The sequence below is a fragment of the Lactuca virosa genome, chromosome 5 (genome assembly GCF_052849685.1).
Source record: "Lactuca virosa cultivar CGN04683 chromosome 5, Lactuca_virosa_CGN04683_v6, whole genome shotgun sequence".
NCBI lineage: Eukaryota > Viridiplantae > Streptophyta > Magnoliopsida > Asterales > Asteraceae > Lactuca > Lactuca virosa.
In genome coordinates, this window is record NC_136430.1 from 339,664,256 (window position 1) to 339,808,434 (window position 144,179).

The 144,179-nt window shown below is 39.0% G+C and overlaps 1 protein-coding gene across 1 annotated transcript in view; it reads right to left on the minus strand.

Moving 5' to 3' along the window:
- LOC145115860 (Di-glucose binding protein with Kinesin motor domain-containing protein) overlaps positions 1-1,599 on the minus strand; it is a 5,499-nt gene extending 3,900 nt beyond the window's left edge. The window contains exons 1-8 of the mRNA XM_079052218.1: positions 1,312-1,599; positions 1,107-1,175; positions 959-1,024; positions 782-856; positions 592-663; positions 436-510; positions 259-333; positions 1-172 (exon numbers count right to left, since the gene is read on the minus strand). The exon at positions 1-172 is cut by the window's left edge and continues 79 nt beyond it. Of these exons, the coding sequence (XP_078908344.1) occupies positions 1-172; positions 259-333; positions 436-510; positions 592-663; positions 782-856; positions 959-1,024; positions 1,107-1,175; positions 1,312-1,411 (704 nt within the window). The 5' untranslated portion in view covers positions 1,412-1,599. The remainder of the gene's footprint in view (positions 173-258; positions 334-435; positions 511-591; positions 664-781; positions 857-958; positions 1,025-1,106; positions 1,176-1,311) is intronic.
- Positions 1,600-144,179: the final 142,580 nt, after the last annotated feature.

The following is a 144,179-nucleotide window of genomic DNA, read 5'->3' on the forward strand; positions in this document are numbered from 1 at the left end:
TTGAAATCATTGATCTTTGATCCATCAGTAATACCATTTTCAAAAGAGAGCTCAATGGAGGATCGTTTTAATAATATGGGAGAAGAATCATAATTTCCATTAGGGGTATCAGGCGATTTGGGGCTTATAACTAAATCGGGTGAAGTTAAAGAAAACCCTAGCTTGGAATGACCTAGCAATCAAGAAAAAGAGGGAAAAATCTAGCGATTAAAATTCATGAATTTTGGAAATTTATATAAAATTAGGATTAATATGAACCTGTATTGGCATTCTCATGATCAAGAACATCTTCGATCCCAATTGCTTCTGGGCTTGAGTTCCTCCAGGAATTTTCTATTTCAAGAATACAAAAACCGTAATTAGGACACAACTATCGATTTGTTTTCAAAATCCAATAAAAAGATATGATAATCGATCCTTTCTACACATTCTTACCATCAAGAACATCATTTCCAATTGGATCAGTACAATCGTTATCCTTGGTTGCTTCTGGAGTTCGCAAAGAAATTTCTATTGAAGAACCAATTAGACCAGTTTAATCAAAATCAAGAAACCCAAAACTAAAAACCGAAGCTTTATACACGTTCTCACCTTCAAGCTTGTCAAAACACAAATCATCATCATAATCAGCCATTACAGAAGTGTGAAAGCTCACAACAGGTGCTGATGATCACAAAAATACGATTATCAGTATAAGAACATACAAACCCTAATCGCAATACACAAGTTCAACAAACAACATGAATTTTGGAAATTTATATAAAATTAGGAAATATTGAACCTGTTTTCACATTCTCATGATCAAGAACATCTTCAGTCCCAACTGCTTCTGGGCTTGAATTCCTCCAGGAAATTTCTATTTCAAGAATACAAAAACCCTAATTAGTACACAACTATTGATTTGTATTCAAAATACAAGAGAAAGATATGATAATCGGTCCTTTATACACATTCTTACCATCATGAATATCATTTCCAATTAGATCAATACGCTTGGTTGTTTCTGGAGTTCGCAAAGAAATTTCTATTTGAAGAACCAATTAGACCAGTTCAATAAAAATCAAGAAACCCAAAACTAAAAATCGAAGCTTTATACACGTTCTCACCTTCAAGCTTGTCAAAACACAGATCATCATAATCAGCCATTACAGAAGTGCGAAAGCTCACAATAGGTGCTGATGATCACAAAAATACGATAGTAAGTACAAGAACATACAAACCCTAATCGTAATCCACAAGTTCAACAAACAACAAGTCGATCATCAATCAATAGTCGTAGGTGTTAGCCCACTGAAGCAAAAAAACACATACAGTGAGAACGGATTTCGTGTTGTTGTTGTTGTTGTTGTTGCTGTTGCTGTTGCTGGGGGACATCAGTAATTAGAAGTGGGTCAAATCGATGATCTTCCATTGATGAAAAGAGGGAAGATTTATTTGAATCAAAAAGGGTCAACTGCAATTTTCTTGAATAAAGAGAAAGTAGTGGGAGGAGTGAACACTTTTTCCCCAATCTTTTTGGTGTGTTTGTGTGTGAGTGTTTGAGATGCGATGATTTCGTTTGGAGGTGATTTCACCTTCTTGCCGTTATGTGTGAGATGCAGAAGACCGTTGGGTATTTGAATTTTTAAAATTTTCAACCCGGATCGCGTACATGCCCTTTTGGGTCAAATTGTATCAATGCAAAATAGTCTTCAAATTTATGAAAGAATTTTTATTTGACCAAATAGCTGAAAAATAGAACATGGTGAATGTTTTACAAAATAGGTTATATGCCTACTTGATAATTCTATTGACCTTATCCTTTTAAATCAATAAATTTTATTAAATTGTATAATTCTTAATTTTACCTTTTGTACTATATATTCTTTAGACTTATTAAAACCTACTACAAAACTATTGAGTAAATAGAGAAAGTAATTTAAAGCCCCAAATTGTGTGCTTTATTAATATGAACTCAATGGCTTTATATAGCCGATACATCAAAACGAAGAAAAGATACTCCTAAAATAAATGAAGACTTATTCTAAACGTAAGATAAGGAAAGCTCGAAACTTATTCAAAATAATAAACTAAAGACTCAGACTAGATGATGACATCTTCATACCGTTCCTTATGTTGAACACCGTAACACTTGATCAGCTTACATTGTTGAGTTCGCACATTCCCATCATCTTTCTGGATTTTATAAATGTCTCTGCTTTGATTGGTTTAGTCATTATATCTACAATTTGTTCATCACTTCGACAGTGAAGCGATATGTCTACTTTGTCCATGGAAAACTAGGTTTCATGACAATTTTATAGCTGATGTATTGTCACACATAATAATTGTACTTTTGCTATCAAGAAAACCAAGGTGCTCTAAAATTCCTTTCAACCAAACTGCTAGACTGATACAGCTGCCACATATTCCGCTTCGGTGGAAGACAAGGTTATAACTGGTTGCTTCTTTGAGCTCCAGAACTGAACATGAAAACATACCCACATGTGCTTTGTAGTCATCCTCATCTCCTGCATGATCATTGTCGATGTAGCCCATAAAATTGCTAAACTTACTTGGAGTCGGATGTTTATAAAAGACACCATAATTCACAAATCCTTTAAGGTATCTAAGAGCTATTTTTGCTATTTGGAGGATGCATTTTTGTTGACCTGCTCATATATCTACTCAACAAACTTGTAACATACGTCATGCCTGGTCTTGTGGAAGTTAAGTAGAACAAGCTTCCTACAAGTTGTTTATACCATGTTTCATCAACTGTTTTTCCATGTGCATCTTTGTTGAGCCTCGAACCTGGGACAATAGGTTTACATACTTCTTTGTTGTCATATATGTCAAACCTTTTCAATACTTCAATTGCATACTTCCTTTGACAAATGAAGAAGCCTTCTTCATTTTGCATAACCTTAATCCCCAAGAAGTAGCTCATCTTTCCCAAATCCGTCATTTCAAACTCTTTCATCATTGATTTCTTGAAGCTTAGCAACAGGTGATGATTATCACCTGTAAATAGCAATTCATCTACATAAACACTTATAATAATTAAGTGCCCATCGCTTATTTATTTTTGATAAATAATGTTTATTCTATCACACATTTTTCAAACCCTCCCCTCAAGAAATATGCTTCAATACGACTAAACCTAACTCGTGGAGCTTGTTTCAGCCCATACAGTGTTTTGTGAAGTTTGTACACCATTTTCTCTTTACCTTCCTGTTCGTAACCATTTGGTTGCTCAATGTATACATCTTCATTTAGAGTGTCATGTAAGAAGGTTGATTTAGACATTCCACCTTTTATTTGTTGTTAATGCAACGATGTTGCACACCATATCGAGTCTTGCTATAGGTGCATAAACTTTTGTATACTCAACTCCTTCTCTTTGTGAGTACTGTTTTGCCACAAAGCAAGCTTTATGTTTGATTACATTTCCATGTTCATCATGTTTGGTCTTGTATATCCATTTGATTTTGCTCCCTTCGGCAAATGAGTTAAACTCCAAGTGTTGTTTTTTGCAGTTGAGTTTATCTCTTTGTTCATGGCTTCACTCCACTCTTCTTATTTTACAACATCCTTAAAATGCATTAGATCATATATACTTCTTGTCGCCATACATGCTACATCCTGAAAATACATGGGATCATTTATATCTTCTATTTTTATGTGGGCTACATAAGAAGCTTCTTATTGACCACTTAGGCCTTCTCCACTTTCATAATCTCTTAACCATGTTGGAGGTCTTCTTGATCTTCTATTGCTGCATTTCTTGTCCCTCCTTGTGTTGAGTTGCTTGTTTCTTCACCTGTTTGAACATTAATTTCAACTTGTCGCGAGTTGTCATCTTCTTCATCACTTTCATCATCAGACGAGTCATCACCCCATGTTAGCTCTGCATCGATTTGATCTCTAAAGTTGTTGTCCCAATCCCAACTTTTGTCTTATTTAAAAACTACGTCTTTGCTTTTCACAATCTTCTTTGTGACTGGATCAAACAACCTGTACCCCTTGGATTCTTCGCTAACACCTAAGAAAACACAAGGAAACCTCTTGTTATCAAGCTTACTTCTTTTGTTTTATGGTATGTGAACATGACCTATGAAGCCCTAAACTTTGAAATGGGAAACTGAGGGTTTTATAACATCCTTCACTATCATGGTTGGACTTTGAAGTTGAAGAGATTTTGAAGACTTTGGAAGTTAACAATTCAACAAAGAAGGATGTCTCTCAAGTTGCCTTATCTTTTTCTCCAAACAAGATGCCCCCTTCCATAATCCACTCACCCACACTTGAATTGAAAGTCTTACCTAGCCACTTGATGTATGCTTATCTAGGTAAGGACGAAACTCTTTCGATGATCATCTCCTCTCAATTGAAAGATTTTGAAGAAGACCAATCGGTTAAAGTTTGAAAATATCACAAAGAGGCCACGGGGTGGACGATAACGGATATCAAGGGGATAAGTCCTAATGTATGCACTCACAAGATCCTCACGGAGGATGATTGTAAGCCTAAGAGGAAAACTCAAAGAGAATTAATCCTCCAATTATGGAAGTTGTCAAGAAAGAGATAATCAAGCTCCTTGATGCGGATATGATTTACCTCATTTCCAACTCCAAATGGGTTAGTCCGGTTCAAGTGGTTCCCAAGAAAACGGGAATCACAGTTGTTGAAAATAACAAGGGAGTAATGGTACCTACTCGAGTTAAAAATAGATGAAGGGTGTGTATTGATTATAGAAAGTTGATTTCAAGCACATGGAAATATCATTTTTCCCTTCCTTTCATTCACCAAATACTCGAGAGATTGGCAAGCAAATCGCATTATTGTTGCCTTGATGGACACTCAGGTTTAAACAAAATACTCATTGCCCCCGAAGATCATGACAATATGACTTTTACATGCCCTTTTGGAATGTTTGCGTATAAGCGGATGCCATTTGGATTATGCAATGCCCCCGCCACATTCCAAAGATGCATGGTGAGCATCTTCTCCGAGTATGTTGATAATACAATTAAAGTGTTCATGAATGACTTCACCGTATATGGCAATTCATTTGATGAATGCTTGGATAACCTCAAGAAGATTTTTAAAAGGTGTATTGAGAAAAAGTCAGTGTTAAACTTTGAGAAGTGTCACTTCATGGTCAATCAAGGCATCATCTTGGGACACATCGTCTCCAAGAAGGGAATTGAAGTTGATAAACCCAAAATTGATGTCATACAAACCTTCCTTACCTAACATGTGTTAGAGAAGTGAGATCTTTCTTGGTCCATGCGGGGTTCTATAAGAGATTTATTAAAGATTTTTCAAAGATCACAAGACCAATGTGCCTCCTTCTCCAAAAAGATGTTGACTTTGACTTCAATGTCGCATGTCAAGAAGCCTTTGACAAACTTAAAGACTTGCTCACCTCCACTCCCATAATCCAACCTCCAAATTGGGAGCTTCCTTTTGAAATCATGTGTGATGCAAGCAATTTTACCATTGGATCGGTTTTAGGTCAAAATGAGGGAAATACATCACATGTTATCTACTATGCCTCCAAAACCTTGGATAATGCTCAAGCCAATTATTCTACCACCGAGAAGGAACTTCTAGCCATTGTCTTTGCCTTGGAGAAATTTCGACAATACCTCCTAGGGACAAAAGTGATTGTATACTCCAACCATGCGGCCTTGAAGTATCTAATGACCAAGCGAGATGCCAAGCCACAGTTGATTCGGTGGATTATTCTTTTCTAAGAGTTCGATCCTGAAATAAAGGAAAAAACTGGTGTCGAAAACCTAGTTGCAGATCACTTAAGTAGTTTAAATGTTGGTGGGTCCTCTTCTCCCATTCTTGATGAATTTTCGGATGAACACTTCTTCTACATTTCAAACACCATTCCATGGTATGCCGATATTGTTAATTACTTGGTTACTATAGAAATCCCTCACATATTCACCAAGTACCAAAAGGACAAGTTGAAAAGTGACTCCAAATACTACGTGTGGAACGACCCTTATCTTTGGAAACATTATCTGGATCAACTCATACGGAGGTGTGTTCACCAATATGAAGTCGAATCAATCTTGATGTTTTGCCATGAGTATGCATGTAGAGGTCATTTTGGTCAAAACAAAACCATGCGGAAGATGCTTGAATGTGGACTCTATTGGCCAGCAATGTCAAGAGATACGTATCTATTTTGCAAGAGTTGTGATAGATGTCAAAGAATGGAAACCGTATCCATGAAGAATGAAATGATTCAAAGCCCTATCCTTATTTGTGAGATCTTTGATGTATGGGGAATCGATTTCATGGGCCCATTCCCCGTCTCTTTCATTTATACTTACATACTCTTGGCGGTTGATTACGTCTCAAAGTGGGTGAAAGAAAAGGCTACAAGACATGATGATGCTAAAACCGTTATTGACTTCTTGAAATCAAACATTTTTGCAAGATATGGTGTACCAAGAGCCTTGGTGAGTGATAGGGGCACTCATTTTTGCAACAAAATGATGGAAGCCATGATGAAGAAATATGGTGTCACACATCAGATATCAACGACCTACCATCCACAGACAAATGGCCAAGTCGAAGTGTCAAATAGAGAATTCAAACAAATTCTTAAGAATACGGTCACCACCATACGAAAACATTGGAGCTTGAAGTTAGAAGATGCATGGTGGGCATACCGAACCGCCTACAAAACCCAAATTGGCATGTCTCTATTCCACCTCATCTATGGAAAGTCTTTTTATTTACCGATGGAATTGGAACACAAAGCATTGGGAGGTTAAAAAGTGTACTTTCAATCTTAAAGAAACCGGGAAGCACCGAAAGATGCAACTTCAAGAAATCGAAGAGTTGAGAAAAGAGTCTTATGAAAATGCAAGCATCTACAAAGAAAAGGCGAAAGCGTTTCATGACAAGCACATCACTCGAAACCATTTTATTCTAGGTCAAAAAGTTCTTCTTTATCATTCACGTTTAAAGCTATTCCCGGGAAAATTGCGATCTCGATTGCACGGACCTTTCATTGTTATAAAAGTGTTTGATCATGGTGCGGTTGAAAGCAAGAGTTTGGAAACGAATCAAATCTTCAAAATGAATGGGCACCATATGAAACCATTTTATGAAGGCTTTGACACGGGAGAATTCGACAATGTAACATCGAAAACTCTGATTTATTAAAGTTGAAGGAACCGGGACTATGTCTTGGCAAAGACGTTAAATGAATGCATTGTGGATAAATAATCTCCGATTGAAGTTTGGATGATTCGAGGCTTGAATTCGGTCAAAATAAATCATCTTGAGGTTTAGCAATGATTTTGGTGAAGTTTGGAAGAAAACCGGAGCTTGTGGAGCGAAAAAATTGCAAAAAAATGTCAAAACTCTGCAATTTACGCGACCAGGGTCCTCACCCATGCAAAAGTTGCACGACCCAGCAATTATCCGCGCAAATTCAAGCTCAAACAGTTCCAAAACCGGGATGTTAACTGTTGTTTGCGCACGACTGCGCCCTTACCCGTGCAGATGTTTGCGCGACTGACTGTCACCCTCGCAACCGATTACGTGGCTGTCTTCCACCCTCGCAAAATTGTTGTGCGACCAAGACCAAATCCTTCCCCTTCTTTGCGAGACCAATGTTGCTGATTCTTTATTTGCACGACCCAGCCATCACCCGCACAAAGTTTGTGAGACTGCCCCTCACCCGCGCAAATCTGCCACTTTATAAGAAAATTTTGAGCCATTGCATCTGCTTCCTTTGTGCGACCAAGTTTTCACCCGTGTGTATTTAGGCAGCCAAGAACTCCACCCACACATCATTGTGCAACCCATGTGTTGCTTCCATACCATCCTCGCGGTCCTCCACCACCTTGATCTCAGTATGATCCTTCCTTACTCTCATCCTAAGCATTGAGGACAATGCTTAATTTTAAGCTTGGGGTAAGGTATTTTTATCTTTTATTTTGTTTGCATTTAGGTTGTATATAGTTGCATTTAGAATAATTCATTTAGGACATTCATAAAAACTACATAAAAAGTTTCAAAAAAATATTGCATATTTTGTTTCTTTCTTTTCAAATTTTCAAAATTTCTCTTGTCTTCTCATCCCTACAGGTACCATAACGTCGAGTCATAAGTATTGAATTATAGATTGGTCCTGAGTATTGATATGGAATTCCTTGTATTTGAAAAATGGGACACACTATGAACCTCACATACCACTTTGAGACCGCTTGTGTGGGGGTCAGATCTGTTGGATCTAAGCCCATAACTATAATTGGTATGTACTTGACCCGATAGTAGCACGGTCCATTTCGGGTTGCCTTCACCAGAACAATTTGATAGATGGATATTTGAGAAAGAGGTTATTTGTGATTTATTGATATATTATAAGTATAATATATTAATTGAGATATCATATTATTTAATTAGTATTGATCAAGAATTCATCTTGAATTAATTTAGTGATCAGAAGAGACTAATTAAATTGGTACATATGGATTGGGCTAATGATCCATGATTGATTTGTGATGGGATAAGCTTATGGGTTAGTCCATGAAGTATTAGTCCAAATCAAATGCATGGATCATAAGCTTAAGTGTAAGAATTAGGGTTACACATGACTCTTTGAATTCTACACTATATATATGTAACCCTAAGCACTAAAATCGACTACTACTTGCATTCCAAGAAGAAGAATCTGATTTTGAGTCTCCTAAACCTCCCTCATATTCATCTAGTTGTTTATTGGTGTTTGTGAGTTGTTTGAGGCACAAAACTTGGGGTGCTAGGTTATCTTAAGGCCAAAGTTCTACTAGCTACATCAAAAGGTAATCCTCTAATTAGTTTATGATTCATATATCAAATTTTGTATGCTAGTTTAGGCTTCATGCTTTGGAAACCAATATTGCATGTATAATTAGAGAAAACTTAGATCCAAAGCATTAGGGTTGTATGTTCACCATAGGAATGTTAGAGTACATAAAACCCAACAGTGGTATCAGGACCATGGGTGTTTTCTATTATATTGGTGCAATTGTGTAATTTTCAAAGTTGAAAAAACTGCATTTTTGGATGGGAAATTGTCAGAAAAATCCTAATATTTTCAGGAAAGTTACACTTTAGTCCCAATATTTTTTTTAACATAAAAATCCTGATTATTTGTAAAAACACGATAATATGTCATTTCATGTTAAAAGAAAAAAATGACTTTTTTGTAAACTTGAGCCAAAATGAAATAATCGGGACTTTTATGTTTAAAAAAAAATCTTGGGACTAAAGTGTAACTTTCCTGAAAATATTGAGACTTTTCTGACAATTTCCCTTTTTGGATTCTGCCAGGGCCTACTCGACGAGTCCATCATGGAACTCGACGAGTTGGTTCTGATGATGAACTCGACGAGTTGGATCATCAGATGTCAGAATTTTCGAGTTTTTGGCCTGTTTTGGATTAGGGCCATTACCACAAACTGTTTTAGTTCATAAAATTTGATTTTACTGATATGGTAATGTTTATCCCCATCCAATAACATAATCATTGTCAAATTTTAAGATAATTACATGATTTTGTGAAAAACTAATTATTTGTAAAATTTGAAATTATATGAATAATATTAGGTCAATTGGTAAATGATAAATTATATGATAATGTTATTAGTTAAATTGATCTAAATGTTTCTTGAAGAGTTTCATAACTTGTCCTCAAGTTATAAATTGTGAAAAGTCATCATTCATGAAACATTAATTTTAAAGTTATAGAATTCCAAAGGTCTTGAATAGTTACATAACTTGTCCTCAAGTTATGGAACTTGGAAAGTCTCCTTTATGGAACATAAATTCTAAAACTCAAAAGGTTTTGAAGAGTTTCAAAACTTTCCTTCAAGTTTTGGAATTTGAAAAGTCTCATTTATGAAACTTTAATTCCAAACCCTAGAATTTTAAAAGTTTAATATTCGACCTTATACTATTATAATATTAAAGTTTAATACTTATATATATATATATATATATATATATATATATATATATATATATATATATATATATATATATATATATATAAGGCAAGTCAGTCTTACCGTTAGTAGGCCTCATTCATGAAGCCGATCTATAATGGGTTATAAGGTTACTGCCTATAAAATGGTGATTTAATGGGTGTCCACTCTCACCCACTGCTTCCTTGATTGGTGGAGGGTCGTTAGCCGAACGGGTAGGATAGGACATTAATCCTCATTAATAAGTATAATGATATTATAAAGTAACTAAACTTTTATAAATTCTCAATCTTAGTTACTTTAGGAAAAATGTGAAAATGGTGCTATTCCATGGAAACTGCACTTTGCACCTTGCTAAGTCGTTAGTGGAGCGTGTGTGGTTAACCGGCACACTAATTTGGGACTAGCAAGGGTGGCAAAGGGTAGCTTGATGTTAATCATGGATCAATGGAGCGTGTGTGGTTAACCGGCACATTGATCAAGTGATTTGTAACATTAAGAGTACCAAGCACATTTGCATGGTTATTCACACCTTGTTTGTGATCCTCGGTATCCCAGTCACAAACTTGAAGGGCATAATCGAGATTTAAACATGTCATTGAAAAGTTCAATGAATCTCAAAAGAATCTAGGAATTTCAATTCATTTAAAACTTAATAATCAATTTCGTTTTTCATGGTGGAAATTGGTAAATCGTCATTTACCTACCTTCAAATATTTTACAATTGGATTACGACATCTCTCTTCCGAATTGTAGAATATTATGTTGGGTCCTAGCCTTAATATTTCATTTTGGGTGTTATATTAAGGATCCTTATCTAATCTAAACTTTGTCTTTCTTTTCAGATGTCTACTTCAAACAATGCTTCAAACTCAATCCCTTCCGGCTCTTTATCCCTCATGAACCTATGTGGGAGAGCCATATTTGATGGATTGAACTTCAATGATTGGATTCGAAACATCCTCATGGCTATTCGCTACGAGGACAAAGAATATGTCCTTGATAAAGAGCTAAAGGAGATTGATGAAAAAACTGCTACTCCCGAACAGATTGCTGAGTTTAAGACCCATGAGAGGGACGCGACAAAGGTGTTGTGTATTATGATTGCTACCATGACTGCTGAGCTTCAAAAGTCCTATGAGGACTTTTGGCCTTATGAAATGCACCAAGATTTGATGGAAAGGTACCATCAAAGTGCTCGGTAGGAGAGGTATGAAATCATTGCCTCCATGATTACTACCAAAATGAAGGATGGAGAGTCTATCACGGCCCACTTGCAAAAGATGCAAAGGTTTGTGGACCGCTTGCTAAAGTTGAATGTCAATTTCGATGAAGAATTGGCAATTGACATTATCCTACACTCTTTACCTCCTTGTTATGATCAGTTTCGTATGACTTATCATATGAACAAGGAGGAGGTGACTCTGAGCAAGCTTCAAGGTCTCTTGAGAACTGCTAAAAGCAGTTTGAAAGGAAAATATGTTGTACCTACTTCTACTACTACTGCCCCAGTCTTGGCAATTGGACAAGGGAAGGGAAAGAAGAGGAAAGCCTCATCAAAGAGCCACAAGGGAAAGTCCCATGTTGGATCCTCTTCTAGTGGGTCCAAAGGTGGTCGTGCTACCACCTCCTCAAATCCAAAGGAAACAGAGTGCTTCCATTGTCATGATAAAGAGCACTGGAAACGAAGGTGCCCCAAATACTTGCAGGACATAAAGGATGGAAAGATCAAGCCCTCCTTTGCAAGTATTTATACTATTCTGTCTAATAACTCATCACATGCTAATTCTTGGGTCCTTGATACAGGATGTGGTTTTCACATTTGTTCTGATTTGCAGGGTCTAAAAGGAAGTAGGGATGTGGACCACGGGAAGATGAACTTGATCATGGGGAATAGGAAAAAGTCGCATGTCACCAAGGTTGGAGTTTATTCTTTATTTCTTAGTAGTGGGTTATATTTAGATTTGAATAATTGTTGCTACTCGTCAGATATGGCGAGAAATATTGTTTCTTTTCATGGTTTGTATAAACAAGGTTTTACTTTTTCATTTAATAATGAGATTGGTTCAATAAATGCTCATACACATAGATGTGTGTGGACCTTTCAAATCCACCACAAGGGATGCTAACTGCTTCTATGCGACTTTGCTGATGATTATAGCAGATATGGGGTATATCTACTTAATCAAGCATAAGTCAGAAACCTTTAAAAAGTTCAAAGAGTTTAAACAAGAAGTGGAGAATCAATTGGGCAGGAAGATAAAGATGCTCCGATTTGATCGAGATGGTGAGTATCTTAGTATCGAGTTCCACGACTATCTTAAGGAATGTGAAATTGTTTCACAATTGACGCCGCCAAGGACACCACAACTCAATGGTGTGGCTGAGAGGCGCAATCGAACCTTGCTGGACATGGTTCTTTCTATGATGAGTCGAGCTTCGTTACCCATCTCATTCTGGGGGTATGCCTTAGAGACTGTCGCCCATATCCTTAATCTAGTCCCAACTAAAAAGGTTGCCAAGAAACCTCACGAAATGTGGACAAGGAAGGTTCCCTCGTTAGCACATATCAAGGTTTGGGGTTGTGAGGCTTTCGTAAGACGAGAGACTCACGACAAGCTCGAACCTCGTAGTGAGCGATGTATTTTTATAGGCTACCCACACAAATCCTTTGGATATATCTTCTATAGACCGAGTGACAATGTTGTCTTCGTTGCGAGGAGAGGGGTTTTCCGCGAAAGAGAACTCATATGCCAAGAGGATAGTGGGAGGCAAATTGACCTTGAATAACTTCAAGAGTTAAGTGATGAAGGAACCTCGAACATTAGCGCTCAACCCGAGGAGGAAACTCATGTTGAACCGATTGACGAGTCTTTACCTCTGAGACGTTCTAGTAGAGTTAGAATGACACCTGAGTTTTATGGTTTCCATATTACTACTGAAGGTGATACATTTATCAGTGATAGTACACTGGTAAATTTGGATGAACCTAACAACTACAAGGAAGCCATGGAAGGCCCCGAGTCTGCAAAATGGAAAGAGACAATGGACAGCGAGATTCAGTCCATGTATGAAAATCAAGTTTGGAACTTGGTTGACAATGTACCGGGTCGTAAGACGGTCGGGTGAAAATGGATCTTCAAGAAGAATACCGACATGGATGGGAAAGTACACACTTATAAGGCGCGATTGGTTGCGAAGGGCTTTACTCAAACTCCTGGACTTGACTATGATGATACCTTCTCACCGGTATCGAAGATTAAATCTATAAGGGTTATGCTAGCCATAGCTTCATTTCATGATTATGAAATATGGAAAATGGATCTCAAAACCGTTTTCCTTAATGGGAAGTTGGCTGAAGATGTTTACATGAATCAACCAGAGGGTTTTGTCAAAGCAAAGTATCCTAATAGAGTATGTAAGCTTGAGAAATCCATTTATGGATTAAAGAAAGCATCTCGCAGATAGAATCTTTGTTTCGATGAGAAAGTCAAAGAGTTTGGTTTTTCGAGAAGTGAGGATGAGTCATGTGTATATGTCAAAGCTAGTGGGAGTATAGTTAGATTTTTGGTATTGTATGTGGTTGACATACTGGTCATAGGAAATGACATCCCAACCTTGCAGGAGGTTAAGTCCTGGCTTGGGAAGTGTTTTGCTATGAAGGACCTTGGGGAAGCTGCTTATATTCTAGGGATAAGGATATTGAGAAATAAGAGTAAAAGACTAATAGGACTTAGTCAAAGTACCTACTTGGACAAAGTGTCGAAACGTTTCAGCATGGAGGAGTCCAAGAAAGGAGAATTACCTATCCAGAGCAATACCAAACCGAGTAAGACTCAAAGTCCGAGTACAGATGCTGAGATAGTAGAAATGAGTCGAATACCTTATGCTTCTGCAGTTGGCTCGATCATGTATGCTATGACTTGTACTCGCCCTGATGTGGCTTTCGCTTTGAGCATGGTTAGTCGATATCAAGGGAATCCTGGTAAAGAACATTCTTAAGTACCTGCGGAGGACTAAGGACTGGTTCCTTACCCTCGGTGGGAGTGATGACTTGAGAGTTACATGGTATAGTGACGCCAGCTTTCAGACCGACAGAGATAATTTCCGCTCTCAGTCGAGCTGGATATTTACCTTAAATGGAGGATCAGTAACTTGGAAAAGTTCCAAATAGGAGACTGTAGCTGATTCAACGTGCGAATCAGAGTACATAGCAGCAAGCGAAGCGTCGAAGGAGGCGATATGACTAAAGAACTTCATCAGATACCTTGGAGTTGTACCAGCTATAAAGGAGCCTATGGAGAATTTATGTGACAACGAGGGTGCGGTCGCCTTAGCCAAGGAACCAATGGATCATGGCAGATCCAGGCACATCGACAGAAAATATCACTTCATAAAACATCGAGTAGAAGAAGGACTCCTCGTAATGAAGGGGGTATCATCAGAGGAGAACCCAACAGATCCCTTTACGAGGGGACTAAGTAGGGTTAAGCACTTGCAGCATGCTAGGAGTATTGGGCTGAAGGACGATATTAGTTTTAATAATTAGATAGATATTTAGAAACTTGTAATAGTTTAAATTGTAATTGATATTTGATAATTGAATAAAATGAGTTTTATTTATAAGTAAAGTTACTATCTTGTGTCAATTGTTTACTATTGTTTCATTTTGCATGTTTTGACTTCCAGAATAATAAGATTATTCAAACTATCCACAGTCGATCATACTTTGGAAGTAGGTTATGAAAGTAGATTGTCATGAATGGGTTTTTGTAAGATTGTCTAAGGTGTTAGACATAGCAAAGTTCGCTACAAACATTCCTGAGTGCTCTTGAAATAAGATTTGATTATTGGACTAAACCCACACTCACATGAATCACTTCATGGAATTTATCATGAGTGATTGTGAGATGATAATATTGTATAGTATTCAAACCAAGATATATGAGTTGTTGATTATATGTTGGTTGTACATTGATAGTGCGAAACTGCATCAGTAACTTGATGTTATAAAACGTGTTGTTGTGTATGATTTAACGAGTAGTTAGTAGAAGCATATCAGTCGAAGTTTATCTGTTCCTTTTGTCCAAAGAGGATTAAAAGCGATATCTTGGGCCCCTCGATGATTTTGTTTTGACTTATGTGTCGGGCCCGGTTAGGACTCAATTGATGTGTTCAATTAAGTTTTATGTCAAACAAATCAGAAATCGGGAAACAAACTATTGGTCAATGAGTATGATTTTATTCCATGTCTTTGTGCACACGATATCTTGAAGAACAGAGGATTATATGATCCCTTATCTAATGGACGCGTCAGAGTACGACAGCGGCTTTTTGAGAGCTACGATTTCTAATCGGATTTTAAGTTGCATTGGCAATTATAGTTATTAGACTTATCCAAGTGGGAGACTGTTGGATTAGGTGTCTAATCCCATAACTATAATTAGTATGTATTTGACCCGATAGTAGCATAGTCCATTTCGGGTTGCCTTCACCAGAACAATTTGATAGATGGATATTTGAGAAAGAGGTTATTTGTGATTTATTGATATATTATAAGTATAATATATTAATTGAGAAATCATATTATTTAATTAGTATTGATCAAGAATTAATCTTGAATTAGTTTAGTGATCAAAAGAGACTAATTAAATTGGTACATATGGATTGGGCTAATGATCCATGATTGATTTGTGATGGGATAAGCTTGTGGGTTAGTCCATGAAGTATTAGTCCAAATCAAATGCATGGATCATAAGCTTAAGTGTAAGAATTAGGATTACACATGACTCTTGGAAGTCTACACTATATATATATATATATATATATATATATATATATATATATATATATATATATATATATATATATATATATATATATATATGTAACCCTAAGCACTAAAATTGACTACATTCCAAGAAGAAGAATCCGATTTTGAGTTTCCTAAACCTCCCTCATATTCATCTAGTTGTTTATTGGTGTTTGTGAGTTGTTTGAGGCACAACACTTGGGGTGCTAAGTTCTCTTAAGGCCAAAGTTCTACTAGCTACATCAAAAGGTAATCCTCTAACTAGTTTATGATTCATATATCAAATTTTGTATGCTAGCTTAGGCTTCATGCTTTGGAAACCAATATTGCATGTATAATTAGAGTTCAACGGGTCATGCATTCTAATGTCATATCTCCTAGATCCATAAATGTTGTTTTCAAAAGAATTGATTTTGCCATCCAGAAAGGGCTAGCGGCGCAGCTTGTTGCCCGTTTGCCTTCAATCGATATGTATTGATCTATATTTTTCTAATATATATAATAAATTCTAAAAAAATTTAGAGAAAACTTAGATCCAAAGCATTAAGGTTGTATGTGCACCATAGGAATGTTAGAGTACATAAAACCCAACAAGATTGCAAGTAGCTTGATTGGGTCTAGTTGCAAAGGGATGTGATTGGTCAGGACGACGTGTGCAAGCAAAGATTAGCCCGGTAAGGTATTTTGACGACATTGAAGACTCGCATCTTGGTTTTGGGGGGAATAACCCTTAGTACTCCCGAGTCTCGTTCGAGCCTTACTTAGTTAGATTCTCACTACCTTTTTAAGATAGGACATCATTTTTCTAGGGGTCTAGAGTAGATAGTTAGATATGTTATGTTTATCACACCTTAAATTAATGTGCTTCATGAACTTTGAGGCGGGTCCCCCAATTCACATTTTTGGGACCAATTTTTTTCGGTAACACCCATTTTTGAGTCATACCCCCCTCCTTTTTAAAAGATCTTGACACATCGTCAATGATCATTGTAAAGACTGAAATCCAAGGATCCAAACCAGTGATCAAACAAGTAATCAATCAAACAAACGAGAATGGAGTAGAAGAAGAAAGTAATCAAGCAATGCACACGTTTATAGCATAAAACGTCAGGTACACCTTGAGCACACACACAAAGACCGTGAACACACTGACTAACGTCACCCTGACACATTCTGACAGACTCCTATATATAGTGACAGACCAACCGTAAACAGGGTTCACAGCCGTGAACATGTTCATGGTCGTGAACACCAAACAACCATGAACAACTTGACCGCAAACACCAAATGCAACCAAAACCCTACCATGACCTATACATATAGTTGCCTAGACCAAACCACATAATTATGACCTAACAATATCCCCCTTTGTTTGGGACTAGCATGAACTCAGGTCTTCTTGAACAGCATCACATCCGATTTATCAGTAGCCCCCAGCCATAATCTCTTTTCAATGATTGTCGCAACCATACTTGTGAATTCTTTGGCCGCCAGCTCTAGAAGCTCCGATTTGCAGTATATTTGATGACTCGCCAAGGTGTGTATATCTCGCTCCCTGAACCGCAGAAGATCTTTCGCATCAACCAGACGAAGAACACTATCTGGAAGTTTAATCGCTACTGTGAATGTGGCCTCATCGAAAGCCCAAAATTCCATAGAGTCTAGGTATCCTTCATGAAAGTGTTGGGGAATAGGAATTTATTTTAATTGTTTAGTGGGAGGCCACATCACAATCTTCATTGGTTCGTTAGTTTGAGGATCGAGCACATCCGTGTCTCTTCTAATAAGCGATTCTGCAGTTTTCATTTCAGCAAACTTTGCCTTGACATTCCTTAACAGAAACCGTTTGAAATCAAAGGCCTTAGTGTCATGAGAAGGATTGTGGAACGGAGCTTCGGAGAGTTTCGTGAGATCGACTCTCGTCCAAGAACAAAAATCATGAGTATCCTTGTAATATTGTGGGTTGCCAATCTTCCTTTTCACCACCCACAATTTTAATTCATCATGATATCCCCACATTTTGATTCTCGATCAATTGCCAAATTTGTCACTGAATTTCCGTTTCTCAAGATCGGTTCTCGTAAGTTGGGGCTGGTTCCAGGACGGTTCTCATCAGAATTCTTCATGAAGAGCAACCCCTCTTTCTTCTGAGCTGTAACCTTTCTTTTTTGCTTGCCTAATGGTGATTCGTGGATTTGCTTGGGCATGTTCCTTTTCAAATCGATCGACAATCCTTGTGGTTCTGACGGGTGGTGGATCCACAATGTTAGGCTGGACATGGACGTTGGGAGAATCCTCAGTGGAGTTAGGTTCTTCAACTGTGGACTTGAACTTATCACCGAATTCTGCAATAAGCTTGTTTTTAAGTTAAAGAAGCATGCAGATAGGGCACCAAGATTAAGCTGGAGGTCGGAATAGCAACTTGAAGGGGATGAATCCTTGATGTTGCATCCATATCAATTGTAGCACCAGCCATTTGTTCTGAAGAAGGAGGCGTCGCCTTTTGAACGTCTTCAACTCCCTCTATCTTCGTTGCATGTTGTGCAACATCATCGATATTGTCGAATAAGGAGTCGAGGTCTTCATTTGTTGGGCAGTAATCGCTATGCTCGATCTCAAGATTGAAGTCTTTATTGAAACCCGACAAGTCACCACCAAACATCTCATCATCATTATCAAATCCCTCATCATCATCATCATCATCATCATCATTGTAGTCACTTTTCACCTCTACATTCGTCATCTGATCATGTTCCTCTACCACGATGGCAACAGGAGGAACTCTTTCTTCTTCGTGCTCTGAAGTAGTGAAAACATCATCTTCTGTATCCATATGACCTGAGGAGCTTTCAGTCACTGATGCATCACCAAATTCAACAAAATTTCCGAACTTCACCAACGGGTATTTTCCCTCAAACATGAATTTTCCCTTTCGGTTCTGTTTCATGAGGCCGAAGGTGTTGGATCCAAGAGATTTGACATCAAGTGTTTCTCCTCTTCTTTTGATCTCCGGGTGCTTGCTGTTGAAGATCAATTGCAGAAATCTTGGGTACATGAGAAACTTGTCTCTTTTCTTCCCTTCAACGTTCCCCACCATTTCATTCAGTATGTACTTGCAGAAGTTAAAATCTAGACCCATGGCGAGAGCTGCGATTACACCCGTATTGAGTAAGGAAATTTCATCAGCTCCTGATCTTCGACCAGAAATGCAGCTCACGAACACATGAGCTAAGAACCTCCAGTAAAGGGGCAGAAGCTTCTTGATAGATGGAGGAAACACCCCTTCATAGCCCATCTGTTCGATGATCGCTTCAGTCTGATCCAGGTCAATGACTGATGGAAACGCCCTTTTGTCATCAATTTGCAGTACTTCACGGATGATCTGCTTTGTCACAATAATCTTCTTTCCTTTAACAATTGTTTCTAGGGAGACAACATCATCTTCACCTCTTTGCACTACAGCTTTGCTCCAAAATTCCTTGATCGGGCTTTGGTAGATGACAGGATTGGTTGTAAAAGCAGAAGCTAGGCAACATCTACTCAATCCGTCAACCATGGACTTGAAATCAATATGGGCTGCTGGTGGATCAACCAAGAAAATAGCCAAGTTGTGGACATCAGCGAATTTCAAGTCAGCCATTTTTGATCTGCACCAACCAAGCCAAGTGAGAAAACCAAATGATTAAACAATTAAAATTAAGGTTTTACTCATTAAACAATTTAACTAGGCTTTAATTGATGATTAAGTGTTGATAAAAATAAAGTTCATGTCCAAAAATTGGGGTTCACAGTTAGAAGGTGGTCCACGGCCGTAAACGGGTTCACGGTCGTGAACCCTTCAATGGTCGTAAACCCTTCAAAGGGTCGTGAACACCGAATAGAGGTTTTTCTTCGATTTAATCCACGATTCACGATCGTTTTTCGTTTAGATTAACATGTTAGAGGTCGCCATGATTATACCTGTGCGAGGAAACAAGCAATTTCACGAAAAAAGATGAATCAAAATCAGCGAAGAGAGAGAAAATAGGAGTTCACGGCCACAATTTCAGAATGAGGGAAGAAGTGTTTACTGCCGTGATCATCCTCCTTTTATACTTGGACCATACCCGGTCCATCACCCATGGGCTGCAACCCAAGATACCTCAAATCCAAGCCCAATACCACAATTTATTTTAAAAATAATACATTTTGAAGACTCAAAAATAAAATAAAATTAAATTAAATTAAAATAAAATCTAAAAATTTAAACTAAACTATAAATTTTTTTAATTTTTTTGATTTTTAGCAAAATAAAAAATAAAAATAAAAATAAAAAAGAAATAAAATTTAAATTTAAATGAATTAACACTAATTTCTCTTTTGCCAATGCTAAAATTATTTTTGTAATATTGGGATCAAAGTTATTAGATAGCCTTAATCCGTTTATCGGCACCTCCCCCTTCATGAATAGATCTGGACAATCGTCGGTATTGTGGTCCACTTAAACACGAAAGATTGTGACAGAATTAGGAAATACTACAAGTGACAAGACAATGTAACCTTACGTTCCTAGATAAAATTCCTAAGGACCATTCATCTGACGACGACCACGGATATTGCTGTCCACCTAAATTGAGTAGCGAGATCTACAAACAACCTACTAATTGTTCAAATTTAAATGTACTAGAACATGTTTCTCGCTTCCTGATATACCCCAATAATCAGGGACTTTCAAAATACTCCTTACTTTGGATGAGCAGACAATTATTATGGGAGAATACAGATTTAGAATGCATATGATGTACACCCAGGTCGGATCTTTCAATCACACAGAGGGTGAAACATATGACTAACCAGATTTAGAGGGATTGAGAAATAGAATGGTGCATATGTTGTGTACCAGGTCGGATGTATTTCAATCACGCAGAGGAGACAACATATGGCTAACAGACAGGAAGAATTGCATAGATAGGAGATGTAGAGAAATAGAATTGCATATGTTGCACTCCAGGTCGGATGTATTTCAATCACACCGAGGAGGCAACATATGACTAACAGAAAAAAAAAGCAAGAAAATAACCTTCTACAGACCTAATTTATCAGAATTCCCCAGTAGCCCCGTCAATACCGGAATTAAGGATAGAGTCCGCACATCGAGGAAAAGTTAAACCACGGTTCTAGATATAGATTATTTAGTGTAATCCGCAGATTTCCATGTATATCTCCCTGCTCAACCTATCCAAACGTCGTATTGTCAGGCTAAATGGATCTATCTAGGTCAAGATTTGTCAAGTCTCTAGATTCCTTAAGTTCATCTATGCCTAGTCAAGTCCAATTAAACCTTTCGTGCCTACCAGCGCATTGAACACGGAGCCTAGACAATTCAACTTTGGTACCTTACACAGATTCAAATTGCCTGTTATCACATATGATATCACTTCCCAGCACATCACCTACAGACCAGCTATTTTTTTTAAATTTTTTGATTTTTATATTTTTATATTTTTGAATTTTCTGATTTTTGTTTTGTTTTTATTTCTCCCCCTAAATTTGTGCATAAGAGAGAATGAAAATTGAATGTGCAAATTTAAACTATCCTAAAAAAATCACTTTTCAAAACGGATCATTTTCAAAAATCCAACAAGCACATCGAATCGAGCTTTGTTAAACGGTTTTGTGAACAGATCCGCCACATTATTAGCAGTGGGAACCTGTTCCAACCGAATGAGCGAACGCTCATAACAATCTCTGATAAAATGCACTTTGATGTCGATGTTCTTGGTTTTTGAGTGCTGGACTGGATTTTTGGCAATTTGAATTGCAGCTTCGTTGTCACAGAAAATAGGGGTTTCTAGAAAGTTCAAACTGTAATCCAGCAGCTGATGTTGGATCCATATGACTTGAGAACAACAGGCAGAAGCAGTGACATATTCTGCCTCCGCCTTTGAGGTTGAGACTGTATGCTGTTTCTTGCACTGCCATGACACCAGCTGATCTACAAGAAACTGACATCCCCCAGAAGTTGATTTCCTGTCAAGCTCATAACCTCCGTAATTACTGTCAGCAAAAGCATATAAATCAAATTCAGAATTTTTCGGGTACCAAAGACCCAATTTTGGGCTGCCTTTGAGATACCGAAAAATTCTTTTGACAGCAATTAAATGGGAGAATTTAGGATTAGCCTGGTAACGTGCGCACTGACAGACCGCGAACATGATGTTTGGCCTGCTCGCGGTCAGATACATCAGCGATCCGATCATCGATCTATATTCAGTCTGATCTATGGATGCGTCTTCAGGATCTGGAGTCAACAGAGGCCGCTCTGCCATCGGCATCAAGGCAGGTTTTGCGTCTCTAAACCCGAACTTCTCTAGCATATCGTCAAAATACTTGGCTTGATGGAGCAGAATTCCGGTTGAATCTTGTTTGACCTGAAGCCCTAAAAACATGGTCATTTCCCCAAGAGAACTCATCTCGAACCTCTTCTTCATCACGACTTCGAACTCCTTGCAAAGCTTTGGACACGTCGACCCGAATATGATGTCGTCGTCATAGATTTGCACCAAAATGAGATCGGCAGCAACATGCTTTATGAACAGGGTTTGATCAATCGTTCCCCGCGTATAGCCGTGCGCGAGCAAGTGCTCTGTAAGGGTTGCATACCAGGCTCTAGGAGCTTGATGTAACCCATAAAGAGCCTTGTCCAGCTTGTAGACGTGATTAGGAAACTTGGAGTCGACAAAACCAGGAGGTTGATCAACTTAGATTTCTTCCTTCACCGCGCCATACAAGAAGGCAGTCTTGAAGTCCATCTGGTAAACCGTGAAGTTCATGTAAGAGGCATACATGAGGAAAATACGAATAGCCTCCAAGCGGGCAACCGGTGCATAAACTTCGGTGTAGTCTAGACCCTCTATTTTCCGGAATCCACGGACGACTAATCTTGCCTTATTGCGCACAATAACCCCTGAATCATCCTGCTTCTTCTGAAAGACCCAACGTGTGTCAAGAGACTTCTTGCCCTTTGGCAGCTCAACCAACTGCCAAACCCCGAGTTTCTCGAACTGATGTAACTCCTCATGCATCGCATCAACCCAGTTTGGTTCATTCAATGCCATTTGGACATTCTTTGGCTCGATCTGGGATATAAAGCAGGAGTAGAGACATGTGTTGACGTCTCCGCTCTGACTTCTCATTTTGACACTGTCTTCCAGTGGCCCAATGACATTCTCGATCGGATGATCGCATTGAATTCTTGTGGGGATCTCATGGCTGATATCATTTGTTGAAGGTTCCAACTCAGACGATCTGGGACCATCAGAGTGGCTTGATACGTACTCGTTCGCAATCGGCTCGGGAAAGAGAAGTTCCATGAAAGTTTGAGTTACAGCGGAAGTATCTCTGGTTATGAACTCTCTTTCTGCAGGAGTGAGCGGGGTAGCATCAGCATCTGGATTTTGTTGTTGACTCGGAGATTCTGAGGGAGAACTTGGAACAGCTGCATCCACCGTAGGAGTCGTATGAGGCACCACCGGTGGTCTGTACACAACATCCTCCTCTTCATCTTCAATCACAGCCTTCGTACCTGAGGAAGTACCTGACACAGAATCCGAAAACACATCAAATGATTTAAATAGAGAAGCGTAATCGAATAACCAGTCAGGACCGACTAGGGCGTCAGTCTCGTTCTCCTCCAGCCAGCGCACGTCATAGGATTCCACAATTTGCTTTGTTCTTTTGTTGTAGACCTTGTATGTTGTGTGTGCGGCGTATCCCACGAAGTAGCAGTCATCGGCCTTCGAGCTGAACTTCGGGTTGGAATCTAAATGAAGGAGGGTGCAAGGACATCCGAAGATACGGAAGTGAGCAACCGATGGCTTGTGACCGTATAGAATTTCATACGGGGTCTTCATCTGAGCTTTGTTGATCAGGACCCGGTTCTGAACATAACAGGCCGTGTTGATCGCCTCGGCCCAAAAGAAGACCGGAAGTTTGGAGTCACACAACATCGTCCTTGCGGCGTCTTTTAACGTTCGGATCTGCCGTTCAGCAACACCATTTTGTTGCGGTGTGTGAGCAGCACTATATTGACGCACAATCCCTTTTTCAGCACATAAATGATCTAGAACGACATTCTTGAATTCCGTCCCATTATCAGTTCTGAGCGCCTTCACCTTCTCGTTGGTTTGGTTCTCAATCATCACCAAAAACTTCTTGATTAGGTCAACGACTCCAGACTTGTTGGACAAGAAGAAAACCCACGTGAATCGTGAGAAATCGTCTATCACAACCAAACAGTATGAGCTATTGTTTATGCTGAGGATGTTGACCGGACCAAATAAGTCCATGTGCAACAATTGGAGAACTTTGCTGATCGAGTTGATTTGCTTTGGCAGGTGTGGCTTCCGGTGATGTTTTCCTTGAGCGCAAGCCACGCATTTTTCAAATGTGATGAAGTCTTTGACTGGGAGTCCACATACGATCTCGTTCTTTGCAAGTCAATTCAGGTTCTTTGCGTTAGCATGTCCGAGCCGACGATGCCATAGCATTGCATTGTGCTCGGAGACTTTTGAGAAGAGACAGGTGACTTGTTCAGGGAGATTGTTGTTCATATCAATGATATATGCATTTCCGTCCCGTTTCGATTTCACAAGGATCTATTCTTCGGGGATGCCAATGTCTGGCTTCAAAATTAGACATTCTTTATCGGTGAAATGCATCGAGTAACCCTTGTCACAAATTTGAGAGACGCTCAACAAACTATGCTTCAACTTGGGCGCGTAGTTGACGTTCTCAAAGCTTAGCACTCCATTGGAAACGGTTCCTTTTTGAGTGATTTTTCCTCCATCCCCTCCTGCAAGGGAAACATATCCCCCGTTAAAAGTTTGAATGTTGTGCAATTGGGAGATGTCTCCTGTCATGTGCCGGGAACAACCGCTGTCGACATACCATGGTCTGGCGACATTCCTCCGTAGCTGTTCCTGCACAATGAGCGGGATCATTTAGATTTGAGGACCCAGGTCATTACAACCCTGGGTTTACCCTTGACATTCATAGATTTATCCTTTTCACTTTTTGTTTTTGAATTACTACTAGATGCACCGTCAGAAGATGAAGATGATTGAACAATTGAAGATTTGGGCACCCACTGGTAATTAGGTTTTGAAATATTCAATGGTGATTTAGAAATATTTTTCTTTTGCTTTGAGCGTTTAGACTTTCGGCTAGGACTATTCGAAGATCCAGACGCAGTCTTTGACGTTATCGACCTTGGCTTAGCCGCATTCTATTTCGACAAAGCACCTGTGGTTGGTTTAGTGAAAACATGTTTGTTCGTTTTAATATCAACCCTTTTCTTATCATTATGAACTTTCCAAGCATCATCACGAAGACGAGATCTCGAGGATTTTCTCGTTAAAGACCTTCCTCGAGACTCATTTCTCTTCTCGGTGCAGAAAAATGTACAAATGCCCTATTAGGACAATTGCGAGCAATGTGACCGGCAGTTCCACAGTTAAAATAAATTTGCTTTTTATCATGAAAACCGGTACCGCCTTTTTCAGTTTTTGTGTTCTTATTGACTCTTCTAACTTTCCCACACGTGCAAGTGCATGAGTCAGGTTGTGTGACAGGTGAGGATGGAGTAGATGTGCTCGTAACAAGAACATCAGAATTATTAAACAGATCATCAAACATATAAAAAAAATTTGAGTCATCAGATTTTGTCACAGAATCATTACAAGACAAAACATTAGTTTTCGAGTCAGAAACAAAAACATCATATTTCGAAACACAATTATTATCACTATTCTCTCCAGACTCCTGCTTTCCTTGACTTAGAGATAAATCTGCATTGGAAGTAAAAATGTTAGTATCTATTTCCCTAGCACTACTTCTGTGACATGTGCCGCTGGTTTACCATACACCATAAATGGTTATCGGTCTATCTCCTCCTGAGTCAAAGGGACAATAGTGTAATTGTGATTGAATGGAGGCGGAACTCTATCATATACTACTGGTTATTTTTTTAATCGCAAACTATTTTCCATCATTGACGCAACTACTTCACTTGACACATCAAATTTTCTGAAATTAAAATCTGTATTTTCAAACTTAATTTTCAATGTGTCAAGCTCAGCAGTCACAATGGCAAGTTGTTTTTCGATAAAATTGTAGCTCTCACACTTATTGCTATAATCTTCCTGTAGTTTTCTAAAATCCTGAGTCTTGATTTCTAATTTTTCTTTTAGAGGTCTTTGACCTTTTCTAAGGGTATAACCTTCATACTTAAGGTCCTCGTTCTCCCTTTTTATCAATTTAATTTGCTCACATAAAAATTTGACAGTATTTATACAAGATTGAGAACACGAGTTTTCACTGACCTCTGGCTTTGCAGGCTCTGGGTTAGTCTGCACCATAAACGCGAATTGCAGTTCCATCATCTCCACCTCTAGATCCACCTCAGTTTCTCCTTCTGGGATGTCGTTGATCTGGGCAAAGTGCGCATTTTCACGTCTTGCAATGTTCAGGGCCATGATCTGATCTTCCCAATCAAACGACTGAGCCACCACTGCCACATTTGCCGTTTGGTTGTTGGTGGTAGCTCCCCTGCTGCTTCCGACTGACACCATTGTTCATTCAATGTTTTCCCTCCTGTCTGGCTTTGGGCAGTCTTTGGAAAAGTGACCAGGTTCATGGCAGTTAAAACATCTTAATTTGCCCTTGTTGAAGCCGACCTTCTCCGCGTTTATTCCCCAATTGTTTTTGCCGATTTTCTTGGAGAATTGCTTGGCCCTGAACACATCCATAGCAATCTGCCATGTGATGTCCATCTCCTCAACATCCTCTAAATGTATTTGATCAAGGTCAGCAAAAGAAAGCTGAGGAGGTAGCTCGCTAGCCACAAAGGCATTGTAGCAGTTCACAAGTCCGGTGGCTAAAGCCATGTTCTCATCAGTTTCTTTGGGAGCAGGAGTGGGAATAGGTGCTTTCGAGGAGGAGGTTGCTTGTTGATAAGGCACGGATGGTTGAAAGTTATGCATCGGTGGAACAGCATGAGATTGTGGTTGTGGAGCGACAAACGTTTGAGGTTGTGAAGTGGTGAATGATGAGAAGGAACTGTTGGATGAGATCCCAAGGTTAGCCGTGGAATATGAATTTACATGATTAATCTCCCTCTGCTTGTCATCAAGGTCGCAAGATTTGATAATCGCCATGGTTTCCGCAAGACTCAGACGGTTGAGGTCTTTTGTCTTCTTGACGACTGAGACATTCATGTCCCATGACTTTGGGAGAGAGTTAAGAAACTTCTTGTTGATTTCTGATCTTGGCACTGAGATACCGGCTGAACTCATCTCAGTGGTGAGTGTGATAAAACGTTGTAGTTGAGCTTCCAAAGTTTCTCCAAGAATGTGATTGAACATATTAAACTTTTGTCGCAGCATGTCCTGACGGATTTTCTTCATATCCTCGTTTCCTTCATACACTTCGATTAAAGCTTCCCACAAAGCTTTTGTTGAGTCAAATTCACGGAAACCTTGAGCAATCTCCGGAGATAATGCCATCGTAAGTGTCGCAAGAGCCCTTTCTTGCTCTTCAATTTTCTCGAAATCCGCGCCTGTGTAATTTGCAAAATCTTTGTCAATAACGGTTCCACTTGGAAGAGTGGTAGTGATTCTAACTGGACCCTTTAGAATACTGCGCCAAACTTTGAAATCCTTCATCTTGATGTACTTTTCCATTCGGTATTTCCATTCTGGGAATCCATCTGCCGACAAAAGACGTGGGGTCCTAGTGGTAGTTCCCATAATCGAGTCCAATTCCTGATGAGCTGTTAAACTTTGTGATTCCATTTTTGTTTTGATTTTTCTTAATTGATTAAACAAACAAACTAACAAGGAAAGCACTAAAACTAAAAATGTTCAAATGACCAATAAGGGGGTTCACGGCCGTATAGAGATCACGGTCGTACACTCTTCACGGCCGTACACAAGGCAGTTCACGGTCGTACACTAGAAGATGAATGTTTTACGGTCAAAGGATGAAGGTTTCACGGTCAAAGGATGGATCACGGTCAAAATGCAGTTCACGGTTAATAACTTTGAATGGTTCACAGCCGTATACTAGATCACGGCCGTACACACTTCAACATGTTGAAGCCGTGAACACTTAGAACAGCAGTTTTCAAGCAGATTTTGATTCCTTTAGCCTTGAAATCTCGATCAAATGCACAAATCCAGTAAATAAACTCGAATCAACCACGAAAATGAAGAAAAACTTCTAGCTGTAAAAACTCATTGACAAGCTTGACACCGGATTGGTTCTGATACCAATTGTAAAGACTCAAATCCAAGGATCCAAACTAGTGATCAAACAAGTAATCAATCAAACAAACGAGAATGAAGTAGAAGAAGAAAGTAATCAAGCAATGCACACGTTTATATCATAAAACGTTAGGTACACCTTGAGCACACACATAAAGACCGTGAACACACTGACTAACGTCACCCTGACACATTCTGACAGACTCCTATATATAGTGACAGACCAACCGCAAACAGGGTTCACGGTCGTGAACATGTTCACGGCAGTGAACACCAAACAACCATGAACAACTTGACCTCAAACACCAAATACAACCAAAACCCTACCATGACCTATACATATAGTTGCCTAGCCCAAACCACATAATTATGACCTAACAATCATTACGTGTTCATGTTAGCCTCTTTCTATTACTCCATTTTCACACTATTGGAGTCCTATGTTATATGCTGAAATTCCTTAGACCTTCCAAGAAGAAAACGCAAAAAATTGAAGAAATTGGAAAAGCAAAGACAAAAAGAGACAATGAAGAAGATTAAAGAAAAAAGCAACAAAAACAAAGAAGAAAAAGAGCAACACAAAAAGAAGAGCAAGAATCCAAGTTCAAGACTTCTCACCATCAAGAGAGAGAGATAGAGAGAGAGAGGGAGAGAGAGAGAGAGAGAGAGAAAAAGAGAGAGAGAAAGAGAGAGAGAGAGAGAGAGAGAGAGAGAGAGAGAGGAGAGAGAAATAAGAAGACATAAGATCGAGCAGCAAGGAGACTAAAGACTAAATAACAGAAGTTCAAGATTGAAGATTTAGTTTGTTAGGTTTAGATTTAGATTTAGTAGATTTTTCTTATTTTATTTTATTTTTGATTTTGGTGAGATAAGACAATAAAGATGAGAGGTAGAAGGTAAAGGACAGTACAAGGGAAAAACCCCTGAAGCCGGATGTTTGCTCGAAGGCCGTGCTGCAAATCCTATTTCGTTAGTATACACTTTAGCCTGGTAAATATAGGAATCATCGTGTGTGAAGAGGCGCCTTTCCTTCATTCATTATGGTCGGCATTGGTGATTTAAAGTTCCCCCACTGGGCGCATCCTCTGTTTTGTCTTTCACACCACAGCTACATCCAAACGTGATCTATTCGCCCTTTAAGTGGTTCGAGAATGTGGTTTATGGATCTAAAGTGGGGAGCATTTTGAAGATGCATAGGGTCCATGCAAGACTAATTCTGACCATGTTGACTGATGTTGAGCAAGTTCTATGGTATATTTCTTTTTCCTTTTTAGTTTAGCTCATCCCGAGCTCATTTTAGTCTTTTTCTAATTTGATGACAAGTTAGGTTTAAGCTTGGGGCGATACATCACGAAGCAGGACCACCTCAACCTGACCCACCACGATATGTCGACATATATAATCAAATAGGAAATCAAGTAAATACATTATCACAAGCAACTATCTACACGAGTCTACCTGTCTAACAGCTCAATACTGCATATTAGGCCTCTCCCAGCACACTACGCCACTACCGATAAATCTCCAAGGAATGCATACTTATATGTAACTAGAGGTGAGATAGACATCTGAACTGGTGATCCCACTCTAGAGTCACAACCAAATAAGGAGCATGCAAGAAAAGCCTATATCAAGAGTTCTCAGGCTATCCTGCATGACTACATGCAGCCCGTAGGGGCCTCCACTAGACGATAAATAACCTACATGTACTCTAACTAGCATACCACTACTCTTATATCCTAACATACAATTATATATACCGCAAAATGTAGTATAATGAGGAAACTCACCTGAATCGAGGACCGAAGGAGACACAACAACACACTCACTCACTACATTGATTGCTCTCGCGAATCTACTAGCACCAAACTAAGGTGGAGCTTTAACATCCCACTCTGGCACATATCACAATATTGTTTTCTTTGAGATCCCATCATGAAAACTTCCCATGGGGTCACCCATCCCTGAATTGCTCTCGCCCGGGCAAGTTTAACTGCAGAGTTCTTATGGGATCTGATGCCCTCACTGCTTTAAAACACATTGTAACAAGGAAGGTATCTACACCCTTTATAAGGAAATGCTTCGTTCTCCTTCCTAGCCTATGTGGGATCAGGTGCAACCCACCTTCACCCCTATTATAGGGTTCGGCGTCCCCATCGAACACATCAACCCAACTCTGATACCAGCTTGTAACGTCCCATTTTCATTAAAAAATCATTTTTAATGAAGGTAAACATTCACATTTATAGAATCCAAGTTAATAAAACCATTTTTTCTAAAGTATATTTTTTTAAAAATCAAAGTAATGTTATAAACGCGAAATCTCCATTGTTGTTGATGAATATGTACAGTCACGCCTTCGCCTTACCACGATCATCACTGGTACCTGAAAAACATTTAATCCATAATTGTAAGCCAAAGCTTAGTGAGTTCCCCCAAAAAACCATACACCATAATATGCATACAATTCATGCACACCGGGCCCACATCACGAAGACTGGATTTACCCCGGGTCAACAACACGGAGACTGGATTCCCCCCTTGGGCCCATAGCACGAAGACTAGATTGCCCCCAAGCCCGCAAAATAAGACTGGAATGCCCTCTCGGCCTTTAGCCTATGATTGTATTACTCCCGAGTTTGTTGGCCTATAGTATAAAGTAGGACCGCCTCAACCCAACCCACCATAATATGTTGACATATGAAATAAGTAAGTAATCAAGCAATCACATAAGCACAGGCAAGTATCTACCTTAGACTACATGTCTAACAACTCATTACCGCCTACTCGGCCTCATACATTAATACACCACTACTTACAGATCTCTAAGGAATGTATAGCTATATGTAACCAGAAGTGAAATATACATTCGAACATGAGATCCTACTTTAGAGCCACAACCATATGAGGAACAAGAAAGAAAGCCTAGATCAAGAGTTATCAGTGTAACATCCCCATATGGCACGTATCATAATATTTTCCTATTTGGGCTCCCGACACGAAAACTTCCCAGGGGGTCACCCATCCCTGGATTGCTCTCGCCCGGGCACGCTTAACTGTAGAGTTCTTATGGGATCTATTTCCCTTGCGACTTTAAAACGTGTCGTGACAATGAAGGTATCCACACCTCTTATAAGGAGATGTTTCGTTCTCCTTCCAAGAAGATGTGGGATCAGTTGCAACCCACCTTCACCCCCCATTATTCGACGTCCCTGTCAAACACATCGACCCAAGCCCTAGCTCTGATATGATCCTACCTGGTTGTCTCTTATCAGCTTTAGATCAGTAGACTTTGAATTAATGATGAATCTAGACTAATACTTAGTCGCAATAAATATTAGACTAAGACTTAGTGATAATGATACTAGGTTACGTCAAAGGAAAAGACAGTTGCTAGAAGCGAAGCGCTGTCTGAATTTCGAATTGTCACTTTAACAAGTGAGTGCATAGTTACTTTTATCTTACACACACACACACACATATATATATATATATATATATATATATATATATATATATATATATGAAGTATTTAATATAAATACATGCTATATGTGCCTATTATTTGTGTTCCTTGTATCTATGCTAGATGAATGATTTATACATGTTTTACTTGATTTAAACTGTATATGTATTTTTATACCTATGAATATATTGGGTAAAGATGGGTAGATGAAAGATGATGTAGATGATGAGAGATGAAAGATGATATAGATGATGAGAGTTGAGAGATGAAATAGATGATCAGAGGACTTGAATTTAAAGATGATGTCATCTGGCAAAGTATAGATGACAACCACGGACAATTCTAGATAGTCCAGTGGAACGCTAGCGGGCTCGCAACCTGTAGGTGTTTTTGAACTAAGTGTTCACCAAATGTACTCTAAAAACCCATTGACATGTATTGTGGGTGGACTCCCTAAAATAATGTTGTCAATAAAGGAGATAAACCCTGGAAGCTATGGACTTAGTGCCTAATAGATAAGCATTGGCAACTATGGACTTAGTGCCTAATGGATAACACCGGCAGCTATGGACTTAGTGCCTATTAGATAAACTCTAGCATCGATGGACTTCGTGCCTATTCCTTAGGACAAATCCTTAGGAATAAATATAAAAGAATGCTTACTGACAAGTATCATGGAGGAATCTGTGAACTAGTACTGTCAGCATAGATGATCCTTAGGGTAGATCCTTAAGAATAAAGAAGATAACAGGGATGAGAAATTAGGTTAATTGTTTGATGATTAAACATAATAATTATATTATTGTGGGTTGAAAACCCTATGTACTCACTAGGTTTCCCAACCTGACCCACTCAGTTTATTGTATCACAAGTAGCGGTATTAAAGATCCATTCTGCTGAGAGATTCAAGGAGTATTAAGTGACTAGTTTAATTATTGTAAGGCTTGTAATATTTCGTTATGCTTATGTTTCTGTATTGACGATGACATCCCAATGTTTTAATATAAATAAAATACATTTCTTCATAAATGCTTTGATAATAATGTTATCATGTTTTTGCGAACAAATTCTGCTATATTATTCTTTAAAAAGGATACTCTAATTTTTAAATAAGCATAAACACTTCGGTCTTTTCTGGCCGTGAAATTGGGGATGTCACAGTTGCTATCAGAGCATTAGTTTAAGCGAACTATGAATTTTATGAAATTTCTAGACTTAAACTTAGAATGCTAAACAATGATTGTGAGATGAGTGTCTGCTATATTTATGAAGTATGCCTGAATATACACGAGCACTAGCTTATTTAGGGAAGATGCCTAAATTGCTTTTATGTGCTAAATGATTTATGCTATAAGATGCCTTATATGCTTTATGATGCTATCGTTTGATCGGAACTATGGCCTATTGCTGACTAAATCTGGAAATTTTATATGCTCAGGTTTCTAAACGTTTAATTACGGTATTAGAATTGGCATGTAACTTTTCGGAGTGATAAGGAGATTTATACGTCTATCGTAAATAAAGCTTTCCCTATCTTAATTCTCGTCACTGCACAACGAACGTCTAATTTGGTTTATAGATCGACATGGTGAATGGTGAGAACTCGAAGCATATTAGGAAATGGTAATCAGCAGCCTGAGCCACGAGTAATTGAGCATGCACAAGAGGTATCATCTGCACCCGAACCTATCATGTTGGCAATGATACAGGCGATGTTGGATCGTCAGATGGAAGAGACAAGGCGTCTACTTCAACAGAATAAGGATAAGCCTACTGTGTCTGTTGTGCAGCCTGAACTGAATGAAGAACTGTCAGAGGAGGGAAATTACAGTCGTACTATGAGTCAAGTTGAACCTCGAGTAGTAAGGAGGAATGAATCAGATAGAGGAACTGACAAGGATGGGTGTATGTATAAGAACTTCTAGTTACCAAGCCACCAAGTCTTTCTGGAAGCCCAAAGACAATGGGGATTATAAATTGGATCTCCGAGATGGAAATGGTATTTGAAAGTTGCAACTGCAGCAATAAGCAGAAAACCGTCTTTGTAGTCAGACAACTGAAGATCGGGGTTTTAAGTTGGTGGAAGTTGTTGGCAGATACAACGCCACAAGGAGATGCCATGAGAATGTCTTGGGAAGCATTCATGGAGCAGTTGAAAATGCAGTACTGCTCAGAGGTAGATCTGACAGACCAAAACAACGAGTTTCTGAACCTAAAGAAGGGGAAGATGAGTATTGATGAGTACGCCACCGCATTCACCGAGAAGATGAAACTATTCCCCTACTTGGTGCCTACTGAACTCTCCAATATAGATAGGTTTGCTAACGGATTGCCAATAGACTTTGGTGCAATGGTAAAAATGGCAACTACCTTGAAGACAGCTGTTAGAGCAGCCAAGAATGTGGAGACCCAACTTAGGGAAAAGGGTCTGGAAAAATATAAGGCATGAGAAAAAAGGAAGCTTGAGGGATCCTCAAGATCCGATAAGAAAGGAAGATTCTCGAAGTCCTACCTGGACGACCAAAAGTATGGGGGTAGTGGTGGAGCCAAGTGGTGTGAGAAGTGTAAGAAGAGGCACTATGGGAGATGCAATGGAGAAGTGACTTGTTATAAGTGTGGGAGGATCGGTCACTATTCCAAGGATTGTACGTTTAATGATAAGGTATGCTACAGATGTGGAGATAAGGGGCATATGTCAAAAGATTGCCCAAAGAAAAATGAAGCAACAACGTCGAATGTGCCGCCAAAGACAAAGGCAAGAGCATTCCAGATGATCCTTGATGAAGCAGGTGACGATGCAAGGGATTAGGAGTAAGGATCTATATATCTGAAGATCGAGATATAAAGTAGCCATATAGATAGTATCATGTGGTGTGGCCTACTATAAGAGGCATAGTATAGGGTGAACTTGAATATCTATGTAATCGTTTCAAGAAATAATATAAACCTTAGTTATGTTATCCGATGTGTTAAATGACTATGTGAAATTATTGTATGGTGACTTGGAAAACTAAGAGGCAATTCTTGGGACGAGTATGATTAGGTGTGAAAGGTAGTAGAGGCCTATACTACCGGAAGCACAAGACTCGCACGTGGATAAGAGAAAGTCACAAGGTTACCAAGGTGCTAGTAATTTATTCCGTTTTGTTCATGCCTATCGTTACTATCGTTTCGGTAATAACTAAGAAGATGATTGTTATTCTGACCCTAGTGGTCATATCAAATCGAGTCCGGCTAAGATACATATTGTACGTGGTTTAGAGAACCAAGTTCGATGTAGCATCCGACTTAAGCCAGAAGATTGAAGTAAAAGATAATCGAAGCGATCAATAGATGTATCGCGATCGCCGTTAAAGTAAGAAGCTTGTAGCTAGAAGTGATACATGCTAGAATGTGATTATATCACATTAGAACATGAAGGAAGGTATCTTCTATTCTGGAATCTGACTTAAGAAGACCTGATTCTAAGCGTTACATCATACGATGAGAGGTCATTAGAACATGTGTGACAACCCGTAATTTCAAATCTTGTAAAAGTCAATCTTAGTCAACGAAAGTCAAACATATCGAATAAAGGTCAAACTTATTTTTTGAATTATCTTAACATGATTAGATTAATGAGTTATAAGTGTATCAATCTAGTTTTTGAGTGTTGTGTGTTTAAGGAGGGAAACATTTGAAACCGAGAACCTTCGCAAGAGTCGTAAACCCCTCGCATGGGTGGTAACCCTCGTACCGCAAACGGTTCGCGGCCGTGAACCCCCTTCAGACCACAAACTCTGCCCTATATATATATATATATATATATATATGTTTGACTGAAATAATCCTCACTTCTACACTTCTAGTCGTAAACTCAAGCTTTTCTCTCAAGATCTTCAACCGAAAACCCCTAGTTTTCTCTCAACTATCATCCGAGGATCATTTGTTTCACCTTCGGATCTTGATAAGAACATCTAGTGTTCTTATTGTCATCGATCAAACACCCTTCATTTATGAGTTTACAGCCGTAAACCCTTGAATCTCCTTATTTTCACCAAGAACACCAAGATCACACACTTGTGTTTCCAGCCGAAAACACTTGAATCTTCAAGTAGCCGCGAACCGTTTATACCCGTACACACCGAAGCCCAGCCATGAACTCCAAGCAGTCACTCGTTTTCGCTTCTAACACTTCTTTTGTAAGTAATCTTTACATCTTATGTTGTTTCCTTAACACCTTTGAGGTTATATTCACTAATTTCATGCCAATATATCGCGTGAATTGCTATTTAGGACTTGTTTTGTCTCGGGATCTAACTTGTGGAAACAAACATCCTGTATCGAACATCCAAACGAATCACTCACATAAGGTGAGTTCATACCCCTACAATTTACCTTTTTAAATGCTTTAAGGGGGGGGGGAATACAAGTAGAACACAATAGAATTGTGTTAACATTTACATGTGAAAAAAAACAAACAAAGGATTTCTTATGCTTAAATTGTTGTTAAAATCATTTCAAAAACTCTTTTAAACTATTTTAGATTACTATTTATTATCAAAATCGAATTCATTTATATATTTATGTATAAGTATGCTTTAACGGACTCGGGACTATTGCTAAATACCTTGACTCCTGTTCCTTGTTTAGTTGTGGGCTTAGGGTAGGATCACTAGTCCGACTGTCGGCTAAATCATAGTTATACTTGCTAAATATATACATGAATATTAAACACCATTTTCAAAGTACATACTGACTCAGTTGCATACGTTGAGCAATTGTGTCTTTTCTCCAAATCAATTACAGTTCAAGCAGACATACTAGTAAACTATAATAGGTATAGTTTAGAGGATTAATACATACTATTTTCTAGAACAGAGGAAAAATACATGAATCAATACATACATACTATTACTAATCATTACAAAGTATACTATTCATTTACAAGAACAAAAAGGAATCTACATATTATAACAAGAACAAGATAACTAGAATGTGAGATACTATTTCATGGCATATCAATAGTCTTGCTATGTCACGTTTTGTAACCAGAGTCTCCTGGAGGGAGAGCGTGAGTTTGTGTATAGATCTATACGGGATTGACCATCCCACACCTTGTTACTAGTTACAGTGGGACCTGGAGGTCTACGGGTGACAAATGTCATACCATTTTCAACGCCTGAAGAACGTCGTGTTTTATACTAGTCAATCAAGCATGGTTATAACCTAATCACATTTAACCTAAATTAACCAATTTGGTTACAAGGTAGTTAATGCATCAGTAGTTTATTTTACACAATTCTACTGTAAACCTTCATTTCCATTAAATTCATACAATGATATCCACACATGAGAAATGCATACTATTTTTATAAGTAAAGATGGTTTTACAAATATGGAAAATATACATTTTACACCATTACAAGAGAACAAACATACAAAACAGTCGGGTCTTGGGTAAAAGACTACTTTTCATGAAACAAATACAAACACTTGACATTAAATACTTATGAACTCACCAACTTAAATGTTGATACTCTCTTTCAAAATAACTTGTATTCCTAGAGAACCAGTAGACACGTACACTGGATCAGGTTTCGAGAAGACGGAGCAATGTTCAAGACTCGTCTTTTCTTTTGATATATATTTTGGTGTCTTACAACTATACAAAGAACACACATGTATTAACCATTCTATTAATGCAATGGATGTTGTTGCTTGTTTTACTATTGTGCATTGTTATGATATTGTACATGACGTCCTCCGCCCCCGAATGTTTCCGCCATCTCAGTTTGGGGGTGTGACAACATGACCCATCGGTCTGTTACGGTAATCGAAGTAAAGACCTTATTTTAATTTAAGTATGTTTAAGAAGAAGCAGGAGTCTCTAATAAGGACCGAGTTTGTAACTCGAAGGTTACGATTGAAAGTCCAACATAGGATAAAGAGTGGGTGCAAGATTGTGCACCGCCAGCAGTCAAGGAGTCCGAGAGTTAGATACTCATTTGAAAGGCCATAAGAGTAAAGATTACCACCTAGGATAGAAAGGAAACGTACGGAGTCATTATACAAGCCCTGTTTTGTTGATGATTCCGGGACGTAATCATCATAAGGGGGAGATAGTTGTAACACCCGTAGATTCGGGCTAGTCAATTAAGATATAATAAGCGTTAAAATGATTTTTTTTATAGAAGATTATCTATGATAAATAATCTTAACCAAAGTAACAGTTAGGGTCAACAATTGTAACCTATTTGAAGTAATAAAGAAGAATTATATGAATATTATGTGTTTCATGATTATTATAATATAATAAAATAGGAAAAACCAGTCAAATCGCCCGTAAAATGCTTGAATCATAAATAATTTGAAATTCTTTTCTGCATATTCTCCTTGGTGTTAGCTACAAGTTAGGTTCTGAAGTCATTTTAATTGGATTAATATTGGTTAAGTTATATTCCTTCGAACATGGTATGTTACAGCTATATTTTTAGCACTTTTACTTTGTTAAGAAATTTTTGTGATCTTTGAAGTGTCATATTTACCACATTCTAGCTTGTAATAAGCTGACCTTTTTCTAAAGTATTGTCCTCTGTGTTAGCTACAACTTAGGCTCTAGAATCATTGTAATTAGATTAAGTCGATTATTTGGATAAAGTGACTCGGGGAATACTTGATCAAGTGACTCGAGTATTACATTCTGTTAGAATAAGTTAAAAGTCTTTAATGTCATACACATTGTATTAGAATTTATAGTTTTATTCTTTTAGGATATACTGAAAGTTTTAATATTTTAAAGTTGATTAAGTTTTGATTTTGGATTTAGGTTTCGAAGGGGTTGCCATTGATGTGGAAAATGAAGAAAACATAGAGAACGAGAGTATTCTAGCAGAATGTATTCTGCCAAAATGTATAAAATGTTTCTTAACAATAATATTCTTTCAGAATGGATTAGTGTTTTTGTTAGATTTTGATGTTTTTTTTCTTTTTTTAACCATTCTTAGTTTTAATCTTTAAGAATAAATGTAATTCTTAAACCATTATTAATCATTTTTATAATGAATGTAATAATTGTTTATAGTCTTATTCTTTACGAATTTATGTAACTAGTGATTCTTAAAAAATAAAATCCCTACTCTTTAGAAAATGTTATTCTTGATAATATGTTGTATAATTCTTTAAGCATAAAACCATATTCTACAAGAACAAAATCAAAAATATTAGTTTAATTATCAAAAATATATGAATTGAAATTATATCATTCTGACAAAATAAAATCAGATTTTTAAATTTAAAAAATTCAGATATTTAAAAATAAGGTAATTAATTATCCCTTAAAATCCGAAAATTTCCTTTTTTAATATAGGTTAATTGACCAAAATACCCTTATGCTGATATTTGTATGATTATATGGTGCATGTTACCCTATTATAATATCAAAGACTTTCAGATCACGACCTTTGATTCTATTCCATCCGGTGGTTCAGATTTGTGCTTACGAGCACAAAATATTTAGTAAAAACAAAATAACCTAAGCCTATACATACATACATATATATATACATACATACATACATATATATATATATATATATATATATATATATATATATATATATATATATATATATATATATATATATATATTGTCACAACTAGCAGTTTGGTTAGGAAATTCTAGTCTCATGTGAACATTCTCTACTGTGATAATTGTAACCCTAATTTGATAGTATAACCTATGCTCTTTCAATGACAACAAACTTAATCAACATTCTTCAGTAAAGCTCAAAATCTTATACAATACATCTCTTATAGTCAATCATGTGTTGAAAACCCTAAAAATTCCGGTTCCAGTTTAATATGAACTAGGATTCTCTTATTGGGCCTAATGGACCAATAAACCTTCAACTTGACTATCTTGGGGATAAGAACCCTAATTGGGCTCTAATTGGACCCACATTCATGAAACTTTAACATTTTGGAGCATATGAACCTATAATAATACATCTTATCTCTAATGGGTCTTGTTGGGCCATAAATGATTTCATTTGCCCTAATGGGCCGTAAACTCTTTGATTGGGCTTCATTGGGCCGAGAACCTTAATAAGGGGCCCAATGGGCCGAAAAATATTATTAAGCTTCATAAAAATCGAGCAAAAACCAAGAATGGGCCCAAACTATTCCATTTCCCTCTTCCTAGCCCAATTCTCGGCCCAAAACAAACAAAAGAATAAATAAATAATGAAATGGAAGAAGGTTTGATTAAACCTTGACAACACATAATTATCTAGCATGTGTCTAGATAATCACAGGCCTCAAGGAGATTATTACCCTTCATGCAAAACTCCTTATCTCTTCTCCCTCTCTTCTTCTACCTCTCGGCCAAACACACCCTCCCACCACCCCCCATTTTCTTTCAAACACTTTCAATACTCTCTCAAGATCTCCTCTCTACTCCTCAAAATTTTGTGACCTTTGGAGGGTGCTTCTAAGAAGTTTGCATCAAGTCCTCATCCATAATTGGTAATCTACTCTTACTCAAGCAAGTTTAACTTCACAATTTTGTTAAAACTTGTTACTCATTTGCTCCAAACCGTGGATCATACTTCACTAGGACCATCTAAGTTAAAAAATCATCTCAAGAAGCTTGCTAGGGCCGAGAATCACATCATCTCTTTCCATCTCTTCATCAAACCAAGAACTTCAAAGCAAAGTGAGTTTCATACCCCTTGTTTTCAGTTTTAACATGTTTTGGGGGAATATACAAGCTGCTATGTGTTAGATCTATGTATTTATGCATGTTATGTGTGTTTTTCTTGATTTAAGTTGTGATTATGTGATGAAACATTATAGATCTCGAAAATTACAACCATAAGATGTGATATTTGTAAACTAAAACACTTCATACAACTTACTATAAAGATAAATGTGTTAAACATGTGAAGATTCATAAGAAACTAAACAAAATCTTGAAAAAGTGACATTTTTGACAAATAAACAAAAAAAATGAGACCTTCTTGACATTTACGGTTTTTGCAAGGGTCAAAAGAGTCATTTATTTTAAAAAGTGGGTCTTTATGATATTTATGACATTTAAGGGGCCAAAAGTGTAATTTTCGCAAAATGGGCCATATTATGGGCCTTTACGGTTATTGGGCCCAAAATGTAAAAACTATGATTTTTGTGGACCAAAATGTCATTCTATACAAATTTGAGCCAAAATGAAAATCTACGGTTTTATGGGCTGAAAATGACAACTTATAAAAATTTGGGCCTAAAATGTTATTTATACAAATATTTGGGCCGAAGATGTCGTTTTTATCAAAATGGGCTAAAAATGTAAATGTCTATATTAATGGGTCGAATACATCAATTTATGGTTACTTGGGCCAAAAATGTCAACTTACATACAATTGGACTAAAGATGTAAATTTACGTGCTAATTGGACATAAACTATGTATTACATGTTTGATGGGCCTTAGTGGCCCATATACATGCTATTTGGACATAAACTATGTATTACATAGTTAATGGGCCTTAGTGGCCCATATACATGCTTATTGGACCCAAACTATACATTACATGTTTACTGGGCCATATTGGGCTTGCTACATGTCTTTTGGGCCTCGTACATTCTTTTACATACTCGTTGGACATTTTATTAAAAACATAGAATATACAAGCAAACATTATATAAGATAATACAATAATCGCGTAAACTCAGCCAAGGTTGCTAGTGAGACATGTCGGTTGACACCTCTAGAGTGTATGATCGTAGCCTGTAGTTATAACCAGAGTCTCCTGGAGGGAGAGCGAGAGTTTGTGTATAGATCTATACAGGGTGACACCCTACACCTGAGCTGTTCGCTACAGTTAGACTAGGCCAGTTTAGGGTGACAAACCTTACCGTAAATCAAGTCGGCGCCTAAGGACGCCACGACAGGCAAATTCGTCATAATCAAGTATGGTTAAAACGGCTCACTTAGAAATCCTCTCCAACATAATTTTATGGAATACCTATAAAATCTTGTGGATACAAAAACATACACATACTGTTATTCGGTCTTAGGGTTGAGACCACAACACTTTTATAAACAGAAAATATAGGATTTTCTGGGGTAATACACAGTTAAACAATATCTTTTACTTGTTATAGAAAATACATGGTTTTTATCTGGTTTACATTTTTATACATTCCAAATACTGAAAGCACACATGCATAAATACTTGATTTCGATACATCACATTCAAAACATTTTATTTTAGAAAATATCAGATTTTCTGGAGTTTTACAAATAATTCAAAACTTTTCATTCAAATATGCTTATGAACTCACCAACATTATATATGTTGACGTTTTTAAAATAACTTGTATTCTCAGGAAATCGTTAAGCGGAAAGGTCAGCAGGAAATGTGGAATTTATTATATTTTGTTATCATCATACATTTAATATATTGGACATGTAAATTATGATATTGTACTTGATGTAAACAATGCTGGTTGTATTTTGATATGTATGATGATGGTGTTGTCTTGTTTCAATTATATACATTGTGATGATATTACAAGATGAAGTCACGCACAAGCCCCTGGACGTTTTCCGCCGTCTGGTTCGGGGGTGTGACAGATTGGTATCAGATCATTGTTTATAGTGAACTGGCATATCTAATCATACTTGATATGCAACTATAAATACAATGGGACTAAAATACTCTGAATAAAATGAATACCTAGGTTTGCATCAAAACTATAACGCTAAGAGTCTCTGGAGGAAATGGAACACTGTGATTAAACCCGGACAGTTATGTAGTCATATTGGGGATAAATGTAGCCTGATCAACTATATTTATTCAAAATATGACCAACATGTGCTTGGGGGTAATCATGGCGGGAAATGGACCTAGAAGTTTACCTTGTATCCAAAACTTCTCAGGAACTCAAGCACAAGTAATTAAAATACTATAGGAGTATTTTGGAAATACTATATGCATACATTTTTTTTTACAATGTCTTACACTCCTCGTGCAAACTCTATGGCCGGATTTCATCATCCTGGAGATCCCTATTTCCCCAATCAAGGAAATGGTGGATGGTTAAAACCCGAGGAAGAACATGAAGAGGAGCCCATGGAAGGACCGACAGAACCGGTAGCCGACTCGGACGAGGAGGAGGCAGAGGGCAGCGACACAGATGACTCAGACACGGGGTCCAAAGTCATCAATCCTCCATACATGGATAGGGTGCCCCCATACAGGATGGACCCCAATGGACCTACGCCCCCATGGGCCCACGACATCTGGAGATGGAGGCGCCAGCAAGGGGTGCGACCCCCATTTGGTATGAACCGGGACTACTACGACTTGAGTCACGGTGGAGCCGCCGACTGAGCCTTGCCTGTGATAGTGAGGAGGACGCGAGATATCGGCGAGCAGGCGCAGGTAACCGTTGGCCAGATGGTGGCCATGAGAGCCGCAATAGAGCGCACGGAGAGGATGACACACGAGGTAGTCAGGGACTACCAGGCGCGTCAGGCAGCTTTGGAAGCCCGGCTTCGGGACGCCGAGCACCACCTAGCCAGGCTTCAGGATGCCTCTATCTCATCGTCAGCACCACCAGACCCACCCCGTCGCGACTAGTACCTGTTCAAGTACTATCATTATGATTTCTTTTTTTTTTTTTGTGTTTTACTCTATGTACTATCGACCATATGTTTAAGTGATTACACTACTCATAGGGTCGTCATGCTGTCGGATCATATGTTTTCCCCATGTACTGTATGCCTTTTTGGCAAATTTTCCCTGTATTAAAATGATTATTACTAGTGGTAATGATATATATATATATATATATATATACATATTTTATCTTGTTGTTGTGATCTGCTATGTGTTCTATTACTTTTACTACATGATTGATTGTATGCACTCACTCATTTATACACAACCAAATCACTGACACTGTACTATAACCAAGAAGTCGTGAAACTAAATACATCGGGTGCTCAACATCTTTCCGTTCTTTGACAGAAAGATGCCTTAAAGACCCAACCATGGAAACAACACGACACCGACTCCACCAGAAATAAACTCAGTCGCATTCCAAGCAGCAGTGTCCGCTGCGGTCACTGCAGCACTTGCGCAGATTCGCAACGGAAACAACGGAGAAGGCAACGGACAGGGGACCGGAAGCACAAATCAGGGAACAAACCACGGAACCACAAGAACTTGCACCTACAAGGACTTCACCAACGCCAAACCTCGAACCTTCAACGGGACGGGAGGCGTAATAACCCTGAAACAGTGGATAGAGAAGGTGGAATCAGTGTTTGAAATCTGCGGATGTCCGAATGGGTGCAAGGTCAAGTTTGCGGCCTGCACATTCGTTGATCAAGCTCTCTCTTGGTGGAATGGTCACGTAGAGGCCATGACGCTCCCGGTGGCGAACGCGATGCAATTGGAAGAGCTTAAGGAAATGTTGTTGGCTGAGTACTATCCAAGGGGAGAAATTCAGAAAATGGAACGAGAGTTGTGGAACCTCACGGTTCAAAACTCCGACATCGATGCATACATATCAAGGTTTAGTGAGCTGTATCTTTTGTGTCCTAGAATGATCACATCTGAAGGGAATAAGATCGAGAGATTTATCTGGGGACTGACCGCGCCAATCCAAGGAAATGTAACTGCAGCAAACCCTGAGACGTATGATAGTGCAAAGAGGCTAGCCAAGAAATTGTACGATCATGGCAACAAAAAGGGTGCCAAAGCAGGAGAAGTGGAGGTTAAGAAAGAAGATGAGAACAAGAAAGGGAAAAACAACAAGCGGAAGGGAAAACAAAATTTAGAAGCATCAAAGAAACAACAAACTGTGATTGTCCATGTTGCTACTTTAGCTACCACAACACCACATACTCCAGCTTCATCCACACCAAATAATCCCAAGCAATACTCAGGGACCCTACCTAAGTGCAGCAAATGCAATTTTCACCATCAGGGAGAATGTAGAGAGATGCAATGCACAAGCTGCAACCGAAAGGGTTACATTGCAAGGTACTGCAAAACTTATCCACAACAAAACCAACAGTTAAACAACAACAACTACAACAATCGCAACAACAACAACCACAACAACAACAATACTGGGGCCAGTCACACCTGCTATGGGTGTGGAGGAACCGGCCATTTCCGGCGCAACTGCCCCACAGCAAACAATCAGGGGGCAGGAACAGCAGGAAGAGTGTTGACAATGGGTCAAGGCGAAGCAGTGCATGACCCAACAGTTGTTAATGGTACGTTTCTACTTAACAACTCGTACGCATGCATCTTATTTGATAGTGGGGCTGAGCGAAGTTTATTTAGTAATAAGTTCAAACACTTACTAAATCAACAACCCCAGAAGCTCAACGAAGCCTTCACGGTGGAAATGGCTAATGGAAAAACTGAAACAACCAAAGATATCTATGTAGGGTGCACATTAACACTAAACAATCACTCCTTTCCAATAGACTTGATTCCAGTAAATATTAGGAGTTTTGATGTGATAATCGGCATGGATTGGTTAAGCCCCCACCATGCTGATATTATGTGTTGCGAGAAGGCCGTTCGCCTTCATCTCCCTAATCACGAAACCCTAATAATCTATGGCGATAAACCTGGCGCAAATCTTCGCCTTATCTCGTGCATCAAGGCACAAAAGTGCCTACACAAGAAGAACTACGCATTCCTCGCTCATGTGGCGGATAAGACCAGATGAAGCAGAAGTACCCTCATCTATTCTCTCATTCTTGAGTCCATCTTTCAAAAGAATTTCGGGACCAAAAAATCTCTAACGGGGGGATGATGTCACAACTAGCATTTTGGTTAGGAAAGTCTAGTCTCATGTAAACATTCTCTACTGTGATACTTGTAACCCTAATTTGATAGTATAACCTATGCTCATTCAATGACAACAAACTTAATCAACATTCTTCAGTAAAGCTCAAAATCTTATACAATACATCTCTTATTGTCAATCATGTGTTGAAAACCCTAAAAATTTCGGTTCAAGTTTAATATGAATTAGGATTCTCTTATTGGGCCTAATGGACCAATAAACCTTCAACTTGACTATCTTGGGGATAGGAACCCTAATTGGGCTCTAATTGGACCCACATTCATGAAACTTTAACATTTTGGACCATGTGAACCTATAATAATACATCTTATCTGTAATGGGCCTTGTTGGGCCATAAATGATTTCATTTGCCCTAATGGGCCGTAAACTCTTTAATTGGGCTTCATTGGGCCGAGAACCTTAATAAGGGGCCCAATGGGCCGAAAAATATTCTTAATCTTCATAAAAATCGAGCAAAAACCAACAATGGGCCCAAACTATTCCGCTTCCCTCTTCCTAGCCCAATTCTCGGCCCAAAACAAACAAAAGAATAAATAAATAATGAAATGGAAGAAGGTTTGATTAAACCTTGACAACACATAATTATCTAGCATGTATCTAGATAATCACATGCCTCAAGGAGATTATTACTATTAGATGCATTTCATGCATCCATTTTGTAGTTTTACTCCATAAAAGTGCATTGCATTTAGGTTTAAACTCATGCATTTTGCATGTTTTTCGGGATTTTTCATGAGGCAATTTCATTCACACATTTTTGTGATATTTCAGGGACTTTTGGAGGTAGGATATTGTTGGAGGAGGTAAATAAGAGTTGCGGACAAAATTTTGGGACTTGCGGAGCACCGAGGAGCAAGATATCAAAGAAATGAAGATTTTGGCTTTATAGAGATTTACACGGCCGTGTAAATGGAAGCCTTGCGTTCACACGCCCGTGTAAACGTAGATTTCTGTGCAGTGTATTTTTGCGTTTACGCGGGCGCGTAAACGACAGTGTTAGTTTATGCGGGCCATGTAAACGTAAATGCGGGTTTTAAAGCAGTTTTTCACCATTCTTAAAGGGGGGGAACCAATTTTTTTAAGGGGGGTCGACTTTTGTAGAAGAGAAGGCGATTTTCTTGAGGATTTTGGAGTTGATTAACACTTGGGAACATTTGATTTCACTTTGTAAGAACTTTAATTTCATTTTCTAGATTTGTGATCTTGTTCTAGTCATGAGTGGCTAGAACCCTAGTTTCTCCAACTTCATGTCTTGACTTTTTTGTTGTGATTTCAATCATGTGATTTGATGTTTGCTTCCAATTCCTACCTAGTGCATTTGATTTTGTTTCAATTGAATTTTTGATTCTAATTGTGATTCTTATTGGCCATTTGAATTAGGGTTAGGTCATTCAAGTTATCCAATTGCAAAATCCGTAATTGTTTTGTGAATTGGACTAAGTAACAAACACTAAATTGATTTCCATTGAATGAATTTAGTGTAAATCTTATTCACATACTCTTACACTCCCGAGCTTGTGAGGAGTATTGGGTGTTGTTGGGAACATTCACATAAATCTTATTGCAACCTTTTGATTTCTATCTAAGAGCTTGTTTAGACTTAAATTAGAAGGTTAGGTTATTTTCAAAGAGCTTGTTTTGAATTTGACAACTTGGTGAATGGGAAGTGTTAGAACTTGTTAAAACTTTCAAGTACCAACTTAGGTGGAATTGAGTAGAAATCATTTCACCCTTGGAATCACATTGCTAAATTGTCTTGCATAGAGTTGGAGTCCTTACAAATCTTGAATCTACTTCATTTAATCAATCATTTACTTATTGCTTTATTCTATCGTTTAAATCATTGCTTATAAATTCCCCCAATTCTGTGACCATTTTTGTACCTTGCGCAAAAAGGTATAAGCATTTATCCCTTGTCTCTGTGGATCGATCCTGCTTACCTTGTATTACATTTTTAGTGCAAAGTAACAGTGTTTTGGAGTCATTTTGTACCCCTTTATTTGTTGGGTTTGACACGCCTAACAAATTGGCGCCGTTGCCGGGGACACGGTGTTACTAATTGTCTATGTCAAGATTTTTGTGAGCAGCTACATCTCTATAAAAAAAACACAAAAAAAAAACAAAAAGTGTGGCTCGAAAATGAACAGTCCTTTCATTAAAGACCAACTTTCTGAGCTAGCCCAGATAGTTATGATGATTGTAAATGACCAAAGTGTGCAGCCCACACCTATTCCTTATGCTTTTTGCTCTCAAAATGGATATCATACCAACATATGTCCATATTCACAAGGGGAATGAGAGGAAGTCCACGAAAAGGGAAGCTACTACTGGCCAAACCAATGGAGTTATGATCAAACTCAACATGATCAATGGTGGGAAAACAACATAGCTTGGGGAAACAACCAATGCCAAAACCCATACCAAGCTTGTGGAAATGACCAAAACCAACCAACTCCACAGTTCCAACAACTATATCCTCCACCTCCCCAACAAACTGAAAATTCGAGCATGTCCTTGGAAGACATTGTCAAAAGCATTGCCACTACTACCCAAATCTTCCAGGAAACAACCAAAGCTAGCCTCAAAATCTTAGAGCAACAAATTGCACAACTTACTCAATCTGTGAGTATAATGGAAGCTCAAGGTAAATTACCATTGCAAACTGAAGAGGACCCAAGGCATATCGTTTCTACCGTTACCTTGAACGATAGGAAATTTTTTGATGATCCAAGATTGCAATTTGAAGACGAAGAAGAAGAGGAAGAAGTAGAAGTGGATAAGGATGTCAAGGAAGCTATAGAGGAGGTGTTAGAGGTTGACAAAAAAGAGGTTGAGCCACCCACTACCAATGATAAACTCCTTTCACTGGTAGAGCAACCACAAGAGCCGGAAATGAAAAATCTGCCAAACCCTTCAAAGGATATGTATGCTGAGAAGGAAGACACCCAACCGGTCATCAACTCAACCACCCTATCAAAGAAGGAAGGTTTGATCACCTTACTCGACAAGTACAAGAAAGGGGTCGGTTGGACGATTGTTGTCATTAAGGGTCTAAGTCCAGCATGGTTCCCACACAAAAAGAAAGTCAAGTACAAGATAAATGTTCCATTGAAGGAAGTGGCGAGAATGTTGATGTAATGGAGAGCCCCACATACTTAGATTGATGCATATTCAGGGGTCATGTCGAGCCAACGACTTTAAAAAAAGGGCGGCTAACCGGGAGGCAACACGGGGGTATTTTTGTCCTTCTTTTAAAACTTTTTAGTCTTTGGTAAATTTTAATTTTTTTTATGTCCCAAATGGTTTTAAACTTGTTTTTCTATACCTACAAAATGAATCTCGGGCTCCAAAAATATTTCACGGATAGCTTGGGGAGGATGAAGAGGAGGTTCTCACCACAATTGCAAGGCTCCAAGAACGATTTGGTAAATTCTTTCCATATCTTTAGTCGTTCATATTTTACTTAAAAATTCAATTGGTATGCATTTGTGACTATTGTGGACCCATTCCCAACCCGACTACCATCCTCCACCAACCCCCGACAATTAGATGGTTATGCCTCTCTCCAAGCATCAAGGACGATGATATATTTTAAGCTTGGGGAGGGGCATCCATCCATGCATAAATCCCGTTGCATATAGGTTGCATGTAATTTTGTACATATTGCATTAATTTTCATTTTCTTTTTCATTTTTCTGCATAGAAAATTTTTCAAAAGCCAAAAAGATTTTCTTTCTAATTTTTATTATTCTTTGCATTTTGCATCTAAATTTTTGCATTGCATTGCATTCATTTGTTTTTTTTTTAAATTGATCCAATCCCAAGCAACCGAATTTTTTCAAAACAGTTAAGCTGGTAAGTAAGTCGTTTGCCTTGAGATTAGACTTGCTCTTTTTATTGAAAATCTAAAAAGCAAGCTAATCACACACGAACACACCTCCCGAAGCTACTCGTGCAAAACAGAAAGTGAGAAGATTGTCAATATTGGAGCATAACAGCAGGTATGAGTCAATTCTTTGGGACGTATGACTGGTCTTATGAGTAGTAAATGCTCAATTGAACTCAAAATTCCAAATTCAAAAATTCATAAAAAGAATACAAAATTTCAGTGTCCCGAGCCTTCCAGCGCTCTAAAAAGTCTTTTCTACTCATTCCCTTTTATATACCCTGCTTGGGGACATATTTCCAACTATACCTACGGGTCTTTGCATGTTAACTTCAGTCCCTCGAAAAATGTCTAGAAGCCCTCACGGTAATAGACCGTGAGATGTCCCACAATATAAAAGTCAAGGATGAAAATATAAAGAAATAGGCCTAGCAAATAAATTTATAAGAGTGTTATATGTTATCTTTGTTTTGTTTTGTATTTATTTGTTAAAAAAATAAAAAATAAAAAAATATATTATTAAATTAATCTGTGACCTTTGGGACTCAAACAAGTAAACTCTGAGGGGTGTTCTACACCTAATCGCCTAAAGCTAAATTGTTTGGGACTGATTGAGTTGAAAGTTCGCTACACGGGTTCCATAGAAAGTCATCAACTTAATAATAACAAATAAAGCTAATCTGTGGCCTTTGAGGTTCGGGCAAGTAAACCCGAGGGATCTCTTTAAATCTAGCACACTAAGGTCATTTGATCTGGATGTGTTGGTTGGAAGCCCGTTACACGGATTTCAAAGAAAGCCATGAGCTTTATTTGTAGAAAATATAATTAGATAGTTTGTATATATTTGTGTTTATAGTTTAATTGAATAATATGTTTAGGAAAAATGTTTGGCTGCCAAAAGATTCCCTTGGACTTGGACTTGAACTTATGACATTGGGACTGACTGTTAATTACTTTGACTAGTGTAAGTGGTTTGAAATTTGTAACCAATCTGGGTAAATTTTAGGGAATTTTTAGAAGATATTTTTTAGAAAAAGATTGTTGTTAATCAACAAATAGCTGGAATCGGTCATTGTTATATTTTGTGAAACAAAGATGATTGAGCATGTTTTGTCACATATAATTTCACGAGAGTAAGACCATAATTTGTTCCATGAATTGACTTGATAATATTGAGAGGGAACAAATGTTGTGATCTTTGATTCTGTTGAGTTGCATTAGGGGGTGGCTAAAGTCTTATTTCTATTGTTATATAATTTGAGACTAAAGCCAAGTTGACTCAAGGCACGACAGGTACATTCTCAACTATGGTACAAAAACAGGGTTAATTGGGTTAGATTCTTTTTCATGTTTGTTTTGATTTCTTGCATTAAGTTTCAAAAAGTTTTGACTTTGATTTTCTTTTCTTCTCCTTTATTTTATTTTCTCTAGTTTAATTTTTTCTTGTTCTTTCTTGAGGACAAGAAAGGTTCAAGCTTGGGGAGATTTGTTAGGTGCATTGCATGCATCCATTTTGTAGTTTTACTCCATAAAAGTGCATTGCATTTAGGTTTAAACTCATGCATTTTGCATGTTTTTCGGGATTTTTCATGAGGCAATTTCATTCACACATTTTTGTGATATTTCAAGGACTTTTGGAGGTAGGATATTGTTGGAGGAGGTAAATAAGAGTTGCGGACAAAATTTTGGGACTTGCGGAGCACCGAGGAGCAAGATATCAAAGAAATGAAGATTTTGGCTTTACAGAGATTTACACGGCCGTGTAAATGGAAGACTTGTGTTTACACGCCCGTGTAAACGTAGATTTCTGCGCAGTGTATTTTTGCGTTTACGCGGGCGCGTAAACGACAGTGTTAATTTACGCGGGTCGTGTAAACGTAAATGCGGGTTTTAAAGCAGTTTTTCACCATTCTTAAAGGGGGAACCAATTTTTTTAACGGGGGGGGGGGGTCGACTTTTGGAGCAGAAAAGGCGATTTTCTTGAGGATTTTGGAGTTGATTAACACTTGGGAACATTTGATTTCACTTTGTAAGAACTTTAATTTCATTTTCTAGATTTGTGATCTTGTTCTAGTCATGAGTGGCTAGAACCCTAGTTTCTCCAACTTCATGTCTTGACTTTTTAGTTGTGATTTCAATCATGTGATTTGATGTTTGCTTCTAATTCCTACCTAGTGAATTTGATTTTGTTTCAATTGAATGTTTGATTCTAATTGTGATTCTTACTGGCCATTTGAATTAGGGTTAGGTCATTCAAGTTATCTAATTGCAAAATCCGTAATTGTTTTGTGAATTGGACTAAGTAACAAACACTAAATTGATTTCCATTGAATGAATTTAGTGTAAATCTTATTCACATACTCTTACACTCCCGAGCTTGTGAGGAGTATTGGGTGTTGTTGGGAACATTCACATAAATCTTATTGCAACCTTTTGATTTCTATCTAAGAGCTTGTTTAGACTTAAATTAGAAGGTTAGGTTATTTTCAAAGAGCTTGTTTTGAATTTGACAACTTGGTGAATGGAAAGTGCTAGAACTTGTTAACACTTTCAAGTACCAACTTAGGTGGAATTGAGTAGAAATCATTTCACCCTTGGAATCACATTGCTACATTGTCTTGCATAGAGCTGGAGTCCTTACAAATCTTGAATCTACTTCATTTAATCAATCATTTACTTATTGCTTAATTCTATCGTTTAAATCATTGCTTATAAATTCCCCCCATTCTGTGACCATTTTTGTACCTTACGCAAAAAGGTATAAGCATTTGTCCCGTGTCTCTGTGGATCGACCCTGCTTACCTTGTATTACATTTTTAGTGCAAAGTAACAGTGTTTTGGAGTCATTTTGTACCCCTTTATTTGTTGGGTTTGACACGCCTAACAATTACCCTTCATGCAAAACTCCTTATCTCTTCTCCTTCTCTTCTTCTACCTCTCGACCGAACACACCCTCCCACCACCTCCCATTTTCTTTCAAACACTTTCAATAATCTCTCAAGATCTCCTCTCTACTCCTCAAAATTTTGTGACCTTTAGAGGGTGCTTCTAAGAAGTTTGCATCAAGTCCTCATCCATAATTGGTAATCTACTCTTACTCAAGCAAGTTTAACTTCATAATTTTGTTAAAACTTGTTACTCATTTGCTCCAAACCGTGGATCATACTTCACTAGGACCATCTAAGTTCAAAAATCATCTCAAGAAGCTTGCTAGGGCCGAGAATCACATCATCTCTTTCCATCTCTTCATCAAACCAAGAACTTCAAAGCAAAGTGAGTTTCATACCCCTTGTTTTCGGTTTTAACATGTTTTGGGGGAGAATACAAGTTCCTATGTGTTATATCTATGTATTTATGCATGTTATGTGTGTTTTTCTTGATTTAAGTTGTGATTATGTGATGAAACACTATAGATCTCGAAAATTACAACCAAAAGATATGATATTTGTAAACTAAAACACTTCATACAACTTACTATAAAGATAAATGTGTTAAACATGTGAAGATTCATAAGAAACTAAACAAAATCTTGAAAAAGGGCCAGTTTTGACAAATAAACAAAAAAAATGAGACCTTCTTGACATTTACGGTTTTTTCAAGGGTCAAAAGAGTCATTTATTTTAAAAAGTGGGTCTTTATGATATTTATGACATTTAAGGGGCCAAAAGTGTAATTTTTGCAAAATGGGCCATATTATGGGCCTTTACGGTTATTGGGCCCAAAATGTAAAAACTGTGATTTTTGTGGACCAAAATGTCATTCTATACAAATTTGAGCCAAAACGGTTTTATGGGCTGAAAATGACAACTTATACAAATTTGGGCCTAAAATGTTATTTATACAAAAATTTGGGCCGAAGATGTCGTTTTTATCAAAATGGGCTAAAAATGTAAATTTTTATATTAATGGGTCGAATACATCAATTTATGGTTACTTGGGCCAAAAATGTCAACTTACATACAATTGGACTAAATATGTAAATTTACGTGCTAATTGGACATAAACTATGTATTACATGTTTGATGGGCCTTAGTGGCCCATATACATGTTATTTGGACATAAACTATGTATTACATAGTTAATGGGCCTTAGTGGCACATATACATGCTTATTGGACCCAAACTATACATTACATGTTTACTGGGCCATATTGGGCTTGCTACATGTCTTTTGGGCCTCGTACATTCTTTTACATACTCGTTGGACATTTTATTAAAAACAGAGAATATACAAACAAACATTATATAAGATAATACAATAATCGCGTCAACTCAGCCAAGGTTACTAGTGAGACATGTCGGTTGACACCTCTAGAGTGTATGATCGTAGCCTGTAGTTATAACCAGAGTCTCCTGGAGGGAGAGCGAGAGTTTGTGTATAGATCTATACGGGGTGACACCCCACACCTGAGCTGTTCGCTACAGTTAGACTAGGCCAGTCTAGGGTGACAAACTTTACCGTAAATCAAGTCGGCGCCTAAGGACGCCACGACAGGCGAATTCGTCATAATCAAGTATGGTTAAAACGGCTCACTTAGAAATCCTCTCCAACATAATTTTATGGAATACCTATAAAATCTCGTGGATACAAAAACATACACATACTGTTATTCGGTCTTAGGGTTGAGACCACAACACTTTTATAAACAGAAAATATAGGATTTTCTGGGGTAATACACAGTTAAACAATATCTTTTACTTGTTACAGAAAATACATGGTTTTTATCTGGATTACATTTTTAGACATTCCAAATATTGAAAGCACACATGCATAAATACTTGATTTCGATACATCACGTTCAAAACATTTTGTTTTAGAAAATATCGGATTTTCTGGAGTTTTACAAATAATTCAAAACTTTTCATTCAAATATGCTTATGAACTCACCAACATTATATATGTTGACGTTTTTAAAATAACTTGCATTCTCAGTAAATCGTTAAGCGGAAAGGTCAGCAGGAAATGTGGAATTTGTTATATTTTGTTATCATCATACATTTATTATATTGGACATGTAAATTATGATACTGTACTTGATGTAAACAATGTTGGTTGTATTTTGATATGTATGATAATGTTTTGTCTTGTTTCAATTATATACATTGTGATGATATTACAAGATGAAGTCACGCACAAGCTCCGGACGTTTTCCGCTGTCTGGTTCGGGGCTGTGACATATATATATATATATATATATATATATATATATATATATATATATATATATATATATATATATATATATATGGTACACGTCTTCCCGATACCGAAAATATAAATTTCGTAGAAATCCGAATCCGTATGAATTAGATATGATTTTTATAAGATATAAAAGTCAGCCGCACACAAAGAATGTGTGACGTAAAAGCTACGAAGAGAATGATTGACTTTTAGCTAAATTCACCAAAAGAAAATTGTAGTACTCTTTAAAATAAGAATTTTGAGAAAAAGAATGTCAAAAACGGAATCCGTACGAGAGAGTTATGATTTTAGCAAAATCATTTAATTTTATAAAAATATGGACGAAAAATAAATTCAAAATTAACCGACGAATTGTAAATGAAAGTTGTAGATCTCGTCGATAGCTACACGTAGATATAAAGAACGTCAAAAACGGAGTTCGTATGAACGAGTTATAATTTATAATAGCATATTTACGTATTTTAGAATATATTTTTTTTCCACTTGTTTATTTTTTTTTCTATTTTTATTTAATTGGCACATGTCATATTCTTGTGTTTTTCATTTTCTTAAATTAAAAATCTAGAGTTTATATATGGAAGGTAGAGATTCATTCTATTAAATTTGACAATAAATGCTCCAAAACCATTTATTTCCTTTCTTTTCTAAATCTCCTACAATTAAACCTTAAATCACTCATAAGCATCCAATTGATTCTATCATTTCACTACTTATTTTTATTACTTTGGATTCAATTACCTACTTATTTATCATAGCATTTGTATATACTCTATATAAAAATAATACTTAAAAAATTGCTTAATATTTACAAATCGATATTTTTTAATAAACGCGTGTAATACACGGGTTTCACAGCTAGTATATATATAAAATAAGTTATTCGAAACACATTTATATATATCTCCATGACAGAATTTATTTTGGGAATCCTTAAAACACTAAGAATGGACAAATATGATGCTCTTCATCTCTTGTATATAACGTTTTTTATTTTAATTAAACAATGTATGAGAACCCATTAATTAAACAATGTATTAGATGCATGCTTTTTGTCTACGTTTGGTTTTTGTTCATTTTCTATATTATTTACAACTATGAATTATTTAACAGCTTTAATGCAACAAAAAACGATATTAAATCTTTAAATGAAATTGGTTTTATTAAAGTAAAGGATTGAGGCTTAGAAATTGCTTGAACCGTGCATACATTTTGTCCATTTTATTTATAACTATAAACTATTTTAGAACTTTAATGCAAAATAAAATACGACAATAAATTGTTTTGAAATGAAAATGGTCTTAATGAAACTAAAGATAAAGATTAGGACTATGCATGGGCATGTACCCGTCCTAATTTCTATAACGAAAACGGCAACCGACGGTTTTTGGGATATTGAAATCAGAAAGACAAAAAAAACGTGAAACATAACTGAATCGAATACATAAATTTTATCAGTTTGATACCTAAAATCGATACATCATAATCATTTACAGATTGCGATAATCATTTATGAATTTCGATAACCCAAGTTTTTAAAATTTTGTTTTTAAATTAATCTATATAAAATCGATTGTTTTTTTTTTAAATCAAACTTATTCCACCAAAAAAATTGTAAAAATCTTTTAAAAAATTGGGAGAAAAATGAAAAATAATTGATTTAATTAAAAAATATAATTAAAATAATAAAAATAAACTTTTAATAATAAGATAAATTTAAATAATTTAAATTATATATTTTAATAAAAAATAAATATATATGTTAATTTATAAACAAAATAATAAAAAAAATTAAAAAAAAAAAAAAAAAACATAAAGGTGATATGTCATGACAATGAGTTTTTTTTAGAACCATTGGGTATGGGCAACATCCATACTCATCCATTACGTAGTCACATCACCATCTTCTCTCTACAACGAGATTAAGGGATGGTGTTCCATGTTATACCGCCGTTAAGGTAGTGAAAAAGAAGAAGAAGAAACAGAGGAAGAATGAAGAAGAAGAAGAAGACGCTGAAGAAGAAGACGTCGTTGCTCTAGGTCGTCGTTACCACGAGAAGCCCCATAACGAGCAAGGGGGCAGTGTGTTTTGCGTTATAACGGTGTTATGGGCCCTCCACATAGACAATAACGCCGTGGAGGCGACCCATACCGACTCCTCAAAGAAACCCCAAAACAATATGTCAAAGAAACCCCAAAACAATATGTCAAAGTTACCAACTTACCATCATTACGAACACTCCCTCCTGTCATAAAAAATGATTTTATCAAAGTTGTTACTATTCTAACCAATATATGACAAAATGCAACTGTGCACGAGCTGTAAGTTCATTTTCAGACCTTTAAAACGACAAAGACGTGCAATTAATGCCAAAAGCAAAGGACGGTGTGCGACTTCTTGTACATGAGGTTCAGAGGTTGCGCGGCTAATATCCACCGTAAACAACCTACTCCACACGACACACCTCTATAAATTCTAGTTTTACCCCTCTTTCTTTCTCCCAACCCAAATCATGATAACATCCATCACCCCAAGACCCAGGTTCGTCCTCGAGGTTGCTCCGCCGCAGCTCATTGTGGTCGTCCGGCGACCATTAATGGTGGTGCTCGCCACCATCAACGAAGATGAAAAATTGGTTTAAAGTTTTCGCTTTATATTAAGTTTTCGTAGCATTATTATGAAGTCCGGACTCAATCAGAATCCGAAAGTTTTAAGACGGAATAAGCTTGAGCAATCGATTCCTTTTCTTTCTTTCTTTTTTTGATTTATTATCGCACTGTGTTTTTGAAGACGATGAGATCGTTGAATGCATTTTTTTTATTGATAATTAAGTTTAATTTTGATGTCAAATAATTTCGACACCAATTTTTTGGGTTAAAGGGTCGAAGAGCGAGTTATGTCATATTGTCATTGCGGGTTTTCTTTTGCTTGATTTTTAGATTTATTTGTAATCATGTCGGTTTGCTAAATGAAAATAATGAGCTTCGCTATTAATCTTTATGTATGATCTTTTGTTTATTGCGCATGTGTGGTTAAATTCAAGTACATGCATAATAACCAATAAAATTGCCATCAATTTGACTTTTTGAACATAAAGAATGTAATTATAAAAACAAATTCTACAGCGAAAGGGATTGTTCACAAAAGAACTACTTAAAAAAAATATAAAAAAAATATATCGTCGAATGTTGTTAATTACTTCATAGTTGCCATGCAAGAAGTTTATACAGTGATATTTACCTCTAGACTTTGTATATATGTGTACAAAAGCGTACCGTAGGCACGTTTGAGTATAACTAGTAAATTGATAAAATAAAAAACTATATGTGGAACAACCCCGTCTATCGAAAGGTATGTTGATCAATTAAACAACACCCACTTTCATAATTCATTGGATATCTGTTTTAACACATAAATTTGTTAAACTATAGATAAATACCTTTTACTCAAATATATGATAATTTGATTTATCATAGAATAAAACTGTTTAATATTATTAAAGTGTCACTTATTTTGAACAATAATAAAATAAAATTTATAAACGAAAATCAGAATTACAAATATTGTAAATCTTACTGATGAGTAAAAACTTTCAGCATCCATCAGTACATGACCTCTTTGACCGAGCTATTACCAAGCAGTAGTGAGGGTAGTCTTGTTGTACCATTGGCAAATCTAAACGAAATGATACCGCTTTCTAAATCTCCCAATTTTTACAATGATTTTAAGTCACACTCACTTCCTACCGACAAGATTCAAACTCTATCACATTTAGGTTATGCACATTACGCACCATGAGTGGTGCTTATTTCGCATGCATAGCCGCAAACAAATACCATTTAGGGATAAGCAAGACTATCAAAATTCTCGACCCGAATCGGTACCGATATCAGTACCGAACCAACATCCGTTTATATTAATATGAGACACTACTCGATACTTTAAAATCATGAAATTCTGGATTCGATACAGTCGGTACCCGTGCTAATACCAAAAATTGATACTATACCCGATACTGGTACAGTAATGTTAGTTTCAGTCGATACTCAGTATCATATTTTCACCCATTTCGGTACTAAGGATTACTGGTTCGGGTACCGGTTCTGTTCATGTTAATCCATAATACCACCCTTTGTGTGTCTTGCGGAAGTAGTGTCGTGAAGAATGAAGACTCTCTCTCTCTCATTAAAATTTTATTTATGTTTTTGGGTGGTTAAAAGTTGGATATTTTCTAGTTTGTTTTATTTTATTTTTTTATTTTTTTTTGGAACGAAAGGAATTTTATTATACTAAGAGACTAGAGAAAAAATTACAAAAGAAAAAAAAAACTAATTGTGGGTTACATAACCAAGGATCCCACAATATTTTACTATTTTTGCGTTTATTACGGATCAAAAAATAAGAAAGAGACATTGGGCGTGTTCGGCAAAATTAGCTGGTAGCGGATGACTTGTAAATTGTAGCGTTTTGTTAAACGCTACATGAATTAGCATTTGGATTTGAAACGTTTTGTTTAAACTAAACGCTAGAAGCTTGTAGTGCCGAACGAGGCTTTCTGTTCAAAATGGAGCTTTTTGTCAAACGCTAGAAGCTAGAAGCTCTCAAACGCTCCGTGTCGAACACGCCCACTATATCATCAAAAATAACATCTTTCTTAGGTTTCTTGTAACGTCCGCGAATTCGGGCTAGACGTTTTAAGGATTATAAATTATAAATATTTGTTTTATTGAATAACTAAATTCTCGAATAGGATAATCATAAATAAATAAGAATCCTTCGTATGCAATACGAGTTGTATAAATGATATTTATGTGAGAAAATATTATGGGCTTATAATATAAAACATATTATAAATTTAACAAATTATGTTAAATAAACGTTTAAAAATAAAAAATTATTTAAGATAAATAACCTTAACGAAAGTTGTAATAGTCGTGATGACGATTTTGTGGGTATAAAGACCGCTCAAATTTGACTTCATATAAGTAAGTTATGATTTTCAAAGTTTCACATTCAACCATATACGGCTAAGTGTGTCATAAAATATGAATCAGACATATGTTGCTTATTAGCCTAAGTAATTTAAATGAAAGTTGTAGTAATCGAAATTATGAAAGTGTGTATATAAAGAACGTCTAAATCTGACTTCGTATGAATAAGTATGATTTTTCTAAGTTTCAGTGTGACACAGTACAGCGGTGTGCGACACAGAAATTGAAATTAAAATCGGTTGATTGTTAGCAAAAACAATGTAACGATAGTTGAAGACCTCATAAATACGCATTTGTTGATATAGAGACAGTCGAGAATGAAATTTGTATGAAGTAGTTATGATTTTCGCATGGATTTTAACAATATAATCTCTGTAAAAATATAAATTTAAAATAAAGTAAGAATTATTGGGATCTAAAGGAAAGTTGTAGTAGTACTCGGAAATACCTATGTGTGGATATAAAGAATGTTGAAAACGGAGCTCGTATGCGAAAGTTATGATTTTTCGAAGATTGAGAAAAATACTCGCGCATGCGATGACGTGGCACCACCCGGAGGGTGCCATGTGGCATGGTTGGAGACCAATAATCAAAGGCGACGTGGCACCTATAACACCCATAAAAATTCAAGCCAATTTAAACTTTTAAAAACATTTCAAATACATTAACTATTACAATCTTGTTTTCGAAATGTATCATATCAGAGTATCCCAGAAACAAAGTCATAAAAAGTGAGGAGTTGTACGATCACGCCTTTGCCTTGCCACGATCCCCTGATGTACGTGAAACAATAAACTAAAACTGTAAGCCCGAAAGCTTAGTGAGTTACCCCCAAAATACCGATGCACATACAGTCCACATAACCATGTCAGCAACATCATAACATAACAAACTGAACAACATGTAATGGGTCCACAGCTTTACAGACTGGATTACCCCTGGGCCCACAGTGTGAGTCTGGATTGCCTTCCGGGCCCACAGCTCACATCTGGATTGCCGCCGAGCCTACAGTACGAGTCTGGATTGCCTACCGGGCCCACAACTCGTATCTGGAATGCTCCCGGGTTTGTTGGTTACCGCACGGAGCAGTATCACCTCAACCCATCCCCCATAACATATCAACATATAACATAACTACTGAGCATGCAGATAATCATATAACAACACAGGTATTCCTGCAGATCTACCTAACCGGCATAACCACTAGCATGCAGCACTAACTCATACCCAACATCTAACACTGCTAGGATAACATATCCAATGGGTCGGCCTTGGTGCCTTAGACCCCTTAGTATAGTGAGGTAACTCACCTGGCACTGCTGAAGTCCCGCAGGTAAAGTTCCCGCTGCTGGTTGACAGATTCCTGAACTGTCAAAATCAAACAATACCCAATTAATAATTGGGTTCCAAGCCCAAGGTCCAACTCACACTACAAAAGCCCAAAAGTCAAATCATGGGCCAAAGCCCAACATATGGCCCAATTTTCCAAATTAGGCTCAGACCTCTACATGGTCTTTCCTTAAGGCCCATCCAATTATTCCAATCCAATTCCCATGGCTCATTATGACATAATCATAAATGCCCAACTATGGCCCATCTATGGCCCAATTTACCAAATTGGGCCCAAGTCCTCACATGGGCCTTATCCTAAAGCCCATCTAATTACTTTGGTCCATTAACTTGTTCTTGGATGGCCCATCAATAGTCCAATCGCCAAAGTCCAATAGGAAGGCCCAATTCAAGGCCCGAGTGAGATTAGGGCTTTCACATGAAATGATGATTAGGGTTAAGTGTTTCTTACTTAACCCCTTAAGGACTTAATCCATTAAGTCCATTATTGCTAAGTTAGTTTGCCAATGATTATTATTTAATATTTTAAGCTTATTAAATAATTCTCGTGTGTGTGTGTGTCTTAATCGATTCCCAAAATTAGGGTTTCAAGGCATTAGGGTTTTCCAAACCCTAATTAGGGTTTCCAACCCAAATACTAGCCCATTAATCAAATTGTTGGGATTTTAGGTCTATTAGGGCTTTATTGGGCCCAATACGGTTTATTAGGCCCATTAGGGTTTCTTTGGTCCCACATTGTCCAAACATCCCCCAAACGAGGTCCAAACGCAATCAAAGCACACCGCCACCCGACACGACGACCGGTGGCGGCAACCACCACCTCACGGTAGTGGTTTGGAGTTTCTCTATTATTATTCCGGCACCGAATACAGTTTACAACACCAAGTCCAAACACACACCAACACACTAAACTACACACACATACTAATTAAAAATGCACACACGCACACAGTCGCATTGTGGCGGCAGGTAGTGGTCGGAGGTGCTAGCCACCACCTCACGGTGGTGGTTGTGTTGGGTTTTTAGCATTCTAACACTCCTATGGTGTACATGCAACCCTATAAACCTTGGATCTATGTTTTCTCTATTATACATGAAAATATTAACTATTCCAAGGTTTCATCCTAACTAGCATATTATGAAGCACCTATACTACAAAGTTCTAGTTAGATGACATACCTTTTGATGTAGCTTTAAGAGCTTAACCCCAATAGTGTGGAAGCCTCAAATGGAATCACAAATCACCAAAACACCTTGGAAGAACTTGAGAGAATATGTATGCACACTAAAATCGGCCCACTCTTATCTTCACACACTTGTGCCAATTTTGTGAGCCAAGGACCCCTTTATATATTATGGAGGATTAGGGTTACATCCATGTAAACCCTAATACCCATGACCTTTCATTTACATAGGATCCATGGGTTAAAAGCTCCATGGACCATCCATGAAAGCTTAGCCCAACCTAAATGAACTTGGCCCATTCCATATATATAAGAGTCCATATTTAATTAGTTTTTTTTGATCACTTAATTAATTCTAAATTAATTCTTGATCAATACTAATTAAATAATATGATTCCATATTAATATATTAGAACTTATAATATATTAATATAAATCATAAATATACTATTCTCAAAAGACTATCCATATAAATTGTGTCGGTGAAGTGCAACCCAAATGGACCATGCCGGGTCGGGTCAAGTACATACCAAATATAGTTATGGACTTAGACATTAATCCAACAGTCTCCCACTTGGATAAGTCTAAAACTATTATTGAGTATGACTTCAAAACCTAACTGGCAATCGTAGCTCTTAAAGCCGCTGTCGAACTCTGACCTTGTCAATGACTTGTCCATTAGATAAGGGATCATATATTCCTCCATTCTAGATATCATATGGACTGAGACATGGATTATAATCATTCTCTCTGTCCATTTGTTGTTTCCCGATTTTCGATTTATGATGACTGACTGATTGAACAAATCAAATCAGTCCTGGCTTGGCCAAGCACTCACATGTGTCATCGCTAAATCATCGAGGGGCCCACAGATATCGCTTTTATCCCGAAGGTAAAAGGAATGGATAAACTTCGACTCATATGGCTTGTTCTACTACTTGTTGAATCATACACAAAGGCACGTTTTATAACATCGAGTTACCAAATGCGTTTTCGTGCAATCAATGTATAACCAACTCATAGTAACAACTCATATCTCTAGGTTTGAAGAATATAAGATATTATCGTCTCATGATCACTCGTGATAAAATCCATGAAGTGATTCAAATGAGCGCGGGTTGAATCCAATACTCAGAACTTATGAGCACTCATGAGTGTTGTAGCACCACTTTGTCCACCAACTTGGACCTCTACAAACCAACCCATGACAGTCTTGATTCATATCTACTTCCAACATATGACCGACTGTGGATGGTTTGAATAACTTAATCATTCAGGAAGAGCGACTTAGTTATTCTGTAAGTCAAAACATGCAAAGTGAAACACAATAATAAATGAATCAAATATGGTATCAAACCCTATGAATATAAATAAACACTTTTATTTATCACCATACTGATTATTCATTATTCATTGTTTCGGTTTTATCAACTTTATACTTGAATTAAAAACACTAGTTGTCCCATGCTCCAAGCATGTACACTATGTTTTTCTTAAACAATAGCTTTGCCATACACCAAGTATGCACTCTATGTTTGTCTATGATCCTTACTTTGTGAAATAAACCAATTGAACATAATTTCAATGATTCTAATTTCACACTCCCAAATCCTTATCGAAAAATGTGAGAATTTCAAACTCCTATCATTTATCGAAATATGTTTAGATTTTAAACTTATATGCACTGACCCTCCTGTAATGAATATGTACAAAGTCACAAAGACTTGTCAACAGTCATTATAAGGTATTCCAATGGAGATCAACTCCATGGAAACTAAGTCTCATATTCAAAGTACATTGCTTTGGACATGCTTCTTGCATTAAGTTTTCTAATCTTACACAGATAACTTCCACCTATGGAGACAACTCCATATTCTCATTTTGACTATCACTTCTGAACAAGAGATGCCTCTTTTCAGAATATGTCAATATGGTCCTTCCAAAACTAGCACTATACTTCCAACTGTCCCTGAGTAACCAATCTTTGGTAAACCTTAGATTGTCCTCGACAATTGCTTAATCCTTTTAGTCATATCCAATTCTAGACCTTTTCCCTTCTTAATGCCCCAGGCATTTGGAAAATTTTAGAAAGGACAAATATTATAGCACATGCAATCGATCCTGTACCCAAAGCAAATGGGACACGATTCATGATGTCTCACATAAAGACATGATTCTAGACTAGTCTTTTGCTACAATATTTTTATTTGCCATGTTCTCTAAATTTGACTATGAAGAGGGATGCCGTAATCATAATCGAATTTTGAGAACGCAATATATGGAATTTCCTTAAGTTGAACCAATCCAACATGAAATTCATATATATATTCTTGACTAAAGATGATTAAGGTCTCAATTTAAGCCTTTAGAACTGAAATGAAGTATATCCTCTCCCTTAATTATAGCAAAACAACTTTTTCAACCCCTGTAACTTCACGAATTGAAACTTTTGTTCTCTATAATTAACATTGCTAACTTGCAATACTTATCATAATTATCATGCTCCCACTAACATGATGATTATTAGCATAACACTTATGCTCCCACTAGCTTTGACATGTACTCAGAAATCAGCTGGACTTCTAGAAATCAATACTTTATTGACTTTCTTACCAAAGTTCAGACTTCTGATACGAGATTGCTTTGATAAAACTTTATCAAACTCATACACCTTTCCTTAGATAGCATGCATGTGTGTCTAAACAATTTCAGAACTATGAAAAGGGATGCCGTAATCATAGTCTCAATTGTTTAGACCTTTTGCCATCTGCTTCAAATCTACTTGGTGGAAGTGTTTCCTCACCATCATTTTCATGAATCGGAGAGAAACCTTATGACCCTTAGATTTTATGGTGTATGTGTTCTTATCCATGTGAATCGTCAGCACCATAGTCACAAGACTAGGTTAGTGACAAATCCAAACACACATGGACTGAACTTATGCAATCTTAACTTCTTGCCACCTGGCAGTACAGGGCCTGCCATTGCTTCCAAGTTGTTATGCAACCAATTGAGAACTTTCAGAACTCCTATGCAAAGCCAACTTTAACTGGAATGGGCACATAATATGTCAACACGATAGGTTATAAACCTCAAGTCGTGTGCTAGTGAAGAACCTCAGGTTTTATTCTTGATTAGTTCTTGAAATTCTTTTTAGGATCTTTAAGACTCCCACTATCCTCTTGACATATAAGACTATCTTGCCAAATATTCAAGAGATAGTGTGGATTCTTTATCAAGACAAACACTTCACACAATTGGCCTTAGTTGGTCTTTGTTTTATCCAAAACATCACAACTTACCAATTTCAAATGTACAAGAGTAGGACACTTTTACTCTTACATTTGACAAGTGTTTTAAACCTTTCTTTAAGATATGTCACTCAAGTTACAATCTTGGAGTATGACTCTAAGAATTGTTTTGGAACGAAGTATGACTCATCTTCCTGATCTAACCATTTCAACAATTCATGACTCCTCTTCTTAGTCATAAGAATGCACTAAGATGACCTTTAGAGGACTAATTGTGATATGATTTCTAAATCATTAAGATGATCACAAACATGATACTAAAGTACTCTCCCATCTTTTCAGATTTGAGAAACTTTTATCTTTCTGCCTAATTTGATTCTTCCCATTCGTTCTGCCATACATTGAGACTTTTCCAATGTTTCCGAAGAAATGTATTTTCATTCATTTTAAAACATTTGGGATGTCATCGTCAATACAGAAACATAAGCATAAACAAAACTTACATTCATTATCACTAGTGGTCTACATCTCTTTAATCTCTCGGTGTAGTGCAGCTTTATATCGACACCTGTGATACAAATAAACTGAGTAGGTCAGGTTGGGAAACCTGGTGAGTACATAGGGTTTTCAACCCACAATAATATAATTATTATGTTTAATCATCAAACAATCAACCCGATTACTCATCCCCATTATCTTCTTTATTCTTAAGGATTACTCTAAGAATCAGTTATCCTTCATTCATTCATTCCTAAGCTTTTATCTTGGGGAATATGCGCGAAGTCCATTACTGCTAATGTCATCTATTAGGCACAGCCGTCAATATTATCCTTTAGGCGCAGCTGCCGGGATTATGTTGTTCTCAACTAGGCGCAGCTGCCAATATCATCTATTAGGCGCAGCTGCCAGGAATGATGATGTTCTCCATTAGGTTCAGCTGTCGATATTATCCTATATGCGCATCTGCTATGATGTTTAGAGTACATCGCGTTTCAAAATCATCTACAGGTTGTGGTGAAGCTACCAATATTCATTTATATCATCTTTCATACCTCATCGTTTATCTACCCATGTTCTACCCAACATTTTTTGTAGATATAAAATACATCTATAACTTTAGATTTGGAGAAAAAAGTTCAGATCTGAAAACAAAATACATCTACTGTCCAGATCTGAAGAAAAAGGTTCATATCTGTAAACAAAGTACATCTACCGCCTAGATCTGAAGAAAAAGGTTCAAATCTATAAACAAAGTACATCTACAGCCTAGATCTGAAGAAAAAAGTTCATATCTGTAAACAAAGTACATCTACAGCCTAGATCTGAAGAAAAAGGTTTAAATCTATAAACAAAGTACATCTACAGCCTAGATCTGAAGAAAAAAGTTCAGATATGTAAACAAAGTACATCTACAGCCTAGATCTGAAGAAAAAATTTCAGATCTCTAAACAAAGTACATCTACAGCCTAGATCTCAAGAAAAAGGTTCAGATCTGTAAAGAAAGAAGTTAGATCTTTCATCCAACATAGATCTCAAAGTATAAAATACATATACAGCTTAGATCTTAAAAAAAAAAGTTTAATATTTCATCTAGCACGGATCTCAAGTACATATGCACACATAACACGTAATTTATATAAAATACTTCATATCTATGTGTAAGATGAAAGTAACTATGCACTCACCTGATAAGGAGTGATTCGGACAACACTTCGCTTCTTAAAATAATCTTCTTTGACGAAACCGGGAAGTTTGGTTGAAAATCGGGCTCCGCGCGGGCAGAGTTTCAAACCGAAAAACTCTTTTTCTCAAAGACTCCAGGCTCTCCGAGGCTTTCTTCAAGTGCTAGGGAAGTTTCCTAGGCTTCTGGGGGGTTTGGGGAGTTAGAGAGAGAGTTTAGAGAGAGAAAGTGAAGGTTGAAGGTGTGAGAGATGAGCTTCCCCCGACACTCCATTTATAGGCTGTGAAACAGCTCTACTCGACGATTTGGTACTTCTACTCGTCGAGTTCAGGCCAGGTGTCACCATTCTTGTGGCAGAACGTGGGTGGCCAACATTGTGCCACGTCACCCTTTTTGCACCAGCACCCTGCCCACTTCTAAACCCCGTAACTTTCGAATACGAGCTCCGTTTTCAACGTTATTTATATCCACGCGTAGGTAAAAACAAGATCTACAACTTTCCTTTTGACTTTGTTGGCTAATTCTCGACCGATCTTAAATTTAACAGTAGGAGGAGATTATACTGTTAAATGACCGCGTAAAATTCATAACTTCTACATACGGGCTTCGTTTTCGTCTGTCTTTTTATCGTTGAGCTCCTATTAATGAGATATTTAACTCTCATTTAGGTTGCGTAGGCAAAAAACCGCTCGAACTAAAATTCGAGTTTCGGGCCGTGCACTGCTATGCCAAATCTTAGAAAATTCATAACTTCCTCATACGAAGTCAGATTTGGGCGTTCTTTTTTTGTATGTTCTCGGTTTAACGTATACTACAACTTTTGTTTACATCACTAAGGCTAAAGAGTCCTTTATCGTAAATTCACTATTTACGTCGTGCCGGTTTTGCCGAAAAACTTCGACAGGCCATAACTTCTTCGTTATAACTCGGTTTTCGACGTTCTTTATATGTACGGAACCCTTGAGACATATTCTACAACTTGGTTAAGATTATTTATTCAAAATAATCTTTTGTCGAACAGTCGTTTTCGACCCCTATTATCTCTAAATTGACTAGCCCGGATCTACGGGCGTTACAGTTCTAAAACCTGGAAATGAAGAATCCCTTGCAATATGATCACATGTACTCAATCCGAAATATGAAGTCTTGAGATGGAATTCATTGCACTTATCTCCCAATTGGCTACTCAACTGCTAATAACCTGGGATCCCACCCGATAACAGAATCACAAATCCCACATTGCTACCTGTAATTTTCTTCTTGACAAGAGATTAGGTACTCCTTCAAGAGAAATTCATCCTGATAACCAATTCATAGTGATAAAATGAACAACAGGATGTAAATTGGGAGATGAACCCTTTTTGGATCAACAAGACAATGTTTCCTTTAGTTCCCGAACCACATACCTATAATAACAGGCTCATAAGCACGAACACTCATACCCAGTCCAATCAGCCTCGGGCTGGAATACCACGCATGCCTACGACGGGTCCAATCATCCTCGGGATGGAATACCATCGTTTCCTGCGCATGTTTGGCCCAATCAACCCTCAGGTTGGAATACCAATGCGCCATGTCCAATCAATCATAGGGTCCGGTCATCCTCGGGATGGAATACCCTAGATCAGAATACCACTATATACGAAACTCGGGTCTAACCCATAACTTGAAATCCAAGGACCTATCCTTGCATCTCATCCAAAAAAAAATCCTCTGATTCGCCACAACCAAGTGACACTCATCTGAAATACCGGGTTCCGACCCGGACACGGAGCTAAAGGTCTCCCACATAGTTGCCTCACACGACTTCCGAACGAAATCCTTCCCTGGAACTAGTTGCCACTAGTTATCATGCCACCGCGACTCTAACAACCTCCTGATCCAACCGATCGGATCCATGCGTCGTATCCCGTCGTTACCAAATCCATGGCTAAAAGCAATTGCTACATGACCAATGGTAGCCTTACATCACAAGCAACCTTAAGCAATCTATTGCTTCCTTGATCTCATAACTGTAGTGACGTTCCTACAGTCTTACCACTGGCTTAATCAGGTCTAATCCCTCTGGGAAACCCATAAACCAATCCGTGGATTTCCATATCCTCACTGCTACACTCGAACTGGTGGTTACTACTATCCATTCCGCGTCCTAGCAACGCGCTCATGCTATCTACCAACCTAGTGAATGTTGCGGCTACACCCACAGACTTACATCACTCTAGCACTATCTGTTGCTAGTGAATGCTACGGCTACCCCCGTAGTATTACAACACTTCCCATACTAACTGATCGCTACTGAATGCTACGGCTACCCCCACAGTCTTACAACACTTTCCATACCAACTGACCGCTAGTGAATGCTACGGCTACCCCCGCAGTCTTACAACACTTTCCATACCGGTCGAACACGCGCTCGACCTAACACACCACTGAACTTAATACATGGCTGGAATCCCAACCTGATTTCCCAAGTTCTGCTATCAAGCACCGAGAAGACGCGATTTACATGCTGAGGAGTTTTACCGAACTCCCAACTCACACAACACTCAAACCAAGCAGTCACTAGGGTTGTCTTCCTTCCCGAAAACGATGTGTAACTTATCCCAGTTTCAAAACCGATCCTGCTTCCGCATTCCGGGATGATTCTCCCCCACTTAGATTCAACTAAGTCTTCACAATACATGAAAATTTGAGAATTCCCAATCCTTCTCACTTTCCAACGATCGATCTGATGACAACCAAACCTTTCCAACTAGTACTCATTTACTAGCCAACCACAAGTGATTACACACTTCTAAGAACTAGCTGAACACTTCCTGAATCCCTGTGAAACCGACAGTCCCTAATTCTTGAATGATCCCACACTCAAATCTTGAAGTCCAAAAGATAGATGCTCCAACTAACATCTCAGCAACGAGGTACTTCCCTTGGCGTGTTCCTCCGCTAACCAATAACGGTTACTGAACTACTGAATCCTAACAATGGTGAATAACCATCCTGTGGGACCCTGTCCGCAGACATCCCATATAATACCCTTCTTCCCAAAGTGCTCCAACAAATCTCCCGCTCTCGGCTTTAGAAATCATATCATTCAGGGTCTCGCACCCTGACTCACTCACCAGCTCGATCATCCACAACTGAACTGCAGTAGTTGAAACAACCTCTACCCTAAACCGGGCTATAACTACTCCCAAGACATAATCTACCATCCCAAAAGTGCAATAGATCATACAATCAATCCTTACTGTCCGATACAAGAGATCCAAGGCGAAATGGACCTCCAAAATGTTGGATTAATGTCTAAGTCCATAACTATATTTGGTATGTACTTGACCCGACCCGGCATGGTCCATTTGGGTTGCCCTTCACCGACACAATTTATATGGATAGTCTTTTGAGAATAGTATATTTATTATTTATATTAATATATTATAAGTTCTAATATATTAATATATAATCATATTATTTAATTAGTATTGATCAAGAATTAATTTATAATTAATTAAGTGATCAAAAGGAAATAATTAAATATGGACTCTTAGATATATATGTGTAGTGGGCCAAGTTCATTTAGGTTGGGCTAAGTCTTCATGGATAGTCCATGGAGCTTTAACCCATGGATCCTAGGAAATGAAAGGTCATGGATATTAGGGTTTAACCCTAATCCTCCACACTATATAAAGGGTCTTATGGTTCATGAAATTATGCTAGTGGCTAGTGTGGATACACTAAAGAGGGCAATAACCGATTTCATAGTGTGAGCCAAGTATCCATATTCTCTAAAGGCTTTCCAAGGTGTTTTGGTGATTTGTGATTCCACTTGAGGCTTCCACACTATTGGGGCTAAGCTTTTAAAGCTTGAAGACATCAAGCTACATCAAAAGGTATGTCATCTAACTAGAACTTTGTAGTATAGGTGCTTCATAATATGCTAGTTAGGATGAAACCTTGGAATATTTAATATTTGCATGTATAATAGAGAAAACATAGATCCAAGGTTTATAGGGTTGCATGTACACCATAGGAGTGTAAGAATGCTCAAAACCTAACAGTGGTATCAGAGTCATGGGTTGTTTTATGTTATATTGATGCAAATGTATTTTTTTCAAGTTGAAAGAAAAAAAAAAAGAAAAAAAAACATGAAGTTTGTCAAATTTTATGATAATTACTTGATTTTATGAAAAACTAATTATTTATAAAATTTGAGTCACTTTACTACAAGAGTTGAATCAGGTCAATTTATTAAAAGATAGAATGATATGATTATTTTATTTTATTTGTTTTAAAGTTTGATCTAAATGGTTTTAAGGAGTTACAAATTTTGTCATAAAATTTTGGAACTCAAAAGTTTTTTTGAAGTTATGATCTTAAGAGTTTTGAAACTTCCATAAGTTATGGATGTGAAATGTCTCATTTATTAACTCTTTAGGTTATGAATTCCAAGAGTCTTCAAAGGATAATTGTCAAAGTTTCAAGATTTGTATTAGTTTATATGATTATCTAATTTCTTGAAAATTGTTGATGTGAATTATCTTTACTTATGAGTTTAATCTAGATCATAGAAAAATTATTTGATTATTGTGTTAATTGGAATATTTGATCTTAATGGTTTTTATGAACTCCATAACTTGTCCTCAAGTTATGGAAAGTGAAGAGTTTTTTTTTTAAAGTGTCATTAAGTCTCATAGGTTATGAAAATAGAAGAGTCACTATTTTTAATGTCATCATTAAATGATTTAATGTCTTCCATAACTTGTCCTCAAGTTATGGAACTTGAATTTTTTTTTTCATTAAACCTTAATTAAACTCATAAGTTATGAAATGAAAAGTTTTGAATAGTTTCAAAACTTGCCCTCAAGTTTTGGAATTTGTAAAGTTTTCACTTATGAATATTTTAATTCCAAGTTAAGCCCTTAGAATTTTAAAAGTTAAAATTCAACCCTTATACTTTATAATATTATAAGTTAATAATATTTATATATATGTATAAGAGTAAAGTCGTCTTACCATTAGTAGGCCTCATTCACGAAGCCGGTCTATAAGGGGGGTATAAGGTTACTGCCTATAAAATGGCAGTTTAATGGGTGTCCACTCTCACCCACCGCTTCCTTGACCGGTGGAGGGTCGTTAGCCGAACGGGTAGGACAAGGACTATAATTCTCCCTTCATTAAAAGTATTAATGATAAATACTAAGTAACTAAACTGTTATTAATACCCAATCTTAGTTACTTAGGAAAATGTTAATAAGGTGCTAATCCATGAAATTACACTTTGCACTTTGTTTAAGCTGTTAGTGGAGCGTGTGTGGTTAACCGGCACACTAACCTGGACTTAACAAGGTAGGCAAAGGGTAACTTAATGTTTATCATAGTATCGTTGGAGCGTGTGTGGTTAACCGGCACATAGATTGAGGGGTAAATATTAAGGGTACCAAGTATATTTGCATGGTTACTTCACACCTTGTTTTGTGATCCTCGGCATCCCAGTCACAAAACCTGAAGGGCACACTCGAGATTGAAACATGCCATTGAAAAGTTCAATGAATCTCAAAAGAATCTAGGAGTTTCAAAACCAATTAAAACCTAATAATACATTTCGTTTATCTTGGTGGAAATTGGTGAATCGTCATTCACCTACCTTCAAATATTTTATAGCTTGGATTACGGCATCCCTCTTCCAAGTTATAAAATAGTTTGTTGGGTCCTAGCCTTAATATATCATATTGGGTGTTATATTAAGGACTTAAATCAACTTTACGTGAATTTCTCCCATTGTTGATGTCTGGTTTAGACAACAATGATCTTCCCAAACCAAGCTTTCCTAATGAATATGACTTCCGAGTTTGGCTCATGGAAGTCATACTTCTCTTCCTCCACCTCCTCCAATTATTCTCCCTAACCCACAAGTTCAAGGTCACTCAAGCCCTAATGGCAAGCAAGGTGTATGTGTGATCACATCTTAGAGATGAAGTCACATATTGACAAGCCGGGAGAGTTGGGTGTCAAAGTATTGAGAAAGTTGGATGTTCAATCACTTTCTAAGTCACATAGTGAGTTCCTTTGGGACTACTATGAAACAGACTATGACATGAACCTTAATGATCATATCTATTTGCTTGGTGCTGCTGAATCAGCAATGATTTGGAACGATAGTAAAGCAAATTTGATTAGAAGATCAACTTCCCAAAATCTTTATGGACAGTGACAATGGTGACACTGGAAATCCAGAAAAAGCATTCTCTTCCCAATGGAAAGGGATGTTGGATAAGGTGTCTAAGTCCATAACTTATTTGGTATATACTTGACCCGACCCGGCATGGTCCATTTGGGTTGCACTTCACCCAAACTGTTTATGGATAATTTTATGAGAATTGTATACTTACGATTTATTAATATATTATAAGTTATAATATATTAATATAAAGTCATGTTATTTAATTAGTTTTAATCTTGAATTAATTATGAATTGATTTAGTGATTAAAAGGAAGACTAATTAAATCATGGGCTATTGTATTTATATGGTGTGGGCTAATGCTCATTTGTTAATGGGCTAAGCTTATATGGAAGTCCATGGATGATCCATGGAGCTTTTAACCCATGGATCCTTGTAAGAGGAAAAGACATGGGTTATTAGGGTTTCACCCTAACCATGCACACTATATAAAGAAGCTTATGTTGCATGAAAAACCCCCAAGTGTGTGTGTAATAGTGGTGGCCGATTTCTAAGTGTTAGTATACTCTCTCATACATTTTCCAAGTTTGTGGTGATTTGTGATTTCCATTTGAGGCATTCACATTATTGGTGCTTGGCACTCAAACTCCAAGGAATCAACAATCAACAAAAGGTATGTAATTCATCTAGTCCTTTTATGTTTAAAAGTACCCCATGCCATGCTAGATAGGTTATAAACCTTAGAAATTAATATTTTGCATGTACCTTAGACAAACATAGATCCAAGGTTTATTAGGGTTGCATGTACACTTAGGAAGTGTTAGAATGCTCAAAACCCAACAGTGGTATCAGAGCCTAGGCTTGGTTGTTTGATACTTGATGCAAAATGGTGATAAAAAGTCGATTTTTTGCTGTCTGACTGATGAACTCGCCGAGTCCATGGGGGGACTCGCCGAGTTCATGTGTAAACTCATCCTACTCGCCGAGTAGGTTCGTGCACTCGGCGAGTAGGAGCCTCAGAATGCAGATTTTCGACTTTTGCTGCTGGAAATGGACTAGAAACATTACCCTAAACTGTTTTGGTGTTTTAAAACTTGTTTTAGTTGGTGTAATGGTAGTTCTAATCCATTTACAATAGCTTATATCAAAATTTCATGCTTTGTATGTGTTCATATAATTCTTGAAACTTTGATGATCATGTTCATGTTCTTATGAATTTAGAAGATGATAGGAATTATTTGTTGAATTGTTTATGATTAATTCTTGATCATTTATGTGTTTTAATGGAGTCCATAATTTGTCCTCAAGTTATGGATATCCAAAGGTCACTTCTTTTAAACACACACTTAAAACACATAAGTTATATAAAATGAAGAGTCTTCATTTTTATGAACCTTTAATTCATAAGTTATGAAATGAAAAGTTTTGGATAGTTACAAAACTTGCCCTCAAGTTTTGGAATTTGTAAAGTTTCACACACTTTAATAAACTTTAATTCCAAACCCTTAGAGTTTTAAAAGTTAAAATTCAACCCTTATACTATTTATAACATTAATGGTTAATTATTATATATATGTATAAGATCAAGTCGTTTTACCGTTAGTAGGCCTCATTCACGAAGCCGGTCTATAAGGGGGTATAAGGTTGTTGCCTATAAAATGGCAACTTAATGGGTGTCCATTCTCACCCACCGCTTCCTTGATCGGTGGAGGGTCGTTAGCCGAACGGGTAGGACAATGACTTTAAATTCTCATTAAAAGTATAATGAATATTATAAAGTAACTAAACCTTTTATAAATTCCCAATCTTAGTTACTTTAGGAAAATGTGAATATGGTGCTAACCCATGAAATTCACACTTTGTACCTTACCAAGTCGTTGGTGGAGCGTGTGTGGTTAACCGACATACTAACTTGGACTAGTAAGGATCACGAAGGGTGACTTAATGTTTATCATAGATCGGTGGAGCGTGTGTGGTTAACCGGCACATCGATTAGGTGATAATATTAAGGGTACCAAGTGAGTTTGCATGGTTATTCACACCTTGTTTTGTGATCCTCGGCATCCCAGTTACAAAACCTGAAGGGCACAATCGAGATTGAAACATGCCATTGAAAAGTTCAATGAATCTCAAAAGATCTAGGAGTTTCAAATTCAATTAAAACCTAATAAATTATTTCGTTTTTCATGGTGGAAATTGGTGAATCGTCATTCACCTACCTTCAAATATTTTATAGCTTGGATTACGGCATCCCTCTTCCAAGTTATAAAATATTGTGTTGGGTCCTAGCCTTAATATTTCATATTGGGTGTTATATTAAGGACTTGAATCAACTAACTTGATTTTCTCCCATTGTAGATGTGTGGTTCAGACAACTATGATCTTCCCAAATCGCTTGAAACAAGCTTTCCTCTTGAAGATGATGTCCCTCAACATCATGCTTCACTCCCCCCACCTCCTCCATTTATTCTCCCTGACCTACAAGCCCAAAGACTTGAAAGGTTCAAGATCACTCAAGCTCTACTAGAAATGAAACATAAAGATGGAAGACCTGTGTGCACTCATGTCTTAGGAATGAAGTCACACATAGACAGGTTGAGAATGTTGGGTGCTGTTATTTCAAGGAAGTTCGCTGTTGACTGGGTTCTTCAGTCACTTCCTGAGTCGTATGGTGAGTTTATTAAAGACTACCATATGACAGATCCTGACATAACCCTAATAGATCTTTCTTATTTGCTTGTTGCTGCTGAATCAGCAATGATTTGGCGCAATGGTCAAGCAAACATTGATGGAAAATCTATTTCTCAAACTTCCATGGACATGGACAACGGTAACATTGGAAGTCCAGAAAAGCTTTCTCGTCCCAATGGAAGGGGATCGGCCTTGGTCAACCCGGTTGACCAAAAGGTAAAGGGAAAGGCTAAGTCTGTGATTGTCTCGTGTACCATTCCCAAAGAGTCTATATGTTTTTATTGTCATGAGAAGGGACATTGGAAGCGAAGCTGCCCTGAATACCTGAAATATTTGAAAGCAAGTAGAGACAAAATGTTTGACTCGGCTTCAGGTAAGTCCACTATCTAACTTTGTTAAAGTTCCTAATTGTTGATTCTTATTACATGATGTGACTAGGTTGCATCTTGATGTTTAGCAGGATCGAGCAAAAGGAAGGTTAAAAGAAGAGTGTGTTGAATCTGATCACGAAGATGGATTTCTATCGCATGGTTCGAGGATCGGATTTTTGAGCCACTACTTAAAAGTTATGATAGATTGCTAAGAAATATGTAATAGCATAGTTTTCATTTAAAGTTGCATTGTAAGGAATATTTTTCCGCATTTTATATAGAAATAAAAGTTTTGTTTAGTTTATTTTATATTATATCCCCTTACAATGGCATTTATGGAAAATTGATGTTTGTATGTTTCTAGCAATATTGGAAATATGAGTTTGATTCTCTCATTTGTGGTAGTGTCTGAATTTACCAAATGAGGAAAGGTTCTCATCACCCAAGCTTCAGTTAGACAGAAACTTGGAATCATACAAGTTGTATTGTATGATGAATGAGAATTTTCATCTTTGCAAAATTGAGACTAATTCATTGATCACATGCATATGTGAGTCAATTGAAGGACTAAGGAATTAGGTACACTGGGTGTGTGCTGGTCAAGGTCCACCACAAAGATCAATTCGTCATGATTTACTAAAGATTAGTAAATATGGTTATACTTATAAGGTTAAGTATAATTCTGTAACATTGGAAAAGTTTCAATGTATGGCAGAACGGATGAGAAGAATCAAATTTGGCAGAAAGATAAAAGTTTCTCAAATCTGAAAAGATGGGAGAGTACTTTAGTATCATGTTTTTATGATCATCTTAATGATTATGAAACCATATCACAAATTCATACTCTAAGGACATCTTAGTGCATTGTTATGACTAATATGAGGGGTCATGAATTGTTGGAATGGTTAAAATCAAGAAGATGGATCATACATGGTTTTATGATCATCTTAATGATTATGAAACCATATCACAAATTCATACTCTAAGGACATCTTAGTGCATTGTTATGACTAAGATGAGGGGTCATGAATTGTTGGAATGGTTAAAATCAAGAAGATGGATCATACTTCGTTCCAAAACAACTCTTAGAGTCATAATCCAAGATTGTAACATTGAGTGACATAAAGTAAGGTTTAAAACACTTATCAAATGTAGTGTAAAATGTTTTCTACTCCTGTACATTTGAAATTGGTAAGTTGTGATGTCTTGGATAAGACAAAGACCAACTAAGACCAATTGTGTGAAGTGTTTATCTTAATAAGAATCTGCACTATCCCTTGAATATTTGTTTTGTCAAGGAATGGTTCTTGACTAGGGAAACTTATATGTCAAGAGGACAGTGGGAGTCTTAAAGATCCTGAAAGGATTTCAAGATTTAATCAAGAGTAAAACCTGAGTTTTATCACTAGCACACGACTTAAGGTTTGAAACCTATTAAGTTGACATAATTCTTGTTTCTGTGTCTGTTCCTATTAAGTTGACTATGCATATGAGTTCTGTTAGTTCTAAACTGTGTGCATAACAGCTTGGAAGCATTGGTGGGCCTTGTGCTACCAGATGACAAGAAATTAAGATTGAACAAGTTCAATCCATGTAAGGCTGAATTTGTTACTAACCTTGTCTTGTGATTATGGTTTTGACAAATTCACATGGATAGGAACTCATACACCATAAAATCTAAGTGTCATAAGGTTTCTCTCCGATTCATGAAAATGATGGTGAGGAAATGCTTTCACTAAGATGATTTTAAGTAGATAGCAATTGTGATGTTTGCATTCTCAAAGTCGTTAGTGGAGCATGTGTGGTTAACCGGCACACTAACATGGACTTGTGGGAAATGGCAAAGGTCTAAAAAATTAAGACTATGATTACGGCATCCCTTTTCATAGTTCTGGAAATTGTTTAGACACACATGTGAGTTATCTAAGAAAGGGTGTACGAATCTAAATTTCAGAAGTCCAGCTGATTTCTGGAAATATGTCAAAGCTAGTGGGAGCATAAGTGTTATGCTGATAATCATCATGTTAGTGGGAGCATGATTATTATGTTTAGTGTTGTAAGTTAGCAATGTTAATTATAGAAAAACAAAAGTTTCAATTCGTAAAGTTGTAGGGGTTGAAAAAGTTGTTTTGCTATAATTAAGGGAGAGGAAATTATACTTCATTTCAATTCTAAAAGCTTAGATTGAGTTTTAATCATCTTTAGTCAAGGATATATATATGAATTTTATGTTGGAATGGTTCAACATAAGGAAATTCTATATATATTGCGTTCTCAAATTCGATTATGATCACGACATCCCTCTTCATAGTCGATTTTTGAAAACATGGAAAATAAAAAAATATTGTAGCAAAAGACTGATCCAGTATCAGGTCTTTATGTGAGACATCGTGAATCGTGTCCCATATGCTTCGGGTATAGGATCGGTCACATGTGCTATAATATTCATCCTTTCTAAATTTTCCAAATGCTCAGAGCATTAAGAAGGGAAAAGTCTAGAATTGGATAAGACTAAAATGATTAAGCAATTGTCGAGGACTATCTAAGGCTCACCAAAGATTGGTTGCTCAGGGACAGTTGGAAGTATAGTGTTAAATTTTGGAAGGACCATATGGATATATTCTGAAAAGAGGTAGCTCTTGTTCAGATATGATAATCAAAATAGGAATATGGAAATTTTCCATATTGGGAGTTGGATATTAAGAATCTATGAGAAAGTTAGAAACTTTTATGCAAGAAGAATGTTCAAAGCAATGTACTTTGAATATGAGAGTTCGTTTCCATAGAGTTGATCTCCTTTGGAATCCTCTGTAATGACTGATGACAAGGTTTTGGTGACCTTGTGCATAACCATTACGAGAGGATCAGTGCATATAAGTTTAAAATCTAACAGTTTTTTTTTTGGTAAATGGTAGGAATTAGGAATTCTTACATTTACAATAAGGATTTGGGATTGTGAAATGAGCATCATTGGAATCATGTTCAATTGATCTATTTCACAAAGTAAAGATCATAGACAAACATAGTGTGCATACTTGGAGTATGGCATAACTATTGTTTAGAAAAACAAAGTGTACATGCTAGGAGCATGGGACGACTGTTGTTTTTGTTCAAGTATTAAGTTGATTATTTGAAACATTATACAATGAATAATGTGTAATCAATATGGTGATAAATAAAAGGTGGTTTTATTTATATTCAAAAGGGTTCTGAGACCATATTGGATTCGATTATTATTGTGTTTCACTTTGCATGTTTTGACTTCCAGAATAGCTAGGTTATTCTTTCCGAATGACTAAGTTATTTAAACACTCCATAGTCGTTCATATGTTGGAAGTAGGTATGAATTAAGACTGTCATGAATCGAGTTTGTAGATGGCTAAACGTGTTTAGACATAGCAATGGTTGCTACAACATTCATGAGTACTCATAAGTTATGAGTATTGGAATTAACCCACGCTCACTTGTATCACTTCATGGAATTTATCTCGAGTGATCATGAGACGGTAATATCATATAAGTCTTCAAACCTAGAGATATGAGTTGTTACCTATGAGTTGGTTGTGCATTGATTGCACGTAAACGCATCAGTAACTTGATGTTATAAAGCGTGCCTTTGTGTATAATTCAACAAGTAGTAGAAACAAGTATATGAGTCGAAGTTTATCTGTTCCTTCTAGTCCTTGGAGGATTAGAAGCGATATCTGGGCCCCTCGATGATTTTGTTTTGACCTATGTACCGGGCCCGGTCAGAACCTAATTGATGTGTTCAATTTAGTTCTTTGTCAAACAAATCGGAAATCGAGAAACAAACTGCTGGACAATAAGTACGACGTTGTTCCATGTATTTGTCCGGCTGATATCATGAGAACAGAGGATTATATGATCACTTATCTAGAATGGCGCTTCATAGTTCAACAGAGTTTTCGAGAGCTACGATTGCTGGTTGGTTCCTGAAGTAACATACGCAAATACAGTTATTAGACTTATCCAAGTGGGAGACTGTTGGATAATGTGTCTAAGTCCATAACTTATTTGGTATATACTTGACCCGACCCGGCATGGTCCATTTGGGTTGCACTTCACCCAAACTGTTTATGGATAATTTTATGAGAATTGTATACTTACGATTTATTAATATATTATAAGTTATAATATATTAATATAAAGTCATGTTATTTAATTAGTTTTAATCTTGAATTAATTATGAATTGATTTAGTGATTAAAAGGAAGACTAATTAAATCATGGGCTATTGTATTTATATGGTGTGGGCTAATGCTCATTTGTTAATGGGCTAAGCTTATATGGAAGTCCATGGATGATCCATGGAGCTTTTAACCCATGGATCCTTGTAAGAGGAAAAGACATGGGTTATTAGGGTTTCACCCTAACCATGCACACTATATAAAGAAGCTTATGTTGCATGAAAAACCCCCAAGTGTGTGTGTAATAGTGGTGGCCGATTTTTAAGTGTTAGTATACTCTCTCATACATTTTCCAAGTTTGTGGTGATTTGTGATTTCCATTTGAGGCATTCACATTATTGGTGCTTGGCACTCAAACTCCAAGGAATCAACAATCAACAAAAGGTATGTAATTCATCTAGTCCTTTTATGTTTAAAAGTACCCCATGCCATGCTAGATAGGTTATAAACCTTGGAAATTAATATTTTGCATGTACCTTAGACAAACATAGATCCAAGGTTTATTAGGGTTGCATGTACACTTAGGAAGTGTTAGAATGCTCAAAACCCAACAAGGGATTGGCCATAGTCAACCCGGTTGACCAAATGGTAAAGAGAAAGGATAAGTCTGAGATAGTCCCATTACCAAAGGGTCCATATGTTTATTTTGCCAAAGGAAGGGGCGTTGATTGCAAAGCTGCCAAATTTACCTAAGGATGTTAAAGTCAATAAGTTTGACTCTACATCAGGTAGAGCCCATTATCTAACTCTGTTAAGTTCTATTCTGAGATCCTCATTACATGATGTGACTGGGTCATATGTTGATGTTTTAAGAATCAAAGAATAGAGAGAAATCTTAAAGGAAGTATATGCTGATTCTGATCGCAAAGGTGGATTTCGATCGCATCAGAATTTTGAGCAGTTGCTTAAGAAGTTATGATATATTGCTAAGGAATAAATAACAACAATTTTCCATGTGGATTGTAAGGATAAGTTTTTACGCAAAGTTTTAAAATAAAAGAAAATTGTTTAATTTTATTTATTTGAAGTATCCTTACAATGGCATTTGTGGAAAATTGTTGCTTATATGATTCCACTGACAGCAATATTGGAAAATGGATTTGATTCTTTCATTTATGGTAGTGTCTAAATTTACCAAATCAGGAAAGTTCCTCATCACCCAAGTTTCAATTGGACCGAAACTTGGAATCATGCAAGTTGAATAGTATGATGAATGAGAACTTTCAAGCATTGGAAAATCAAGACTAATTACTTGTTCATATCGATGTGTGAGTCAAGTGAAGGACTAAAGGGATCGAGTACACATTCTTGTGCACTGGTCATGTCCACCACAAAGCTCGTTAAGACTATTTGATTTACTAAAGTTTAGTAAATATGGTTATACTTACAAGTTTAAGTATAATTCTGAAACATTGGAAAAGTCTCAATGTATGGCAGAACGAATGGGAAGAATCAAATTAGGCAGAAAGATAAAAGTTTCTCAAATCTGAAAAGATGGGAGAGTACTTTAGTATCATGTTTGTGATCATCTTAATGATTTAGAAATCATATCACAATTAGTCCTCTAAAGGTCATCTTAGTGCATTCTTATGACTAAGAAGAGGAGTCATGAATTGTTGAAATGGTTAGATCAGGAAGATGAGTCATACTTCGTTCCAAAACAATTCTTAGAGTCATACTCCAAGATTGTAACTTGAGTGACATATTTTAAAGAAAGGTTTAAAACACTTGTCAAATGTAAGAGTAAAAGTGTCCTACTCTTGTACATTTGAAATTGGTAAGTTGTGATGTTTTGGATAAAACAAAGACCAACTAAGGCCAATTGTGTGAAGTGTTTGTCTTGATAAAGAATCCACACTATCTCTTGAATATTTGGCAAGATAGTCTTATATGTCAAGAGGATAGTGGGAGTCTTAAAGATCCTAAAAAGAATTTCAAGAACTAATCAAGAATAAAACCTGAGGTTCTTCACTAGCACACGACTTGAGGTTTATAACCTATCATGTTGACATATTCTGTGCCCATTCCAGTTAAATTTGGCTTTGCATAGGAGTTCTGAAAGTTCTCAATTGGTTGCATAACAACTTGGAAGCAATGGCAGGCCCTGTACTGCCAGGTGGCAAGAAGTTAAGATTGCATAAGTTCAGTCCATGTGTGTTTGGATTTGTCACTAACCTAGTCTTGTGACTATGGTGCTGACGATTCACATGGATAAGAACACATACACCATAAAATCTAAGGGTCATAAGGTTTCTCTCCGATTCATGAAAATGATGGTGAGGAAACACTTCCACCAAGTAGATTTGAAGCAGATGGCAAAAGGTCTAAACAATTGAGACTATGATTACGGCATCCCTTTTCATAGTTCTGAAATTGTTTAGACACACATGCATGCTATCTAAGGAAAGGTGTATGAGTTTGATAAAGTTTTATCAAAGCAATCTCGTATCAGAAGTCTGAACTTTGGTAAGAAAGTCAATAAAGTATTGATTTCTAGAAGTCCAGCTGATTTCTGAGTACATGTCAAAGCTAGTGGGAGCATAAGTGTTATGCTAATAATCATCATGTTAGTGGGAGCATGATAATTATTGTTAGTGTTGCAAGTTAGCAATGTTAATTATAGAAAACAAAAGTTTCAATTCGTGAGGCTGCAGGGATTGAAAAAGTTGTTTTGCTATAATTAAGGGAGAGGATATACTTCATTTCAGTTCTAAAGGCTTAGATTGAGACCTTAATCATCTTTAGTCAAGAATATATATATGAATTTCATGTTGGATTGGTTCAACTTAAGGAAATTCTATATATTGCGTTCTCAAAATTCGATTATGATTACGGCATCCCTCTTCATAGTCAAATTTTGAAAACATGGCAAATAAAAAATATTGTAGCAAAAGACTGGTCTAGAATCATGTCTTTATGTGAGACATCATGAATCGTGTACCATTTGCTTTGGGTACAGGATCGATTGCATGTGCTATAATATTTGTCATTTCTAAATTTTTCCAAATGCCCAGAGGCATTAAGAAGGGAAAAGGTATAGAATTGGATATGACTAAAATGATTAAGCAATTGTCGAGGACAATCTGAGGTTTACCAAAGATTGGTTGCTCAGGGACAGTTGGAAGTATAGTGCTAATTTTGGAAGGACCATATTGACATATTCTGAAAAGAGACATCTCTTATTCAGAAGTGATAGTCAAAATGAGAATATGGAGTTGTCTCCATAGGTGGAAGTTATATGTGTAAGATTAGAAAACTTAATGCAAGAAGCATGTCCAAAGCAATGTACTTTGAATATGAGACTTAGTTTCCATGGAGTTGATCTCCATTGGAATACCTTATAATGACTGTTGACAAGTCTTTGTGACTTTGTATATATTCATTACAGGAGGGTTAGTGCATATAAGTTTAAAATCTAAACAGATTTCGATAAATGATAGGAATTTGAAATTCTCACATTTTTCGATAAGGATTTGGGAGTGTGAAATTAGAATCATTGAAATTATGTTCAATTGGTTTATTTCACAAAGTAAGGATCATAGACAAACATAGAGTGCATACTTGGTGTATGGCAAAGCTATTGTTTAAGAAAAACATAGTGTACATGCTTGGAGCATGGGACAACTAGTGTTTTTAATTCAAGTATAAAGTTGATAAAACCGAAACAATGAATAATGAGTAATCAGTATGGTGATAAATAAAAGTGTTTATTTATATTCATAGGGTTTGATACCATATTTGATTCATTTATTATTGTGTTTCACTTTGCATGTTTTGACTTACAGAATAACTAAGTCGCTCTTCCTGAATGATTAAGTTATTCAAACCATCCACAGTCGGTCATATGTTGGAAGTAGATATGAATCAAGACTGTCATGGGTTGGTTTGTAGAGGTCCAAGTTGGTGGACAAAGTGGTGCTACAACACTCATGAGTGCTCATAAGTTCTGAGTATTGGATTCAACCCGCGCTCATTTGAATCACTTCATGGATTTTATCACGAGTGATCATGAGACGATAATATCTTATATTCTTCCAACCTAGAGATATGAGTTGTTACTATGAGTTGGTTATACATTGATTGCACGAAAACGCATTGGTAACTCGATGTTATAAAACGTGCCTTTGTGTATGATTCAACAAGTAGTAGAACAAGCCATATGAGTCGAAGTTTATCCATTCCTTTTACCTTCGGGATAAAAGCTATATATGTGGGCCCCTCGATGATTTAGCGATGACACATGTGAGTGCTTGGCCAAGCCAGGACTGATTTGATTTGTTCAATCAGTCAGTCATCATAAATCGAAAATCGGGAAACAACAAATGGACAGAGAGAATGATTATAATCCATGTCTCAGTCCATATGATATCTAGAATGGAGGAATATATGATCCCTTATCTAATGGACAAGTCATTGACAGAGGTCAGAGTTCATTGACAAGATCAGAGTTCAACAGCGGCTTTAAGAGCTACGATTGCCAGTTGGTTTTTGAAGTCATACTCAATAATAGTTTTAGACTTATCCAAGTGGGAGACTGTTGGATTAATGTCTAAGTCCATAACTATATTTGGTATGTACTTGACCCGACCCGGCATGGTCCATTTGGGTTGCACTTCACCGACACAATTTATATGGATAGTCTTTTGAGAATAGTATATTTATTATTTATATTAATATATTATAAGTTCTAATATATTAATATATAATCATATTATTTAATTAGTATTGATCAAGAATTAATTTATAATTAATTAAGTGATCAAAAGGAACTAATTAAATATGGACTCTTAGATATATATATGTGTAGTGGGCCAAGTTCATTTAGGTTGGGCTAAGTCTTCATGGATAGTCCATGGAGCTTTAACCCATGGATCCTAGGAAATGAAAGGTCATGGGTATTAGGGTTTAACCCTAATCCTCCACACTATATAAAGGGTCTTATGGTTCATGAAATTATGCTAGTGGCTAGTGTGGATACACTAAAGAGGGCAATAGCCGATTTCATAGTGTGAGCCAAGTATCCATATTCTCTAAAGGCTTTCCAAGGTGTTTTGGTGATTTGTGATTCCACTTGAGGCTTCCACACTATTGGGGCTAAGCTCTTAAAGCTTGAAGACATCAAGCTACATCAAAAGGTATGTCATCTAACTAGAACTTTGTAGTATAGGTGCTTCATAATATGCTAGTTAGGATGAAACCTTGGAATATTTAATATTTGCATGTATAATAGAGAAAACATAGATCCAAGGTTTATAGGGTTGCATGTACACCATAGGAGTGTTAGAATGCTGAAAACCTAACACAAAATACTTATCCCACATCGACCCACCCGCGCTTACCAGCGCTAAACTACTGTAGCCAATCCCGACGACCAACTAACCCCGAGCTAGAATACAACCTGATCCTGGGGTCACATGCCTACTTAATCCTTCGAGCTCGTAAACTGAAAGGGCACATTCCTTGCCCTAGAAAACAACATTCCAATCCTATCAATTAACCATTCTAATTCCAGCTGCATAACTCCAGCCGAACATAATCCTTACTCCTTTCCGGAGTCCCCGCGACTCACATTCCGGCCTCGAGCAAAACCCCCGAAGCCTCAAATCTTGAAACGCATGTGCTAGACTCTTCCTCTTAACCCGCAGAATGTAACAAGTACAAAACATCTCCCTGATCCGAAGTAACTGCAGCCCTCTGCTCGTCAGAATATGTCCCAGTAACAAGTCCCGGTACCGAAAAGCTCGACCAGCTCCTCCCCTTGCCGTCGTTACAGTTGATATAGTTGCCGCGGAAACCGGCTCAGTAATGGCTGCATAGCGCTCGTCGAAATACTCAATCATGGCGGTCTTAATAGACCGAAACATCCCCGGAAACTGTCCCCAGATAAACTCGATCACCTCCTCCCGGATGATCTCACTGACACGGTCCTCTGACAATGCTGGCCTATCCTGGCTGCCAGCTCCCGATCCTAACCTCGATCCGATCTCAAGACGTCTCGTAACCACCATTCTGGTAAAACACCAGAAGGATCACTGATAACCCATATAGAGACAGGTAACCAACTCCCAACCCAACCCTAGGGGTTGTGACTTCCTTGCTACGCATATGGGTCCTGTGCTTTCAGTAGTATGGGCCCCTACTACCTTCCACACCTACCCATATTTGTCTCAAGTATCACCACAACACCCTAACACTATACATACACCTGGTGGTCGCTCAACCTCACTCCTAGAGGGAGGCTAACTGTCTCACAACTGATCTACTGGTCTCACACAACCCACCCATCCATGAAACTTCCACCAACCCTGCAGTACTAGTGTATGCTAGCCATACATAACGCTGGACTCTATAGACTTTTGAATATCCGATCCTACCCTAAGCTCCCAATCAAACAAGAACAGAACATAAGGCCAAATCAAACATTCTCGGGCTATAAGATCTTAATTATGTATAACCGTGATGCATACACTAAGCAACTACAATAATGATGCCAATCTCATATAAAGGAAACCATAGGCTAGCAGGCAGCATGTAATCAGGCGATTCTATCATGCAATTCCTGAAGATCCCTAGCCTAGCACTAGCATGCTGTTCTAACATATCACATAATCAAATAACTGTATGGTATTTTGGGGTCAACTTACTGGCTTCGGCTGATCGTACACTCTGCATCATCCTTTACTTATTTTGAAAACCATTTGAAAATCATTTTGAAAATCTTTTCCTTGATTTGAGACTGGAGTCACACGAGTGTTCCTCTAATTCACTCAAACCAAGGCTCTGATACCAACTTCTAACACCCATAAACATTCAAGCCAATTTAAACTTTTAAAAACATTTCAAATCCATTAACTATTACAATCTTGTTTTCGAAATGTATCATATCAGAGTATCCCATAAACAAAGTCATAAAAAGTGAGGAGCTGTACGATCACGCCTTTACCTTGCCACGATCCCCTGATGTACCTGAAACAATAAACTGAAACTGTAAGCCCGAAAGCTGAGTGAGTTACCCCCAAACTGAACAACATGTAATGGGTCTACATCTTTACAGATTGGATTACCCCTGGGCCCACAGTGTGAGTCTGGATTGCCTTTCGGGCCCACAGCTCACATCTGGATTGCCACCGAGCCCACAGTACGAGTCTGGATTGCCTACCGGGCCCACAGGTCGTATCTGGAATGCTCCCGGGTTTGTTGGTTACCGCACGGAGCAGTATCACCTCAACCCATCCCCCATAACATATCAACATATAACATAACTACTGAGCATGCAGATAATCATATAACAACATAGGTAGTCCTACAGATCTACCTAACCGGCATAACCACTAGCATGCAACACTAACTCATACCCAACATCTAACACTGCTAGGATAACATATCCAATGGGCCGACCTTGGTGCCTTAGACCCCTTAGTATAGTGAGGTGACTCACCTGGCACTGCTGAAGTCCCGCGGGTAAAGTTCCCGCTGTTGGTTGACAGATTCCTGAACTGTCAACATCAAACAATACCCAATTAATAATTGGGTTCCAAGCCCAAGGTCCAACTCACACTACAAAAGCCCAAAAGTCAAATCATGGGCCAAAGCCCAACATATGGCCTAATTTTCCAAATTAGGCCCAGACCTCTACATGGTCTTTCCTTAAGGCCCATCCAATTATTCCAATCCAATTCCCATGGCTCATTATGACATAATCATAAAGGCCCAATTATGGCCCATCTATGGCCCAATTTACCAAATTGGGCCCAAGTCCTCACATGGGCCTTATCCTAAAGCCCATATAATTACTTTGGTCCATTAACTTGTTCTTGGATGGCCCATAAATAGTCCAATCGCCAAAGCCCAATAGGAAGGCCCAATTCAAGGACCGAGTGAGATTAGGGCTTTCACATGAAATGATGATTAGGGTTAATTGTTTCTTACTTAACCCCTTAAGGACTTAATCCATTAAGTCCATTATTGCTAAGTTAGTTTGCCAATGATTATTATTTAATATTTTAAGCTTATTAAATAATTCCCGTGTGTGTGTGTCTCTCAATCGATTCCCAAAATTAGGGTTTCAAGGCATTAGGGTTTTCCAAACCCTAATTAGGGTTTCCAACCCAAATACTAGCCCATTAATAAAATGGTTGGGCTTTTAGGTCTATCAGGGCTTTATTGGGCCTAATAGGGTTTATTAGGCCCATTAGGGTTTCGTTGGTCCCACATTGTCCAAACATCCCCCAAACGAGGTCCAAACGCAATCAAAGCACACCGCCACCCGACACGGTGACCGGTGGCGGCAGGAGGTGGCAACCACCACCTCACGGTAGTGGTTTGGAGTTTCTCTATTATTATTTCGGCACCGAATACAGTTTACAACACCAAGTCCAAACACCACCAACACACTAAACTACACACACATACTAATTAAACATGCACACACGCACACAGTCGCATTGTGGCGGCAGGTGGTGGTCGGAGGTGCTAGCCACCACCTCACGGTGGTGGTTGTGGCTTTTCCGGTCAAATAAACACCCAAACACCACTTCATGAAATAACACATACACACTACACAAACTTGAAGTAGCAGTACACTTGTACCCTCGTGAAACATGAACACGGCGGCCCTTCGGGGTGGTAAACGGCGGAACAGTAGCAACAACCTCGTCATCAACGGCAGCCACCATGGCCGACTACCATGGTGGTTGTTCACGCCTTCCACTGGACAGCAAACCACACACGCACTCGTAACCTCGTCACAACCCGTAAACCTCCATGGTCTCCACGGTTGTCGGCCTTGATCCCCATGACTAAAACACGTCGGATGGCGGCATCGGAACAACCGTCGGAGTGGCATCGGCAACGTGGCAGCAGCATAGAACGGAGAAGAGAGAGGAGAAGAAGAAGAAGACATGGAGGAAGGAAAACGTAATAGCAGGAGCGGTATCGGCCTTCAGGCCGTCGTTGGAGTCACAAGGAGTCGTCGGAGATCGTAGAAACGGAGGTAGCGGCGACAAAACTCGGTGAAACAGTCGTATGGCGGCAGTGACAGCGATGAGACTCGACCCAACACCTTCGATTGGTCCTCCCCGATACAACAGCGGTCTCGGTGCTTTCTCCCGGCGACACCCGACGTCCGGAGATGCTACAGGCGGCGGCGGCTGGGGAAGAAAGATGGAGAGGTGGCGGCTGCTATATCTTCTAGGGTTAGGTTTGAACGAGGCATGGGTGACGGGTTATATACCCCCGTCACATATTAAACCCTTTGCCATATTAGCACTTCCGGTCCCTCCTCACGAAATTGTTTCAGTTTAAATCCCAAAATTTACCATCTAAACCCTAACTTCTAAAATCTCTTTCAAATCCAATCCATAATTTACCCAACAGCCCTCAGTCTTCAAAATCCTTTCATAATAAGCCCAAAACTTACCAAACACCCTTTAACTTATAAAAATCTTTACAAATTAAGTCCCAAAATTATACTTTAACCCCCAGAGATTCAATTCTTCCCATTTGGTTTCCCGAAACCAACACCCCACTAATTATTACTTAATTTCTGAGCTCTAATAATATAAAATAATAATAATAATTACTTCATGGGGTTCCTGATCTATTATTTAATTACTCTCTTTAAAATGGGATGTTACAACTCTCCCCCACTTAAATTTGATTTCGTCCTCGAAATCGTTTCTTATCATCCTTTACAAGCCAACAACTTGAACTACTTGGCTACAATCCCGAGCATAACCCTAGCCTTTCCAAGGCGACCACAACCAACCCTCGCAGGGTTCTTGTGACATCCCCATTTTCACAGCCAGAAAAGACCGATTTTGTTTATGCTTTATAAAAATCAGAGTACCTCTTTTAAGAAATATGTTGTGGAATTTGTTCCCAGAAAAACATGATAAGTACGTTATCAAAGCATTTCCGAAGAAATGTATTTTCATTCATTTTAAAACATTTGGGATGTCATCGTCAATACAGAAACATAAGCATAAACAAAACTTACATTCATTATCACTAGTGGTCTACATCTCTTTAATCTCTCAGTGAAGTGCAGCTTTATATCGACACATGTGATACAAATAAACTGAGTAGGTTAGGTTGGGAAACCTGGTGAGTACATAGGGTTTTCAACCCACAATAATATAATTATTATGTTTAATCATCAAACAATCAACCCGATTACCCATCCCCATTATCTTCTTTATTCTTAAGGATTACCCTAAGAATCAGTTATCCTTCATTCATTCATTCCTAAGTTTTTATCCTGGGGAATATGCGCGCAGTCCATTACTGCTAATGTCATCTATTAGGCACAGCTGTCAATATTATCCTTTAGGCGCAACTGCCAGGATTGTGTTGTTCTCAACTAGGCGCAGCTGCCAATATCATCTATTAGGCACAGCTGCCAAGAATGATGATGTTCTCCATTAGGCGTAGATGCCGATATTATCCTATATGTGCATCTGCTATAATGTTTAGAGTACATCGCGTTTCAAAATCATCTACAGGTTGTGGTGAAGCTACTAATATTCATTTATATCATCTTTCATACCTCATCCTTTATCTACCCATGTTCTACCCAACAATTTTTGTAGATATAAAATACATCTATAACTTTAGATTTGGAGAAAAAAGTTCAGATCTGAAAACAAAATACATCTACTGTCCAGATCTGAAGAAAAAGGTTCAGATCTGTAAACAAAGTACATCTACAGCCTAGATCTGAAGAAAAAGGTTCAAATCTATAAACAAAGTACATCTACAGCCTAGATCTGAAGAAAAAAGTTCATATCTGTAAACAAAGTACATCTACAGCCCAGATCTAAAGAAAAAGGTTCAAATCTATAAACAAAGTACATCTATAGCGTAGATCTGAAGAAAAAAGTTTAGATATGTAAACAAAGTACATCTACAGCCTAGATATGAAGAAAAAAGTTCAGATCTATAAACAAAGTACATCTACAGCCTAGATCTGAAGAAAAAGGTTCAGATCTGTAAAGAAAGAAGTTAGATCTTTCATCCAACATAGATCTCAAAGTATAAAATACATATACAGCTTAGATCTTAAAAACAAAGAAGTTTAAATCTTTCATCTAGCACGGATCTCAAGTATATATGCACACATAACACGTAATTTATATAAAATACTTCATATCTATGTGTAAGATGAAAGTAACTATGCACTCACCTGATAAGGAGTGATTCGGACAACACTTCGCTTCTTAAAATAATCTTCTTTGACGAAACCGGGAAGTTTGCTTGAAAACCGGGCTCCGCGCGGGCAGAGTTTCAAACCGAAAAACTCTTTTTCTCGGAGACTCCGGGCTCTCCGAGGCTTTCTTCAAGTGCTAGGGAAGTTTCCTAGGCTTTTGGGGGGGGGGGGGTTTGGGGAGTTAGAGATAGAGTTTAGAGAGAGAAAGTGAAGGTTGAAGGTGTGAGAGATGAGCTTCCCCCGACACTCCATTTATTGGTTGTGAAACAGCTCTACTCGACGAGTTGGTACTTCTACTCGTCGAGTTCAGGCCAGGTGTCACCATTCTTGTGGCAGAACGTGGGTGGCCAACATTGTGCCACGTCACCCCTTTTGCACCAGCACCCTGCCGACTTCTAAACCCCGTAACTTTCGCATACGAGCTCCGTTTTCGATGTTCTTTATATCCACGCGTAGGTAAAAACAAGATCTAAAACTTTCCTTTTGACTATGTCGGCTAATTCTCGACCGATCTTAAATTTAACAGTAGGAGGAGATTATACTGTTAAATGATCGCGTAAAATTCGTAACTTCTACATACGGGCTTCGTTTTCGTCTGTCTTTTTATCGTTGAGCTCCTATTAATGAGATATTTAACTCTCATTTAGGTTGCGTAGGCAAAAAACCGTTAGGATGATTACGTCCCGGAATCATCAACGAAACAGGGCTCACATGATGACTCCATACGTTATCTCTTCATCCTAAGTAATAACCGTAACTTTGATGTTTCTTCGAACGAGTATCTAACTCTACGACTTCCTGACTGCAGGCGGTGCTCGATCTTGCACCAGCTCCCTATCTCATATTAGACTCCAAATTATGACCTTCAAGTCACAATATCGATCCTTACTGGAGACTGTTTCTTCTTCTTAACAATCTTAAGATAAGTTATTCGATTTCCACAATAGACCGATGGGTCGCGTTCTAATGACCTCTCAACGTATGTTGCAATGCTTAGACTCAGGTCTCTTAGAGTCAAATTCCGGAATGGAATATACTTTTCTTCATGTTCTAATGTGATATAATCACATTTCAACATGTAGCATTTCTAGCTACCAACTTCTTTAACTATGAGCACGATACTGCTTCGATTATCTTTTACTTCAATCTTCTTGGCTTAAGTCAGATGCTACATCGAACTTGGTTCTCTGAACCACGTAACATACTCATCGTAGCCGGACTCAATTTGATATGACCACTAGGGTCGAAATAACAATCATCTTCTTAGTCATTACCGAAACGATGGTAACGACATACTTGAATAAAACGAAATCAATTACTAGCTTCTTGGTAGCCTTGTGACCTTCCCTGATCCAAGTGTGAGTCTTGTGCTTCCGGTAGTATAGGCCTCTACTAGCATTCACACCTATTCATACTCGTCCCAAGTATTGTCTCGTAGTTCTCCAAGTCACCATTCAACAATTTCACACAATCATTTAACACATCAAATGACAAAATAAAGGTTTTATATTATCTCTTGAAACGATTACATAGATGTTCAAGTTCACCTAGACTATGCCTTCTATATTAGGCTACATCACATGATCCTATTTATACGGATACTCTATAGATTCTTCCTCTTAATTCCTTGCATCGTCGCCTGCTTCATCAAGGATCATCTGAAATGCTCTTGCCTTTGGTGGTGCATTTGGCTTTGTAGCTTCTTCCCTCTTTGGGCAGTCTTGCTTATAGTGCCCTTCTTCATTACATCCATAACAGACCCTTTTTTTTAATGTACACTCATTGGCGTAATGCCCATGCTTCCCACACTTGAAACATGTCACCTCATCGCCACATTTTCCAGAGTGTTTCTTCTTGCACTTATCGCACCATCTCACTTCACCTTTTCCTCCTTCAGACTTCTTCGAACCAGACTTCGAGAATTTTCTCTTCTCGTTGGACCTTGAGGATCCATCGAACTTCCTTTTCTTACCGACTTCAGTTCCCTCCATACCCCTTTCTCTTAACTGGGTCTCAACATTCTTGGCTGCTCTAACGACTTCCTTCAACGTGCTTGCCATTTTGACTGTTGGGCCAAAGTCTGATGGTAATCCGTTAGCAAATTTCTCTATCTTGGCGAGTTTAGTCGGCACCAGGTATGGAAATAACTTCATCTTCTCAATAAACGCAGTAGCATATTCATCAATGCTCATTTTCCCTTTCTTCAAGTTTTGGAACTCATTGTTTAGGTCTATCAGATCTATCTCTGAGCAGTATTGCATTTTCAGCTGCTCCATGAAATCTTCCCAAGACATCTTGCTTGCTTCTCCTTTGGGCATCGTATCTGCCAATAACTTCCACCAGCTCAATACTCCGGTCTTCACTTGTCTGACCGTAAAGATGGTTTTCTGCTTGTTGCTACAGTCGCAACTCTCAAACACCATCTCCATTTTGGAGATCCAATCCATAATCTCAACAGGCTTCGGGCTTCCTGAGAGACTCGGTGGTTTTGCACTCAAGAAGTTCTTATATGTCCGCCCATCCTTGTTGTTTCCCCTCTCCGGGCCATTTCTTCGTTCTCCTTGAGTCCCAGCTTGACTCACACGACGGGTGTAGTTTCCTTTCTCCGATTTCTCGGGGACCAGTTCAGGTTGTACGATCGATATTGTAGCTTCCTCTCGGTTCTGTTGAAGTAAGCGTCTGGTCTCCTCCATTTGACGATCCAACATTATTTGGATCATCGCTTGTACTCCGGCCATAGTGATTGGCTCAGGAGCGGCTACCAGAACAGGTATTTGCTCAATCACTGGGGGTTGATTCATGTTTCCGTTCGCATTCCCGACTCTGCTTCGGGTTCTTGCCATTTCGATCTATACACCAAATCAGACGTTCAGTGTGTAATGATGAGAATTAAGATAGGAAAGATTCGACGTGTAATTCTCCCTATCACTCTGAAAAGTTACATGCCAGTTCTAATACCGTAATCAAACGTTTAGAAATCTGAACACATAAAATTTCCAGATCCGGTCGGCAACAGACCATAGATCCGATCATATAACGCATATCATAAACCATTTAGCACATAAAAGCATGTTAGGCATTTTCCCTAAATAAGATAGTGCTTGTGTCTATTCAGGTGTACTACCTAAAATATATTAGACACACTCCTCACAATCATCGCTTAGCATTCTAAGTTTAAGTCTAGAAATCCTACAAATTCCTAGTTCGCTTAAACTAATGCTCTGATACCAACTGTGACATCCCCATTTTCACGACCAGAAATGACCGATTTTGTTTATGCTTTATAAAAATCAAATTACCTATTTTAATAAATATGCTGCGGAATTTGTTCCCAGAAAAACATGATACGTACGTTATCAAATCATTTCCGAAGAAATGTATTTTCATTCATTTTAAAACATTTGGGATGTCATCGTCAATACATAAACATAAGCATAAACAGAACTTACATTCATTATCACTAGTGGTCTACATCTCTTTAATCTCTCAGTGTAGTGCAACTTTATATCGACACTTGTGATACAAATAAACTGAGTAGGTCAGGTTGGGAAACCTGGTGAGTACATAGGGTTTTCAACCCACAGTAATATAATTATTATGTTTAATCATCAAACAATCAACCAGATTACCCATCCCCATTATCTTCTTTATTCTTAAGGACTACCCTAAGAATCAGTTATCCTTCATTCATTCATTCCTAAGGTTTTATCCCGCGGAATATGCGCGAAGTCCATTACTGCTAATGTCATCTATTAGGCACAGCTGTCAATATTATCCTTTAGGCGCAACTGCCAGGATTGTGTTGTTCTCAACTAGGCGCAGCTGCCAATATCATCTATTAGGCGCAGCTGCCAGGAATGATGATGTTCTCCATTAGGTGCAGCTGTCGATATTATCCTATATGCGCATCTGCTATGATGTTTAGAGTACATCGCGTTTCAAAATCATCTACAGGTTGTGGTGAAGCTACCAATATTCATTTATATCATCTTTCATACCTCATCGTTTATCTACCCATGTTCTACCCAACATTTTTTGTAGATATAAAATACATCTATAACTTTAGATTTGGAGAAAAAAGTTCAGATCTGAAAACAAAATACATCTACTGTCCAGATCTGAAGAAAAAGGTTCAGATCTGTAAACAAAGTACATCTACAACCTAGATCTGAAGAAAAAGGTTCAAATCTATGCCTAGATCTGAAGAAAAAAGTTCATATCTGTAAACAAAGTACATCTACACCCTAGATCTGAAGAAAAAAGGTTCAAATCTATAAACAAAGTACATCTACAGCCTAGATCTGAAGAAAAAAGTTCAGATATGTAAACAAAGTACATCTACAGCCTAGATCTGAAGAAAAAAGTTCAGATCTATAAACAAAGTACATCTACAGCCTAGATCTGAAGAAAAAGGTTCAGATCTGTAAAGAAAGAAGTTAGATCTTTCATCCAACATAGATCTCAAAGTATAAAATACATATACAACTTAGATCTTAAAAAAAAGAAGTTTAAATCTTTCATCTAGCACGGATCTCAAGTACATATGCACACATAACACGTAATTTATATAAAATACTTCATATCTATGTGTAAGATGAAAGTAACTATGCACTCACCTGATAAGGAGTGATTCGGACAACACTTCGCTTCTTAAAATAATCTTCTTTGACGAAACCGGGAAGTCTGCTTGAAAACCGGGTTCCGCGCGGGCAGAGTTTCAAACCGAAAAACCCTTTATCTCGGAGACTCCGGGCTCTCCGAGGCTTTCTTCAAGTGCTAGGGAAGTTTCCTAGGCTTTTGGGGGGTTTGGGTAGTTAGAGAGAGAGTTTAGAGAGAGAAAGTGAAGGTTGAAGGTGTGAGAGATGAGCTTCCCCCGACACTCCATTTATAGGTTGTGAAACAGCTCTACTCGACGAGTTGGTACTTCTACTCGTCGAGTTCAGGCCAGGTGTCACCATTCTTGTGGCAGAACGTGGGTGGCCAACATTGTGCCACGTCACCCTTTTTGCACCAGCACCCTGTCCACTTCTAAACCCCGTAACTTTCGCATACGAGCTCCGTTTTCAACGTTATTTATATCCACGCGTAGGTAAAAACAAGATCTACAACTTTCCTTTTGACTCTGTTGGCTAATTCTCGACCGATCTTAAATTTAACAGTAGGAGGAGATTATACTGTTAAATGACCGCGTAAAATTTATAACTTCTACATACGGGCTTCGTTTTCGTCTGTCTTTTTATCGTTGAGATCCTATTAATGAGATATTTAACTCTCATTTAGGTTGCGTAGGCAAAAAACCGCTCGAACTAAAATTCGAGTTTTGGGCCGTGCACTGCTATGCCAAATCTTAGAAAATTCATAACTTCCTCATACGAAGTCAGATTTGGGCGTTCTTTTTTTTGTATGTTCTCGGTTTAACGTATACTACAACTTTTGTTTACATCACTAAGGCTAAAGAGTCCTTTATCGTAAATTCACTATTTACGTCTTCCGGTGTCGTGCCGGTTTTGCCGAAAAACTTCGACAGGCCATAACTTCTTCGTTATAACTCGGATTTCGGCGTTCTTTATATGTACGGAACCCTTGAGACATATTCTACAAATTGGTTAAGATTATTTATTCAAAATAATCTTTTGTCGAAAAGTCGTTTTCGACCCCTATTATCTCTAAATTGACTAGCCCGGATCTACGGGCGTTACAGTTCTAAAATTTGGAAATAGAGAATCCCTTGCAATATGATCACATGTACTCAATCCGAAATATGAAGTCTTGAGATGGAATTCATTGCACTTATCTCCCAATTGGCTACTCAACTGCTAATAACCTGGGATCCCACCCGATAACAGAATCACAAATCCCACATTGCTACCTGTAATTTTCTTCTTGACAAGAGATTAGGTACTCCTTCAAGAGAAATTCATCCTGATAACCAATTCATAGTGATAAAATGAACAACAGGATGTAAATTGGGAGATGAACCCTTTTTGGATCAACAAGACAATGTTTCCTTTAGTTCCCGAACCACATACCTATAATAACAGGCTCATAAGCACGAACACTCATACCCAGTCCAATCAGCCTCGGGCTGGAATACCACGCATGCCTACGACGGGTCCAGTCATCCTCGGGATGGAATACCATCGTATCGTGCGCATGTTTGGCCCAATCAACCCTCGGGTTGGAATACCAATGCGCCATGTCCAATCAATCATAAGGTCCGGTCATCCTCGGGATGGAATACCCTAGATCAGAATACCACTATATACGAAACTCGGGTCTAACCCATAACTTGAAATCCAAGGACCTATCCTTGCATCTCATCCAAAAAAAAATCCTCTGATTCGCCACAACCGAGTGACACTCATCTGAAATACCGGGTTCCGACCCGGACGCGGAGCTAAAGGTCTCCCACATAGTTGCCTCACACGACTTCCGAACGAAATCTTTCCCTGGAACTAGTTGCCACTAGTTATCATGCCACCGCGACTCTAACAACCTCCTGATCCAACCGATCGGATCCATGCGGCGTATCCCGTCGTTACCAAATCCATGGCTAAAAGCAATTGCTACATGACCAATGGTAGCCTTACATCACAAGCAACCTTAAGCAATCCATTGCTTCTTTGATCTCATAACTGTAGTGACGTTCCTACAGTCTTACCACTGGCTTAATCAGGTCTAATCCCTCTGGGAAACCCATAAACCAATCCGTGGATTTCCATATCCTCATTGCTACACTCGAACTGGTGGTTACTACTATCCATTCCGCGTCCTAGCAACGCGCTCATGCTATCTACCAACCTAGTGAATGTTGCGGCTACACCCACAGACTTACATCACTCTAGCACTATCTGTTGCTAGTGAATGCTACAGCTACCCCCGCAGTCTTACAACACTTCCCATACTAACTGATCGCTACTGAATGCTACGGCTACCCCCACAGTCTTACAACACTTTCCATACCAACTGATCGCTAGTGAATGCTACGGCTACCCCCGCAGTCTTACAACACTTTCCATACCGGTCGAACACGCGCTCGACCTAACACACCACTGAACTTAATTCATGGCTGGAATCCCAACCTGATTTCCCAAGTTCTGCTATCAAGCACCGAGAAGACGCGATTTACATGCTGAGGAGTTTTACCGAACTCCCAACTCACACAACACTCAAACCAAGCAGTCACTAGGGTTGTCTTCCTTCCCAAAAACGATGTGTAACTTGTCCCAGTTTCAAAACCGATCCTGCTTCCGCATTCCGGGATGATTCTCCCCCACTTAGATTCAACTAAGTCTTCACAATACATGAAAATTTGAGAATTCCCAATCCTTCTCACTTTCCAACGATCGATCTGATGACAACCAAACCTTTCCAACTAGTACTCCTTTACTAGCCAACCACAAGTGATTACACACTTCTAAGAACTAGCTGAACACTTCCTGAATCCCTGTGAAACCGACAGTCCCTAATTCTTGAATGATCCCACACTCAAATCTTGAAGTCCAAAAGATAGATGCTCCAACTAACATCTCAGCAACGAGCTACTTCCCTTGGCGTTTTCCTCCGCTAACCAATAACGGTTACTGAACTACTGAATCCTAACAATGGTGAATAACCATCCTGTGGGACCCTGTCCTCAGACATCCCATATAATACCCTTCTTCCCAAAGTGCTCCAACAAATCTCCCGCTCTCGGCTTTAGAAATCATATCATTCAGGGTCTTGCACCCTGACTCACTCACCAGCTCGATCATCCACAACTGAACTGCAGTAGTTGAAACAACCTCTACCCTAAACCGGGCTATAACTACTCCCAAGACATAATCTACCATCCCAAAAGTGCAATAGATCATACAATCAATCCTTACTGCCCGATACAAGAGATCCAAGGCGAAATGGACCTCCAAAATACTTATCCCACATCGACCCACCCGCACTTACCAGCGCTAAACTACTGTAGCCAATCCCGACGACCAACTAACCCCGAGCTAGAATACAACCTGATCCTGGGGTCACATGCCTGCTTAATCCTTCGAGCTCGTAAACTGAAAGGGCACATTCCTTGCCCTAGAAAACAACATTCCAATCCTATCAATTAACCATTCTAATTCCAGCTGCATAACTCCAGCCGAACATAATCCTTACTCCTTTCCGGAGTCCCCGCGACTCACATTCCGGCCTCGAGCAAAACCCCTGAAGCCTCAAATCTTGAAACGCATGTGCTAGACTCTCCCTCTTAACCCGCAGAATGTAACAAGTACAGAACATCTCCCTGATCCGAAGTAACTGCAGCCCTCTGCTCGTCAGAATATGTCCCAGTAACAAGTCCCGGTACCGAAAAGCTCGACCAGCTCCTCCCCTTGTCGTCGTTACAGCTGATATAGTTGCCGCGGAAACCGGATCAGTAATGGCTGCATAGCGCTCGTCGAAATACTCAATCATGGCGGTCTTAATAGACCGAAACATCCCCGGAAACTATCCCCAGATAAACTCGATCACCTCCTCCCGGATGATCTCACTGACACGGTCCTCTGACAATGCTGGCCTATCCTGGCTGCCAGCTCCCGATCCTAACTTGGATCCGATCTCAAGACGTCTCGTAACCACCATTCTAATAAAACACCAGAAGGATCACTGATAACCCATATAGAGACATGGAACCAACTTCCAACCCAACCCTAGGGGTTGTGACTTCCTTGCTACGCATATGGGTCCTGTGCTTTCAGTAGTATGGGCCCCTACTACCTTCCACACCTACTCATATTTGTCTCAAGTATCACCACAACACCCTAACACTATACATACACCTGGTGGTCGCTCAACCTCACTCCTAGAGGGAGGCTAACTGTCTCACAACTGATCTACTGGTCTCACACAACCCACTCATCCATGAAACTTCCACCAACCCTGCAGTACTAGTGTATGCTAGCCATACATAACGCTGGACTCTATAGACTTTTGAATATCTGATCCTACCCTAAGCTCCCAATCAAACAAGAACAGAACATAAGGCCAAATCAAACATTCTCAGGCTATAAGATCTTAATTATGTATAACCGTGATGCATACACTAAGCAACTACAGTAATGATGCCAATCTCATATAAAGGAAACCATAGGCTAGCAGGCAGCATGTAATCAGGCGATTCTATCATGCAATTCCTGAAGATCCCTAGCCTAGCACTAGCATGTTGTTCTAACATATCACATAATCAAATAACTGTATGGTATTTTGGGGTCAACTTACTGGCTTCGGCTGATCGTACACCCTGCATCATCCTTTACTTATTTTGAAAACCATTTGAAAATCATTTTGAAAATCTTTTCCTTGATTTGAGACTGGAGTCACACGAGTGTTCCTCCAATTCACTCAAACCAAGGCTCTGATACCAACTTCTAACACCCATAAAAATTCAAGCCAATTTAAACTTTTAAAAACATTTCAAATCCATTAACTATTACAATCTTGTTTTCGAAATGTATCATATCAGAGTATCCCATAAACAAAGTCATAAAAAGTGAGGAGCTGTACGATCACGCCTTTACCTTGCCACGATCCCCTGATGTACCTAAAACAATAAACTGAAACTGTAAGCCCGAAAGCTTAGTGAGTTACCCCCAAACTGAACAGCATGTAATGGGTCTACAGCTTTACAGATTGGATTACCCTTGGGCCCACAGTGTGAGTCTGGATTGCCTTCCGGGCCCACAGCTCACATCTAGATTGCCACCAAACCCACAGTACGAGTCTGGATTGCCTACCGGGCCCACAGGTCGTATCTGGAATGCTCTTGGGTTTGTTGGTTACCGCACGGAGCAGTATCACCTCAACCCATCCCCCATAACATATCAACATATAACATAACTACTGAGCATGCAGATAATCATATAACAACACAGGTAGTCCTACAGATCTACCTAACCGGCATAACCACTAGCATGCAACACTAACTCATACCCAACATCTAACACTGCTAGGATAACATATCCAATGGGCCGACCTTGGTGCCTTAGACCCCTTAGTATAGTGAGGTAACTCACCTGGCACTGCTGAAGTCCCGCAGGTAAAGTTCCCGCTGCTGGTTGACAAATTCCTGAACTGTCAACAACAAACAATACCCAATTAATAATTGGGTTCCAAGCCCAAGGTCCAACTCACACTACAAAAGCCCAAAAGTCAAATCATGGGCCAAAGCCCAACATATGGCCTAATTTTCCAAATTAGGCCCAGACCTCTACATGGTCTTTCCTTAAGGCCTATCCAATTATTCCAATCCAATTCCCATGGCTCATTATGACATAATCATAAAGGCCCAATTATGGCCCATTTATGACCCAATTTACCAAATTAGGCCCAAGTCCTCACATGGGCCTTATCCTAAAGCCCATCTAATTACTTTGGTCCATTAACTTGTTCTTGGATGGCCCACAAATAGTCCAATCGCCAAAGCCCAATAGGAAGGCCCAATTCAAGGCCCGAGTGAGATTAGGGCTTTCACATGAAATGATGATTAGGGTTAATTGTTTCTTACTTAACCCCTTAAGGACTTAATCCATTAAGTCCATTATTGCTAAGTTAGTTTGCCAATGATTATTATTTAATATTTTAAGCTTATTAAATAATTCCCGTGTGTGTGTGTGTCTTTCAATCGATTCCCAAAATTAGGGTTTCAAGGCATTAGGGTATTCCAAACCCTAATTAGGGTTTCCAACCCAAATACTAGCCCATTAATAAAATGGTTGGGCTTTTAGGTCTATCAGGGGTTTATTGGGCCCAATAGGGTTTATTAGGCCCATTAGGGTTTCGTTGGTCCCATATTGTCCAAACATCCCCCAAACGAGGTCCAAACGCAATCAAAACACACCGCCACCCGACACGGCGACCGGTAGCGGCAGGAGGTGGCAACCACCACCTCACGGTAGTGGTTTGGAGTTTCTCTATTATTATTTCGGCACCGAATACAGTTTACAACACCAAGTCCAAACACACACCAACACACTAAACTACACACACATACAAATTAAACATGCACACACGCACACAGTCGCATTGTGGCGGCAGGTGGTGGTCGGAGGTGCTAGCCACCACCTCACGGTGGTGGTTGTGGCTTTTTCGGTCAAATAAACACCCAAACACCACTTCATGAAATAACACATACACACTACACAAACTCGAAGTAGCAGTACACTTGTACCCTCGTGAAACATGAACACGGCGGCCCTTCGGGGTGGTAAACGGCGGAACAGTAGCAACAACCTCGTCATCAACGGCAGCCACCATGGCCGACTACCATGGTGGTTGTTCACGCCTTCCACTGGACAGCAAACCACACACGCACTCGTAACCTCGTCATAACCCGTAAACCTCCATGGTCTCCACGGTTGTCGGCCTTGATCCCCATGACTGAAACACGTCGGATGGCGGCATCGGAACAACCGTCGGAGTGGCATCGGCAACGTGGCAGCAGCATAGAACGGAGAAGAGAGAGGAGAAGAAGAAGAAGACATGGAGGAAGGAAAACGTAACAGCAGCAGCGGTATCGGCCTTCAGGCCGTCGTTGGAGTCACAAGGAGTCGTCGGAGATCGTAGAAACGGAGGTGGCGGCGACAAAACTCGGTGAAACAGTCGTATGGCGGCAGTGACAGCGATGAGACTCGACCCAACACCTTCGATTGGTCCTCCCCGATACAACAGCGGTCTCGGTGCTTTCTCCCGGCGACACCCGACGTCCGGAGATGCTACAGGCGGCGGCGGCTGGGGAAGAAAGATGGAGAGGTGGCGGCTGCTATATCTTCTAGGGTTAGGTTTGAACGAGGCATGGGTGACGGGTTATATACCCCCGTCACATATTAAACCCTTTGCCATATTAGCACTTCCGGTCCCTCCTCACGAAATTGTTTCAGTTTAAATCCCAAAATTTACCATCTAAAACCTAACTTCTAAAATCACTTTCAAATCCAATCCATAATTTACCCAACAGCCCTCAGTCTTCAAAATCCTTTCATAATAAGCCCAAAACTTACCAAACACCCCTTGACTTATGAAAATCTTTACAAATTAAGTCCCAAAGATACACTTTAACCCCCAGAGATTCAATTATTGCCATTTGGTTTCCCGAAACCAACACCCCACTAATTATTATTTAATTTCTGAGCTCTAATAATATAAAATAATAATAATAATTACTTCCTGGGGTTCGTGATCTATTATTTAATTACTCTCTTTAAAATGGGATGTTACAGCACCACTATGATTCAACATGTGACATAATAAGGACCAAAGCTCTTAGACGATGCGACTCCACCTAATGCCAACCACATAGGGCGCAACACGCCTCCCTGAATCCTATATATGTGTGACGGATTTAGCTCATTTTGCTCTCATATTCAAACCTCATTCTCTCTATATTTCTCCCATATTTGAGCCTGATTTTCTTAGCTTTTTTTGGAGTACTTTATTGAGGCTCTAGAGCATCAGAAAGCCCGGCGAAAAAGAGTATTCATAGTCGAAATTTTGTTTGCGATCTTTCCGGTTTTTCACTAGAAAACTCTATAAGTTAAGTTGCACTTATTATGCTTTAAGTGTAACTTATATTTATATTCATAGTCGTTATTATGAATTTATAAATAAGTTTTATCAGTGATTCCAGTCATAATATTGATTGATCTACTTACGGGAGTGATGTCTAGGCTAGATCTTGTGAAGTGTTTAAAGTGGAATTTTCAAACAGTATACTATGTATACCAAACGGATCCTACCTCATATATGATCTTACCTGGTTGTTCCTTATTTGATAGAACTTGAAGTATGTCTTGGGATTATTGAAGAATCCATAAATAATTTATAAGTTTATAAATACGAACGAATAATGAAGCATAGTAATATTCATATTTAGGTCATTTAAAAAGGATAAACTGAAATATTAGCCGATGAGCTAGCTTTCCCATGGATCTTCCACCTTAATCAGGTGAGTGCAAAATTACTTTCATGAACATGATTTTAATATAAGTATTTATTATAAGTATTAAATATTTTTTGAAAGTTTATATGCGAATTATATGCACATTATATGCTTATAGTCTGGAATATATGTTTAGATGTATATTTGATGATGTACGGCGTGCTAACTAGATATGGTTATATATGTGTTAAGATGAATATATGACACATGATAATCTTAATAGAAGTATCATTATTGAGAAGACTAATGTATATTTAAATACCTAATACTCTGTGATAAATATATACACTAAATTAGGATAGTGTCGTCTAAACAGAGTTGGTATTGGAAGTGGATTACATATATTGTAGTTTAGTCTAGTTTCGAAACTAAAACATATAAATGATGATTTAGATCCAATTAAGTTGGATAATAGTATAGTCATACTCTATATTAGGATGATGTAACATCTGGATTTTTGGAGGTACTTTAATTTATTATATTTTGGATTTTGAGCGACACTACGTCGTGGTGAAGGCATCCCACGACGTGGCAATGGTCATTATACCGTGGGTTTTAAATGGCCGCCACGGCGTGGCAGTCTATGGCCACGACGTGGCAGCTGTTTAATGAGAAACCCTAATCTTCAGGGTTTGCATTGTATTTAAGGTAATGTGATGGCTAGGGTTGCTCACCCTCAACCTCTATCACACTCTCTCAACCTACAAGCAAACTCTAGCCTCCATTTTTGCTCTCTAAGCTTTTTGGTGTTGATTTTTAGGAATTGAAGAAGAAGAAGGTGACTTCTAGTATTGGATTCAGCAAGAAACTCTTCTCACCATCTCATTGTGCATCTCATGGACTCTTGTACGTCCCCAAGTTCCAAGCTTTTTGGTTTATGGTGCATAGATCTAGGTTTTATGCCTTAAACTTCATGGACTTGACTTTTGGGTGGTGAGATCCCATAAAGTTGCAAATTTATGAATCTCCAGGTCATTTTTAACCCTATATGCTTTGCATCTGGATTAACATTGAGTTTTAGCATCATGCATGGAAGATTTAGCCAAAACCCTCATTTTGAATTAATAGAGCCCACAACATGCATTGGACATGCATGTCTAGAAACTGATTTTTATGTTGTTATTTGATGATTGAAACGTTTTGGATTAAGGGATCTTGTAGTCTTCAAGAGAAAATGATTAATGGGTTAAGCCAAGTTTTGTTCTTGCCCCTTTTTGAGGTCTAGAATGGGATCAGTAGCCCTTAGAGAGTCTAGAGGGATAAAGTTGGAAAATTTATCCACCTGGACCTTAGAATGGACCAGATCGGGGCTTTGGATCCCTTAAGATCAAGCAAATCGACTTAATCCATTCAGTTGTTGGGGAGCCCAGTACCCACGGTGCGGCCAATATCTCCACGGCATGGTGGCTAGGCTGGGACTCGACTTTTTTGTCATTTGGTGGCCACGACGTGGCCAAGGATGGCCACAACGTAGAGACCTGATGTAGTTGACTTTGACTTTAACAGTTAACTTTGACCAAGTTTGACCTAAGGGTATTTTGGGTATTCAGGGTGGTACTTGAGTTTGGTCATTATTTGGTGTTTAGGTGACCAGTTAAGTTGTCATTCGGAGTTGTGTTCTGCCAAATATATTTTCAGACTGAGAGGTGAGTTTTCCTCACTGTACCCGTGGGTCGAAGGCACCAATGTCGGCACACTAGGTTATGTATCCTGGTTATAAGATAGTACTATGCTAGTATATGGCTGATTAGTAGATCTGCATGATTATCTGTATTTATTGGTTCTGTGTTTATGTTTATCTGTTACATATGTCGGCATATTATGGTTGGGTTTGAGGCGGTCATGCTTTGTGCTGAAGGCCAAGACACCCGGGGACGTCCGGACAGGCTGTAGGCCCTACGATGCGATCCAGTCAAGCTGGCGACCCATAGAGTGATCTGGATAGGTTGTAGGACCTGCGAGACGGTCCAGTCATGCTGAAGGCTCGTAGAGCGGTCCAGATAGGTTGTAGGCCCTGCGACGCGGTCCAGTCAGGCTGAAGGCTCATATTTTCATGCTTTGTTTCTTATGTAGTGTGTTGTTACCTTGGGGGAACTCACTAAGCTTTGGCTTATAGTTTTAGTTTATTGTTTTAGGTACTTCATAGGATCGTGGGAAAGCAAAGGCCTGACCGTGCAGATCCTCCTATTTTTCATGATATTGACTTTTGGGACACTATGACATGACTTTTACTTTTGAAACAATGGAATTTTGTAAACAATGATTCTTAATGGTTTTTTTTGAAAAGTTTTAAATTTTTATGATTTTTTTGGAGTGTTACAAATGATTTCGTGAAGACCGTATTGGCCATGAATAGTGAACTAGTTTAGTTACAAACTAAAGTTTGTCAAAGACATTTAGTTTGAGTTAATTTGAAAGAGTGTTAATTATACCTTGTGTTGTAAAGATATTACATAGACATGGAAGTTTGTATTGGAGGTTGATTACGGGTATTATAATCTTGTCTCGTTATAGACTAAGACCCAAAAAAGATACTTCGTTCAATTAAGTTTGGATATTGGGTAACATCATATTAAGAGTGTATGTGGGATGGGAATGTACAGTAGAAATTTGTTCGATGATACTGATATTTGGTAGGGTACGAGAATGTACAAGAGTACTATATTAGTCCCCTCCTTGTTTTTTAGACAACCGTAAAGGGTGAGTCTCTATTAGACCATCATCAAATATGTCATTTAGACAACTGGAAAGGGTGAGTTTGTATCAGACCATCAACAAGTATGTTTGAGTCATCTGTCAGAGTAAGATGTCGACCACTCGCTATTTTATATAGTCTTATGGAATATTAGCGGTTAATTCATTCACATATATGTTAATGAACTGTATGTTTATTCGTTGTACTCCATTCTCTTATTGTTGCCTTCCAGGGAATCTCCGAAGCAGTATAGTCAACTTGTTTCTTATAGTGACCCACCAGGATAGATCTTATAAGGTTACTGTTATAAAATCAGTTGTAACATCCCGATTCCCAGGTATGAGATTTATTTCCTTAAGCATGTTTTTCTATTTGAACTCGGCGTGTTAGTAGCCTCAACAAGGTGTGTTTAAGGACTTTTGGGTTGCATATTTTGATGGACCAACACGACGAGTTGGTGAGAGGAAACTCGACGTGTTGGTGCATGGATGAGAAACCCTAAATTTTAGGGTTTTGCATCCTATATAATCCCCTTAAGTCCCTAGGGCTGATCTTTTATCAGCCTCCAAACCATCATATCGGCCCATGTGAACCCTAATCATCCTTCCCCTCATATTGTGAACTAATGTGGTATTTTGGAGCAAAAGAAGAAGAAAGTTGGAAGAAGGAAGCAAGGATCTAGCAAGCAAAGCTCTCATCTTCAGTTTGGCACTTTTCTGGACCTTTGTAAGTGCCCAAGATTCGATTTTTATTCCTCTATGTAGCTAGATATTGAGTTTTGTCCCTTTTCTCCTTATTCTTGGATTTTTGCAAAGGATGGATCCCATAAAGTTTGCAACTTTATGAATCTCCAGGTCAAGGTGACCTTGTATTGGTTTGGATCTAGCCTTTAGTCAAGTTTAGATGTCATGCATGGAGTTTAGGTCATATTTCCCCTTTTTGACCCATTTTGGGTTCAAGACATGCATTGGACATGCATGTCGGTAAAGCACCAACCTTTGGGTTGATTTTGAGGCTAGAATCTCTTCTGGAAAGGTTGGGTTCCAGATCTCAAGGATTTTGTGCTTATTGGTTAAGCCCTTGAATCTTCAAGCCTTGTGGATGGGTTTTTGAGAACTTGGAGTAGCCCCAAAAGATAAAGTTGGAAACTTTATCCTTTTTGATATCATTTGAGGTTAGATCTGAGTCTTGGAGTCCCTGAAATCGTAGGATCAGTTGAATGTATTAAGCTCAGGCAAACTCGGCGAGTTTGCAAGCCAACTCGGCGTGTTGTATCACATCCCCATTTTCACGGCCAGAAAAGACCGATTTGTTTATGCTTCATTTTCAAAATCAGAGTATAATTTTAAAGAAAAGTGTTGCAGAATTTTGTTCCCAGAAAAACATGATAAATATGTTACCAAATCATTTCCGAAGAAATGTATTTTATTCATTTTAAAAATTTGGGATGTCAACGTCAATACAGAAACATAAGCATAAACAGAACTTACATTCGTTTACACTAGTGAGCTACATCTCTTTAATCTCTCAGTGTAGTGCAACTTTATCTCGACACCTGTGATACAAATAAACTGAGTGGGTCAGGTTGGGAAACCCGGTGAGTACATAGGGTTTTCAACCCACAATAATATAATTATTATGTTTAATCAACAATAATCAACCCGATTACCCATCCCCATTATCTTCTTTATTCTGAAGGATCTACCCTAAGAATCAGCTATCCTTCATTCATTCATTCCTAAGGTTTATCCTAGGGAATACGCGCGAAGTCCATTACTACTAATGTCATCTATTAGGCACAGCTGCCAATATTATCCTTATGGCGCAGCTTCCAGGATTGTGTTGTTCTCAACTAGGCGCAACTGCCAACATCATCTATTAGGCGTAGCTGCCAATGTTATCTTTTAGGCGCGGCTGCCGATATTATCATCTAGGCGCAACTGTCGGGATTATGACATTCTCCATTAGGCGCAGCTGTCGATGTTATCCTTTTGCGCAGCTGCTAGGATGTTTAGAGTGCATCGTGGTTCGAAAAACATCTACAGGTTGTGGTGCAACTACCAATATTCATCTATATCATCTTTCATACCTCATCATTTATCTACCCATGTTCTACCCAACATATTTGTAGATATAAAATGCATCTATAGTTTTAGATCTGAAGAAAAGGTTCAGATATGAAAACAAAATACATCTACAGTCTAGATCTGACGAAAAATGTCCAGATCTGAAAAACAAAATACATCTACAGCCTAGATCTGAAGAAAAAGGTTCAGATCTGAAAACAAAATACATCTACAGCCTAGATCTGAAGAAAAAGGTTCAGATCTGAAAACAAAATACATCTACAGCCTAGATCTGAAGAAAAAGGTTCAGATTCGAAAACAAAGAAGTCAAATCTTTCATCCAACATAGATCTCAAGGTATAAAATACATGTACAGCTTAGATCTGAAGAAAAAGGTTCAGATCTGAAAAACAAAGAAGTTTAAATCTTTCACCTACCACATATCTCCAGTAAATATGCACACATAGCACGTAATTTATATAAAATACTTCATATCTATGTGTACGATGAAAGTAACTATGCACTCACTTGATAAGGTGGTGATTAGGACAACACTTTGCTTCTAAAAATAATATTCTTTGATGAAACCGGGAGGTTTGCTTGAAAACTGGGCGCTGCGGGGGCAGAGTTCCCAAACCGAAAAACTCTTTTTCTCGGAGCCTTCGGACACTCCGGGGCTTCCTTCTAGTGCTAGGGAACTTCCCTAGGATTTAGGGGGGGGGGGGTTGGGGATGGCTAGAGAGAGAGTATAGAGAGAAAGAAGTGAGGAAAGGTGTGATTTTGGAGGCTGCCTTCGCACCCTTTTATTGGCCGAGACCGAAGCCTACGTAGCGCGTTCATGCGAGGAGCCCAGGGAGTTCCGGCTACGCTGGGCGCTTACTTCCAACGCAAGGCATTCGTACAAGATAGGTGTACGAAGCTTCTTGGTGCGACGTGGTCCATCCGAGGCCTAGTGTTGCGAGAACGTGAGGCATTCCCTTCGGACCAGACTCGCAAATTTCCTTCCCGACTTCTAAAAATCATAAATCTCGCATACGAGCTCCGTTTTCGACATTCTTTATATCCACGCGTAGACGGGACCACACTCTACAACTTTCGTTTAGACTTCGTTGGCTAATTTTGACTTTATTTTTAAAGGAGGTGCCCCTGGTTCAGGTCCAGTGGCAACATCAGAAGGGGTCCGAGTGCACTTGGGAGCCAAAGTCCGAGATGTGAGAGCAGTATCCAGAGTTATTTCCAGAGCATGACTTCGAGGGCGAAGTCTGATTCTATTGGGGGAGAATTGTAACATCCCAAGTTCAGGTATTACCTTGTTAACCCTTGATCATTTGAGTAATTGGCCATTTTAGTCCCTTTATGAGAAAAGGTGGTGAATGAGTACGCAGGGCGTACGCGAGTGTACGCTCAGCGTACTCATATGCGTGCATTTAACGCGGAAGCCACCTAGTATGCTGGGCGTACCAGAGGGTACGTTGGGCGTACTAGGCCCAGAGTGAAAACCCTAATTTAGGCATAGTCCCCTATATAAAGGATATGATTGCCTCATTCATGGCCACCATTCTCAGTCACCAACCCTCCTAAACCCTAGTTTTCGTTCTTTAAGCTTGTGAGTGCATTTGAGAGCCTTGGGAGTATTCTTGAGTTTCTTTGGAGTGAAGAAGGAGTCTTGAAGAAGAAGGAGTGGGATTCCAGGCCTTGGAGATGAGCTTATCTGAGTGTGGAGCTTCATTTTGAGGTATAAAACTCAAAGCTTTTTCACTCTTTTGGTTTTTGCATCCTGGTACGGTATTTTAGGGTTTTGTTCCAAAAGTTGGAGACTTTATGTGATATTGTACTCCAAAGACTATGATCCACCCCCTTTGAGTGTATTTTGTGGTGTAATGCCATAAAAATCCAATCTTGGTCGTTGGTATCAAGCCATGCACGAGCTATGAGCTTGTTGAGAAAAGAGAGTGAGTATTTTGTGTGTTTGTAACCTTTCCATCCATGCAAAGGCTTAAAGTCCATGACTTTATGGAGTAAGAGCTATTAGGGAGTCCAGATCTGTAATATGAGCCAAAATCTTAACTGATTAAGACCAAATGAGTGATTAGGGTGAAACTGGGACGTATGCTGGGCGTAATCCCAGTACGCACAGCGTAGGGGTCGAGCATCCCCAATGCCTGCATGGCAGCCGAGTACGCCCAGCGTAGAGAGTTGGTACGCGCAGCGTACTCCCTGCGTTGACTTTTGGTTGACTTTTAGGGTTTGGTCAATTTGTAGACTATTAAGGCCATAGAGGGGTAAAATGGTCTTTTGCCCTTCTGTGAGTTTGTAGAAGGGTTAGTTTAGCTTCAGTAAGAGCCTTATTAATTAAGGATAATTATCGTTGTGTTAAACGAAGGCTAGACCGGTGATTCGAGTTTGAGATTATCCGAGTTCTTACGAGGTGAGTCTTCTCACTATACTTACCTTGAGTAGTATCCTATGTGTGACTAGAGGGTCCTATGTGCATATACTGTGTATTGAGATATCCTGCTATTTGTCTTTGTGATATGTATGTTGTGTATCATGTTGAGTTGCTGAGTTGTGGGACTAGAGGGTCCCACTGAGACATATTTGACCAGAGGGTCTTATCTGAGTATAGCCGTGAGAGGCTGATGAGATATGAGTGGTATTTTGGGGAACTCACTAAGCTTCGTGCTTACCGTGTTATGTGTTATGTGTTTCAGGTACTTCTCAGGATCACGGGAAGGCGCCGTCTTGATTGTACACACATCAGAGATTCGAGTCATGTTTTGAGAGGATCCTGGATTTGCCATATATATATATTTTTTGGATATGTGTTTTGATGACTTGATATTATGACACTTTGAGATGCTTCGAATTGAGAAAAATGTGTTTTAAATTTAAAAAAACATTGGTTTGAAAATTTACGTTGTTATAAGTTGGTATCAGAGCCTTGGTTTGAGGGATTCGGATGCACCTTCGGGTATGTATGGACTCAAACTGAGGATTTGAGAATGGTTTTCAAAATAAATGAATTTTTCTAAAAAGAGAAAGAGTTTACAGAGAAATCGAGATGGAACAGTGTGTACAATCAGCCAGGGCCCGAACGGTGATTTCCCAAAATACCCTTACTTAATGTGTTATGAGATATCTATGAAATGATAGTGATGCATGCTAGAGAATGAGCTAGGTATTCCATATCTTAGGGTTAGGATTGTCTGATTTGTGATGCCTTAGCTTAGGAGTTGTTGCCATCTGTTATGTGTTGTGAGTATGTGCCAAATGAGAGTAGTGAGCAGGATCACTTAGAGAGAGAATTCTGAGACGATAGTAGTCTGATATTCGAGAGATATAGAGTACTTGGGAATTAGAATCCTAGGAGGAGGACTTGGGGTGACTACAAGCCGGGTGTGGAAGGTAGTATTGGGCCCGTACTACTAAAAACACCAGATCTGTATGCAACCCAAGTAAGAATCCTTAGGAAACTAAGGAACAAGTAGGGATGAGTAATCGAGTGTGAGAATGCTTGAGCGAGTCTCTGATGAATTTTGTGTTGTGTTTCAGAGGCATCATGGTGGGTACACGCCACAACCCTGGAGGCAGTGGGACTAGTGATGATGAGATTCGGAGGATGATTCATGTGAAGGTGGCCGCAGCTATCCGAGCAGAGATTCCCGAGATGTTTGGGTCGATTAAGACCACCCTGATTGAGACTTTTGATGAGCGATACGCTGCTGTCACTGAGAATGCTGCTGCTGCCGCCACTGCAGCTGTCGCCGCTGCTAGGCCACAGGGAGGTGACTCGTTGTTGTTCCGGGAGTTCAACAACACGAAGCCACCAGAGTTTGACGGGACGCAGGATCCGATTGTTGCGATGAGTTGGATCTCTGATATCGAGGGGTCTTTTCACACATGTTCATACCCAGATCACATGAGAGTTCGGTTTGCGCTGAACCAGCTTCGCTTGGGAGCGAGGGACTGGTGGAAGTTTGTGACAGCCAACTTTACCCATGCAGATCATGCTGCAGTGACATGGGAGAGGTTTGTTCAGATGTTCCGAGATGAGTATGTTCTCCCGGTGGAGAGGGAACGTTTGGAACAGGAGTTTCTGTCTCTCAAGCAGAAGACAGAGTCAGTGACTGAGATTTCGAGGATGTTCCACGAGAGGGCGATGTTTTTCCCTTAGCACGTGTCCACTGAGCAGGCACGTGTGAGCCGATATTTGAGCATACTGAGGAGGGATATACGAGAGTTTGTGGCGAACTCATCGTACAGGACATTGGCCGAGCTTCAGGCCAATGCCAGGAGGAGGGAGATTGAGCTTGAGCTGCAGACCAGGGGGGAGGAGGAGTCCCGGGGTAGGGACCGGAGACCAGTGCAGTCGCAGCCGGCGACAAAGCGGGCTAAGCCCGCTGATACCAGAGCTGGGGGCTAGAAGGGTCGCACTTGTGGCAAGTGCGACAAGAGTCACAAGGGGTCGTGCCGTGCGGGGATTTGCTGTTGGGTTTTGAGCATTCTAACACTCCTATGGTGTACATGCAACCCTATAAACCTTGGATCTATGTTTTCTCTATTATACATGCAAATATTAACTATTCCAAGGTTTCATCCTAACTAGCATATTATGAATCACCTATACTACAAAGTTCTAGTTAGATGACATGCCTTTTGATGTAGCTTGATGTCTTCAAGCTTTAAGAGCTTAGCCCCAATAGTGTGGAAGCCTCAAATGGAATCACAAATCACCAAAACACCTTGGAAGAACTTGAGAGAATATGTATGCACACTAAAATCGGCCCACTCTTATTTTCACACACTTGTGCCAATTTTGTGAGCCAAGGACCCCTTTATATATTATGGAGGATTAGGGTTACATCCATGTAAACCCTAATACCCATGACCTTTCATTTACATAGGATCCATGGGTTAAAAGCTCCATGGACCATCCATGAAAGCTTAGCCCAACCTAAATGAACTTGGCCCATTCCATATATATAAGAGTCCATATTTAATTAGTTTTTTTTGATCACTTAATTAATTCTAAATTAATTCTTGATCAATACTAATTAAATAATATGATTCCATATTAATATATTAGAACTTATAATATATTAATATAAATCATAAATATACTATTCTCAAAAGACTATCCATATAAATTGTGCCGGTGAAGTGCAACCCAAATGGACCATGCCGGGTCGGGTCAAGTACATACCAAATATAGTTATGGACTTAGACATTAATCCAACATTTGCTACAAATGTGGCAAGGAGGGGCACATGGTGAAGGATTGCCCCAAGGGGTTCTCGGTTTGCTTCCATTGCAACCAGACCGGCCACCGGAAGACCGAGTGCCCTCAGCTCGTGCAGGGATCAGCCCAGGGATCTGCACCTGCTTCTTTGCGTGCTACAGAGAGTCAGCTAGTGAAGGCCAAGACACCGAGGGTTCGTGGGAGAGCCTTTCAGCTGACAGCGGAGGAGGTCCGCGCAGCACCTGACGTCGTGGCCTGTATGTATTCTTATTATTATTCTTCCAATATATTTTGTGCTTATATTGTGTTGTGTATAGGTACTTTTCTTGTGAGTTTTGTACCTGCTTTGGTGTTATTTGATTCGGGTGCGAGTCGATCTTTTATGTCTGTAGCTTTTAGTCGTCACATCAGTATCCGATGTGAGGCGTTGAGCCGGCCTCTGAGGGTTTCTATAGCCGACGAGCATGCGGTTTTTGCTACTGACGTGATCCGTGAGTGTATACTAGGGATTTTTTGTGTTAAGTTTCTGATAGACCTGGTACCGATCGATATGGGTGATATCTGTGTCATAGTGGGCATGGACTGGTTGAGTCGATTTGGAGATGTGATAGACTGTGAGCGACAATTAGTGACTATACGAGACCCTAGTGGGGGAGTACTTACGATATACGGCAAGGGTACTAGATCTGGATCAGCCTTCTGTTCTGCTGCCAGAGCGAGACAGAGTTTACAGCAGGGTTGTATGGGTTTTCTCGCGTACGTAATGGATACGTGGGCTGTTGCAAGGAGACCGAGTTCTATCTCTGAGGTTCCGATAGTGTGCGAGTTTCCAGATGTATTCCCCGAGGAGTTGTCGGGTGTGCCTCCCGAGAGGCAGGTAGAGTTCCAGATTGATTTGATTCCGGGTGTGGCGCCTATTGCCAAGGCACCCTATCGCTTTGCGCCGCCAGAGATGCAGGAGTTATCCTCACAGCTCTAGGATCTGCTGGGGAAAGGGATCATCAGACCGAGTAGCTTACCGTGGGGAGCTCCGATCCTTTTTGTCAAGAAAAAAGATGGTTCACACTAGATGTGCATTGATTACCGGGAGTTAAACAAGTTGACGGTCAAAAATCGTTATCCACTTCCGAGGATCGACGATTTGTTCGATCAGTTACAGGGGGCATCTTGGTTCTCCAAGATTGATTTGAGATCCGGATATCATTAGATGAGAGTCTGCGAGGAGGATATTCCGAAGACGGCTTTTAGGACTCGTTATGGGCACTACGAGTTTGTGGTGATGCCATTCGGGCTCACCAACGCACCGACGACATTTATGGACCTCATAAACCGGGTGTGCAAACCCATGTTGGATCGATCGGTGATCGTGTTCATCGACGATATTCTTGTGTACTCGAGGACTAGGGAGCAGCACGAGGAGCATCTTAGAGAGGTTCTGGGAGTTTTGAGGTCGAAGAGGCTATATGCCAAATTCTCCAAATGTGATTTCTGGTTACGAGAGGTCCAGTTCCTGGGACATCTCGTTAATCAGAATGAGATATCGGTCGACCCAGCCAAGATTGAGGTAGTTATGAGTTGGGAGGTTCCGAGATCTTCGTCCGAGATCAGGAGTTTTCTGGGTTTAGTCGGCTACTATCGGAGGTTCATCAGAGATTTCTCCAAGATTGCCGTTCCTCTCAGGAGGTTGACTCAGAAGGGTGTTGCCTTTACTTGGGGTCCCGAGCAGCAGGCCTCATTTGAGACCCTTCGCCAGAGGTTGTGCGAGGCCCCGGTGTTAGCCCTTCCCGAGGGAGTAGAGGACTTTGTGGTTGATTGTGATGCTTCTATAGCTGGGATGGGCGCAGGTGTTGATGCAGAGGGGGCATGTGATAGCTTATGCATCGAGGCAGCTGAAGCCTCATGAGACGAGGTATCCTACCCATGATCTGGAGTTGGGGGCGGTGGTGTTCTCCCTCAAGATTTGGTGCCACTATCTTTATGGTGTCAGATGCACCATATACACGGACCATAAGAGTCTGAAGTACTTGATGGATCAACCCAATCCGAACATGAGGCAGAGGAGATGGTTGGATGTAGTGAAGGACTACGACTGCGAAATCTTATATCACCCAGGCAAGGATAATGTGGTAGCCGACGCCTTAAGTCGCAGAACCGAGAGCGCTCCGATCCGGGATGTGTGTATGAGGATGACAGTGATGAATCCGGTCTTAGATACCATACGAGAGGCTCAGGTAGAGGCGGTGAGACCGGTGAACCGCAAGAGAGAGCATGTGATTGGGCAGGTTTCCGAGTTTGTGACGGACAGTCGTGGGCTTATGACTTTCCATGGGCGGATTTGGGTACCCTATACAGGTGGAGCTCGCCTTGTATTGTTTGAGGAGGCACATAGATCGAGATTCTCGATCCACCCGGGAGCCATGAAAATGTATTTGGATCTGAAAAGAGATTATTGGTGGCCCTGTATGAAGAGGGATGTGGCATGGGTAGTTGAGAGGTGCTTGACCTATCGTCGGGTTAAGGCCGAGCACCAGCATCCTCATGGAAAGCTGCAGCCACTAGAGGTTCCCCATTGGAAGTGGGAACAGATTTCCATGGATTTTATCACCAAGTTACCAAGAACTGTGCGTAGGGTTGACGCAATTTGGGTGATTGTAGACTGGTTGACTAAGAGTGATCACTTCCTTGCTATCAGTGAGAGCTCTTCTGCAGAAAGGTTGGCCGAGATCTACGTACGGGAGGTGGTGGCACGACATGGGGTGCCGACATCAATAGTGTCAGATCGGGATGTGCGTTTTACTTCCAGGTTTTGGAAGAAGTTTCATGAGGAGCTGGGTACCCGACTGCACTTCAGTACAGCTTACCACCCTCAGACAGACGGACAGAGTGAGCGGACGATTCAGACGCTCGAAGACATGTTGCGTGCATGTGTTATGGACTTCGGTGGAAGTTAGGACACTTATTTGCCCTTGGTTGAGTTTTCATACAACAACAGTCATCATTCCAGTATTGGCATACCTCCTTTCGAGCTTCTGTATGGGAGGAGATGCCGAACTCCCATCTGTTGGGGAGAGGTGGGGCAGAGAGTGATGGGGAGCACTGAGATAGTGCTCAAGACGACTGAGCAGATTCAGCAAGTCGGACAGCGATTACTGACGTCCCAGAGTCATCAGAAGAGTTATGCAGATCGGAGACGATCCGAGCTAGAGTTCCAGGTTGGGGATTTTGTTATCCTGAAGGTATCCCCATGGAAGGGAGTGATCTGATTCAGGAAACAGGGCAAGCTGGGGCCCCGATACATTGGTCATTTCAGGATGATCACCAGAGTGGGTAAGGTGGCTTACTGGTTGGAGCTACCAGCAGAGTTGAGTCAGATTCATAACACCTTCCACGTGTCCCAGTTGAGGAAGTGTGTAGCCGTCGAGACGGCAGTGGTACCATTAGAGGACATTCAGGTGGATGCGAGCCTGAATTATATTGAGAGACCAATTGCGATTTTGGACCGGAAGGTGAAGGTTCTGAGGAACAAGGAGGTGCCCCTCGTTCAGGTCCAGTGGCAACATCGGAAGGGGTCCGAGTGCACTTGGGAGCCGGAATCCGAGATGCGAGATCAGTATCCAGAGTTATTTCCAGAGCATGACTTCGAGGGCGAAGTCTGATTCTAGTGGGGGAGAATTATAACATCCCATGCTCAGGTATTACCTTGTTAACCCTTGATCATTTGAGTAATTGGCCATTTTAGTCCCTTTGTGAGAAAAGGTGGTGAATGAGTACGCGAGTGTACGCTCAGCATACTCATATGCGTGCATTTAACGCGGAAGCCACCTAGTACGCTGGGCGTACTAGGCCCATAGTGAAAACCCTAATTTAGGGAGAGTCCCCTATATAAAGGATATGATGGCCTCATTCCTGGCCACCATTCTCAGTCACCAACCCTCCTAAACCCTAGTTTTCGTTCTTAGAGCTTGTGAGTGCATTTGAGAGCCTTGGGAGTATTCTTGTGTTTCTTTGGAGTGAAGAAGGAGTCTTGAAGAAGAAGGAGTGGGATTCCAGGCCTTGGAGCTGAGCTTATCTGAGTGTGGAGCTTCATTTTAAAGTATAAAGCTCAAAGCTTTTTCACTCTTTTGGTTTTTGCATCTTGGTAGGGTATATTAGGGTTTTGACCCAAAAGTTGGAGACTTTATGTGATATTGTACTCCAAAGACTATGATCTACCCCCTTTGAGTGTATTTGTGGTGTAATGCCATAAAAATCCAATCTTGGTCGTTGGTATTAAGCCATGCAAGAGCTATGAGCTTGTTAAGAAAAGAGAGTGGGTATTTTGTGTGTTTGTGACCTTTCCAGCCATGCAAAGGCTTAAAGTCACTGACTTTATGGAGTAAGAGCTATTAGGGAGTCCAGATCTGTAATATGAGCCAAGGTCTTAACTGATTAAGACCAAATGAGTGAGTAGGGTGAAACTGGGACGTATGTTGGGCGTAATCCTAGTACGCGCAATGTAGGGGTCGAGCATCCCCGATGCCTGCATGGCAGCCGAGTACGCCCAATGTAGAGAGTTGGTACGCACAGCGTACTCCCTGTCGTTGACTTTTGGTTGACTTTTAGGGTTTGATCAATTTGTAGACTATTAAGGCTATAGAGGAGTAAAATGGTATTTTGCCCTTTTGTGAGTTTGTAGAAGGGTTAGTTTAGCTTCAGTAAGAGCCTTATTAATTAAGGATAATTATCGTTGTGTTAGGCGAAGGCTAGACCGGTGATTCGAGTTCGAGATTATCCAAGTTCTTACGATGTGAGTCTTCTTACTATACTTACATTGAGTAGTAGCTTGTGTGTGACCAGAGGGTCTTATGTGCATATACTGTGTATTGAGATATCATTCTATTTGTCTTTGTGATATGTATTTTGTGTATCATGTTGAGTTGCTGAGTTGTGGGACTAGAGGGTCCCATTGAGACACATTTGACCAGAGGGTCTTATCTAAGTATAGCCATGAGAGGCTGATGAGATATGAGTGGTATTTTGGGGAACTCACTAAGATTCGTGCTTACCGTGTTATGTGTTATGTGTTATGTGTTTCAGGTACTTCTCAGGATCACGGGAAGGCGTCGGCTTGATTGTACACACATCAGAGATTCGAGTCATGTTTTGAGAGGATCCTGGATTTGCCATATATACAGTTTTTGGATATGTGTTTTGATGACTTGATATTATGACACTTTGAGATGTTTCGAATTGAGAAAAATGTGTTTTAAATTTTAAAAAATTGGTTTGAAAATTTACGTTGTTACATAATAAGCACACAAATTCACATAATACTCAAATAATTCATCTTTATTACTGCAAAGTAGGTTACAATGGTTGAACTAAACTATTACATCATCATTAATGCTTAGCCCAGAAACACGGGCGTTACAATTATCTCCCCCTTAGGATGATTCCGTCCCGGAATCATGCATCAGCAAACAAATGTGGATAGCGACTCATCATGTCACTCTCCGTTTCCCAGGTGAGATTTGACCCATTCGAATGTTTCCATCGTACAAACACTAAGTCGACCATCTTGCGTCACAACTTCTTCGTCTTACGGTCAACAATCGCTTCCGGTTCTTCAATTAGCCTCTTATTTTCGTCCATCCTTAACTAAAAAATTGGAATTATGTCGGGAACTTCTCCCGTGAATTTCCTCAAATAACACACATGGAAAGTGTTATGAATACCATCTAGTTCTTCTGGCAATTCCAGCTTGTAGGCTTGCTTCCCAATAGTTCACACACTTACATGTGCTAAGTCCATAGCTCTTATTTATTGACAATATTATTCACGGGAATCCCCCCTGCAATACATGCCAATGGGTTTTTAGAGTACAACTGATGAACATATAGTTCACACACTTACAGGTTGCGAGCCTGCTAATGTTCCACAGATCATCTAGAATAGTCCATGGTTGTCATCCATACTCTGCTGAATGACGGGGGCCAACGTTTGGGTAAGGGCTTTTCTCATATTTCACCACTCACCCTCATCTCATGATCTATATCACCGATCATCTCATTTATCCAACACATCTTTCATAACACACCCACTATTTCATCTACCCATGTTTTACCCAACATTTTGTAGATAAAAATACATATACAGTTTAAATTATTTAAAAACTTGTATAAATCATTCCTTCAACATCCATCTTAAATAAACTGTGACATCCCCTAATTTCTCGGCCAAAAAAGACCGATTTAATTTATGCTTTTTAAAATAAAATCAGAGAATCTTTTTAAAAGATGTTGCAGAATTGGTCCCCAAAACAACATATGATAAAAGTTTATCAAAACCTTTCTTTAAGAAATATATAATTTCCTTTTTATATTAAAACCTCAGGATGTTATGTTCTGATACAGATCAAAAGCATAAACAAGACATTATAAGCCTTACAACAGTTATTTATAACTACTGGCCTATAATCCATAAATCACTCATCATCATCATCCGACTATGCTCGGGGTCCACTACCTGTAATCATAAAAAACTGAGTGGGTCAGGCTTGGAAGCCTGGTGAGCATATAGGATTTTCAACCCACAATAAATAAATTTATTGTACTTAAACATCAATCAATCAACCAAATTACCCCAACCCCATTATCTTATTAATTTCTTAAGGGTTTACCCTAAGATTCAACTATCACTCCTTCCTAAGGATTCATCCTAAGGAATAGGCACAAGGTCACACCATCACCAAGGTTTATACAACGGGGGCTAAATTCATAGCTCTTATTTATTGACAGTATTATTGACAGTATTCACCACTGTCATACATGTCAATGGGTTTTTAAAGTACTCCAAATGAACATATAGTTCATTACACCTACAGGTTGCGGGCCTGCTAGTGTTCCACAAACCATCTAGAATAGTCCATGGTTGTCATCCCTACTCTGCTGAATGACGGGGGTCACCGTTTGGGTAAGGGTTTATCTCATATTTCACCACTCACCCTCAACTTATGATCTATATCATTGATCATTTCATTTATCCAACTCACCTTTCATCACACACCCATTATTTCATCTACCCATGTTTTACCCAACATTTTTGTAGATAAAAATACATATACAGTTTAAATTATTTAAAAACATGTATAAATCACACCTTCAACATCCAACTCAAATAAACAAACAATAAATATTCACACAGCACGTATTTTATATAAAATACTTCATATCTATGTGTAAGGTGAAAGTAACTATACACTCACTTGATTTAATGAAAATCGGGCAACAATTTGTTTCCTAAAACGATCGTTTCTAATAAAATCGGGAGTTTTATTGAGAAACCGGGCTCTACGAAGGGTCGGGCTTCAAAACCGAAAAGATAAATTTTCCGGGCTTCTCGGGCACTTCGTGGCATATTTGGGGCTTATAATTGATATCGGGGCTTTGGGGGATGATAATATGAAAGAAATATGGAGAAAGGGGCTAAAAATGACAAGTTTTCAAAATACCCCCGGGGAGGTCTCGCACCCCCCTATTTATAGGGGCCGAAGCTCCTGATCCAACCGCTGAGAAGAGGCCACGCGTCGCTGATCCGGAGTTCGCAGGGGAAGGCTCGCACGAGGCTCGCACCTGCGAAGGCTTGCTGGCAGCCTCCTACTGGACCGAGGTCTACTGGTCCGAAGTCGGTTCTGGTGGTGGGGTCCGCAGGCGAGGGTGCGCAGATGGCAGCACGTGCGAGGGCCTCGGTGACGGTTGCTGATTGGACCGCGGACTCGCAGTCCATGTGCGAGGCTCGGAGTCGTGGCGTGCGAGGTTCGGATTGGGCCTCCCTTCGGTCAAATCAGAATCCGACACGTGGCTTCGCATGACTCACCATTTCGGACACGTGGCACATGCGAGGCGAGGGTGACGTGGCAACTCGTGACTATGCGAATTTTCTTGGTTTTTGTGCAAAAACTTCTAAAATCCATAACTTTCGCATACGAGCTCCGTTTTTGACGTTCTTTATATGCACGCGTAGGTAAAATTACGCTCTACAACTTCCGTTTAGACTTCATCGGCTAATTTTGAATTTAATTTTTATATTATTATTTTTAACAGACCGGGACAGGAAATCCGTTAAAAATTCATAACTTCTTCATCCGACGTCCGTTTTCGTCAGACTTTTTACCGTTGTGCTACTATTTACGAGACCTTCGATTCTCGTTTAGGTCGTGTCGGCTAAAAATCACTCGATCTAAAATTCGAGTTTTTAGTTGTCTACTGCTAAGCTGAAACTTTGAAAAATCATAACTTTCTCATACAAAGTCAGATTTGGGCGTTCTTTTTATCGAACTTCTCGGTTTAACAAACACTACGATTTTCGTTTAGATCACTAAGGCTAAAAAGTAGTTTATCGAAAACTCACTTTTTACGACATTCAGCACCGAGCCGGTTTTGTCGTGAAACTTCGACAGGTCATAACTTCTTCGTTATAACTCGGATTTCGGCATTCTTTATATATCCGTAATCCTTGTCACGACCCCTATAACTTTCTTAATAGATATCGGCTTTATCTAAAATTTAATTTTGACGCTCATTTTTATTCTTAATTAATTAACTCCTAGTAATTAAGCATAAAACACATAAAACACATAAAATTCACATAATTCCTTTTTCATTTCTTCAAAATGAGTTACAAAGGTTAACCTAGACTATCACCTTAATATTAATGCCTAGGCTAGAAACACGAGTGTTACAATTCTCTCCCCCTTAGGATGATTCCGTCCCCGGAATCACACATCACCAAACAACTGCGGGTAGCGACTCATCATGTCACTCTCCGTTTCCCAGATGAGATTTGGTCCATTCGTATGTTTCCAGCCCACAAGCACTAAATCAACCATCTTGCGTCACAACTTCATAGTCTTACGGTCAACTATTGCCTCAAGTTCTTTGGGTACTTCAGGGCGTGTTCCGGGTGTTTGGTATAGTACCGGGGCTTTGGGGAAAGTGAAAATAGCTAAAATATGAAATTAAGGGTGAAAGGTGGCAAATTTCCAAAGTTACCCGGGAAGGCTCGCAACCTTCTATTTATAGGCGAGGTCCGAAGGTCGGCTAAGAAGGGTGAGTCAGCAGCGAAGGCGCGTGGCAGTAGGAGGCGAAGGCACGCAGATGGCTCGCACGTACGAGGGGTGAGCTGTTGGCCTCTGATTGGACCGAGGTCTAGGTCCGAGGGTTCGGTCGTGGCGCTATGTGCGAAGCTCGGATACATCAAGCAAGGGCACGCGTCGGCCACCCATTGGACCGCACTTCGGATGCGAGGGCAGGCGACACGCCTCGCCAGATGGCTTCGGTGACTCAGCAAATTTCGGACACGTGGCGCGTTATGAGCGAGGGTGACGTGGCCGAAGTGTGACTATGCGAATTTTCTCGGATTTAGCATTTTTTCTCGATTTTTGTGCAAAAAATTCTAAAATCCATAACTTTCGCATACGGGCTTCGTATGTTTCCAACGCACAAGCACTAAATCGACCATCTTGCGTCGCAACTTCTTAGTCTTACGGTCAACGATTGCCTCATGTTCTTCAATTAACCTCTTGTTTTCATCCAACCTTAATTCAGAAATGGGAATTATGTCGGGCACATCTCCCGTGAACTTTCTCAAATAACACACATGAAATGTATTATGAATACCCTCCATTTCTTCCGGTAATTCTAGCTTGTAAGCTTGATTCCCGATCCTCTGAAGAACTTTAAATGGTCCAATAAACCTTGGACTCAATTTTCCCCTTTTACCAAATCTTATAAGTCCCTTCCACGACGACACTTTAAGTAAAACCGAATCTCCAACTTCGAAGGATATCGGTTGTCTTTTCTTGTCATCATAACTCTTTTGTCGATCTTGAGTTGCTAACATCCTTTCCCTAATCACTTTCAACTTTCCAGCAGTCTGATGGACTATTTCAAGTCCCATAAGCTGCTTTTCCCCAGCTTCCAGTCACCATGACGGCATTCAACACTTTTCCCCATACAAAGCGTGATAAGGTGCCATCTTGAGGCTTGAGTGGAAACTATTACCCTAGAAAAATTCTACTAAAGGCAAATGTTCATCCCAGTTACCTTGGAATTCCAGGGTACAGGTTCTCAGCATATCCTTCAACGTTAGAATCGTTCGTTCGCTTTGACCATCAGTTTGCGGATGGTAAGTTGTATTCAAACACAACTTGGTACCCAATTCCTCTTACAGACTCCTCCAACACCTTGAGGTAAAACGGCTGTCATGATCGGATACAATCGTTAACGGAACACCGTGTAGCCTCACAATTTCCTTCACGTAAGAATTTGCAAGTTTATCCATAGACCATTTCTCGTTGGCTGCTATGAAATGCGCACTCTTAGTGAAGCGATCAACGACCACCTAAATCATGTCGTGACCGTTCCTTGTTCTGTGCAGTTTAGTCACAAAATCCATAGTGATGTCTTCCCATTTGCCCATGGGTATTGGCAAAGGTTCTAAACTCCCATACGGTTTCTGATGTTGTGCCTTAAGCCTAGCACAAGTTACACACTCGTCCACATACTTAGCAACATCGAGCTTCATCGTCGGCCACCAGTAATAGGGTTTTAGATCCCTATACATTTTCGTACTGCCAGGATGAATCAAGTACATGGTTTTGTGAGCTTCTTCCATCAGAAGACCTCTTACTCCTCCCGCCTTAGGTACCCAAATCCTATCTTTGAATACCTTCAGTCCTTGACCGTTTGTATCAAACACCAACGTTTTGCCCAAACGTTCCTCCTTTCGGTCATTTCTTTCTAAAGCTTCCTCTGGAGCTTTCACAATTGTCGAGACAACTTCAATTCTCAACGCTCTTGGCCTTTTCTTTTCAAGATTTACCTTCCGACTGAGAGCATTAGCAACAACATTTGCTTTACCAGGGTGGTAAAGTATCTCACAGTCGTAGTCCTTGAGTAACTCTAGCCAGCTCCGTTGCCTCATGTTCAATTCCTTTTCCATACCTTTAAGGCGAATACTACCGCTGCCAACTCCAGACCATGAGTGGGGTAGTTCTTTTCATGCTCCTTCAATTGCCTCGATGCATTCGCTATCACTTTATCCCTTTGGGTCAGAACACAACCTAACCCAACTCCAGAGGCATCACTATAAACTGTGAAGTCATCAACTCCTTCAGGTAACGAAAGAATCGGTGCTTCACACAACGTCTTCTTTAACTTCTCAAAGCTTCCTATGCTTCTCATTCCAAGTATAGACATCTCCTTTATGGGTCAAAGCTGTCAATGGAGTCGCGATCAAAGAAAAGCCTTGGATAAATCAGCGATAATATCCAGCTAATCCTAAAAAGCTTCAGATCTCCATAGGACTTTCAATCGTAACCTTTAAGTTACAAAATAAATCCTTATTGAGGACTCCTTCTTCTTCTTAGAATAAGTATTTTCCTTCGTTTATTGTAACAGACCGATGGGTCATGTTCTAATGATCTCTCATTGTATACTGCACTACTTAGACTCAGATCTCCTAGGGACAAATTTCGGAACAAATTATACCTTCCTTCATGTTCTAATGTGATACAATCACATTTCAACATGTATCATTTCTAACTACCAACTTCTTTAACAATGAGTGCGATACTTCTATTGATCGCTTTGATCATTTCTCATTTCAATCTTCTGGCTTAAGTCAAATACTACATCGAACTTGGTTCTCTGAACCACATAATAAACTCATCTTAGTCGGACTCGATTCGATATGACCTCTAAGGTCGGAATAACAATCATCTTCTTAGTCATTACCGAAACGATGGTAACGACAGACTAGAATAAGACGGAATCAAATAATAGCTCCTTGGTAACCTTGTGACTTTCCATGATCCAAGTGTGAGTCCTGTTCTTCCAGTAGTATAGATCTCTACTACTATTCACACCTACTCATACTCGTCCCAAGTACGGTCTCGCAGTCCCCAAGTCCTAAAATCACAAAACAATTTAACACATACAAATGTGTCCAATTAATCATAAAATTTTCCTAGACTCTACTAGGACTTCTTCCATGCGTATCTTCAATCATCAATTCTACTTCAACTTGGTTGGTGATGGAAATTCCAGACGATTGGGACAACTTCAAGAATTACACCAACCATTCCATTCATCAGATAACAAAACAAGGGTATATATTATTTCCTTGAAACGATTACATAAAGGTTCAAGTTTACCCTATACTATGCCTTTAATAGGCTAAACCACTTGTTACTATTCACATTATTACTTCGTAACTTGATCTTAGGGTATCAAGTCTTTACTTCTACTTCCTAGCGTTATTAATCGCTTCGTCGAGGATATCCTGAAATTCCTTTTGCGTTGATGGTGCACTTGGCCTTGTTACTTCATTTTTCTTCTTCGGACAGTCCTTAGAAATATGGCCTTCTTCCTTACATACATAACACACCCTCTTGGGAATCGTACAGTGATTGGCGTAATGCCCTATTTCTCCACACCTAAAGCACCTCACCTTCCCGTCACAATTCCCAAAGTGTTTATTTTTGCACTTTCCGCACCATTTTCCTCTACCTCTTCTTTTGCCAAACTTTGAGGTTATGTTGCTCTTGTTGGGCCTTAAAGACCCCTCAAATTTCCTCTTCTTGCCAACTTCAATCTTGTTGGCTGTCCTGTCATTGATCCTTTCTTCAATAGACTTAGTAACCCAGATAGTTGCCTCAAGAACAGATGCCTGACGTACTGGCACAGTAAGTTCATCCTTACTTTGTTGAAGTAAACGTTTTGTTTCTTCCATCTGTTCATCCAACATCGTACGCACCATTGCCTGCACCCCACCCATCGTGATTGGCTCAGGCTGTGGATTATCGTTTCCGAATCCACTTTGAGTACTCGCCATTTCGATCTATACACCATTCGTAGGTGAATTTAGATCTTTATTTTCGATAGGAGTTAAATCTTCGTTATTACTCCGAAACGTTTATATGTTAGTTCTAATATCGTAGTCATACGTTTAGAATCCTACACACATAAGGTTTCCAGATCCGGTCGGCAACAGACCATAGATCCGAACAAATAATGGCATATATGGCAAACATATAGCATTTAGCACATAAAAGCATTTTATAAACAAACAATATATATTCACACAACACGTATTTTATATAATACTTCATATCTATGTGTAAGGTGAAAGTAACTACACACTCACTTGATTTAATGATAATCGGGCAGTACTTCGTTTCCTAAAACGATCGTTTCTAATAAAACCGGGAGTTTTATTGAGAAACCGGGCTCTGCGAGGGTCGGGCTTTGAAACCGAAAAGATAAAGTTTTCCGGGTCTTCGGGTACTTCGGGGCGTGTTTCGGGTGTTTGGTATAGTACCGGGGATTTGGGGAAAGTGAAAATAGCTAAAATATGAAATTAAGGGTGAAAGGTGGCAAATTTCCAAAGTTACCCGGGAAGGCTCGCAGCCTTCTATTTATAGGCGAGGTCCGAAGGTCGGCTAAGAAGGGTGAGTCAGCAGCGAAGGCGCGTGGCAGCAGGAGGCGAAGGCACGCAGATGGCTTGCACGTACGAGGGGTGAGCTGTTGGCCTCTGATTGGACCGAGGTCTAGGTCCGAGGGTTCGGTCGTGGCGCTATGTGCGAAGCTCGGACACGTTAAGCAAGGGCACGCGTCGGACACTCATTGGACCGCACTTCGGATGCGAGGGCAGGCGACACGCCTCGCCAGCTGGCTTCGGTGACTCAGCAAATTTCGGACACGTGGCGCGTTATGAGCGAGGGTGACGTGGCCGAAGTGTGACTATGCGAATTTTCTCAGATTTAGCATTTTTTTCTCGATTTTTGTGCAAAAGCTTCTAAAATCCATAACTTTCGCATACGGGCTTCGTATGTTTCCAACGCACAAGCACTAAATCGACCATCTTGCGTCGCAACTTCTTAGTCTTACGGTCAACGATTGCCTCAGGTTCTTCAATTAACCTCTTGTTTTCATCCAACCTTAATTCAGAAATGGGAATTATGTCGGGCACATCTCCCATGAACTTTCTCAAATAACACACGTAAAAGGTATTATGAATACCCTCCAGTTCTTCCGGTAATTCTAGCTTGTAAGCTTGATTCCCAATCCTCTGAAGAACTTTAAATGGTCCAATAAACCTTGGACTCAATTTTCCCCTTTTACCAAATCTTATAAGTCCCTTCCACGACGAGACTTTAAGTAAAACCGAATCTCCAACTTCGAAGGATATCGGTTGTCTTTTCTTGTCATCATAACTCTTTTGTCGATCTTGAGTTGCTAACATCCTTTCCCTAATCACTTTCAACTTTTCTGCAGTCTGATGGACTATTTCGGGTCCCATAAACTGCTTTTCCCCAGCTTCCAGCCAACATGACGGCGTTCGACACTTTTCTCCATACAAAGCGTGATAAGGTGCCATCTTGATGCTTGAGTGGAAACTATTATTATAGGAAAATTCTACTAGAGGTAAATGTTCATCCCATTTACCTTGGAATTCCAGGGTACAAGCTCTCAGCATATCCTCCAACGTTTGAATTGTTCGTTCGCTTTGACCGTCAGTTTGCGGATGGTAAGCTGTACTCAAACACAACTTGGTACCCAATTCCTCTTGTAGACTTCTACAAAACCTTGAGGTAAAACGGCTGTCATGATCGGATACAATCATTAACGGAACACCGTGAAGCCTCATAATTTCCTTCACATAAGAATTCGCAAGTTTATCCATAGACCATTTCTCGTTGGCTGCTATGAAATGCGCACTCTTAGTGAAGCGATAAACGACCACCCAAATCATGTCGTGATCGTTCCTTGTTCTGGGCAGTTTAGTCACAAAATCCATGGTAATGTCTTCCCATTTACACATGGGTGCAAGTAAAGGTTCTAAACTCCCATACGGTTTCTGATTTTGTGCCTTAACCCTAGCACAAGTTACACACTAGGCCACATACTTAGCAACATCGAGCTTCATCGTCGGCCACCAGTAATAGGGTTTTAGATCCCTATACATTTTTGTACTGCCGGGATGAATCGAGTACATGGTCTTGTGAGCTTCTTCCATCAGAAGATCTCTTACTCATCCCGTCTTAGGTACCCAAATCCTATCTTTGAATACCTTCAGTCCTTGACCGTTTGTATCAAACACCAACGTTTTCCCCAAACGTTCTTCCTTTCGGTCATTTTTCTCTAAAGCTTCCTCCTGAGCTTTCTTTATACTTTCCACAATTGTCGAGACAACTTCAATTCTCAACGCTCTTGGCCTTTTCTTTTCAAGATTTACCTTCCGACTGAGAGCATCAGCAACAACATTTTTCTTTACCAGGGTGGTAAAGTATCTCACAGTCGTAGTCCTTGAGTAACTCTAGCCAGCGCCGTTGCCTCATGTTCAATTCCTTCTGATTAAAGAGATATTGAAGACTCTTATGATCAGTGAAAAGTTTTCATTTAGTACCATAAAGATAGTGCCTCCATATCTTTAAGGCGAATACTACCGCGGCCAACTCCAGATCATGAGTGTGGTAGTTCTTTTCTCGCTCCTTCAATTGCCTCGATGCATACGCTATCGCTTTATCCCTTTGGGTCGGAACACAACCTAACCCAACTCCAGGGGCATCACCATAAACTGCGAAGTCATCAACTCCTTCAAGTAAAGAAAGAATAGGTGCTTCACATAACTTCTTCTTTAACTTCTCAAAAGCTTCCTTATGCTTCTCATTCCAAGTATAAGTAGCTCCTTTGTGGGTCAAGGCTGTTAATGGAGTCGCGATCGAAGAAAAGCCTTGGATAAATCGGCGATAATATCCGACGAATCCTAAAAAGCTTCAGATCTCCGTAGGACTTTCAATTGTAACCTTCAAGTTACAAAATAAATCCTTATTAAGGACTCCTTCTTCTTCTTAGAATAAGTACTTTCCTTCATTTATTGTAACAGACCGATGGGTCATGTTCTAATGATCTCTCATCGTAAAATACACTACTTAGACTCAGATCTCTTAGGGACAAATTTCAGAACAAACTATACCTCCGTTCATGTTCTAATGTGATACCATCACAGTTCAACATGTATCATTTCTAACTACCAACTTCTTTAACAATGAGCGCGATACTTCTATTGATCGCTTTGATCATCTTTCACTTCAATCTTCTGGCTTAAGTCAAATGCTACAACGAACTTGGTTCTCTGAACCACGTGACATACTTATCTTAGTCGGACTCGATTCGATATGACCTCTAAGGTCGGAATAACAATTATCTTCTTAGTCATTACCGAAACGATGGTAACGACATACTAGAACAAGACGGAATCAATTACTAGCTCCTTGGTAACCTTGTGACTTTCCTTGATCCAAGTACGAGTCCTGTGCTTCCGGTAGTATAGGCCTCTACTACCATTCACACCTACTCATACTCGTCCCAAGTATTGTCTCGCAGTTCTCCAAATCACCATACAAGAATTTCACATAGTCATTCAATTCATCAGATGACAAAACCAGGGTTTATATTATTTCCTTGAAACGATTACACAGAGGTTCAAGTTTACCCTATACTATGCCTCTAATAGGATAAACCACTTGTTACTATTCACATTACTACTTCATAACTTGATCTTCGGGTATCAAGTCTTTACTTCTAATTCCTAGCGTTGTTATTTGCTTCGTCAAGGATATTCTGAAAGGCGGTGCGCTTGGCCTTGTTACTTCATTTTTCTTCGGACAATCCTTAGAAATATGGCCTTCTTCCTTACATCCGTAACACACCTCCTTGGGAATCGTACACTCATTGGCGTAATGCCCAATTTCTCCACACTTAAAGCAATTCACCTTCCTGCCAGAATTCCCATAATGTTTATTTTTGCACTTCCCGCACCATTTTCCTTTACCTCCTCTTTTGCCAGACTTTGAGAATATGTTGTTGTTGTTGGGCCTTCAAGACCCCTCAAATTTACTCTTCTTGCCAACTTTAACCTTGTTGGCGGTCCTGTCATTGATCATTTCTTCAATAGACTTAGCAACCCAGATAGTTGCCACAAGAGCGGATGCCTGACGTATTGGCACAGTAAGTTCATCCTTACTTTGTTGAAGCAAACATTTTGTCTCTTCCATCTGTTGATCCAACATCGTACGCACCATTGTCTGCACCCCATCCATCGTGATTGGCTCAGGCTGCGGATTATCGTTTCCGAATCCACTTTGAGTACTCGCCATTTCGATCTATACACCAATCGTAGGTGAATTTAGATCTTTATTTTCGATAGACGTTAAATCTTCGTTATTACTCCGAAACATTTATATGTTAGTTCTAATATCGTAGTCATACGTTTAGAATCCTACACACATAAGGTTTCCAGATCCGGTCGGCAACAGACCATAGATCCGAACAAATAATGGCATATATGGCAAACATATAACATTTAGCACATAAAAGCATTTTAGGCATCTTTCCTAAAATAAACTAGTGCTCGTGTCTAAAATATGGTAGACACTCATATCACAATCATCACTTAGCATTCTAAGTTTAAGTCTATAAATCCTACAATTTATTAGTTCGCTTAAACTAATGCTCTGATACCAACTGTGACATCCCAAATTTTCTCGGCCAGAAAAGACCGATTTAAGTTATGATTTTAAAATAAAATCAGAGTATTCCTTTTAAAAGATGTTGCGGAATTTGTTCCCAAAACAAAACATGATAAAAGTTTATCAAAACCTTTCTTTAAGAAATATATAATTTCCTTTTATATCAAAACCTCGGGATGTCATGTTCCGATACATATCAAAAGCATAAACAAGACATTATAAGCCTTACAACAGTTATTTACAACTACTGGCCTATAATCCAAAAATCACTCATCATCATCATCCGACTATGCTCGGGGTCCACTACCTGTAATATAAAAAGTTGAGTGGGTCAGGCTTGGGTGCCTGATGAGCATATAGGGTTTTCAACCCACAATAAATAAATTTATTATGCTTAAACATCAACAATCAACCAAATTACCCCAACCCCATTATCTTATTTATTTCTTAAGGATTTACCCTAAGATTCAACTATCACTCATTCCTAAGGATTCATCCTAAGGAATAGGCACGAAGTCACATCGTCGCCAGGGTTTATACAACAGGCACTAAGTCCATAGCTGTCAGGGTTTATACAACATGTGCTAAGTCCATAGCTCTTATTTATCGACAGTATTATTCACGGGAATCCCCCCCCCCTGCAATACATGCCAATGGGTTTTTAGAGTACAACTGATGAACATATAGTTCACACACTTACAGGTTGCGAGCCTGCTAATGTTCCACAGATCATCTAGAATAGTCCATGGTTGTCATCCATACTCTGCTGAATGACGGGGGCCAACGTTTGGGTAATGGCTTTTCTCATATTTCACCACTCACCCTCATCTCATGATTTATATCACCGATCATCTCATTTATCCAACTCATCTTTCATAACACACCCACTATTTCATCTACCCATGTTTTACCCAACATTTTGTAGATAAAAATACATATACAGTTTAAATTATTTAAAAACCTGTATAAATCATTCCTTCAACATCCATCTCAAATAAACAAACAATATATATTCACACAACACGTATTTTATATAATACTTCATATCTATGTGTAAGGTGAAAGTAACTACACACTCACTTGATTTAATGATAATCGATCGTTTCTAATAAAACCGGAAGTTTTATTGAGAAACCGGGCTCTGCGAGGGTCAGGCTTTGAAACCGAAAAGATAAAGTTTTCCGGGTCTTTGGGTACTTCAGGGCGTGTTCCGGGTGTTTGGTATAGTACCGGGGCTTTGGGGAAAGTGAAAATAGCTAAAATATGAAATTAAGGGTGAAAGGTGGCAAATTTCCAAAGTTACCCGGGAAGGCTCGCAACCTTCTATTTATAGGCGAGGTCCGAAGGTCGGCTAAGAAGGGTGAGTCAGCAGCGAAGGTGCGTGGCAGTAGGAGGCGAAGGCACGCAGATGGCTCGCACGTACGAGGGGTGAGCTGTTGGCCTCTGATTGGACCGAGGTCTAGGTCCGAGGGTTCGGTCGTGGCGCTATGTGCGAAGCTCGGATACATCAAGCAAGGGCACGCGTCGGCCACCCATTGGACCGCACTTCGGATGCGAGGGCAGGCGACACGCCTCGCCAGATGGCTTCGGTGACTCAGCAAATTTCGGACACGTGGCGCGTTATGAGCGAGGGTGACGTGGCCGAAGTGTGACTATGCGAATTTTCTCGGATTTAGCATTTTTTCTCGATTTTTGTGCAAAAAATTCTAAAATCCATAACTTTCGCATACGGGCTTCGTATGTTTCCAACGCACAAGCACTAAATCGACCATCTTGCGTCGCAACTTCTTAGTCTTACGGTCAACGATTGCCTCATGTTCTTCAATTAACCTCTTGTTTTCATCCAACCTTAATTCAGAAATGGGAATTATGTCGGGCACATCTCCCGTGAACTTTCTCAAATAACACACATGAAATGTATTATGAATACCCTCCATTTCTTCCGGTAATTCTAGCTTGTAAGCTTGATTCCCGATCCTCTGAAGAACTTTAAATGGTCCAATAAACCTTGGACTCAATTTTCCCCTTTTACCAAATCTTATAAGTCCCTTCCACGACGAGACTTTAAGTAAAACCGAATCTCCAACTTCGAAGGATATCGGTTGTCTTTTCTTGTCATCATAACTCTTTTGTCGATCTTGAGTTGCTAACATCCTTTCCCTAATCACTTTCAACTTTTCTGCAGTCTGATGGACTATTTCGGGTCCCATAAACTGCTTTTCCCCAGCTTCCAGCCAACATGACAGCGTTCGACACTTTTCTCCATACAAAGCGTGATAAGGTGCCATCTTGATGCTTGAGTGGAAACTATTATTATAGGAAAATTCTACTAGAGGTAAATGTTCATCCCAGTTACCTTGGAATTCCAGGGTACATGCTCTCAGCATATCCTCCAACGTTTGAATTGTTCGTTCGCTTTGACCGTCAGTTTGCGGATGGTAAGCTGTACTCAAACACAACTTGGTACCCAATTCCTCTTGTAGACTTCTACAAAACCTTGAGGTAAAACGGCTGTCATGATCGGATACAATCATTAACGGAACACCGTGAAGCCTCACAATTTCCTTCACATAAGAATTCGCAAGTTTATCCATAGACCATTTCTCGTTGGCTGCTATGAAATGCGCACTCTTAGTGAAGCGATAAACGACCACCCAAATCATGTCGTGATCGTTCCTTGTTCTGGGCAGTTTAGTCACAAAATCCATGGTAATGTCTTCCCATTTACACATGGGTGCAAGTAAAGGTTCTAAACTCCCATACGGTTTCTGATTTTGTGCCTTAACCCTAGCACAAGTTACACACTAGGCCACATACTTAGCAACATCGAGCTTCATCGTCGGCCACCAGTAATAGGGTTTTAGATCCCTATACATTTTTGTACTGCCGGGATGAATCGAGTACATGGTCTTGTGAGCTTCTTCCATCAGAAGATCTCTTACTCATCCCGTCTTAGGTACCCAAATCCTATCTTTGAATACCTTCAGTCCTTGACCGTTTGTATCAAACACCAACGTTTTCCCCAAACGTTCTTCCTTTCGGTCATTTTTCTCTAAAGCTTCCTCCTGAGCTTTCTTTATACTTTCCACAATTGTCGAGACAACTTCAATTCTCAACGCTCTTGGCCTTTTCTTTTCAAGATTTACCTTCCGACTGAGAGCATCAGCAACAACATTTTCTTTACCAGGGTGGTAAAGTATCTCACAGTCGTAGTCCTTGAGTAACTCTAGCCAGCGCCGTTGCCTCATGTTCAATTCCTTCTGATTAAAGAGATATTGAATACTCTTATGATCAGTGAAAAGTTTTCATTTAGTACCATAAAGATAGTGCCTCCATATCTTTAAGGCGAATACTACCGCGGCCAACTCCAGATCATGAGTGTGGTAGTTCTTTTCTCGCTCCTTCAATTGCCTCGATGCATACGCTATCGCTTTATCCCTTTGGATCGGAACACAACCTAACCCAACTCCAGGGGCATCACCATAAACTGCGAAGTCATCAACTCCTTTAAGTAAAGAAAGAATAGGTGCTTCACATAACTTCTTCTTTAACTTCTCAAAAGCTTCCTTATGCTTCTCATTCCAAGTATAAGTAGCTCCTTTGTGGGTCAAGGCTGTTAATGGAGTCGCGATCGAAGAAAAGCCTTGGATAAATCGGCGATAATATCCGACGAATCCTAAAAAGCTTCAGATCTCCGTAGGACTTTCAATTGTAACCTTCAAGTTACAAAATAAATCCTTATTAAGGACTCCTTCTTCTTCTTAGAATAAGTACTTTCCTTCATTTATTGTAACAGACCGATGGGTCATGTTCTAATGATCTCTCATCGTAAAATACACTACTTAGACTCAGATCTCTTAGGGACAAATTTCAGAACAAACTATACCTCCGTTCATGTTCTAATGTGATACCATCACAGTTCAACATGTATCATTTCTAACTACCAACTTCTTTAACAATGAGCGCGATACTTCTATTGATCGCTTTGATCATCTTTCACTTCAATCTTCTGGCTTAAGTCAAATGCTACAACGAACTTGGTTCTCTGAACCACGTGACATACTTATCTTAGTCGGACTCGATTCGATATGACCTCTAAGGTCGGAATAACAATTATCTTCTTAGTCATTATCGAAACGATGGTAACGACAGACTAGAACAAGACGGAATCAATTACTAGCTCCTTGGTAACCTTGTGACTTTCCTTGATCCAAGTACGAGTCCTGTGCTTCCGGTAGTATAGGCCTCTACTACCATTCACACCTACTCATACTCGTCCCAAGTATTGTCTCGCAGTTCTCCAAATCACCATACAAGAATTTCACATAGTCATTCAATTCATCAGATGACAAAACCAGGGTTTATATTATTTCCTTGAAACGATAACACAGAGGTTCAAGTTTACCCTATACTATGCCTCTAATAGGATAAACCACTTGTTACTATTCACATTACTACTTCATAACTTGATCTTCGGGTATCAAGTCTTTACTTCTAATTCCTAGCGTTGTTATTTGCTTCGTCAAGGATATTCTGAAAGGCGGTGCGCTTGGCCTTGTTACTTCATTTTTCTTCGGACAATCCTTAGAAATATGGCCTTCTTCCTTACATCCGTAACACACCTCCTTGGGAATCGTACACTCATTGGCGTAATGCCCAATTTCTCCACACTTAAAGCAATTCACCTTCCTGCCAGAATTCCCATAATGTTTATTTTTGCACTTCCCGCACCATTTTCCTTTACCTCCTCTTTTGCCAGACTTTGAGAATATGTTGTTGTTGTTGGGCCTTCAAGACCCCTCAAATTTACTCTTCTTGCCAACTTTAACCTTGTTGGCGGTCCTATCATTGATCATTTCTTCAATAGACTTAGCAACCCAGATAATTGCCACAAGAGCGGATGCCTGACGTATTGGCACAGTAAGTTCATCCTTACTTTGTTGAAGCAAACGTTTTGTCTCTTCCATCTGTTGATCCAACATCGTACGCACCATTGTCTGCACCCCATCCATCGTGATTGGCTCAGGCTGCGGATTATCGTTTCCGAATCCACTTTGAGTACTCGCCATTTCGATCTATACACCAATCGTAGGTGAATTTAGATCTTTATTTTCGATAGACGTTAAATCTTCGTTATTACTCCGAAACATTTATATGTTAGTTCTAATATCGTAGTCATACGTTTAGAATCCTACACACATAAGGTTTCCAGATCCGGTCGGCAACAGACCATAGATCCGAACAAATAATGGCATATATGGCAAACATATAACATTTAGCACATAAAAGCATTTTAGGCATCTTTCCTAAAATAAACTAGTGCTCGTGTCTAAAATATGGTAGACACTCATATCACAATCATCACTTAGCATTCTAAGTTTAAGTCTATAAATCCTACAATTTATTAGTTCGCTTAAACTAATGCTCTGATACCAACTGTGACATCCCAAATTTTCTCGGCCAGAAAAGACCGATTTAAGTTATGATTTTAAAATAAAATCAGAGTATTCCTTTTAAAAGATGTTGCGGAATTTGTTCCCAAAACAAAACATGATAAAAGTTTATCAAAACCTTTCTTTAAGAAATATATAATTTCCTTTTATATCAAAACCTCGGGATGTCATGTTCCGATACATATCAAAAGCATAAACAAGACATTATAAGCCTTACAACAGTTATTTACAACTACTGGCCTATAATCCAAAAATCACTCATCATCATCATCCGACTATGCTCGGGGTCCACTACCTGTAATATAAAAAGTTGAGTGGGTCAGGCTTGGGTGCCTGATGAGCATATAGGGTTTTCAACCCACAATAAATAAATTTATTATGCTTAAACATCAACAATCAACCAAATTACCCCAACCCCATTATCTTATTTATTTCTTAAGGATTTACCCTAAGATTCAACTATCACTCATTCCTAAGGATTCATCCTAAGGAATAGGCACGAAGTCACATCGTCGCCAGGGTTTATACAACAGGCACTAAGTCCATAGCTGTCAGGGTTTATACAACATGTGCTAAGTCCATAGCTCTTATTTATCGACAGTATTATTCACGGGAATCCCCCCCCTGCAATACATGCCAATGGGTTTTTAGAGTACAACTGATGAACATATAGTTCACACACTTACAGGTTGCGAGCCTGCTAATGTTCCACAGATCATCTAGAATAGTCCATGGTTGTCATCCATACTCTGCTGAATGACGGGGGCCAACGTTTGGGTAATGGATTTTCTCATATTTCACCACTCACCCTCATCTCATGATTTATATCACCGATCATCTCATTTATCCAACTCATCTTTCATAACACACCCACTATTTCATCTACCCATGTTTTACCCAACATTTTGTAGATAAAAATACATATACAGTTTAAATTATTTAAAAACCTGTATAAATCATTCCTTCAACATCCATCTCAAATAAACAAACAATATATATTCACACAACACGTATTTTATATAATACTTCATATCTATGTGTAAGGTGAAAGTAACTACACACTCACTTGATTTAATGATAATCGATCGTTTCTAATAAAACCGAGAGTTTTATTGAGAAACCGGGCTCTGCGAGGGTCAGGCTTTGAAACCGAAAAGATAAAGTTTTCCAGGTCTTTGGGTACTTCAGGGCGTGTTCCGGGTGTTTGGTATAGTACCGGGGTTTTGGGGAAAGTGAAAATAGCTAAAATATGAAATTAAGGGTGAAAGGTGGCAAATTTCCAAAGTTACCCGGGAAGGCTCGCAACCTTCTATTTATAGGCGAGGTCCGAAGGTCGGCTAAGAAGGGTGAGTCAGCAGCGAAGGCGCGTGGCAGTAGGAGGCGAAGGCACGCAGATGGCTCGCACGTACGAGGGGTGAGCTGTTGGCCTCTGATTGGACCGAGGTCTAGGTCCGAGGGTTCGGTCGTGGCGCTATGTGCGAAGCTCGGATACATCAAGCAAGGGCATGCGTCGGACACCCATTGGACCGCACTTTGGATGCTAGGGCAGGCGACACGCCTCGCCAGATGGCTTCGGTGACTCAGCAAATTTCGGACACGTGGCGCGTTATGAGCGAGGGTGACGTGGCCGAAGTGTGACTATGCGAATTTTCTCGGATTTAGCATTTTTTCTCGATTTTTGTGCAAAAAATTCTAAAATCCATAACTTTCGCATACGGGCTTCGTATGTTTCCAACGCACAAGCACTAAATCGACCATCTTGCGTCGCAACTTCTTAGTCTTACGGTCAACGATTGCCTCAGGTTCTTCAATTAACCTCTTGTTTTCATCCAACCTTAATTCAGAAATGGGAATTATGTCGGGCACATCTCCCGTGAACTTTCTCAAATAACACACATGAAATGTATTATGAATACCCTCCATTTCTTCCGGTAATTCTAGCTTGTAAGCTTGATTCCCGATCCTCTGAAGAACTTTAAATTGTCCAATAAACCTTGGACTCAATTTTCCCCTTTTACCAAATCTTATAAGTCCCTTCCACGGCGATACTTTAAGTAAAACCGAATCTCCAACTTCGAAGGATATCGGTTGTCTTTTCTTATCATCATAACTGTTTTGGGCGTTCTTTTTATACATACTCTCGGTTTAACGAACACTACGACTTTCGTTTAGATCGCCAAGGCTATAAAGTAGTTTGTCAAAAACTCACTTTTTACGTCATTCGGCACCGTGCTGATTTTGTCACGAAACTTCGACAGGTCATAACTTCTTCGTTATAACTCGGATTTCGGTATTCTTTATATATCTGTAATCCTTGTCACGACCACTACAACTTTCTTAATAGATATCGGCTTTATCTAATATTTATTTTCGACGCTCATTTTTATTCTTAATTAATTAAACCCTAATAATTAAACATAAAACACATAATTTTCACATAATATTCACATAATTCCTTTTCATTTCTTCTAAATGGGTTACAAAGGTTAACCTAGACTATCACGTCAATATTAATTTCTAGCCTAGAAACACGCACGTTACAACAGTCTTGCTTGTAGTGCCCTTCTTCATTACATCCATAACACACCCTTTTGTTGAATGTACACTCATTGGCGTAATGCCCATGCTTCCCACACTTGAAACATGTCACCTCATCGCCATATTTTCCAAAGTGTTTCTTCTTGCACTTATCGCACCATCTCACTTCACCTTTTCCTCCTTCGAACTTCTTTGATCCAGACTTCGAGAATTTTCTCTTCTCGTTGGACCTTGAGGATCCATCGAACTTCCTTTTCTCACCGACTTCAGTTCCCTCCAGACCCCTTTCTCTTAACTAGGTCTCAACATTCTTGGCTACTCTAACGACTGCCTTCAACGCGCTTGCCATTTTGACTGTTGGGCCAAATTCTGATGGCAATCCGTTAGCAATTTTTTTTTATTTTGGCGACCTCAGTCGGCACCAGGTATGGAAATAACTTAATCTTCTCGGTGAATGCAGTAGCATAGTCATCAATGCTCATTCTCCCCTCCTTTAAGTTCTGAAACTCATTGTTTAGATCTATCAAATCTATTTCGGAGCAGTACTGTATTTTCAAATGCTCGATGAACGCTTCCCAAGACATCTTCAGAGCTTCTCCTCGTGGCATCGTATCTGCTAATAACTTCCACCAGCTTAAAACTCTGGTCTTCAGTTGTCTGACCGTAAAGACGGTTTTCTGCTTGTCGCTACAGTTGTAGTTTTCAAATATCATCTCCATTTCAGAGATCCAGTCCATATTCTCTACTGGCTTTGGACTTCCGGAAAGACTCGGTGGTTTGGCACCCAAGAAGTTCTTATATATACATCCATCTTTGTCGATTTCCCTCACCGGGTTATTCCTTCTCACCACTGGGGGTTCCACTTGACTGACAGTGCGGCTGTAATTCCCTTCCTCTGCCTGTCCGTCATTCAGTTCTGGTTGTTCAACAGGAATCGAAGGTTCGTCCCTGTTATTCAGCAACAGTTGTCTCATTTCTTCCCTCTGTTCAGCCATCATAGCCCGAATCATGGCTCGAACTCTAGCCATTTTGACTGGCTCGGGTACAGCTTCTACTATTGGCACCTACTCAATCACTTGGGGTTGAGGTCGTTGATTCTTGTTTTCATTCGTGTTTCCAGCTCCGCTTCGGGTTCCCACCATGTTGATTTATACACCAAAGGAGGTGCATTTAGATCTTTATTTACGATAGACGTTTAAATTCTCCTCATCACTCCGAAACGTTACATGCTAGTTCTAATATCGTAATCGAACGCTTAGAATCCTAAACACGTAAGGTTTCCAGATCCGGTCGGCAACATACCATAGATCCGAACAAATAATAGCATATACGACAAACATAAAGCATTTAGCACATCAAAGCATTTTAGGCATTTTTCCTAAAATGAACTAGTGCCCGTGTCTATTCAGGTGTACTACCTAGAATACAATAGACACACTCCTCACGATTATCACTTAGCATTTCAAGTTTAAGTCTAGAAATTTTCCTAAAATTCCTAGTTCGCTTAAACTAATGCTCTGATACCAACTATGACATCCCCATTTTCACGGCCAGAAAAGACCGATTTGTTTACGCTTCATTTTCAAAATTAGAGAATACTTTTAAAGAAAATTGTTGCGGAATTTTGTTCCCAGAAAAACATGATAAATATGTTATCAAAGCATTTCCGAAAAAATGTATTTTATTCATTTTAAAACTTTGGGATGTCAACGTCAATACAGAAACATAAGCATAAACAGAACTTACATTCGTTTACACTAGTGATCTACATCTCTTTAATCTCTCAGTGTAGTGTAGCTTTATATCGACACTTGTGATACAAATAAACTGGGTGGGTCAGGTTGGGAAACCTGGTGAGTACATAGGGTTTTCAACCCACAATAATATAATTATTATGTTTAATCATCAAACAATCAACCTGATTACCCATCCCCATTATCTTCTTTATTCTTAAGGATCTACCCTAAGAATCAGCTATCCTTCATTCATTCATTCCTAAGGTTTATCCTAGGGAATACGCGTGAAGTCCATTACTACTAATGTCATCTATTAGGCACAGCTGCCAATATTATCCTTTTAGGCGCAGCTGCCAGGATCGTGTTGTTCTCAACTAGGCGCAGCTGCCAACATCATCTATTAGGCGCAACTGCAAATGTTATCTTTTAGGCGCGGCTGCCGATATTATCATCTAGGCGCAGCTGCCGGGATTATGACGTGCTCTACTAGGCGCAGTTGCCGATGTTATCCTTTTACGCAACTGCTAGGATGTTTAGAGTACATCGTGGTTCGAAAAACATATACAGGTTGTGGTGAAGCTATCAATATTCATCTTTATCATCTTTCATACCTCAACATTTATCTACCCATGTTCTACCCAACATATTTGTAGATATAAAATGCATCTATAGTTTTAGATCTGAAGAAAAGGTTCAGATATGAAAACAAAATACATCTACAGTCTAGATCTGACGAAAAAGGTTCAGATCTGAAAAACAAAATACATCTACTGCCTAGATCTGAAGAAAAAGGTTCATATCTGAAAACAAAATACATCCACAGCCTAGATCTGAATAGAAGGGTTCATATCTGAAAGCAAAATACATCTACAGCCTAGATCTGAAGAAAAGGTTCATATATGAAAACAAAGAAGTCAGATCTTTCATCCAACATAGATCTCAAGGTATAAAATACATATACAACTTAGATCTGAAGAAAAAGGTTCAGATCTGAAAAACAAAGAAGTTTAAATCTTTCATCTAGCACAAATCTCCAGTAAATATGCACACATAGCACGTAATTTATATAAAATACTTCATATATGTGTGTAAGATGAAAGTAACTATGCACTCACTTGATAAGGTGGTGATTCGGACAGTACTTCGCTTCTAATGTTTTATTTTGATTTTGGGATTTATCTGATGTTGAACCTATTTTGAAAACAATTTGTAAACAATGATGGTTTTTGAGTGAACTTTAAAAATTTAAATTTTTTGAGAATTTTATGAATGTTACAAGTTTGTATCAGAACCTTGGTTTGAGTGAATTAGAGGAACAATCGTGTGAATCCAGTCTCAAACTACCTTACTGTTATATGATATTGTGATAATCAAGGAGGATGCGATGTGTACGATCAGTCGGAGCCAGTAAGTAGACCCCAAAATAACTTACTGTTATCTAATATTGTGATATGTTAGAATAGCCTGCTAGTGATAGGCTAAGGATCTTCAGGTTTTTCATGATAGAGTTGCCTGATTATATGATGCCTGTTAGCATAGGGTTCTTCTCTAATGGAATTGACATCATTACTGTAGTTGCTTAGTGTATGCATCATGGTTATATATAACTAAGATCTTATAGCCTGAGAATGTTTGATTTGGCCTTATTTCCTGTTCTTGTTTGATGAAGGGCTTAGGGTAGGATCAGATAATCAAACGACTATATGGTCTAGTGTTATGTATGGCTAGCATACACGAGTGGTGCAGGATTGGTGGGAGTTTCATGGATGAGTTGTGTGGGGTCAGCCGACCAGTTTTAAGATATATATATATATATATATATATATATATATATATATATATATATATATAACATTCCTCTAGGGTGTGGGGATTGAGCGTATGAGTATGCTAGCAATATTGTTAGGGTGTTGTGATGACTCTCTGAGACAACTACGAGTATGTGTGGAAGGTAGTATGGGCCCGTACTACTGAAAGCACAAGACCCGTACGCATACCATAGGAGTCACAACCCCTAGGGCTTGTTGGGAGTTGGTTCCCCTGTTATGTTATGCGTATTATCTGATATATCTCTGGTGTCTTTTTAGTATGGTGACTACGAGGCGAGTTGAGATCGGATCCGGATCCGGATCAGGAGCCGGCAGGCGGATTGGGGTGGATGAGTTGGATGCCCGGATTAGGGATATTCTTCAGGACAAGGTTGTAGCCATTGTCCGGGATCAGATACCGTAGTTGTTTGGGTCTAATAAGACCGCGATGATGGAGTTCTTTGATGACATATACGCATC